Below are 144,179 nucleotides of genomic sequence, written 5' to 3' on the forward strand. Positions count from 1 at the left end.
GTATAATCAGAGGGTAGAATTCTCTTGGGGAAGAGTTAGAGATGGAACCACTTCCTTCAGAAGTGTTCAGACCTCTATAGGGAGGATAAAATAGCTTCACACCAGAGAGAATAGCGTCACACTTGGGTACCTTTGTCTAATGAAGGGTCCTATGTTTTGCAGCAATACTTTTAGACTTAGCCTGGCATATGTAGAGTACCTGTACGGTGTATTGTTCAAACCAAAAAACTTATGAGATGTGAGTTCTAAAAATAGTTATGAGTTTATTATCTTTTGTATTATTTAGTTATTGAACAGGCCACTCATTTTATCATACTGGTAGGCTTACAGAATAGTTCTACTAAAAAACTACTTTTGAAATAAAACTTTAAAATCTAGAAAATTCAGCAACTTTTAAAAATAAGAGCTATGCCTATGCAGCTTGAACTAAAAATGTATATAACCACTTTACATTGATTATGTGAAGATTAAAAATGGCAGCAGAGTCGGTACTTGGATATACAAGGGGGTAGGGGTAGTTCCCCTCCAAAAAAACTGGAACTTTTTTTTCAAAGCTAGGCATTAAAATTTTTTTTACAAAACAACCTTATCACCTTCAAAGTACTCTCTATTACACTTAATACATTTGCCAAATCTGTAATTCCATTCTTGGAAACATTTTTCAAGCTTATCTGTTTGAATGGCTGACAGCACTTCCCTCATTTTTTCCCTTCACCTCTTCTACATCGTCAAATCACTGTCCTTTCATGTCGCTCTTCATTCACAGAAACAAAAAGAAGTCACCCAGGGCGAGGTCAGGAGAGTATGGTGTGTGGGGCAAGAGAGGCATGCTGTGTTTTGCCAAAAACTGGCTCACTGAGATGGCTGTGTGAGCAGATGCATTGTCATGGTGGCAAAACCAGACCCCTGTCTGCCACAAATTAGGCCTTTTTTGTCACACACAATATTTGTAGAACCTCTAAATAGAAAGTTTGATTAACAGTCCGACCTGGTGGAAACAAGCTCCAAATGCACTATGCGTGGGCAGTTTTATCTGTTTGGGAAGTTAACGGACATCCAAAACAAGGTTTATCATTTCACCTTTTCTGAAATAAGAAAACCACTCATACATTTGAGTTTTTCCCATAGCGCTGTCCTTGTAAGCTGTGTTCAACATCTCAACAGTTTCTGCAGCAATTTTCCCAAGCAGAACACATTTCACAGCCTCACACCAGTCTCTCAAATCGGCCATCACAAAAAACAAGGTTCAAGTGAAACTGCTTTGACAAAAAACATTCACTGTGACCAGAGAGAACCTCCCCAGATGCCGCCACTGGGTGCACAAACCCAGAGTGAGTTGCTCTATGCTCACCTGGCAGGAAAAATGCGTACTATGAAAGATCTACTCCGCCCAGCACAATTCCAGCTTTGGTGGGGAGGGGAGGTATCCCCTAGTATTGGCATGCACTTGTTTTGAGGCACAGTTTTGCAGTTGTGGTCAGTTCCTTGTGATTCATGGTGACACCACATGGCAGAATAGAGCTGTGTTCCATTGGGCATCTCAGAAGATGCCTCTGGGTGAGTTCTGCATTCAAGGGTGTTAAGTGTTTGCATCTCCCAGAGACTCTTGTTTCCGTTTAATGTGTACGTGAAGGAAGACGGCCTTGGAATACTTTGAAGAACTAACCTGTGGAGATCCTACAAAATGACTGGTATATTTTGATAGCAAGCACATTTATTAATTACATTACTAATTCATTACACAAATGTGAGTCTTCTTTGTTTTACATGAGAAGCTATGATAGACAAAGATTTGTTAAGATGATTTTAAATCAAATTTTAAGAAAGACAAGATTCTCAAAAGCAAGACTAGCCCCCAATACAGAGAGCAAACAGAACCTTTGAGCATCGCAGGGCAATGAGCATTTTGGTTGAGAACTTTGGGGAAAAGGGTTGAATGTGAAGCAGCTTGGTTTTCTTTGAAAAAACATTTCATTCTCATATTTCTCTTCCTAAGATTCTGTAGATAAAGACCTTAGTGTGCAGGGCAGTTTAAAGTATATGACCTGTTAACAGTTGGCAAATTTATTTTTGTAAACTTTAAAAATTGATGGGCAGCCTCAGGAGTAATTAGTAGCTTTGAGTATCATTTTTCTTTTTAGCTCTTAGAGTACTTTTTATTCTCCTTAGAGCATTGGTTATGCAACAGCATTATTAGGGACTTGAGAGCTACTGGGACGAGATTGATTTTTGTAGTTTTCACTTACACCCCAAATTTAGGAAAGTTCATACGCCCCATTAGGAAGAGCCCTGATATAGTAGTGGCTTATGCTTTAGGCTGTTAACCGTAAGGTCAGCACTTCAAATGTGGGGGGAGGTCAGATGCTCACAGGCATCCTCCCAGAGGGCGATCAGTTGCCAGACTATATGGCAGGACCCACTCCCTGCTGTTAAAGACAATGGATGCCTGCAGTCATCTATTTTGTTCCAGCAGGTGGGGTTTACACCCTACTGATAATGGTTCCTATGGAGATCTAGGGAATAGGTCAAAGTTAAGCCACCATCCTAAACCTAAGATTCTCCCATTTTATCACATGTATAACCCCAATCCCTCCTCTTCCTATTGTGTGTATGTCCCTAGACCACTCCCTTCTCATTACTGTATTACCTATAGGACAGCCCCTTCCAGTGATGTATGGCCTCACCTGTAATTAGGGGCTTGCATGTCCCCAGAGAATATAAAAGGCCTGGGCTAACATTAAATACCCCCCCCCTCTCCCTCTTTCTCTCCCTCCACGTGGACCATCAGCAGGGCTGAGGTGAGCATGCTATCATGAATCATGCCTGACTCCATTTATTTCAATACTTCACTTCTATCTGTCATGCTCTCTGTAACTTTACTATGATCTTTACTTATTATCGCTGTACAATTGCGCCTACCAGACCCGTAATGATGTGTTAGGGGCTGGCTTCCCCTGACACTTCAAAACCACCAGCCACCTCTCAGGCAAAAAACGAGGCTTTGTACTTTCATCAAGAGCTACAGTCTCGGAAATCCACAAGGGCAATTGTACATTTCCCTGTAGGGTTGCTATGAGTCTTAATTGACTGGAGGGCAGTGCGTATACAGCCCAGTTAGTATACAGGAGAGAACACAAGCTGGGGCTGCTTCTGGCAGGCAGTGCTCACGTGGCGCCACTGCCTGGTGAAGCAGCTGCCAGACAGCCTCTCATCTCTAAAATCAAGCTAGCCCACTGCCCTCCGTCTTCAACGGCACCACCTGATGGCTTCCCCATGGAGAGTATGGGCTGTTGGCACAAAGTCAGCATCAGTGTGCTGTCCACACGTAGCCAGGGGGCTAAAAATATACCAAGACGGCACTATCAACAAACCAGACACCCTCAGTGTAAAGTAACCAGAACTACATGCACTACTAAGCATCTATTTCTCTGGCACGCTTGTATAGTTGGGCAAAGAAATCAACCTGTGGTATCTGTGATTGTGTAATCACAAACTATGCCAATAAAAATGTTACCTATTTTGTTTCTTTCGTTTTTTTAAATTTATACTGTCTGTATACATCAAGAGGGTGGGCATTTTCTTTTAGAATTTAAAGTTGTGAATACTTTTAGGGCTCCTTCCTTCCCTCTAAACCAGCGTTTCTCAACTTGTGGGTAGCGACCCCTTTGGGGGCCGAATGACCCTTTCACAGGGGTTGCCAGATTCATAACAGTAGCAAAATTACAGTTATGAAGTAGCAACAAAAATAATTTTATGGTTTTGAGGGGGTGGTCACCACAACATGAGGAACTGTATTAAAGGGTCACAGCATTAGGAAGGTTGAGAACCACTGCTCTAAGTCACACACAAAAAAGTACACAAAGGCTACATGCTTTTGCTTGCTCTCCCACCCACAACAAAATTTCTTTCAGCACACCCCTAGGGAGTTATTCCCCGGGAAGTAGCACAACAAGATCCTCACACTTCTTGTGATTAAACAATGTCAGGAGTTGGCTGTACCACCTCATAAATTCACCACATGAGTCAGGTTGATGAAAGGTCCCCAGGCAGATATGAGGGGACTTCAAAGTGTGACAAAATGAAATGGGAAAATCAAGGAGTTCCTTTGTAGTGTCTTTCAAGCCTAACATATTCCAATAGACTTGAATTTGGTTGGTGTTTGCTCTAGAAGAAGTAGACTTTTTATGTTGTGATGTAGTGGTTACCAGTCAGGCTGCTGACGGAAAGATCAGCAGTTTGAAACCACCAGCCGCTCCTCGGGACAAAGAGAAGCTTTTCTGCTCTAGTATGAAGAGCGACAGTCTCAGAAACCCACCAGGACGGATCTACCCGATTCTCCAGGGTCTCTGTGAATCAGAATTGACTCAATGGCAGTATGTTTGTTTGTTATTGTTTTTAAAATTTTAAACAAGAAGTTTATTTAAATAACAAGACGCTTGAATTGAAGGTAAAACTGTCTAGGCTTCATTTCTTTGAGAATAACTTACCCCTACTTAAAGACAGATTGCCCTACAGGTAACAGCTATGTATGAAAAAGTTATAAAATTGTCCTTGGTTTTGCAATGATAAATGAAAAACATAAAAATTCTCCAATCGAACAAGGTATACAAGGATTTTTTGTCATTGTTTTTTTGTTTTTGTTAGGCAGTGAGAGCAAAATGACTTACTGGAATCTAGAGAGAGGAGCTGAGTGAGCATGCTGCTGATGGAGAAGGGGTGTTGCCTCAGAGCCAGTATTTTCCCGATCACATCTCCACTTGATGTCGATAACAACATACCGTTGGCCATTTAGTAAAAATAAATAAAGGGGGAAATGCAGCATGCTTGTGCACATGCACCAGTTACTTGATGTGCAGTAAAGGAATGGGGGAGGGGAAAAGGAGGAATAGAGGAGACTGTGCTGTAGTCGTCAGGAGGTGGTGGAACCAAACCGTGGTTTTCTATTTGAGACTGGATTCTCGCTCAGTAGGAAGAGGGTTCTGGAGGAAAGGAGCAGGCTCCCCCTGAGAAGACACCTCTTGTTCTGCCTCTGGAACACACCCATTGTATCTCCATCCTCCACGTCCAACGGTGCGGGTGTGTCTGTTTCATTGATTAGCTGCCCATCACAGCGAAATCTGCTCTGCCTCTTTGACAGCCCTGTCGTTCACGATAGGCTTTCATTAGTTTACTAAGTGGCGGATGCCTCTTCCTCTTAACCTGCACCTCAGAACCACCCTGCCCCGCCACCTTCAGATTCACACGATCGTTGTCCTCAGGCTTGGCTCCTTCCTTGGGTTTTCCGTCGGCCATGGTGAGCGCCGAAGTCTCCTCAGTGGCCGCTTCACCAGCATGTTTGTTTTTGAGTCACCCAAAGACGGGTACAGAGATAACTCAGAGAAGTTGCAGATTTTTTTCTGCACCACTGCAATGAAGGGGACATCGCCACGTTGTGCCACAGTCTGTGAAGGGTACAACGGTGCTATGAGAAGCTTTAACTATGGTGAAACTACCGGAACGTGGCACGTGCTCTTGGAAAACTGGTGTTGATAGACTTGCCGATGCTCGATCGCCCCAAACTATCTATAGAAAGTTCATCACCTACCATGCTCAAGAAACCAAGTTGGCCTCCATGTTGCTTACTTTGGCATTCTTCCTACAAGATCTTCTTCCTCACTTCTCCTAAGAGATTAGAGACCAAAAGTGGTAAATCCTCTACGTTCAATGCACACAAAGACTAACAGCTGAATAGGCCACTGCTCTCTTACTGCAAGTTTTCCCACTGGGGACAGATGGACAACTCTATTTCTGAAGGGGAAACTCCAGATCACTATTCATTTTTCTATTTGTACATGTTGGTATGTGACTCTGCTACTCACCCTTCTAGCATCTAATTCTTCCATGTGCATCCTGGTCATCAGAATTCCATAGCAAAAGCCTTCTCCAGAGAATGCCTCCAGGCCCTTCCAGGTCCAACCAGGGTCTAGAACATGTACAGGCCATCTATGAGTGTCTGCCGATGGGACCTGCACCCGAGTCCCTGGAAAGGGACATGTTACCTGACCACTACCATTCCCGGGCCATTGTAGAGGTTGGGGGTGTATGAGAGAAGAGGACTCAACAGATGGACTTGTGCTGGTGGACAGAGGAGGGTCTGAGGGGAGGAGGGGCAGGAAGAAGGCACAATCCCAGAAGTCTACAGGAATAAAAGGCCCAGGTGTCTGAGGTATTTGGTTATGACTCCTAAGCTTCTTGTTGTCTGTGCAGGCACCAAAAGCCCTTTCTGTTTTGCATGAAGTGCCCACTTGATTTTCCCTGGCAAGTAGAGCCAAGTAAATGGGCTCCCAAGGACCTGAAGGTTGGGCCAAAAAATTCCAGAACTACTGAATGAGGGCTTTTCCTGAGAGACTAAGGTAGGAAAACAAACAAACAATATGCATCGGAGAGGTCTTGATTTTACTTTGGGCTCTAAATGGGTGAGTTACAACTTTATTCTCATAACAGAAATAAGCAGAGGAAGGAAGCTAGCTTTCTAAGTTTTTTAATGTAAATATGTTCAAATATTGGTGGAAAGTTCTCTGTGCTGGTACTTGATTTGAAATAGAATAACTATAGCTATATAAAGGCACCCTGGTGCAGCTGTGGATTAGACATTGGGCTGCTAACTCAAGGTCTATGGTTCAAACCCACTAGCTACCCTGTGGGAGAGAGATGAGGCTGCCTGCTTCCATAAACATTTACAGTCTTGAAACCCTGTATAGAGAGTAGTTACGTGCTGTAATCAACTGACAGCAGTGAGTACACAGCTGTGTGGAAAAGAGCTTTAAATGCAGCCATCTTTATAGTCTATTTGCTGTCTTTTGCTAGAAATTTTTTAAAGTTAATAATTTTGTAGAGAGGTCCAGAGTACATAACACACACACACACACACACACACACACACACACCTCTTTATGTAATTTATGAAGATGTATTGTGCTCCCTATGCTCTTGTAAAGTGTAACATCCTTATGTGCAGCAGTCACTGAGGAGGCACAACTCTTATTTTGAGGTGGTACACACCTTTTTTTTTTAGGGAATAGTTAATATTTCACTAGAAAAGTTAATGACAGTTTATTTTTAGTTCTATTATTTGTTTGGGGTAGAAAAAATGCTTGAAATTCTTTTTTTAAAAGTTCTATCTTTATGAGGGATGAATCAGGGGCAATAACAACAGACCCCAATGAGATTAAAAGGATAATCACAAAGTAGGAAGAGGGTTCTGGAGGAAAGGTCTGTATTCTAATGAATTCAGGGTTCTATGAAGGTCTGTATTCTAATGAATTCAGGGTTCTTTGAAGATCTGTATTCTAATGAATTCAGAAACCTGGAAGACATGAATAAATATATGGAAAAACAGTCTCTCCCTAGATTATCTCAGACAGCGATCAAGAACCTCAACAAACCCGAAAGAAGAAATAGAGAGGGTCATCAAAGACCTATCAGCAAAAAGGCTCCAGGGCCAGATGGTTTCACAGCAGAATTCTACCAAGCATTCAGGGAAGAGTTGACATCGAACCTCTACAAAGTATTCCATAATATAGAACAGGATGGCACACTCCCAAACTCATTTTACGAAGCCAGCATTACTTTGATACCCAAACAGGGTAAAGACCACACAGGTATACAGAATTACAGACCAATATCTCTAATGAACATAGATGCAAAAATCCTTAACAAAATATTGGCCAATAGAATACAAAAGTATATAAAACATATCATCCACTACGACCAGGTAGGCTTCATCCCATGGATGCAGGGATGGTTTAACATCCGAAAATCCATCAGTATTATACATCACATCAAGAAGGAAAAGGATAAAAACCATATGATAATATCCATAGAAGCAGAAAAAGCATTTGACAACATCCAGAACCCATTCCTAATCAAGACACTCATGAAGATAGGATTGGAAGGTAAGTTTCTCAAGCTTATACAAGCTATCTATGAAAGACAAATGGCCAACATCATAGTCAATGGAGAAAAGACAAGAACAACTCCACTGAAAAAGGATACAAGACAAGGATGCCCCGTTCCCAATCCTATTCAATATCATCTTGGAGGTTCTGGCTAACAACATAAGACAGCGGAAGGACATCAAAGGGATCCAAATGGGAGAGGAGGAGGTGAAACTATCGCTATTTGCACACGACATGATCCTGTCCATTGAAAACCCCAAAAGCTCCAAAACTGGAATACTTACAGCAATAGAGGAATATGGAAGAGTAGCAAGATACAAGATCAATAAACAGAAGTCGGTAGGTTTTCTATACACATCAGACAGGGCCATGGAAGAGTGGATTAAGGAGGAAGTACCCTTCACAGTAGCTAAGAATAAACTGAAATATCTAGGAATATACTTAACAACAAATACTAAAGACCTATATAAGGAAAACTATAAGACCCTACCACTGGAAACGAAAAGCAAGCTCCACAAACAAAAGAACATCCCCTGCTCGTGGATTGGAAAGCTCAACATAGTAAAGATGACAGTTCTACCTAAAGCACTTTACAAGTTCAATGCTATACCATTTTAAATACCATCAACCTTCTTCAAAGAATTGGAAAAACTGACCACCAATTTCATATGGAGAGGGAAGAAACCCAGAATTAGCAGAGAACGCCTCAAGAAGAAGGACACAGTTGGAGGACTTGCCTTACCCGGTTTTAATGCCTATTACACAGCTACAGTGGTCAAAACAGCATGGTACTGGCACAATGACACTCAGACCAGTGGAAAGGAATAGAAAGCCCAGGAATAAAACCATCTGCATATAGACAACTGATCTTTGACAAAGGTCCCAAAACCATCAAGTGGGAAGCGGGTGCCCTTTTTAACAAGTGGTCTGGAAACAATGGGTATCCACATGTAGAAAGATGAAACAAGACGCTTACCTCACCCCATGCACAAGAATAAACTCAAGGTGGATCACAGACCTAGAAGTTAAACAACAAACTATCAGGAACCATCACGGAGGGAATTGGGACTAACCTCAGAGCACTGGCCCAGGGAGCTCATAGGCTCACTGCAATAGGGAAGGGTACACACACAGGTGAACTGGAAATTGACAAATGGGATCTAATAAGAATAAATAACCTGTGCACCCTGAAAGACTTCACCAAGAGGGTGACAAGACAACCCACAGACTGGGAGAGGATTTTTAGTAATGACACATCAGAGAAAGGGTTCATTACTAAAATCTACAACACCATCATGACCTGCAAAAAGAGGAAAACAGTTAACTCCCTAAGGAAGTGGGCGAAAAAGAACTTTCACGAGGGAGGAGACCCATATGGCCAATAAGCATATGAGAAAGGGTTCCAGGTCATTAGCCATAAGAGAAATGCAAATCAAAATAACCATGAGATACCACCTAACACCCCTGTGGCTAGCCCAAATCAGCAAATCAGAGAGCAACAAGTGTTGGAGGGGCTGTGGTAGGGTAGGAACCCTCCTCCACTGCTGGTGGTCGTGTAGACTTGTACGGTCACTATGGAAAGCAATCTGGCGATACTTAAAGAAAATGGAAATTGATCTACATTATGACACAGCCATCCCTCTACTGGGCATATACCTGGTGGAAGCAGCAAATAAAACGACTAGTCATATGCGCTCCAATATTTATTGTGGCACAATTCACAATTGCGAAGACTTGGAAATAGCCTAAGTTTCCATCGATAGATGAGTAGATTAGTAAACTTTGGCACATACACACAATGGAGTACTATGTAGCACTGAAAAGCACGGATGAGCACATGAAACATGTTGTTTCGTGGGAAGAGATGGATAGACTCATTTTAAGCGAGGTAAGCCAAACTCAAAAGGACAGGTATAACATGAGTCCCCTGAGGTAAGTACAATCAGCATGCCAGGAATAGAAGAATAAACATCTATCTCGCAATAAATGGGTAGAAGCATAGATAGTTGGAGGGAGGGCAGGCCACACCTAGGGAGGTACATGAGAGCCCAACATAAAGAAGGGGAAGTGGGGCAGGTGGAGGGACAAGCAGGGCGGGGAGAAACCGAGTGGATGGCATGGGGGAAACAGAGCACTAACCCACCTGTGGGAGAGTACTGGTTGTGTCCCCACAGAACTGGAACATTCATATGGACTCCATCATGACACGCCAAACCAGGAGGGCAACGTAAAGCACGGAGGAATACACAAAGAGACTGGAACATATGCTGGCCCCAACCAGAATTAGCCTGACCCCCACCATCGAAGGGAGTACCACAGAAATTGAAAATAGATCGTCTGGTATGGGAAAGGAACTGACCTACCACACCACACCCAGAAGGAAGCTGAAGCAAAGGAAGGAGGAAGAACAGAGCGGAGCACACCTGGGCCCACCAAGCTCAGAGATAGCCCAGCTTGAAGGGCCCAATATACAGAGAGGACCATATAGCAGGCCCCACGGCAAGATGCGACATCCTGCACTGACCCTACACGGGACAGCACCTGAGACACAGTGGGGGATGTGCGACGGAGCTGACCCCACCACACTGAGGCGAAACACTGGGGATGTGCAATGGAGTGGCGGGGGAAGCAGAGCAAGGAGGTCCAGAGGGAGTATAAAGGATGGACTTTGGGGCCAGGACATGGCACCCCATCAGACTCAACCAGAAGACACTCCTAAAGGTCAACAAACAGACCTCGAACTACTAACAGGTTTTGCTGTCTTTTTGTTTTTTTCTTTTTTTCTCTTCTTTTAAACTTTGTATGTCAGTAGCTTTTTTGTTTGTTAGCTTGTTGATGTTGCTGCTGTCGACGCCAAGTTCTTATGTGCCACTTTGGTGCTATCAAAGCCATCCGCATTTTTGTGCACATATTACTATCTGCAGGTCCACCTAGACAAGATAGGCTGGACAAACAATGTGAGAAGAAAATAATGGGACCAATGGTCCCAGAGGGACATGAGAGTGTGGGAGGTAGGGGAAGGGAGGAGGTGTTGGCCAACCCATGGGCAAGGGAACAATGAGTGGTTCAAAATCAGTGGAGGGAGGGGATGGGAGGACTGGTAGGGAGTGACCAAGGGCAAGGTAACTGAGAGGAATTACTGAAACCAGAATGAAGGCTGAACATGGTAGTGGGACAGAAGGAAAGCATAAGGAAATAGAGGAAAGGAGTAGGAGGCAAAGGGCATACACAGAAGCATAAATACACACATGTACATATTTAAATATATTTATGATTATGGGGGAAATAGACTTATGTGCATATATTTATAGGTTCAGTAGTAGAGTAGCAGGTGGACATTGGGTCTCCTTGCATGCATTCCCTCAATACAATAGCACCTTGCTCAACTAAACGGTCATTGCATGATACCCACCTTCCCGACATGATCGCTGAAGACAGACATGTGCATAAGCAAATGTGGTGAAGAAAGCTGATGGTGCCCGGCTACCAAAAAGATATAGCGTCTGGGGTCTTAAAGGCTTGAAGGCAAACAAGCGGCTATCTAGCTCGGAAGCAACAAAGCCCACAGAGAAGAAGCACACAGCCTAAGTGAACACAAGGTGTTGAAGGGATCAGGTAGCAGACACCAAGGAACAAAAACCATCATTGTGTGATCACCTTTCCTACAGAAATGCTGAAGACGAAGGCGTGCATAAGTAAGTGTGGTGAAGAAGGCTGATGGTGCCCGGCTATTGAGAGACATAATGTCTGGGGACTTAAAGGCTTGAAAGTAAACAAGTGGCCATCTAGCCCAGAAGCAACAAAGCCCACATGGAAACAGCACACCAACATGTGTGATCATGAAGGGCCGAGGGGACCAGGTTTCAAGCAACAGAGGCGGTGGAAAAATCATATCATTGTGAATGAGCGGAGTGCATGATGGGGACCCAATGCCCATCTGTAGACAACTGAACATCCCTTACACAGGGGTGGTGGGGAGGAGATGAGTCATTCAGGGTTCAGTGTAGCAATGAAACTCAAAACCTTCCTCTAGTTCTTGAATGCTTCCTCTCCCCCAACTATCATGATCCCAACTCTACCTTGCAAACCTGGTTAGACCAAAGGATACACAGCGGCACAATTGGGATCTGGAAACACAGGGAATCTAGGACAGATGAACCCCTCAGGACCAACGGTAAGAGTGGCGACACCGGGAGGGAAGGGGTGGTAGAAGGGGGAACCGTTTTCGGGAGCTACATATAACCTCCTTTCTGGGGGATGGGGAACAGGAAAGTGGGTGAAGGGTTTATGAGGGAGGGGGAATGGGGAAGGAGGGGGAGGGAAAAAAGGAAAATTAGCTGATTCGAGGAACCCAGGTGGAAGGCAAATTTTGAGAATGATGAAGGCAACGAATGTATAAGGGTGTTTTACTCAATTGATGTATGTATGGATTGTGATAAGAGTTGTATGAGCCTCAATAAAATGACTTAAAAATTCTATCCTTAATATAACATCTAATTTCATGATCTCAAGGTGACCATAATGCAAACTAATAGTATATAACCATTGCTTTACACCTTCAACTTTAATCAGAGAAAGATCACAGTGGATTCTTTTTTTCTTTCTTTTAATTTAAATTTTACAAAGAAGACCTGCCGCAGATATGGGAAAGGCCTGGCATGAGATTTACACCCTCTCCTTTCTGCTCTCTGGCTTAATGAATCAAAGCCTGTGGGAAACTAGCACTGAAGGAATTATGACGAGGACTCTCCTCCCTAACTTAGAACAGGGAATCTGGAAAGCTGGTATTCCACACTAGGAAAGCTTCCCCTTCGGTTAAGTTAGAGGTAAAGTCAATTATCATTATTATCTCATTAAAGAGTATTACGTTCAATTGCTCACCCTGTTAACTGAAGAGCGTGAGAAAAATTAGGCGGAACCCAGATAGGATTATACCTTGTTTTCAGAAAACTTACTATGCCTCTACCATTGCCCCAACTGATCATTTAGAAAAGAAAGACATTAGGGGGGAGACGCAGAAATCAGGACATTCTTTTGTTTCTTCTCCTGTCTACATGGGGACACCGAGGGAACAGTGTGTAGTTATGGAGGGCTTTCTGCTACAGGAAAACAGTGTCCCGTGGGAGGCTTCCGCACCACCCAAATGCAGGGCTCCGGTACTGGTGTCAGCCGACAGCTGGGAGTAACCTGCGTCCTTGACAAATGCTTAAGCACAGTGGTTGTAGCCACAGCCAGGCACTGCTGTGCTGCCACAGTCAACAGCCCACTGCGTTCATCGCGTCCATTCGGAAGGCTTAAAGCAACTCCTCACAGCAGCTTATAAAGATCTTTCTTTACATGTCTATTTGGAAGTATTAAGGCTAAACCTGTCTTTAACCAAGCTGCCATTTTCTCCAAAGGCAACGGCTGCCAAGAGGGCCTTCACAATTCCGTAACAGACGCATGGTTTGAGAGTTCTGCGTTGCAGTTGCAGTCAGGGGCAGTTGAACAAAATGGTTTGTTCAGTGTCGGGTTTAAACGTGTGGATTTTACAAAGATATTCAAGGAAACAACTTCGAGGATCCAAGCCAGGTTTCGATGAGCAGGGTTTCTAAAGGACAGAGCAGCTTTGGTGCTTTGTTTAAAAGACGACGCTTTCTTTTTCCCCCCTTCTCCCTCCAACCCAAAGAACATTTCTAGAGCACAAAATAGATTCATAATTGTTTAATTAGATACATTTTATATATCCTGAACATAATGGCTCCCATAGAAATAGACTAATATTTTGTTCACAAACTTTATTTACTGTGCACAGTCATAAGATGCCGACTCAAGCCAAGTGCAAACATTGAGTTACACCCCTGTGGTGCGAGGCGCTCCGCTCCCACAAACACATCATCATGATCTAGGGGGACAGAGAATACTATTAGACAAGATGGATAATTAAAATCCACGCAATAACCAAGAGGGACTGTAGATGACAGGGACAGACGCTTCCAGCCACAGCATAAACAGGACTGAGCAGAACAGCTTGACCAGGAGTTTGTGGTTTTCTTTTTAAGCTTTCTCCCACCCTCTTCCTGGGGGGCAGGATCTAATGATCGATTAGTGATGAGCACACAGGCACGAAGCCAGAATAATCAAGAGAAGCGAAAGGCTTATTACATGTACAATCTGGCATCCCTTGTCTTGAGAAATCTCTTGGCTTCTCTTACCCAGAAGATGATGTGCAATTCCACGACGTATAATTGGTAAGCGCTTCTACAATGTAACTCACACGAGGTTTATTTTTATAACTTCCTGCAAATGAAGGGGGTGTTTGAAAGGAATCCCTGAAAAATAATCTCTTAATTACATGAATAAACAAACCAAGACATGAAAACACGGCAAAATCTGAGCGTATGTTTGTACCGTGGGTAGCAGCCTACAGACTCAGTGAGCTGGGTTACCGATCCGTTCAGGATAGCCTGGCCCACCTGATCGTTAGCACTTATCACAGCTTTCCTTAATGACCAACGCAAATGAGATGAAAGTGCTTATGAATAAACCACGAGGGAGGTGTAAAGACTTATTAAATCCTACTCTACCTTACACCACTTTAGGGGAAAACAAGAAGAATAAAAAAAAAAAACAGTCCCTGAAAGAAGAGAGAAGGAAAAAAAACAAAAGGGCTTATATAAAAATCCTAAGAAAGAAATCAGGTTTTATTAAGAAGAATGCTCTAAGATTTATTGGACACTACTTGCTATTTAAACGAGCCTCAACTGCCCCAAATAGTGAGTAGCTGAGAATTCCAGACAGCTGTCTCACCAGTCTGCAACAGCCCTGAAAAGGGACGGTGAACCGGGACAGAGGTGTGGCTGTCACTGCCGCCTGCGGTGACAGGGAGAGATTAGTGGATCCAGTGTCATGGGATCACCATCTAAAACTTCATTTAGGTCTGAGATGGAATTCTCCGATGGATATCTGCATCTGTAAAAGAGATTCTAAACCGGGCTCTTCTAGAAGCAGAAGCACGCTGTGGTTTTCAAATGCTAGCGAGAATAGTTGCTTCCGGCTGGGCCCCTCGTCCTGCTGCACCTGCCTGCCTGCCTGCCATCACACCCTCCTGCTCTCCTACAGGCCGTCTAGTACCTGCCTTTTGCAGACTTCTTCCCTTGCATTTATGCGAAATGTCTTGAGAATGTTCAGGAAGAGACCAGGAAGTATAGATCAGGACCCCTTTAAATAGTACTGGACGCATGACCAGTCAGGGGAGAAGAGACTATTATGTGGAAAGGTGATAGGATTCTAAGCAGATGCTAGTTAAAACTAAAGGGCTGCATCGTAGGATGCAGACACAGTTTGTCCAGATGAATGGGTAGGAAAAGAATGGATAATCAGGGAGCGATTGGACTACCACAGGCAGAAGCCACCTACAGGCTTCAAAGGAGACTGAAAGGCAATGGGAGTCATAGGATGGTGTTGCTCAAGGGGATGGGTCTGTGCTGGTGATGGATTAGACTTTCCTCGAGGATGAAACTCCATCCCGAACCAGTGCCAGCTGTATACATAATCCACAGACTCGGAATACAGGAGAGATGCATTGCAGGCTAACTAAAATATGGCTTCCATCAGTGGAGCTGCCAGTGTCCCCTCGTGTCTTCCACAGTTGATGGTATATTAGCCGGTACTCAGAATGCTTTGCTGAGGAGAAATGACACTAAAATCAACACCTCATAACAAAATGTGCAATGTCAGGAACCTTGTTATTACGGCTTAAAATAATACTTAACGTCGGATGGTAAGAATCTAAGAATAAAAATCTAAGGACAAACTATATTTAATTTTATAATTCTCTAGGAAAATCTCTTAGAGATTTTTAAAACTAAGCATACAGGCATTTATATAGTCATCTACGTGCAGAAACTTAGGAATATGGGTTCAAGTTACCTACAAAAACATCTGTATAATAGTGGAGGGAAAAAAACACCCCTGAAGTAATGCCACACACATTGCTGCCCCTCTTTTGGGGGGAGGATGGATAAATTCCTTAGCTTAAGTTTGTAGCTCTGCCAATAGCAAGTTAAGCGTGTAAGAGGTGGTCATGTCTCATACCGAATCACTTGGTGAAAAATATGAAACAGGATTTTGCATAGAACTCATTTAAACAATGCCAGTAAGCTACTAGCATTCTCGCTCCTGTTCCCAGTGGAACTGACTAGGCCCAGTGCGTCGGGCCTGGGATGAAGAGCTGGGTTACACTGGGCTTGGGTCATCAACAATTGTTTACACTGCTCAAGCACGCTCAAAAATTCCATAAGCGTTTTGCAATTCCCCCCCCAAGGTTATAACACTGACGCTGATGGCTTGTATTAAATACAGATTTTTGCCAAATAATAGGGCACACTGTGAAGTTAGGTCAGAGAGGGGTGGTTTATTATCTGGACGCAGGACAAGAACTTAACGAGCAACGAGAATACAGCGATCTACTTTGTCACACCTCTTCTTTGTCACCTTTCTGGCCGCGGACACAGTGACCGACTGATCAAAGCACAGCCCGCGCTGCTTACTTCTTTAATCCACTCAAGTTCTCCTCATGATTTCTGATCGCATAAAGTGAATCACACCAGGATTCGAAAGAGCTGTCCTTCACACAAACCTAGGAGCACACATTTAAAAAATGGTACATTGTTCAGCTTTGCGTTTCTTAAGGCATGAACGATGGCATACAGATGGAACTGGTTCTGAGAAGCATCACATCTTTTTCGACAAGGCGAGCACAGCACACCACGTCAGTCACTGGCCGGCGGAGCCCACCGACCGCAGCGGCCCAGGAGCTCCTCCGGGGGTGATGGCGCTTCCGGACAGAGGACCCCACGCTGGCTTATTTGTCATGTTGCTTTGAACGCTCTTGGTCAGCTTGAAGCACCAGTTGCAGTTTGTTTTCCTTTACAAACTCTTCAGACTTTGGATTTGATACTCGAGTCCTTGAATTCTGCTTTCCGAGGTGGGTGTGGGTGTGTTTAAGGAATATGGTTGCAGCAAACAGAAAGGATCCACAAGTGGCTAGGGGCCTTGTCTAATGCACCTCTGAAAGTCTGTTATAAAGATGACGAGAAAAGCAAATGGGAGGTTCTCAGTCGACCCACAAACCACGCTTAGCTAGAAGAAACATCCTTGTGCATAGTTACCGAATCATCCAGAGTGTGATATGTTGGCGAGCGCTACGTTCCCCAGTTCACCAAAGAACTGGGCTGTCTACCTTACTGAACCCCGGGTCTTTCCGCAGATCCCAGTAGGTGTCGTTAGAAACCCACGCTTCTCTTTGATTGGCATTGACAACTTTTCTGTGGAATTAAAAGCACAAAAAGAAAAGAAAAAAAGGAACATTAAACACAGATCTTATCACGGTGGACCAAGAATTGGAGCATCTCTGGTCATTCCGACATGCTTATGTAGGCAGGGTTTTTCAGGCCCCTGAGTGTCTTAGCTGCTTAATGTTGAACCTTGCTGGCCAGAAATGGACTCATTTTAGAGTTAAGTGTTTGCCACGCAGTGGTCACGCGGAGCGCCTGCGGGCAAGAATAAATCGTCGCCAGGCCGGACAAGAAAGGAAAAAGCCAGCCAAAGAGCATTCAACGATTATAACTTAGAACTTCCAGCCCCTGTGCCAGAACCACAGTGGGGCGAGGATGTGACACGGGGGGCAGTCCTAATAGTCTTAGCACGGGCAGTCTCCAAAGCACGCCCTGCACACACCCGAAGGGCAAGGCTGCATTCCCACGGGGCACAGCTGGGAAACGGCAACTGTGTTTCTGAGCGCGGTCCGTGTCCTGGCTCCGGAGGGCCAGGAATACTTTGGGAAAGTAGATCGCTCTGTGCAATGTATATACAATCCCGTAAATGATCGAGTAATAATCACCCACGATCGTACCACAGGGGGATTCCATCTGAACAGATGGAAGCGCTATGTATTAGAAATGAAATGAAATCCTAATCCAGCCAGGATAACCTTGTGGGTGTGGGGTCCCATGCCACCTTTGGGTGAGGAAATGGGAGCAAGTTTTCATCATCCTAGACGGTGTAGCTGCGGAACCAAAGGTCTTTCAGGCCAGACCCCCAGTCTCCTATGCTGTCTGTGAACAGAGAAGTATTATTGAGGAGAAGTTATTTTTAATTGAAATCTGATCCACTATTTCCAAAAGCAAGGCTACCTCCATCCGTTTCACTTTTTCACCTTTAAACTCTCTGGACACTCAACTCTTCCTAGCTGTCTGTTCACGTGGAATTTCCCATTGTTTACGCGGTTGGGCATTTCCTTGCTAGCTGACAGAACTGACTTACTTAAAAAATTGTGGTATGTGCTCCAGGTGGTTTTCTTCCATGTACCGTCTTCGGGATCGCTGAAGCTCTTCTACTCTTTGTTTCTCAGCGGCCGCAGCGTCCAAATTTCCTTCTTCCAGAAATCTAAAGAGAGAACAGCTGCTTTTTAAATACCTTATCCCCTCTTCTGAGAAAAGAAGTATAATCTGATTTACACAACATTAGTTGCTGCTTGCTCTGAGCATGACCCTCTGAGAATGTCCTCCCAGCCCTGTGCCCACACACTGCCTCGGCCTGCCCTTCAACCAACGTGCTTTGTGTGTGTGGACGGGATCACTGTGTGCAGCAACGTAACAGTTTGGAATGAGAAGATCAGTGGTTTGGTCCTTGAGAACTTTTCTGGGCCCTCTGGGGCTCTGCAACGTGCGATCACCGGGAGGGCTGTAGAGCCCGGGATGAGAAGAGCATCAAGTGGAAAATTGTGCTCCTTTGCCATCATCTCCAAAAGCACTCGTTAGCCCAAGTTAACAACTAAATTAAACGGAGGGACACAATCAGCTACCTTTGCCCTCCCGCATGCACGCCAGCATTATTCACAATAGCTGAAGGTGGCAACAACCCGAAGGCTCATCAACAGATGAGTAGATAAATGAAATGTGATAAACACACAGATGAGAGAATAAACCCAAACATGAAAAGAAACTCCTGGTATATGCTCTAACATGAATGAACCTTGAAAGCATGATGCTAACTGAACCCAAACCAAACCAATTAGACTCACAGCGGCCCTGAGGGCAGAGTAGAACTGCTCCTTGGGGTTTGTGAGATGTCCAATCCGTACAGAGCAGACAGCCTCCTCGTCCTCCCAGGGACTGGGGGGCCTGACCATCTTGTGGTTAGCGCTTTAATGCGTGGCTCACTACACAAGCAGGGATCCTGAATTAGACACAACAGGGCAAATACTGTACATTCCCACCTTGAAAACTATCCAGGAGAGGCAAATAAATATGAGACTAAAGCTACTTAGCAATGATCAAGAGCTGAGAGAAATAGGAGTTACTGAAACAAAGGAACTTTTGCAAGTAGATAGCGGTGATGGTTGCATAACGTGATACTGTTAAAAAAGCATGCGAAACAAAACAACAAAAAAGCCACTGTTGAAGACTGGAGGTAGCATTTAAAATAGGCAGCAAATAGAGCAAATCACAAAGACCAAAGAATAGGAAATGAATAGCATACGAAATTCAGGAATAGAAGGTTATGATAGAATTTTTTTAAGGAAGCAGATTTAAAAGATCCAATGGTGAGTGGCAAATATTTCCATTTCAAAATGAGAGCCAAGCACAGGCATATGGTATGATATGCACGGCATAGGAAATTTACCATCTGGCAAAATAGAATGTACTTAATCCACTTAAAGAACACATGATTCTAGTATTTATGACTTTTGATGAAGTTAAGAAAGAATAAAATGCATTTATTATTAATAGATTGGAATGCCATATAGTGAGATTATTCTGGAGAGAGGGGAAGGGAATACAGTAATTAGAAGTGATAGATTCATATATGATATGAGTAATAGTAAAACAAAAAATCCAGGTTTGAAAATTTAAAAAAATATGTAATTTAAATTTAAGAGCGCTGAATAGTAGAGCAGGTAATACTGAAAACATTTTGGCAGAAGACAGATAAAGTAAAAAACAAATACTGTAATCAGAAAAAAATGGGTGCAGGCTCAGGTTTCATTCTGTTGTGCCCTATTGTACATACGGACGCTGTGGGCTGGAGCAAATTTAGTTGAATGTAACAAGAACAACATGGAAACTTTGGGAGAAGTGATATAATTTCAGTAGGATGAAAATACAGGACACAATGCATACAGAGCTATGTTTGATGGGGGGCAACGAATCAGAGGGCAAATCTCATTCACAACTTATGGGATGTGAATGGCCTTGCGATCAGAGCGCACAGGTGGATTACTATAGCTGTAGTTAGGTTAAAATGTGGCACCTTGTCAGGTGACTTCCCTTTTGACCCACTGCCTATTTGCTCCAAGAGCTCTGGTGACATATTGATTACTTTTGGGACAACCTCAGGATCAGCTGTTTGAAATGGCCAGCCGCTCTGCGGAAGAAAGAGGAGGCTTTCTACTCCCATAAAGAGTCAATATCAAAAATCCACAGGGGCAGTTTGACATAATAGGGTCACTGCGAGTTGGGGTTGACTAGATGGCCGTGAGTTTGGTTGGGAAGGGCACGGCAGAGGAGGTTGGGGGGAGAGGGAGGGAGCTAAAATCAAGTGGTGATTGTGCACCCCTTTTAATGTGGCTGAACTATTGGATTGTATGACATGAGGACTTTATGTCAATAAATCTGTTAGCACGTCATCCTTCTAGTTCCTGAATACCCCCACCCCTTCACTGCCATGACCCAGTTCTACCTTACACATCTGGCTAGAAGGGAGTACATTGGTGCAGATAAGAGCTCTCAACACATGGTATTCAGGACAGATAAAACCTCCAGGAACAGTAGTGGGAGTTACAATATCATGAGAGTAGGGGGTGGTGGGGGAAGGGAGAGAAAGGGGAACCCATCACAAGGTTGGATATGTAGCCCACCCCCCTGGGGCATGAAGAACAGAAACGTGGGTGAAGGGAGACAACGGACAGTGTAAGACACAATATAACAACTATATTAAGTATATAATGGACCAAGGATTCACGAAAGCGGGGAGGGTGGGGGAGGGAGGGGAAATAAGAGAAGCTGCTACCAAGGGCTCAAATAGAAAGAAAATATTTTGGAAATGTTGATGGCAACATATGTACAAGTGTGCTTGATACAAGTGAATGATGGATTGTCATAAGATTTGTAAGAGCCCCCACCCCCAATAAAATGATTAATAAAAAAATCCCCAAAAAAATAAACAAAAGAAAAACAACACAAAAAATAAATCTGTTAAAAAACAAACCAAAAACCTACAATGGGAAATTTCTGGGCTTTCTTTCAAAGTATTTCTCTGCTACCATGCCATACAATTCTCTAGCTTGAAAGAGAACTCCATTTTATAGAATAATAAGGGAAAATAATTTAAAATAAAACACTTGGAGAAGAGTAAATTTGTAGTTAGTGGAGTTTGTCCACTGCATATATAAACCTTTAGTCATTCTTTTTAGGGGGTCGATAAATTTTTTGGTTGACACACATCCACGCTGTGGGAAACCTTTCAGTTCAGACGACCAACCTTCTCATGGGAGAGCCTATGGGCATTACTTTATCTAGAGCCTGTGTTGTTGAGTTGGTGTTGAATTGGTTCTGATTGCTAGTAACCCTTTGTATCCCGTTTGCAACTAGTCCATAGGGTTTTCAAAGCAGGTATCTTCCAGCACGCATCACCAGACTTGTCTAGCGAGCCACTTCTGGGTAGGTTAGATGCTTTAGGCTAGGAGTCAAGCGCGGAACTGATTGAACCAGAATGTCTGGTGGAACGAATAAAGGATGTCGGCGAAGTGAATCTCAATGGCGTCCATAGTCCTATCTGTGTGCATCCTTACCTCTGATCTGGCCGGAATCGCGCATCTGTTGGCGGAAGGAGGTCTTTTAACACAGGATCTAACTCATTGAGCTCAATAGCAAATCTTGTGAAGCCATAGTAGAGCTCATAGTTGGTTGGCATGGAACCTGGAGGGTGACAGATGGGCCATTGCTAAGATGAAAAAGGTTTAGGGAACTCAAATCGCTGGCTGACTCGTTACATATACATTCACACTCGGACGAGTATCAATTCTACACATGTTTTCCAGTGAATTGTATCAGTTCTATTTTGCTAGGTGGTGAACTTTATGTTTGTAATTAGAACTGATAGATTCACATATGATATGAATAATAGTAAAACAAACATCCAGGTTTAAAAATTAAGAAAATTAGGTAATTTAAAAATTCAGTAATCTCACTGGCTAAACCAGTGGTTCTCAACCTTCCTAATGCGGCGACCCTTTAATATAGCTCTTCATGTGTGGTGACCCCCCAACCATAAAATTATTTTCTTTGCTACTTCATAACTATAATTTTGCTACTGTTATGAATCGGGTGACCTCTGTGAAAGGGTTGCTTGACACCCACAGGTTGAAATCTGCTGGGCTAAATGATTCTCTAATTTTTATTTAAAAAGTTCAATGCCCACTGCCATCATCAAGTTAATTCTGACTGAGAGCAATGCTATAGAACAGAATTTATAGCAACACCATAAACTGCTTTTAGAGTTTCTGAGACTGTAATTCTTCATGGGATCAGAATGCTTCACTTTACTCTCATCTTTCTCTCAAGGAGCAACTAGTGGGTTTGAACTGCCAACCTTGTGGTTAGCAGCCCAACACATAACTTATTACACCACAAAGGCTCCTTAAAGAATCCAACAACCTTACTAAATGCAAGCCTCATTAATTATAAAGACTATGGTTTTCCCAGAAACATGCTATTTACTTCTTCTTAGAAAATAATGTATCAAAATTAATATTTATTGACACTTTGGAACTAAATCCTCAAACTCAAATCTTTGTCTGTTTTGTCCATTAGTGCATCTCAAGCTCTTAGAATAAAGTCTGAAGTACAGTTCCACTCTCTGTCCATAGAGGACAGAGAACTGGCCCTTTGGGTCCCGAGACTGTGAATCTTTCAAGGAATAGAGAGCCTCCTCTATCTCCCAAGGAGCAGCTGACCGTCCATGGGCAGTCCGACTCAGAACTGTGCCAGCAGGAGGCAAGAAACGGTTGCTGAAATGGATGAATGAACCACTGCACTAGCAAGATATTTAAATGCTCATTGATATCTCTCGAGCAACTAATGACACATTTAAAATCCAGGATTAAGGGCATTACCAGTGAAAATCAATGTCGTGTACAGATGTGTTCTGCTTATCTTTAATAATTATACACTCTTGATGTATTCAATTATATTGCCAATCTATTGCAGCTTTTTGCTGCTCCAGTGAAAAGATCACTTACCCTGGTGACTTCTGGTGTCTGAGGATTGTACATGCTCGCGGGCTTTCCTCTGCACAACTGACATGGAAACTACATACTAAGTGGAGGGACTTAGGTGGGATTTCAACAATCTAAATAGTTTAATAAACATAACTACCTTTGGAGATGCAGATCGTCTAACGTGATTTTACATGGAGATAAAAGCTCGGACATGTGGCCAGAAAGAACTATGGCCAACATTTTACAGCTTGCTCCTATCAAACATCAAATATTAGGACTTCCATAACTTATACACCAAGTGTGAGTGTAGCTTCAACTGCCCGTAGAGGCCTCTGTTTTTAATCTCACTGTTAGAGAAAATGTAACGTAAACTCCATGGAATGACCTGGCATTCATTCCTGGTGCTTCTTAAGGCAGGGCGCTCCTGCCAGTCTCACCTGGTCTCCAGATGCACTTTGCTGATGGAGCCACACCGCAGTAGAGCCCCTCATGCCACTTCCCAAACAGCCGATGGACCACCTTCCCCTCCTGGTCCATCACAACACCTTGGACTTCATTCACATTAGAGTTCCAGTAATTCACCTGGAAAAATGAACCTCCAGTGAAGATAGGCCATCGTCAACAATGCCAATCTCTATAACTCCCGTATGGGAAATATCCTACTTATTTTTCGGACATGTTCTTATGCTTGATATTATTTATCCAACTATATAAAAATATCTCAGATGTGTTTTTTTTTACACTTGATCTTAGCCAAAAGGCCGAGAAGCGATAAATGTGTTTTTTAAAAAATTAAATAGGATGGTGTTTTTAGAAATATTAGATATCAGAATTTTCAAGAAAGAGACAATCTACCTTCTGTGCTGTATCATGATTGCAAAAAAGCGAGAAGGCTTAGTTGATTCTTCTCTCTCACCTAAAATGTCCTTAAAAACCAAAGATACAGGACAGATCCACTTGTTGTGGTTTAAAGGCCGTGATTATAATTCTTCCAATCTCCCCCAGGTTAGTGTTTGACTCTATTTTGCCTGCATAATGTTGAATGACATTCTTTACCTTGACGAATGTGAGTTTGCAAATGCAAACACTGCTTTTGGTATTCCTAATGGTGATTTCTCCATAATGCTCTATCCATCTCCTCCCACTGAGGATATTGTGTATGCACGTAGTGACTTTATTCCACACGTAGCAATCTCCATATCTAGTGATGAAGAAAGAATGGTAACATTAGTTAAAAACAGTGAAGGCCACAAATATGTATTACTGATTATATTACCGAGAATATTCTTTGGTCAAAGGGAGCTTCTGGAATTTCCCCCCTGGAAATTACTAAACCCCAATTTCACTGTCATGGAGTCTATTTCGATTCACAGGGACCCTAAAGGACAGAGTGGAAGTGTCTCTGTCAAGTGTTTCAGAAACTGTAAACCTTTACAGGAGCAGAAAGCCTCATCCTTTCCCCCAAAAGCAGCTGATGGTTTCAACCTGCTGACCCTGCAGTTAGCAGCCCAACGCACAGGCCACTTTGACACTTGTACTCCTTAGTACAAGTATGTAGTCACAAATACGTATGACAGAATTCATCCATTCAGGGACGCGTCTCTAGAGGAGGTATGTATGGCAGAATTCGTCCATTCAGGGACGAGTCTCTAGAGGAGGTAAGGTTTGGCTAAGATTTGGAGGATGGATAGGAGGGTATTAGGGGATCAGGGAAAGCATCAACAAAAGATACAGAGGCTCGAAGAACAGGATGCGTCTGGGACCTGTGAGTGCTGGGTTCTAGGGAAGTAGGTGTGACGGGGTGGCAAGGTTGATGAGGGATATGGAGGCAGAGCAGGGACGGTCTGAAATGACACACCAATGAGTCTGCATTCACCTGGCCAGCAACAGGACCTTGTGGAAGGAGTTAAGACAGAAGGGTGACATAATGAGGTGTGTACTCAAGAAAGATCACTCTGAGAACACGGTTTCCTACTTCACTAGTAAGACCCAAAGAGGTGAATACTTTTTTGGGAAAAGACAGAGGCATATAAGGGAGATGTCTCAGATCCAATGCAAATTCTGGGGAGGAAGGGTAAACGGATTTCTGCCAAGGAATGAGCTATGACAGCTTCAAATCACAGTGAAGTTTGCACATGATGCTCGAATAAAACGAAATGCTTGACGCCCTTACAAAATCAATGAATCGGGATGATGCAAGCACTACACACACCTGGGAAACACTTCTTCTTTCCAAATCTGCCAATATTTCGAGTTTACTTTGTGTCCTGGAGATACTTGCCTCCCCTTCCCCGCCTCCACCAACCCAGCAGCCAGCCCGATCATTTAAGTGGACAAAACCAAACTTTGAATCATAAGTGACTGGGGCCTTCAAATGTTGTGAGTGGCCATTTGAGACACAGCTATTGATCTCTCCCTGCTGAGAGGAAAGAAGAGTTATGAAAATTGAACATGCATGAAAACAATCAGTCTAATAGACTATGAACCTCATGGACATCAGTTTCCATGATCCTGAGACCAGAAGAACTACATGGGGTCCAGCTACCACTGCCTACTGCTCCGAAAGAGTGCACATTTGAAGGAAATCACATTAGCGGGTGGAAAATGTGGAACAAAACTCGAAATCATTTTTAAAAAAAAGGCTCTTCTTATTTGTTGGATGTAGACAGGTGAAAACCCCACGAGTACGGCCCTCAGTCGTCCTCTAGGTCTGGAAGTGAACTCACTCCTACAGCTCGATGCTCAGCCTAACACCGTAAGGGGACATGGCACTAGTGAGGCAGCTGCCTTTGCACTAACCGCCCATCTGAGATCAAAGGCTGCATTTAGATAAGAACAAAATTCAGAAGGGTTCGGAAAGAAGGAGGAATGGAAACAAGAAACACAGAAGAAGTGGGATGCGTGATGGCACATTGGAGGGACTGTAATCAATGAAATAGATTAAAATGTGTGTGAATCGTTGAGTGGAAAACCGACTTGCATCATAAAACTTTCACCCAATTCACAAGAAAAAGTTAAACTAAAGTCCAAAACTTCTCAGCCAATCAACCAAACAAAAAACCAATCAAAGATAAGCTCTTGGTCTAAAAAAAACAAACAAAAAAGACCTAATTTAAAAAATTATTTTAAGACTCTCATAGGCTACATTCCCTACAAACACAAAGGAAGTCAAGAAAGAAGCCCACTATTCTCCCTGAGCATAGACAAATTAATAAAACAAATCCCTGGATTTAAGACGCACTCAAGATGGGAATTATAAATTGCATAGAAAAGAAACTTCCGGAAGGGAGACTTTCACACAGAGCCGGGACCAGGAGGGCGCCCCCTGCTGACTAATGAGTGAAGATGTGACTACACAAAGGCAGCTTTGAGACAGGCTCCTGTTCTCACTGACTCTTCTTATCTACTCTCAAAATGTTGGTCGAGTGAACAGAAGGCTTGGGCATATAGAGAAATGAAGCCTTGGCGCATTTTAGGATTTGAAGCGCTCCTTTCTGATTTAGAAAGCGCTAAGGAATCAAAAGGAGGATGAGCGCAACCTACTTTGGAAGCGTGACATTCAGTGTTCCCACAGGCAGGATTTCCATGGACTTCCCCCAGAACTTGTTTTTCCATCGGATATCTAAACAACAAAGCGGAGGTCAGAAACCAGTACTCCACAGTTAACAACTTGTTCCATAGACCAACTTTTGTATTACCTTTCACAAAGCAGTTCATTGTTATCAGAATGGACTCTATATTGTTTTAATTATATTCAAATGATGAAAAGATTAACTGTGAAGTAGAACACATGAATATCGACTTTTCTCCATAATCCATGCTCTGAATTCATAAAATGGAGAAAAGCCTGGGATATTGTGTGTGTGCATGTGAGCATACTCATATATACATATATGCATAGACTGTGTTGTGTTCTCATATCCAGAAAGAAATGTATATTCTTAGAAATTTTTACCAACAGACAGAAATAGTTGCTACCCCTATCAAATGCCAGGTGTATAGTAAAAATAGCTGCACTATGACAATATTATTGATTTTATATAACCCCCCACAAATTTAGAAGAGCTGTATAATTTGAGAGAACAAGAAATAAATAACTAAATAAGTATATACAAGATTTATAAGAAAGTGTGATTAATAAACACGGTCCTATACTGGTTGTTGAGATACAATCAGGATCGAACACTTTATCTCGCATGATGACTTTATGTTTTACTCTTAGAAACTCAGATTAACCTGGGAATTCATCGCTGCTGCTCGATTCCATTTTGGTGAACTGAAGAAACTTAACGCTGTCTCCACAAAATTTCCAAATCTTTGTCAGAACCAAGAAATGACTTATACCTGCTTTTCACTTAATGACTATCTTGTTACCGACATTCTGAAATTATGGCAATAGTAAAAAAATCTACTATCTATTCTGTGTATTAATAACGTATGTCTACTAGTAATAAATTTTGAAGTTAGTTGCTGAAGTACAAGGAAGAGTAATGCCGGTTGTGATGGTTAAGATCATGTGTCCGCTTCGCTGGGCCACAAAACCCAGTGGTTTGGTAGTTATACAAGGATGTACTTCGATGATGTAGTCCCTCTCCATGCTGAGACCTGATGTGGTCAGTCTCCATTGTCGAATAACAACTGGCCTTTGAAACCGAGCCAGGTCAGTATACGCAAGGAGTCGGTACACATTCTTACTTTTTCAATAAGATACAGTTATGATGCTCGATCGTTGAGTGTGTGTTTTCAGTGTGAGGAAATGCAGAGTTGAACAGTCACTCTGTGAGCAATGATGAGTCATGCAAATGGTGGAGGCATCATTCATACTTAGTGATAGAGGCTTTCATCCCAATTTCTGAGCACCAACTAGTAAAAGACAGAATCTGCGGCGTGTTTATAAATCCGAATAGACTGTGACAAATTAAAAAAAGAAAAACCAAACTCATTGTCATCGAGTCCAAGCTGACTCTCTAGGGCAAGGTAGGCCTGCTCTGTGACTCCCCGAGGCTGTGACTGTTTGCAGGAGTAGAAAATCCCTGTCTTTCTACCCAGGAACAGCTGGTAGTTTCAGCCGTGAACCTTGAGGCTCACAGCCCAATGTGATCTCTGCACAAGCAAGGAAGCCAGAAGGCAACCTGTAGACCCTCCAAGGTGTAGATACAGGTAATGAAGCACAATGAGGTAAAGTGATCGCCTTGAGCTGGCAACGTCAGCATGGACCCCTGCTGCCCCCAGGCTGTGCCTCTTAGAAGAATGGTAAAAACACAACAACGTACACTACTGAGATAGTCCCAGCTCACCACAACCCGTAGGACACAGCAGAATTGCTCCACAGGGCTCCCAAGGCATTAAATCCGTCTTTCCCAAAATGAGCTAGTCTGCCCCCAAAGGGGTGCTGCAATGATCCAAAGGAGCTGCAAAAGCAGCCCCCGCACTACACTCTGGATTATGATGGGGTTATGGTACAAGCGCTAAAAGGGGTGGGAGGCCCCATCAGTTTGGGAACCCACGCTACCCATTTTTATGGGAGCAGAAAACCTCATCTTTTTCCTGAAAAGTGGCTGGTAGATTTGAAGCCCCCACCTTGAGAATAGCACTCTAACACCTAAACCACTACATGACCAGGTCTCCTCATTACATATTTAGGTCAAGAAATGTGTAAACCAGCAGCAACTGCCTTCAACAAGTAGACTCGAGAGAGAATATAATGTACTCTTAGAAATTAGAAACGTCTTCATTGGCACATGAAGTGGATTTTTAAATTATAACGGAAATACAAACCTTGCCAAAACACAAAATTCTTTGATTCACAGTGACAGGCAGAAATGGGTGGGTGATGGCTAACCTGGCAACAGCAGACAAAAAGTAAGGTTACAAAAATCAGTACTCAAACTAACACCCCTAACAATTTTTATACCACATATTGGCTAACCCAGAAATAAAATCAGTCACTTCATTAATCTATATTAATAAATTATTCTCAAAAACTGTAAGTGAATTAGTAAGCTGTTACTTTAAGATATCATGCTTCAGCAGAAAGAATTTATAAACATCTAGGCAGATTAGCTCAACAAGTCTTCTGTTAAATGATATAAACCACCCTAAACCGATGGCTCTGTCTATTGGTTCGAACGGGACTTACCTGTTCTGAGAAAAATCGAAATCCCTTGTCTTCCCTGATGCACTCGTAAGTCTCTCCAAGGACCGGATTGAATGGCTTACTTCCTGCTCTGAAATAGGTGGAGCAATAGCCGGAAACTGCAAATGCAGCAATAAGAACCTGTTAAAACAGTTAAGAAAGGAAATAATATGTTGTTGTTGTCAGGTGCCATCGAGTCAGTTCTGACCCACAGCGACGCTCTGTGGAGCAGAATGAAACACTGCCCAGGGCGGCACTGCACGAGCCTCACAGTTGATGCTAAGCTTGAGCCCATTGGTGCAGCCCCGGTGTCAATTCCACGCGTCGAGGCTCTTCTTGGGGGTGGACCTACGACTGTAGTGAGCATGATGTCCTGCAGGGTTAGGCCCCCTCCTGACAACATGTCCATCTTTGTTTCCAGAGAACACCCTCGCAGCCCTTCAAGGGCAGGGTTGCTCCTTCTGCTGACAATCCAGGGCACTGAAGGCTGCTGTCTGGGATTCCCAACAGCCAGTGTGTCAAGTCCTCCTTGATTTCAGCAAGCAAGGTGTATCATCTCTATACCACAGGATTTTAGTAAGCCTCCCCCCAATCCTGTTGCCATGTTCTCTTCGAAGTGTCTAGCTCCTGGGAGTGGTGATCAGCATGCGGACTGAGTAAGTGTGCTGAAAGCAATACAACCATGATGCACGTCTTTCCTACTTTTAAACCAGGCAGCGTTTCCTTGTTCTGTTCAACTGACTGCCTCTTGGTCTGTGTACAGGTCTTGATCATAATTCTTTGCAATGCTGTCCCTAATCTGTTCTGATCCATATACCTGATAACTTTGCGTAGTCAATAAAACACAGGTAAAGGTGTGCATTCTCTGCTTTCAGTCAAGATTCACCTGACATCAACAGTGATAAATACCATTCTACATCTTTTTCTGAACCTAGCCTGAATTCCTGGCAATTCCCTGCTGCCACCACGTTTTCATTATTTTGGGCAAAATTTTATCTGTGTGTCAAGTTATGAGTCAGCATTGACTCGCTAGCAGTGAGTTTTGTTTTGGGGGTTGGCCATGTTAATGATATTGATCAATCATTTTCACATTCTGTTGAATCATCTTTCTCTGGAATAGGCACAGATATGGATCTCTTGGTTGGTTAGGTAGCTGTATTTCAAATTTCCTGGCACAGATGAGTGAGCATTTGAAGTGCTGCATCCATTTGTTGAACTAGCTTAATTGGTATTCAATTAATTCCTGGAGACACATTTTTCAGTGTAGCCTGATCTCCTTCCTTCTTATGTTACCTCTTGAAGTCAGTGGATATCACTCAATTCTTTTTGGTATAGTGACTGGATATTTCTTCCATTTTCCCTTGATGCTTCCTGCATCACTCAATATCTTGCCTGTGTAATCGGTATATTTGTAATACTGCAACTCGATGACTGAACATTTTCTTCCATTCTTTCAGCTTGAAAAATGCCACGTATGTTCTTCCCACTTTCCACAGTTCATGATACCACTTTACCTTCCAAGCCACCTTGAATTCAGCTTTTGCACTCCATCATGTCTGCCTTTCACGTTTGCCTTTCTGCATCCCAGGGCGTTTCAAAGTCTATTCTGGAATCTATCTTAGTCTTTTTTTTTCTTTCCTGTCTCTTTCCTGATCTTCTGTTTTCTTTATGTATGCTGTCCTTGATGTTATCCCACAGCTTGTCTGATCATTAGTGTTCAGGGTGTCCACTCTGTTCTCTCCAGGATGTATTTTGGCTCTTAGGGACTTGCTTTGATGTTCTTTAACATGAATTTGCAATATGAGAAATTCATAGTCTGTTCTACCCTACTTTTTCTGACTGAAAATCCTGAGCCTCTTTGTCCTTTCTTTTCACAAATACAGTAAATTTAATTCCTGTGTATTCCATCCGTGAAGCTTGTGTGCACAGTTGCCATTTATATTGTTGAAAAATGATATTGCTGTGAATATGTCATTGTCTTGCAAAATGCTGTCACATGCAAAATGGGACCTCTGGTGTCATTTCTACCATCAAGACCATCTTTTCCAGCTACTGATCCTTCTTCTTGGTTTACGGCTGTTACACCCGCCATCAGTAATTATCAACACACCTCGATTGCACATTCCATCACATTCATGGTAGAATCTTTAATTTCTTTGTCTTTGGCATTTTTGGTTGGTGCATATACTGAACAATAGCTGTATGAACTGGTTGGTCTTCCCTATAAGTGCACATGGAGCATCCTTTCACTCACAGGCTTGAACTTCAGAATAGATCTCGAACGGTTCTTTTTGACTATATATGTGATCATATGATTATGAATGAGACCATTTGAATGTGACTATATGATTGCCTGATTCAAAATGGCCAATAACAGTCCATTCAGCTCACTAATGCCTAGGATATTGACCCTTAGGCATTCCATTTCAGTGTAATTTTCCTAGATTTATACTTCATACACTCTATGTTCTGATTAATAAAATGTTTGTATCTCTTCCTTATTTTGAGTTACTTCCAGATTTGTTTGTTCCTTGTTACTGATTTTACATGCTCCATGCCAATGAATGCTGAGTTGATGGCATCTGTGTTTTCCATTTTTTACAGACTCTTCTTGAACTTGGGGTGGGGGTGGTGGGAATAACTTAAAGTGAGTTTCCATATTGGAACTAGAAGGCAGTTGATACATCCACTCAAATTTCGTAACCATGAGTTGTGGGTTGGATCTTGTCCAGCTAAAAGACAATATCAAGTTCAAATCCCTGGTGTACATGAATGTGACCTTATTTGGAAACAGGGCTGGCCCTAATCCAATGGCTGGCATTCTTAAAGAAGAGGGACACTTGGGCACAGAGACACAGACATGGAAACAGAGGACAGAAGATAAGGTAGTGGTGCAGGCAGATATTGCAGCAATATGTCCACAAACCAAAGAATGCCTAGGACTGCCAGAGAGCACGTTTGGCTAGTAGAGAGGCCCAGAAAATTTCTAGGTCAGAACCTACAGATGAATCAATATATATTTTTAATCATTAATCATTTTATTAGGGACTCATAGACTCTTATCACAATCCATACATACATCAATTGTGTAAAGTACATTTGTACATTCATTTTCATCATTCTCAAAACATTTGCTCTCTATTTAAGCCCCTGGCATCAGGTCCTCATATTTTCCCCTCCCTCCCCGCTTCCCCCTCCCTCATGAACCCTTGATAATTTATAAATTATTGTTTTGTCATATCTTGCCCTGTCCGACGTCTCCCTTCACCCCCTTTTCTGTTATCCATCTGCAGGGAGGAGGTCACATGTAGATCCTTGCAATCGGTTCCCCCTTTCCAAACCACTCTCCCTCTACCCTCCCAGTATTACCACTCATACCCCTGGTCCTTAAGGTATCATCCGCCCTGGATTCCCTGTGCCTCCAGCTCCTATCTGGACCAGTGTACATCCTCTGGTCTAGCCATATTTGTAAGACAGAATTGGGATCCTGATCGTGGGGGCGGGGAGGAGGAAGCATTTAGGAACTAGAGGAAAGTTGATTTTTTCATCATTGCTACATGGCACCCTGACTAGCTCGTCTCCTCCTCGAAACCCTTCTGTAAGGGGATTTTCAGTGGCCTACAAATGGACTTTAGGTCTCCACTCCACACTCCCCACCTCCATTCACTCTGATAAGATTTTTTGTTCTGATGATGCCTGATACCTGATTCCTTTGACACCTTGTGATCACACAGGCTGGTGTGCTTCTTCCATGTGGGCTTTGTTGCTTCTGAGCTTGTTTACCTTCAAGCTTTAAGACCTCAGATGCTGTATTTTTTGATAGCCGGGCACCATCAGCCTTCTTCACCGCATTTGCTTATGTGCCCATTTGTCTTCAGCGATTGTTATCATGGATGTGAGCACACAATGAAATGATTTTTTTGTCCTTTGATGCCTGATACCTGATCCCTTTGGCACCTCGTGATCACACAGGCTTGTATATTCTTCCATGTGGGCTTTGTTGCTTCTGAGCTAGATGGCTGCTTGTTTACCTTCAAGCCTTTAAGATCCCAGATGCTATATCTTTTGATAGTCTGGCACCATCAGCTTTCTTCACCACATTTGCTTATTTACCCGCTTTGTCTTCAGCAGTTGTGTCACAAAGGTGAGCATCATAGAATGCCAATTTAATAGCAGAAAGTATTCTTGCATTGAGGGAGTACTTGAGTGGAGGCCCAATGTCCTTCTGCTACCTTAATACTAAACCTGCAAATATAGGCACATAGATCTATTTCCCCATCCTCACATATAAATTTATTTGCAAATGTACATGTCTTTATCTAGACCTCTATAAATGCCCTTTGCCTCCAAGCTCTTTCCTCTATTTCCTTTGACTTTCCTCCTGTCCCTCTATCATGCTCAGTCCCCACCAGGGTTTCAGCAATTGCTCTTTGTTACAATACCCTTGATCATGCCCTACCAGGTCTCCCACACCTTCCTCACCACTGATTTGGATCACTTGTTGTTCCCTTGTGCCTGGGTTTGTTAACAGTACTACTTTTCCCCCCACCCTCCCCTCTCCCATGTCCTCCTGGAACTATCGGCCCCGTTGTTTTCTCCTCCCGATTGTTCATCCAGCCTATCTTATTTAGACAGACCTGTGGATATAATAACATGCACAAAAACAAGACAGAGCAAAACCAAGCAACAATATACAACAAAACAACAACAACAACAAACCAATGACATAAAACAAAACAAAACACAAGAAAGAAAAGCTTGTAGTTAGTTTAAGGATTGTTTGTTGGCCTTTAGGAGTGTTTTTCAGTCCAGTCTGTTGGGGCACCACGCCCTGGCCCCAAAGTCCACCTTCAGCATTCCCTGGGGACCTTGCCGCTCCATTCCCTTGATGTTCTGTTGCACCCCCTTAGTGTTTTGCCTTGGTGTGGCTGGATCAGATCGGATGCAATTCCCACTATGTCTCCGGTGTTGTCCCCTGTAGGGCTGTGGGTCAGTGAGGGGCGTCATTTGTCATAGTGGGGCCGGCCATGTGGTCCTCTCTGTGGACTGGCTTCTCTAACTGGGGTCATTGTCCTCATGACCTGGTGGGCCAGGATGTGCTCCACTCTCTCTTCCTCCCCCTTCTTCTGCTCTGTGTGCTCTGATCAGATATGTGCCTCTCCTGGAGCTGCAGAGATGAATCAATCTTAACAGCACTTTGGTTTCAGGCTTCTGGTCTACTGAACAGTGGGAGAATCAATTTTTGTTTGTGTTACTTTGTTATGGCAGTCTTAGAAAACTAGTACAAGGAATATCCGAGAATTCCAATATCTGAAACTTGGTGAACAGACTATATCATTTCTACCATCACAGGACATATGGAGGCGAGATGTGGTGCTGGTGAATTTTAGGAGTCAGGTAGTTTCCCAGAGTCATAGGGAATAGAGCCTGGCCAAAGTATAAATAGGAAATTCCTTCTCAAGCGAACGTTGCTGAACAAAGAAGTACCCTGACATTTAGGAAAAGCTGATATGGTGAAGCTAACCAAGTCCCTGCGATTCAACTTTGGCTCACGCGACCTCATGGTATCAGAGTGGAACTGTGTCCCTTAGGGCTTTCAACGGCTGAATTTAAAATGTAGATTGCCAGAACTTTCTCCCAGGGTTCCTTTGGGTACACTCAAACTCTGAACTTTTCTTTCTTTTTTAGTTTTACACATCATTTTATTGGGGGTGTTTTTAGATCTTATAACAATCCCTACAACAATTTAAACGCTGAACTTTTCATTGGCAGCTGGTCACACTAACCACAGGGAGGCTAGGCATGAAGCATTAACAGTCTCGAAACCAGAGATAAGACACAGAGTACAAGGTCCTTTTCACTCCTGAGTAATCTGTACAAACAAACCCTCATACCTGGGTCAGAAGACTGTTACGTAAACACCATGTCTCCTAATGTAGTCGTGGTGGAAGCGCCTCAAAAAGTTCAAGGAAACATGGAATTAAAAGATAAGGGAACGTCCCCACTAACTTCCGGAAGCCCCCTCGGCTATCACCTAATGCATTCTGGCTTAGCTGTGGCCCGGGACTGGCCGGTGCAAGCTCATTACCATGCGCTCGTGGGGATCGCCGGTTTCCGAGGCCTTGTCCAGGAGCTCGCTGTACTCCATTTCCTCACAGAGATGCTGCAGTGTATTGAGGGGCTCATTGAGCTCCACCGGCATGGACACTTTAGACAGGTCTTTGCCGATGTTGTTCCTCAGGATATTCCACAGGTTGATGTTACTGGTGTCCGGGCAGGGCGCCGGGAGGCACGTTCGGCGCCCGTTTCGGAATGCCCCTCCTGTAAGCTCCCCATTGAGGACTAGAAGAGGGAGAGAGGAGACCCACAGTGAACCAGACCCTGCGTTTCTCATTTCATGAAATCAGAGGGAAACAACTCTTCCGATGGGGTACCTTTCTGAGAATAAACGGAATCTTTGACCTGACTGTCTCTCCTAAGATCTTCCCTTCACCCAAGTTGACAGCTGTCGGTCTACTTCTTAGTCTACGCTTCTCCTGCACCCCCCCTCCCACTTCTGGTAACCATCAACACCTATTTCTTTTGGTAAGAAAACTGTTATTCTTATTTGTTTCTTTTCTAATAGTGGAGAGGGGAGGACATGAAAAGGGAGTACAAAAAAAGACAAGCTTTTGGGAGGTTAGATACATTGTTTAAGTTGTTGAATACAAAAAATGCTGGTCTCAAATGTCAACCCCTACCTAACACACAGTTTTTTTTAAAAAGAAAAAGAATGAAGCATTTCAATACAAATGTACAACTACCAGTGTAAAGTTTGAAAACAAGATTTTAAAGTGTTCTTAAAGAAAAGATAATAAGCAAATTTATTTTAAAAGCACCCAAACGTCTGATATGAACATGAGGTAAAAGGCTTTGCTCTAAACCACCTCCCTGAATATTTTGAAATCAACCATTTCCCCAGGCTTTAAGGATATAAAATCTACTGAACAATCAACTGCAAGCAGAAAACTCAGGAGGGGATGACAAGGACTTCATGATGTCACCAGAGCTGTCATTTGGTGTGCAGGTAGAACAACGCGGAAGTTCAAATCATGCATACTTTGCCGAGAGAGGTTGTCTGCAACGCTCGTGTTGTCTTCTGATATATTGTCACTCACGTCGCTGATGTAAGACTCGTCATCAGAAGCCTAGGGAGGGAAGGCAATAAAAGGGCTCAGGACTCTCATTTAGTCTTGTCAGAAAAACGACACCACACCTACGCTGCATGTCCACTCTCATTGTCTGACATTTCCCGCGGACAACCACAGGAAGGTATGTACGCTCTCTGCAGTGCTGCATACCTGGTGGGAGCTGAGCATGGTGCAGCCTGTTGCTGGCTGGACCCTAACCCTCCCTGATTCGGCAGGTATGTAAGGAGGTAGGCAGCCTCCATTTTATGGTCATTCTCCCCCTTTCATGCCACACAGATGTTCCCCAACGCCTGTCTTCGAAGCCTGGCCACATGGAGAAGTGGGCGGGGGTCCTGTTCAACTGAGAACTAGAGGCCAAGGGAAGAAAGGGATTCGGTGTGCCGGCAGCGGCTCCCTGAGGTTCTGCCGGGAGCCGAGATACAGCAATTGCTAAAACGTTTCCTTAGACTTCAAGCAGCTTCCTCCCTGGCTTGTTTGAGGGGGACAGTCCTTCAACAGGTACACCGAAATACAACACAGCAAACCAACACCAACAAAAACCAAACTCACTGCCAAAGAGCCACTTCTGACCCTGCAGGTCATTGTGACCCTATCGGACAGGGTAGAACTGCCCCCATGAGTTTCTGAGACTGTAACTTTTCGTCTTTCTCCTGAGGAGCTGGCTGGGGCTTTCGAACGGCACATGGCTGGCAGTTCAAAACCACCAGTAATTCTGAAGGAGAAAGACCAGGCTTCCTAGCCACGCGAGAGTTACAGTCTTGGAGAGCCATAGGAGCACGTCTACCCTGTCCTACTGGGTCGCTGAGAGTCGGGATTGCCTCGATGGCAGCTGCTGTGGTCTGGAGCCATAGGCACTAAGCTCCTGAGTCTAAACCCGTACTTCAAGGACAAATGGAACTATGTGAATGTAAGTACATCTATGAGGACAATCGGATTCTTGCTACCTGTAGCAGATAGTCTTTTTCTAGAAAGAACTCTGTTATCCACGATTCCATTACCCTGAAACATAGGTCACATAAGAAAGCCCCAATAAGCGCTCGAGTCTTTCCTTTTATTAGAGAGTCTTCAGGCAGTACACAGACTGTTTAACGTCCCGTAAATGGGAACCAATATCGTTTTCAAGCTTGTGGCTTCGCTAAAATTTGGGTATGAGACAAGGAACCAACCAACCAAACAAACCAACCCAGCCATACTTTCCTCCAAGCAAGCTTTCGCTGGGTGTCACACCACAGCACCTTACTTCATTCTCAGAGGAGCTGGCAGACAGGAGCACTTCCTGGGCGTCGAAGAACTCCGACACGGACTCTGACATGGAGAGGCGGCTCTCATTGGCGACTTGTTGTGACAGGGGGAGGCTAACGTGAATTTGCTCACCAGCCTACCGAGGGGAAAAAAGCACATGGTTTAATTTCCCCCGTTAGACTCGCTATGCATCTGTAGCATGACGTGCACACTGCGTCACAAGATTGGTGAGTGCAAGGCATTTTCACTTGCGACTCAGTACTGACCCCTGCAGTCTCCTTCCAGTATTGCCTAAATGTTGAAAGGTCCGGTGGCTTGATTTTCTATGTTCTAGTGATACGAAGTGGAATTTAATAGGTTGAGCCCCCAGCAATCCGCATAATTGATTGTGGAGTTAAGTTTGTTATTTTATTCTTAGGCCTGTCCTTACTAGTAATATTCTAGGCAATATACTATATGCCTCAAGAAGTATTTGTAGAAACTTCTAGAGATAGGCTAAAAAAATATTAAAGGCTGTTTTGAAATAGAATATATAAAAGTCTTTATCTAATTTGATCAGGAATTTTAAACAATGATACATATGACCCGAGTATTGATCTTCATTTCAAATTGTATTTTTATTCAATAAGGGGAGAAAATCATTTTCAAGGTATTTATTTCAATTTCAAGAGGCAACAACCCAAGTAACTGACCTACAATATATAAAAGGGGCTTCAAAATGATCATGGATAACCTCCTCCCTGGAGGATGGACAACATAAAAGTGGGTGAAGGGAGACATCGGACAGTGTAAGATATGACACAATAATAATAATTTATAAATTAGCAGTGGTTCGGGGGAGAGGGTGGGTGTGGAGGGAGGGAGAACAATGAGGAGCTGATCCCAAGGGCTCAAGTAGATGGAAAATGTTTTGAGAATGACGATGGCATCAAATGCACAAATGTGCTTGACACGATGGATGTGATAAGAGCTGTATGAGCCCCCAGTAAAAATGATAAAAAAAAGATCACGGAAAAATGAAGTAAATAACATATGTACAACTATTGTGGAAAGTGATATGGTGCTACTTCAAACAGCTGGCAATGCCTCTGCTTGGTCGATACCCTACAGAAGTGAGAGACCTAGCACAGAGAGACATATGTGTCTCTATGTTCACTGCGGCACTGCTCACAACTTCGAGAAGCTGGAAACAGCCCAAATGCCCGTTAGTAGAAGAGTAGATGAAGAAACTTTAGTACATGAACACTGTGGAATACTATGCATCGCTAAAACACAGTGACGAAACCACAAAGCACCCCGTGACACAGGTGGACCTGGCTAACACTGTGCTGAGTGAAGTTAATCACCCAAGGACAAATATTGCAGGCGACCACGATGACACAGATGGAAAGCATACCAAAGACTTTCATGCCAAAGGGAACAGACTTTGGAGGACCAGGACGGGAAGATGAAGCCATGGGCTAGAGGATGGATAGATGTTCACTTTGGTGAAAGGTAGGGTAGGGGCCCCTAAGAGGGAGACTAGCCATCAGCGGGGAGGAGTAAATGAGAGGTTTAAACGGTTGAATTCAGAGTTGATGGTCTGAAACATAAACATCACCTCTCCTCAACTCAATTTACAACCCAAACACAGTATTAGACTCTTTCCATGAGCGATTTGAAACCCCTTCATATATTCTTCTGAGTGTTACAGGTTGAAGAAAGAATTCCAACTAAAAAATTTTTTTTAAAAAAATAAATAATTTAAATGACAGCACTTTAGAAATACTTATAATGAATATGGGCATAAGTGTCCTGGCAGATCACAGCATCCACGGAGGTGAAAAGTGGACAACTTCAGTTAAAGAGAAGCTGTCTTGGGATGGTTATTTCTTAGGGGTAGAACCCTTGTACCTGTAGATATTTTATTGTTGCAAATCGGGTCTTACTAGTAGTTAAAACTCTCTCCTACATGTTTTACTCTCTATCAAGTTCTAATATTACTGTTGAAAAGTGTAGATTCACAGATAAAAAATAAGAGTTCTATAAAGGGCCATAAAAAAGCCCACTTGAGTCTAGTCCAAACAGTGAGCACACTCCTGTCTCATTACCATTTTCTCAACCTGAGAACACTGGAATAATCATAGCACCTACCTCGGATGGTCACTGCGGGTACGGAGTGAGAAAATACATGCAAACTCGTAAGACCAGGACCCAGCGCACTCACCCATCAGCACTCACTCAACCAGTGTCAGCTATTAGTGATCATTAGCAGAAGTAGTTGGAGCAGCATTGTTAGCGTTATCTTACCGAGGCCAAGGGCCGTCACTTTTTAAATACAGCTTTCAAAGGAAGCTTTAAGGAGATTTTTATTCAGGTATAAAGGATAGTTTCAACATCTCATTGGTCATTTGGGGATCATGACTATTTGAAATGAACGCAGAGAGACAGACACAGAACATTCACAAGCTGGCATAGAAATATAAACTGAAAACTCAATGGCATCATGTGAGCACAGGAATAATTAAAAAAACAAACCAAAACCAAAACAGAACATTGATCACCAAGAGTCAATGATGTCAAGTTCATGAATGTTCTTCCCTCCAAAGGAGACTGAGCTGTCAGCAACACAAATGTTTATGGGAGGAATTTTATCAGCAGAGCAAGAACTGTATAAAAATAAATAAAAAATGTGCGGTAAATGTAAAGGCTATAAAACAAGTGGCTGACATCTACTGAAAAGGAATCTTACCTCATCGGGGCTAGGAATAATATTTACACTGACAACCTGCTCACAAATAATCGATTCTGAATGTATTCTGCTCAACCGACTCCTTAGTTCAGCGTTCTGGTTGAGTGCCTTGAAATAATAAAAATTGCGCATGTAATTTCAAATTAATAAGCAAGCATAAAACAGAACAAGTACACAAGGACATTTCAGACAACAAATTCTCCCAGGTCCTTAGCTGGAGCTTTGGGAGTCACCGGGGGCCAGATCTTACAGGTAAGTAGGAAGTAAATGGCTGAGAAACAGGGTATTTGATTGTTTAATGAATATTATTTAGCAGTCGAATGGGCAAAACGAATACATGTATTTCATAAAATTGTTTCCTTCCATTCTTTCTTCCCTTAGCTTCAGGCCCATGACATCCAAGCCCAGTCTATCAGCACGTATATATTACTTTTGCAGCCTGGGAGAAGATCTAGTGTAGACGAAAACTTGCGAACTCTTGATTCTTTTGCTTTCTTATTCTAGTTTCTAAAGTTTGGGAGTTGTTTAAAGATGGACTAGTCATCTTAAAAATTATTTGGAATTGTAACAAACGACAAACAAGCTTTTGTTGATGGAAGAATATTTGAGGCCGATGAAGAAAAATAGCAGCTACATTTTCATATTCCGGGTACCTGACATTCTGAGAATACATGTGACTGTGCCACAAGCTAACTCAGCTGCAGAACAGAAGATGCCATCCCTGGACAGTAGACACTGACGGCCATCCCAAAGAACATCAAACTGGAAGTAAGCTGAGCCCCAGTTCCCTACATCCCAAGACACCCAGCATGCCGTCGTTAGTGAAGCACTGCATGCCACGGCACCGATGAGGAGGCGCAGAACTAACTGTACGCAAGACAGGAAGAGAACAGGCCTACACAACCATGGTCTCCCAGCAGGGACCCGGTGGACAAGGTGCGTGAATCCTCAGGGCATCCACATCTCATCGATGCATGCTCCACGGCAGCACTCAGAGGCACTGAACTAGAGTCACAGCCAGCCGAAAATTTTAAAAAGCGAAAAAAGCACTTCTGGACCAGGTCTGACTTGTTTCTTTTCTTCCCACCTAAACTAGCAGTTAGATGAGGGAGGTGGGCATATCTGAGAGTGGACGGTCAACACAATGCTTATTAAAGAGCCATCTGCACCCCCACCCCCCCAAGGGCCCTCTCCCTTTGCTTCAGAGTCTGGATACAGGAATTGGTCCAAACGAGGGGGCTTCAAAAAGTCCATGGGAAAATGCCATTACCTTTAATTCCATTCCCCCAGGAAGGCTTTGGAGCCCCCTCACACACAAATACAAGATCCTGTTTTATGGCTGGACCTCTGAAAAAATGCCGGGGAACACACAGTGCTGACAACTTGCATTTGCTCTGAGAAGCACACGGACCTTGAGCTCAGAGCACAAACCAGTCCATTCCCAACTCCCCCCTCCCTCTGTGCCTCTGCCCAGTGTTTGCTTTCAAAGGACGAGAATTATTCACTGGTCACTTTGCTTAGAGTCGGTAGAACTTGTTGGAGGAGGTGACATTGGGGGGCGGGAAGGACACTACTCTGTGTATGTAAAAAGACTTCTATTGCCTTTGCTCCACAGGTGGGGATGTTTGGGTTGGTGGGTTTTGGCCACAGCCGTCACCAACACAGAAATTGGCACTTGCCTCAGCGCCATGTTGGGGTGAGGGAACACACAGCCAGGCCAGCAAACACACCGTGGAGCAATTTCCTCGAAATGAGGGCATCTGTGTCAGAAGACAAGGAGCCCAGGGGCACTGCTCAGTAAACACTGGCCTGCAGTCCAGCGGTTCAAACCCACCAGCCACTTCTCCGGAGAAAGATGAGGCGACCTGCTCCCGTCGCGGTCTACAGCCTCTCAAACCCTCGCTTGGGTCACCGTGTGTCAGAGCCAACTTGAGAACAGCGATTATTATTACTAACAGTGGACAAAGAATCCTCAAAGTGACCCTACGGACAGAGTAGAACTGCCCCTCTTGGTAGCTCTTTACGGGAGCAGAAAGCCTCATGTTTCTCCTGGAAAACGGTTGGTAGGTTTGAACTGAGGCACTTGTGGTTTGCAGCCCAACGTGTAACCACAATGCCACCAGGGTTCCTATGTGTTGGACTGACTCGATGGCAGTGAGGTTTTTGGTTTTGTTTGTTGGAAGGAATCCTGGTCGCACCGAGGTTGCGTTGTCAGCGGCGGATGGCGAGGTCACTGGTTTGAACACACCAGCAGCTCCAGAGCAGAGAGGTGTCAAGTCTGGTTCTGTACAATTACAGCCCTGGGGCACCTACTGGCAGGCTGTACTTTGTCTCATAGGATGGCGAGGAGCGAGAATCGACTCTGCGACACTGGGTATGTGTTCACATAGGGCCCAGGGCCTCCAGAGAGGAAGCATCGTGGCCCTAGGCCTGAACCATGTCTTTCACTCTGCAGAGTCTGGCTTTCTCTCACTACTCGCTCTCATCAGTGACTTCAGACTCTGCCCCGAACAATCCACAACACTGCTCAGTTCCCATGCCTGTCGTCCCTTAGGAGCCCCGAAGGTGAAGCGCCTGGCTGCAACCCACAGTGTCGGTGCTTCGGGCCCACCAGCCACTCCTCGGGAGAAAGTCAGAGCAGTCTGCTTCTGTAAAGATGGCAGCGTGGGAAGCTGTCCTGGCAGTTCTAGCCTGTCTGGGAGAGTCCCTCTGAATCAGAATGGACTCGAGGACAATGGGTCTTGGTTGGTGTGCCTTCCCGGTGGATGGAAGGAGTTACCCTCTTGAAGACCTGAGTAGAGTCAACTGCCGAAATCCTCCCTCCATTAGCTGTTCTCTTTCATTTAATGAAACGCAGACTGGCTGAGATGTGGACTGACATGTATTTTACCAAATGGGACTGTCGGTTCTGGGAAGGAATCATGCAAGCCTGCTGCTTGAAACACAAGGCAAGATGGAAAACTTCAGAGACACCAACCCATTGAGTACAAGAAAGGGCCAAGTCCAGAGTATCTCTATAAAATCACAACGCCCCCCGCAAATGTAAAAATAGGCATGTAATTATATATATTTTCTGATGCTAGTATATTAGGAAAATATGAAAAGGAGTGAAATAGTTTAAAAACGGATGCCTTACTCCCTAGTCAGCCAACTCGAGGCATTTCTTTGTAGTTCCCACCCCTATTTTCGCACATTGGTTAGTGAGAGACATGACTGATGCTCTGTCAACACTACTTACTCTTTTCACCAAAGCATTTGTTAAAATGTTGAAAACTCTTCATAAACAGGATTTTAACAGTTGAGGAATAGGCAAGTACTTCCCATTATTGGGTTTTGATGCTGTTAGGGGGTTTTGACCATATAAATCATGCTGCTATGAACGATTCTGCTATAATGAGATTCTGCCGTCAGTGTTACTTTCTACCCCAAAACCTCACAGTCATCGAATCGATTCCAACTCACAGTGACCCGACAGCACACAGCGGAATTGCCCCTGGGGGATTTGAAGTCTTTATGGGGCGGAAAGCCTCCTTTCTCTCTCGAAGTAGCTGATACGTGCGCACTGTTGACTTCATGGAGAGCACTCCATCAGCCGGGACCGTGACGCCAGCAGGCTCAGAACTCCAAACTCACGGGCAAGGAGTCAATGTTGACCCATAGCAACCCTTCAAACAGGGTGGAACCCCTGTGGTTGCTGAGCCTGTCGGGCTTTATGGGAGTAGAGAAAGCCTGATCTTTCTTGAACTCCTGACCTTGCAGTTAGCAGCCCAGCCTGTAACCTGGTCCATTACGGACCTACAGGTTCAAAGGATTAAAAAATATGAAAGCTTTTAGTAAATATAACCAAATCATGCCTGGCATATTAAGTTAACCTTGCTAGATAACTTATAAATAGATATATTATGTGTGTGTGTATAAAATGCATATTGGTTGTATATCTATTTGGTGCTATATTGCTATAGGACCATTTTCCCCTTCCTGTGCACCAGATTTCACTGAGGCCAAGACAGATTTCTCACCATAGACATAAAAGAAACTGTGGTGGCTTGATTGACAGCAATTTTCCATTTTCTTAGTCTAGCACAAAATAATGGTATCCATGGACGTAATGAGATGCAGTCTTTCCAGCTGGAGCGCAGACCACATCCTGTCTCTCCCATTTGTTTGCCCAGCTCCCACTAGTTAGCATAAGCTGTGCACAAGCGAGGACAGAAAGCAAACCAGGAAACAGCGATTACGTTCAGCGTACTGAATGAAGACAGGCCCATGTAAGACTGATTCCTTTATTATATGCGAATGGCCATGTTACGCTGAAGCACTGTTCTCACATGCTACAGTCATGTGACATACACTGCCCACTGTGGCTGTGAGGGGCATGTGAGTTGGGTTTGACTCATAAGGGCCACACATACAATAGAAGGAAACACCCTGCGCCATCCGCACATTGCTTTTGTTTTTTAAAATCATTGTATTGGGGGCTCGTACAACTCTTATCATAATCCATCCATCCATCCATTGTGTCAAGCACATTTGTTGCCCTCATCATTCAAAACATTTTCTTTCTACTTGAGCCCTTGGTATCAATTGCTCATTTTTCCCCTCCCTCACTCAAGAACCCTTGATAATACATAAATTGTTGTTTTTCATGTCTTACACTATCTGATGTCTCCCTTCACCCCACAATTGTTCTTATATTTGAAATCATAGATGTAGCCACTGTCAGTCCATCTTAATATACCATACATAATATCCACTGGACAGCTGTATATATGTCTGTGGTCCTAATACCAGTAAAGCTTATTACAAATTTGGGGTACATACAGGGGTTTGTCACAACAAATGGGCCTACTTTATAAGCTGAAGATATTTTAGTGTGTATGGAAATGTTTTATAAAAAACAATTTAATATATAAAGAGGTCCCTGTAAAAAACTGATTTGGAACCCAGGGATCGCCAGTACATACCATGGCATTCACCTAATGTCCAAATCACACCATATCTGTTTCACAGAACATATGTGGATGTCAAGCAAAGCGTGACTGTATTAAATTTTCATGTTTAGGGGATGCTAAAATCCTTTATAAAAATTTTAAATTAAAATCCTTTATAAAGACCAAGCCATTTATAAAGGGCTAGATGCCCATATAAAAACCCTGCTCTATAGGCTTAAGTCGAACACCTATGCTGCTTCTGAGGTTTAAAAGTGAATTTTAGTTTCCTGGAGCTAAAATGAACAGAACTGTGTATGTGTCTGTTTACACAGAATGGAGAATGGGTGGCACTGTCAGGTAAACATTGGACTGCTAATTGCAAGGTTGGTGGTTCAAACCCACCAGCCACTACCACGGGGGAAGGATGAGGCAATCTGCTTCTGTAAATAATCCCAAGCTCAGAAACCTTAAATAGGGATGCTATGAGCCATAATCAACTCCATGACAGTGGGTCTTACATTTTTGGGTACACCTATAGATTAGGGAGGAAATATTGCTTTAGAAGAATTCATTGTAAATTTTACTTGGCCCAGGCAGGTAATAATTTCTGCTAAGTATGTATTGAAGATTGCTAATTTGATATATTATATGTCCTCTGATGGGGTTGCCCAGAGTCAATGAATGATGAATTGCCAGTTGTTTTGTGTGAGAAAAATGAAGCTTTGAACCCCTGTAAAGAGTTACTGTACTGTCTCTGAAACCCACAGGGGTGTTGTGTCCTGTCCTGTAAGGGTGGTAAGAAATGGGATTAATGACAGTGAGTTTGCTTCGATTTTGTTTTTTTGTATCTGCTATTTGCTTTCTAAAAGGATGATGGGACTTGATGAATTGATATCCTTTAATCCTTTGTTGAAAATGGCGCTTTAATTATTAGGCATACATCAAGTAGGACTAATTTCAAATGAAAATAAGTAAGTTTAAAAATATTATATATTAAACTATAATAATTTTTAATGCATAAAAAGTACCCATAAAAATCATTGCTGTCTACGTGATTCCGGATCAAAGTGATCCTATACAACAGAGTAGAATTGCCCTGGAGGATTTCCAAGGCTGTAAATTTTTATGGAAGCAGCGTCTCATCTTTCTCCCACAAAGTGGCGGATGGATTCAAACTGGCAACCAGAGCTCTTTATAGAAAGGCATACTATAGACTCTACACAAAGCCACACATCTGACTAGCTGGTATTAGATACATACCTAACTGCTCTGACTTATGAGTAAATTTGCCTGAAAGTACAGCTAAGCTTCCAGAGGAAAAAAGAGCCAACCCCAGAAAATGCTACTTCTTCACCATTCACGGACTCTGAGCACCTCATCATAGCCTTTCCCCCCGTTTTCTGAAATAACGCTCTCCGGTCTGCCAAGTTCAAGGGCTTAAAAAAAGTTTTTAAAAATACTTATAAGTGTACCTGAACTATAAACCACTAAAGCCAATTCTGTTAACCTCCTTCTTGAGACTATCAGAACCTCTCTGATTTCGATGGTGTTACCTGAATTCTTCGACTGCCATGCCTGGGTCTTGGTCAAAGGATTCTCCCTCTTAATAGGCCTTGAATATTCGGCTTGCCTACAGCAGCACTTTTATTCTGACTCAATCTACAACTCATGAGTGTTTATAACTTCAACTACACAAGGGGGTCTTCAGAAAGTTCATAAATAGAATTTAGAGAATGGAATTTTCCATGCACTCTTTGAATTAGAGTATCCACAGCCTTCTCTTAGTCCAGGCCTCTCCAGAGCACAAGGGCTCCGTGTCAAATTACCTACACACTCTGCTCAAGTCAATACCCTGGAAATTAGTCTTGACAGTTTTCTTGTTTATCTCAAATATGCTGTTGCTCACACCCCACCCCCATCCCCACCTCTGCCTGATGATTCTCTTTCCCTGGTGCTTTTGAAACCTACATGTCCTTCAAACTCTGTGACATATATCTCTGAATATTCATAGCAGCCTCCACTTCCACCCATATTCCATACTATGTCAGATGAATCTTTCGGATGTGCAGAAACTGTTATTGTGTGTTGCTGAGTTGATTCCAGCTCCTGGCGACCCTGCGGAGCGGTCAAGAACTTCCAGGGTTTCCTAAGCTCCAATCTGTAAGGAGCAGTGCACCAAGTCTTTCCCCCGTGGAGGGGCTGGTGGGTTTGAAAGCCAACCTTTCGTGTAGCTGCCCAGAGCTTCGACCACTGTTACCAGTGCTCCTCAGAGGCAGCGATGCGCAGTACATTTCCTGGCATCGTTGCTCACCAGTTAAAATCCTTTATTGCATGTGATAGGTAGGTTTATTGTGCCAACCTGGTCAATAGGAACATGTAGGACAATCAGGTTGCAGATTGGAGGGGAAAGAGAGAAATGGCTCAGCAAGGCCTGCCTCTCTCACTCTTGCTCTCTGGTGACCGGAGCAGTGTGCTGCTGTTTTAGCTAGTTCTCTGCCTCAACCTGTGGGTTAGGCTACCTGTGGGCCAAGCCAACCCATGGATCCTGTCCAGAGCTTGAGACTCCTTCGAGACCTGCTCACCACGCTGTTGGTGCGTATATTGCTTGAGCTTGAAGCTGGTGGATCCTATCGCCTTGCCTTGTTTGAGTTCCATATCCCTTTCGGGCCTGCTTTGCTAAGCCCCCAAGCTACTGACTGTTGCTGACCCACCCTGCTGTTTGCTGCTTGTGGGCAGACTCTGCTTACCTTGCCCAAGGGAGGACTCTGTGGCCTGCTTCCTTGACCTTGGATCCGGCAGCCCATATGAATTGAAGGACTTCCAGTACACTGTTTCACAAAAGTGAGTTGAACTGAGCCCTCTGTACTACTGCGTGGGCGAATTAGCTGTTGTATTCCTTCTCCTTGTACATATATGAAATCCTAAGTGTCCTGTTTTGTCTTTCTAGAGAATCCTGCCTGTCAGTGTCTCCCAATCACTGATAAAATAAATCCAAACTCTTTTGTGTGGTTTATAGTAAGCTGACTGAGGAGCCATGGTGGCATGGTGGGTTTCTCGTTGGACTGCTAACCACAGGTCAGCAGTTCAAATCCATCAGCCAATCTGTGGGAGAAAGATGGCTTTCTACTCTTATAAGCAGTTCATCTTGGACACCCATAGGGGTACTTCTATCCTGTCCTATAGGGTCACTATGAGTCAGAATTGACATGATGGCTGTGGATTTGGTGTTGTGGTTGTTGTCTCAATTATAGTATGCTGGTTACAGGATGGTTAACTAACGGCTCCTAGAATAACTTCCTTGTCCACGCCTTGCTCCATCTCTCCAGTGGTCTTGTCATGAGGTGTGATTTGCTTGGAGGGAGTGAGCTGCAAAACATATATACCACAGGGACTCCTGCCTCATAGGTGACAGGAGTAGATGGGCAGTGAGGGTGAGATGGAACCCAGGGGAGCCTATGAACAGAAACCTGTATGTGAACTTAGGATAAGGTGCTGCTGTGACTGGAAGCATGGAATACTCTGGTGGATAGAATATAGCTTTCTTTACAGTTATTTGAGGATTAAAAATTAGCTTTTTGGTTAAAGCCAAAAACAAAAACCAGCAACATCTAAAAACTAAACCCAACCAAAACCCCAACACAATCTTGTTCAGACACTACCTCTAAATGCAAATAGGTACGTTTTGATAAAAGAGGGGAGTGTTTAATCCAAAAGACACACACGGGACCTGAAGCTGCTTTTGCTTCCCTTTGCTTTTGTTTGGCAGCGCCTCGGGTCTTGTCCCAGCAGGGCTGTTGCTGCCTGGTCAGGGCCAAGTCCAGGCCTGACTCCTCCCCGAGGTCTGATCTGGGGCTCTGCCATCAGCAGAGGGGCCTCCCATCCCTGCGCACACACAGAGCCCTGGAAACCCGCGCGCCTCATCTCTGCCCTGAATGAGTTCTTGTGTGGTCCCTTCAACTGTCTCCTGAGTACATGCGGCTCAGCTCACTAATCAGAGCCTGACTCCCCCTTCTCCCCTCCCCCACCCCCGCCCCTCCACCACGGCCAGGGCCGCCCCGATCACCTCGCACAGTCTCTAGGACAGTCAGCTGAGTGAACGGAAACGAATACACTAAGGAATAGCTGCTTTCTATCTTCTGGTCTTCATCGTCTCGAATCTCACCGGACGCTCAGATTTGAATCTCAACAGATCATTTCCAGTCTTACAAACAGCACATGACAGTGAGAAACCCAGTCTCTCCTTTATCTCACTGCCAGCTTGCCCAGCACCGCTCAGCTGCCAGCGTCCGAGTGTCCGTCTGCAGGCAGCCCCAAAGGAAGGAGAGAGAACCCGTCTCGGCTTAAAAAGAGGTGCTTGCGTGCTTGGGTGACACTTATTTTGATCTCGGGGTTGCACGGTGCATTAACCTTCCACAGGCAGTGTCCTGAGAATGTACCGGGGAGAGCATGGACGCATTCTCAACGAACGAAGCCAGCTGCAAACCAGCGAAAGAGCCACCCCTTCAAATGCTCATGCTGCCAAGCCCCAGCTGTGCATGGGAAGCAGCTGATGCACCTCAACTGACGGCCTCCCAGGGGGACCCGGACAGCGTGACCTAGGTCACAGGACTCAGGACCAATCGGCTGACCGTTCAGGTACAGCCGACGGGACGATCCGCTAAGGCCTTATTTGCTGGGCTGAGGCACAGTACAAGTGGGATGCGATCACAGGGAGAACCACTTACTTACCCAGGAGCTGTTCGCGCCTTCGCTCTGGTCCAGGCACCAGGAAGCGAAAGATATTGTTCTAAGCACCGAGTTCTCACACGAAAGTCACAGAGCAGTATTGAAACCCCAGAGAAGTGGGACTAAGTGCATTGATTGACGAAGTGCTGAAAAGATTTACTTCAGGGGAATGGACAACCTTAAGGCGTGGCTCTGACAAATTCTCTTCAGACATTCCACTTTTGATATATTTGTATATATAGAGAGAGGGAGGGAGGGCTCTGATTGCTAAATTAAAACCAATTGTATGATAGGAGCTGACATATGAAAGTGGAGCTCCAGGGAGTGTAACTGAGAAAGGAAGCAAATCCTAAAAGTGCAAACCAAAAGAAGGAGTAAGGGGTGATAATAATCTAGTTTCCAACAGGCCAATTTCCTCTTATTACACATCCTTCTGTGTGCTCCGTGGGCAATGTCTAAGACACGCTTTCCAATTCAACATTGGACAGAACCTACAGCTATATTCTGAAGCAAATTTTACAAATCATGTATGATTTCTTTTAAAGACAGGATGAACTTCTAAATGACCTTAAGATAGGCATAAAGTATTCAATCAGTCAAAAATAGCAATTTTTGCTCTTGGATTTTTAAAAAGGCAACAAATAACAGTGGATCAAGTGGACATGCCCTCCCGTGACTGAGCACCCCTGGCCCCACTCCACCTTGGGCCCCGCAGGGTTAAGGGGTGTCCCGCCCGTGAAAACAAGCCTCCTGGTTTACCTGAGACAGTGACTGCCGGAGGCGCGCCACCTGCGCGCTATGTCCTGTATTGTGCTCCTGCTCAGAAACCACCTGCTTGAGCTTCTCCTTCTCGATCGCTATGCTGTTGAACGCAGATTTCAGAAGCGAATGCACTGGGCGGGCATGCAGAGAGGGTTGAGAGACAAGAGAGAAACACTGACCAAATGCATCCAGAGAGAATATACACAACTATACACTTCTCAGGACTTTAGCTCCTACACAGACATTTCTGGAAAGGCTGCGTTACTGTCTAATATAACATTTCGCCTGAAAACAGAAACCATCACTGAAAAGGAGCATGTTGTGTAAACGGGTTCTGAGGCACTGCAACCAAGGCAGCACCGTCGAGCCCAACAGCGTCCTGGTTCTTTGTGGGAGAGCATGGGGTCTTGACTCCCACAGAGCAGCTGGTTGGTTCGAACTGCCCATCAGTCTGTTAGCAACCAAACCCTGGAGCACGGGGCCACCAGGGCTCCTTGAGAAACCACGCAGTGGGAAGTTGTCACGGTGAGTAAGGTTAGCATTTCACATCAGATGGGGCAGCAAAGATTTTAAGGTAGCACAGGAAATACCAATACCAGTTGTAATGCTTAGGAACTGGCTCACACAGCCTTGAAGTGGAGGGAGAACATGTTTTACTTTGTCATATTTCATAATGATATTTGTGAGACAATTCATATAAATTATCTCCTTCCCTTTGTCCCTCCCTATCTACCTATCTATTTGTGTGTATGTGTGCATGTAAAAACAAAACTATAGGCAACAGGCAGTAAGGAAAAGGGGAGAAACAAGCCATCACAATATGCCTGACCGAGTCTGAGGCTCAGTATAGGACTTAGTTTACATAGAGAGTAAATGGTGGATTCAACCTTCTAGATTAGCTAATCATAAACAGTAACTTCTGAAAAAAAATCTTTGGTAAAAGCTCTTATAATAAAAGGCTACCAAGAGGGGTTCTTTTCATGAAAACAATTTAGAATGACCCCAAAATTATTTCCGGAAAGCAAGTGCTCCCCATCCCCCCCATACCCCAAAAAAGAAAGCATTGTTCTGAGTTCTGTCAACATGAAATAAGCGGCTGAGTTAGACGTGTTGTCTCATTTTTCTTTTTTGAGGGGGGAAATGACTTGGCCATGAGAACCCGTGAACGACTCATGCTAAGAATCTGTGGACATCTGAAGTGTTTTGATTCCAAAGCAACAATAAAAACCACTGCCACACCCCTCCCTCCCTCTACACCCATACCCAACAACCCGCCCGGCTCACACCTGAGCCAGTTTGGAGTTGTGAAATAAAAGACGCTTGACTCTCCCACCACGTTCTTCACAATAGCACAGTCTCTGTAGAAAATGCAGTTTCCAAAGTAGGCATTTCCTTCACTGAGACGGGTTGCTTTGAACACACGTAGAAATCTTTCCCACAGAACACTGTGGTTTGAATTAGAGGGCTTGGGGGTGGGGGCGAGTTCACAGTCTCTTGGGGGCTGCATTCAATTCTAGTTCTAATCAACTTAAAGGCAATAGCTCAATCACTGAAATGCATTCAGCCCAACATCTGCGAAAGGAGAGTCTTTTGCCCAGTTAAAATGTCAGTAATCTCTCTGAACATTTCACTTCTAACGACACTGAAAAGGCCTGCTTTTACCCCAGCCTAAAGAACCAGTGCATCTGTTGAAAAGAAAATCCGCAGTTTCAACAAAGGCGTTAAATCTGCTGAAGTGTGGATTTCCTGGCAGTGGGGATTGCAGCCACACTACACAGAGCTTTCCTGACAGCTTCCGCTGACCTCCCCGCCCCTTAGCCCAGTGCTTCCCAACCTCCTGAGGCCACGGCCCTTCCATGCAGCTTCTCGTGTTGCGGTGACCCCAACCATACAATTACCGTCACTGCTACTTCATCACTGGAATTTTGCTACTGTTAAGAATTGTAACGTTAAAGGCTTAAAGTAAACAAGCGGCCATCTAGCCCAGAAGCAACAAAGCCCACACCGAAGCAGCACACCAACATGTGTGTTCGTGAAGGGCTGAGGGGACCAGGTTTCAAGCAACAAAGACGGGGGGAAAATCATATCATCGTGAATGAGGGGAGTGCATGATGGGGACCCAATGCCCATCTGTAGACAACTGGACATCCCTTGCAGAGGGGTATTAGGGAGGAGATGAGTCACTCAGGGTTCAGTGTAGTAATAATGAAACTCAAAACCTTCCTCTAGTTCTTGAACGCTTTCTTCCCTCCCAAATATCATGATCCCAATTCTACCTTGCAAACCTGGTTAGACCAGAGGATGCACAGCGGTACAGTGGGGATCTGGAAACACAGGGAATCTAGGACAGATGAACCCCTTAGGACCAATGGTGAGAGTGGCGATACTGGGAGGGAAGGGGGTGTAGAAAGGGGGAATTTATCTACATATAACCTCCTCTCTGGGGATGGGCAACAGAAAAGTGGGTGAAGGGAGACACCAGGCAGTGTAAGATAAGATAAAATAATAATTTATAAATTATTAAGGGTTCATAAGGGAGGGGGGCGGGGAGGGAGGCGGAGGGAAAAATGGAAAATGAGCTGATTCCAGGAACCCAAGTGGAAGGCGAATTTTGAGAATGATGAGGGCAATGAATGTATTGGGGTGGTTTACTCAATCGATGTATGTATGGATTGTGATAAGAGTTGTATGAGCTCCAATAAAATGATTTATAAAAAAATAATTGTAATGTAAATATCTGATGTATTTTCATTGTTACAAATTGAACATAATTAAACAGGAAGCATAGAGACCCACAGGTTGAGAACCACTGCCTTAGCATCTGGTCTCATTCTCCCTGGTGCCCTCTGCTGGAAGTAAGCGTAACCGCACTAGCTGGCTGTACATGACGATGCTGTTTAGGCACCAGCTAAGAAAGGCAATGAAAATGCACTAGGGAAGTGGCAGGCGAGTGTGAGAGGTGGCCTTACACACCCCAACCAGGAAATCTGGGGGGGGGGGGGGAAGCGAGTAAAGATTTTTTTTCTTGAGTAAAAATTACAGTTTAATTTTTTAGGACTATTGAATTAAAAAAAAGAATCCTGAGAGCATATTTTTGCTGATGGTTTGAGAATAGACATTTCTGTTGGCTCAACATTCCCAGAGACCTTTTCAGCCTTTCCCTTTCTTTTTCTGAGCCACTAGACACTAGGTTGTCAGGGGACACTTGAGATGTTCTATTAATACGCAGTGGCACGAATACTTGATCGCCCATTACCAGCAAACCCCAGGTGGGGGGTGAGGGGGAGAGGGATAGGATTCATTCATAATCAGACATTAGTGACTGAAAACAACACAATGCACCTCTCTTTCCAGAACATGATACATTTTAAAAGGTTATACTCATACCCAGGGTGTTTACCACCTTACTTTTAATATGAAACAACAAAAACCTCCAGTCACTAAAGTCAACTGCTGTGGCATAGAGGGGGGAAGGTGGCGTGGGAGCCACACGCCTCTTAAAACAGAAAAGACTGCTCGGTCCACCTAGCTGCTATGATCCACCCTCTAAATATCATTCCCTACTCTCTGAGGAGGAGCCCTGTTACTCACTGTTCTGCTAACTACAAGGTCAGCAGTTCAAAACCACCAGCCGCTCTCTCAGAGGGGGGGGGGTTTCTATTCTGTAAAGGGATACCCGCATGGGCAGTTCTACTGTCTTTCCTCTAAGGTCACTATGCATCAGAGCCGACCCAATGACAGCACACTGTGTTGGGTACCCTCCAAGGGAATGGGAAGCCTCTTTGAAAACTTAACAAGAAGTTCAAAGTCAGGTTCCTTGCCCATCCCCGCTCTAAATCTGGGCTGGCCTGTGCACTTTGACCTGTAGACAGGGAGGCTCTGGCAGTCCTAGAGCTAGCTTCCACACCCAGTTGCTGCTGCTGCTTCTGCTCTCCTGGAGTCCTGAGACGGTGAGGGGGCCCTTCAGACAGCACGGAGAAGGTGAAGGGCATATCGGAGTGCCATCTTCCAGGATTCCTGTCAAGCGGCCGGAACATGAGTGAAGCCGCCTGGGCCCTTGTAGACCAGACCAACTTCACACCACTCAGTGAGCCCAGTCAATGCCACATGGGCAGAACTGTCTAGCTGAGACCTGCCTGAATTCCAGACCCACAACTGTAAAATATAGCAAAGTGAGTGCTGTTGAAAAAGAGAATCAGCCAGAATTTAGTTCTTTTTAAAATTTCTTGCTTAGGATAATCCATGTTAAGTAGTCCAAAACTTGAAACTCACCGCCATCAAGTCGACTTTGTCTCAGAGCAACCCGTACAGGGCAGTCAGAAACGCTGTGGATTTCCAAGACTAAGCATTTAAGTGAGTAGAAAGCCTCATCTTTCTCCTGCGGTGCAGCTGGTGTTTTTGAACTGCTGACCTTGTGGTTCACAGCCCAACACATAACCCACTGTGACACCAGGGCTCCCCAACTAAAATGTGCTGGAACTGAAAAATAACTATGGTAAATCTATGGAGACAGTAACTTAACTAATGTTTTCTCAGAGGTATGGCAGGGGAGATTCGGGCAAATGGGAAGACAATCATATTGAGTAAAAGAAAGAAGAATTTATTCTAAAATTTATTGTGGTCATGATTTTACTATTCTTCTTAATATGATTGAACTATTGGTCTGCATGATGTGTGAATTAAATGCCAATAAAACATAAAGGAAAAAAAATACCACACAAACCAAAGTGCTGAATAGTAATATCGGCTAGACGTCTTAGGACTGGGGTGAGGAATATCCCGCTCACAGGCCATATAAAATTGGAGAAATCATCAATAACAGATAACACCTTACCAAAAAGAAGCAGGTCCAGCCCTCACATTAGGGGTGAATTAATGAACGGTTTGACCAAGATGGCCCGGGAATGATGTGAATATCCAAATGGCCACTGGCTGACAAAGATTCCCCACACCTGCCCAAGGACCACACGTTCTTTAATCAGTCAAAACTGCACATTCCTGATGTATGCTCACTGGCTGGCAGAGTATCCTGATGCAGAAACAATTCCAACCACATAGGAAAAATTTCCTCTTTCTAGCAGCAGGGACACCTGGTGGTGCTGCGGTGCAAGCGTTCAAAAGCAAACGACAAGTCTGGGGATTTGTATCCATCAGCCACTGCCCGGCAGAATGCAGCAGTTGGCTTCCATAAAGACCAGCCACTAGGAAAACCTAGAACAATTCTGTTCTGTCTGACAGGGTCACTGTGAGTCAGACTAGACCGACAGCAGGGGGTCACATTATTTTTTCTTCATTTTATTGGGGGCTTGTACAGCTCTATCACAATCCATACCTCCATCCATTGTGTCAAGCACATTTGTACATTCGTTGCCCTCATCATTCTCAAAACATTTTCTTTCTACTTGAGCCCTTGGTATCAGTTCCTCATTTTTGTCCCCCTTCCCCCAACCCCTCCCTTATGAACCCTTGATAGTTTCTAAATTTTTTTTTCATGTCTTACACTGACCGCTGTCTCCCTTCACCCACCTTTCTGTTGTGCGTCCCCCTGGGAAGGGGTTATATGTAGATAATTGTGATGAGTTCCCCTTTACTGTTCTCCCCTTCCACTTCCCCTCCTGGTATTGTTACTCTCTTTATTGGTCCGGAGAGGTCTATAGGTCCTGGATTCCCTGTTTTTCCAGCTCTTGTCTGTGCCCGTGTACATGCTCTGGTCTAGCCAGATTTGTAAGGTAGAATTCGGGTCATGATAGTGGGGGGTGGGGAGCATTAAAGAACTAGAGGAAAGCTGTGTGTTTCATCGGAGCTGTACTGCACCACGACTGGCTCATCTCTTCCTTGTGACCCTTCTATCAGGGGATGTCCAATTGTCTACAGATGGGCTTTGGGTCTCCACTCTGCCCTCCCCTTCTTCACACTGATATGATATTTTGTTCTGGGTTTTTGATGCCTGATACCAAACAAATGACCACTTCGCTGCCAAGAAGAGCGCTTCTCTCTGGGGTATGTTGCCTTTGCCATTACCTTTCTGTGCAATGAGACAAAACTCTTCTTGGAGCTTTGTATAATCCGATGAACTTTCCAGAGGGTCCGTGAGATGGCTGGGGGGAGTCTGAAATTCAATGTCTGCACAAAGGTTGGGGTTGGAGGAATGCAAGCGGACCGGTGACATTGTAGCACTGAAAGGAACCTGAAAGGGGAAGACATGAATTATTAAGGAGCAGCGGCATACTGCTCCACCTTCTCTGACATAGGAAAGCTCTCCCCCATTCTTCACGATCATAGATTCCTCTTGAGAGGACACGTCCAGAGACACTCTGGGCACATTTATTTTGCAGGTGGATGGGGTGGGAAGAAGGAATCCCATCCACTACAGTTGATTTAGCCCTATGCACTGCTTCCCCCGTGCCTCTCTGTTACAGAAAGGCCACAGAATGCAGGATGCCAGAGGAGCTTCCGTTTCGAACTCATAGCTGCACGGAGACGCTCTCAGAAGACAGCAGTCTGAGTTGTGATGGAAGCCGACCTTTCCTGACGGGGTCAGCTACTTGTGTCAGAGAACTATGCGGGCTCCTGTCTTTCTGAGCCCCACACCGATCTTAAGTCAGACTAGCCATTAACACATGCAGGAGAATTGTACAGAGAAAGATTCACTCCCCCGCCCCCCAACCCCGAAGCTGCCACCTAACACACAAATCAAGTTCAAAAGTTGATAAAATCAAGGCTTAGAGACCCAATCCCATTCGAACAGCATTTCAGAATACATACTAGTAAATGCAATAGACTGCACAAAGTATCGATTACCCTTATCTATTACACAATTCATTTACACACAGTACTGATGAGGTGGCCAACACCAAAATGTCTGAAATTAAAAAATAAACCCAGATTCCTACAGATTTCCCAGAATGGTTATAGGTGCTTTCCCGCCCAGGCTGACCCTGGAGCAGGCTGTGATGAGCAAGCAATGGGTTCTGGCCTCTCTTCTAGTAGGTTCTTTCTGACCGTTACCAATGCCGTCAGCCAAATGTTCTTGAAGACAGAACTACCAATTCCTTATGGCAATCAGGTGACCTGTCTAACAAAACCAAACTCACGGCCTCAGTTCATTCCAATTACATGGCCCTATCGGGCAGGGGAGAAGTGCCCGGTGCGCTTTGGAGACTATAAGCCTATACAGGAGTAGAAAGCTTCATCTTTCTTCTTCAGAGTGGCTAGTAGTTTCGAACTGCTGACCTTGTGGTTAGCAGCCCAGTGAATAGCCAGAGTTCCTCGGGTCACCAGTAGCCTTTCTCTAATTTCTGTGCCACATCTGTTCATAAAATTATCTTCACAAACCAGACTCTTATGCTCCTCCACGCACAGAATCTTCAATCATTGAAAGGAAAAGTCACATCCTCCACCTAACAGGAACTGTGGTGCAGGAAGAAGAAGCCAGTCCCTTGTCTGGCGTCTAGGATACGGGCATGTCAGAACCATTTGTATGTGTTGGCTTCTGCTTTGAACTTCCCGGCAGATTTGGAGAATGTGGGCAAGGGCAAGAGGGAGCAAGGACAGGAGTCAGAGAGCAAGCACTCAGGACACGGAAGATGTGGTTTATGAACTGGCCAATTCATCTGAGGACGATGAGGAGAGATGAAGGAACTGGAGAGAAGAACCACACAGCCGTCTGAGCTGGTTTGGGAATATGGGTCCCAGTGGTTGAAACTGTACCAGTGTAGCTCCGTCCTGGCAGGGCGTGATTTCTTGGGAAAGGGAACATGCAGAAGGCTTTCTCCCCCTGGACACTAACATGTAAGGTCAGCAAGTTAGTGTAAAAGAGAATGGATTTCTTCCCGCACGCGCTTTTGAAGCCCCATCATAATATCCAAAGTGTTTGGCATCTCGAGTTATCAGAGCAAGTCTGTCTGGTCCTCGTGGGGACCCTGCTGCTCTGGGCTGGGAGAGGGCACAGCTCATTTAGCTCAGAGGAGCGACAGTAGTGGCAGGGGAGTCACTTGAGAAGCAGAGTTCTTTAGTTCAATACGTTGCTGGCAATCTGTCCAGGCAACAAGGATCACAAGGACCGAGGTTCTTTGGGATACAATGCAAGAATGGTGGGATTTAGATGCAAACATACTTGAAGGTTAAAACACAAAAACAAACCCACTGCATCGAGTCCATTCCGACTCACTGCCACCCTACCGGGCAGGGCGGAATGCCCCTGTGAGTTTCCCAGGCTGATCCCAGGAGTAGGAAGCCTGTCTTCCTCCCATTTGACGGATAAAGGAAATTGCTGACGTCAACGTTGGTGATGCTAAATCTAGAAAGAAGAGTCTGCTCAGAGCTCCCCAGAGGAGGATCCATGGGGGCGTCTGTTGAAGATAAGGAAGTTGGGGGGGAGGGGAGACCAGGACCCGAGGAAATGGGTAAAATAGGGGACCTTTGACAATGGGGGGATGTCACGTGCTCCATCTGACTCTGAGGATTTTATCCGCACGCAGGTACCTGCAGCCCCCCAGGACTGGCACAGGGAGCCCTGGTAGCCTAATGGGGTTCGTGTTGGGCTGTTCATGGCAGGGTCAGTAGTTTGAAACCATCAGCCGCTCCAAGAGGGAGAGGTGAGGCAATGGGCTGGAATGGGCTCGAAGGCAGGGAGTTTGCGCAGTGGTGGACTGGAGGGCTGTGGGCTGTCCCAGGGGGTGCCGGGGTGGGGGGTGGAAAGGACACTGGAATGAATGCCGTACAAGTTTTGCACAGTGTGTCAGCAGGCATCTAAAACAAAAATATCCCCGTAGTGAGTTACCTGAACAGAAACACTTTCTTGTGTGTGTAATCTCAGCCTACACACTACCAACACACCTCCGGGGCTAAGACTGTAAGTGCGCTCAACCGAGCCGGGTCCCAAGTACCCGATTACAACCGCGCTTCGTTTCCAACCATATGGTTTTCCCTGCACCCACGGCAGGCAGGCAGGCAGGCACTGCGCTGCAATTTTGTCGCACTGGCTGGTGAAGCGATATTGTGGTAATTTGTCCCGGTGAAGCTGCATAATAACTTTTTTTTGGAGAAGGAAGTAGTATTTAAGGAGAAAGGAGGAGAAAAATCTGCTCAGTTGTTGTAACAAATCATGTGGTAATTCAGCGTAGAAAGGTTTCGCAAGGCAACTTTGTTAACAACGTCAACACACGGTGACCCTGGAAGTCACAGGAGAGCTGTGCTGTGGGTTTCCTCAGCGGGAAGTCTTTACAGGAGCAGGCAGTCTCATCTCGCTCCTGTAGGGCAGCTGGTGGGTTTGAACCACCGACCTTGGGGTGAACGGCCCAACTCTATTGTGTTAGTATTCACACATCTAAGAAATGTTACATTGAGCAACTTAAACATTACTAAAGATCTCTGAGGGCTGGTGTGGGAGGAGGTGCATGGTGTGCGTATGTGAGAGACAGACAGTAAGCACGAGCTACTGCCCAGGGTAAAACCAACCCTAGTGGGGCCGGGACTGAGGAGAAGTGCGTCCTTCCTTGAGGAGGTGGGAAAGGGGGCTCAAGTCCTGGGACAGGGGTTGGGACAGGCGGCCTTTATGCAGGGAGGACCCAGAGAGGCCAGGAAGGACCCTGTGTAGTTCCGGGGTTGGGACGGGTGGCCTTTCTGCAGGGAAGACCCAGAGAGGCCAGGGAGGACCCTGCGTAGTTCCGGGGTTGGGATGGGTGGCCTTTCTGCAGGGAAGACCCAGAGAGGCCAGGAAGGACCCTGCGTAGTTCCGGGGTTGGGATGGGTGGCCTTTCTGCAGGGAAGACCCAGAGAGGCCAGGGAGGACCCCGAGTAGTTTCTCGGGTGATGATTCCCTATTAACTGCTGGAATTAGATGCCGAGAAGAAAATCATGTGATACATTTATATTTTGAACACAATGGAGGCTTAAATTGGCAATTAAAACTGTAAAAATGTTTTTCCAGTTTTCCCGCAGGGAAGGGGCCTGGGATGGCTCCATGCAAACTGCCCCAAGTTAGTTCCCTAGGCAACTGAAATTCAATTTTTATAGACTTCTGGATGGAAATGTTGCTACTGATACATTTGTGGCTCAAAAACGTGTGTGGACTGGGTCAACTTAATTGAAGAATTCATGCAATGAAACGGAGAAGATACATTGGGATGTATTCATCTCACTGTGATTGAAGCCCTCTCCAGCCCGGGACTTGATTCACTCCCCTTTCACATGCCTCACTTGGGGTGTGCTGGGATGGCACTTTTACGTGGTGTCTCGGTGCTGTCGGGGGTGGAACGGGCCTTAGTTCCTCAATGCCAGTTCCTGGGAGGAGCATCTGGGCTCGGTTTGGGACTTGATAACCTGCTCAGGAGAGAAATCTTAGGCGTCCTGAAAGTTCTGCGACAGGGAGGAAGTGTGACCCAGGAGCATTCTGGTACCAATAAGGGCAGTTCCGAATGGGGATATTAGCAGCTGCTCTTAACAGCTGGTTATGAAAAAGTCAGAAGGAAAACAGAGCTAGTCAGGAAACTACTGTGCCGCAAGGACGCAGTGGGGGGGGGGGGGTGAAAGTGAAGGGAAAAAAGGTGCACGCAGTGTGTCTCAGACAAAAACCAAGCTGAGACAACTCATCCCTCCTGTTAGCATGCATTCTGCAACCACAGGGTTTTGGGAGCAGCAGGGGCTGAGAAGGGACCCTCAGGGGCCCTCCACATGGAGGGGCCACTGTTTCTCCGTTTCAGCGTTCTTTTCTGTTGGGTCTGGCTGATGGGACACGGGGGCCAACCGTCTCCCTGGTATATGCATCTTTGGGAGCAACCTTAGCTGCTGCAGATACCTGGGTGGCCAAGGAAAAATAGCGAGTAGGAGCCATTTGGCTGGATGTTAAGCAAAAGGTCTCTAGCAGGATAAAAGCGGGTCAAAACTGTGTAGGCTTTAAGTTTGGGCAGAGAAAGGACGGGAACGAAGGGGAACGATTGCCCTCAAAGTAAGACTCGATGGAACGTAGGCTCTGGTGACCAGACCAAACTCATTGCTAATGAGTTGATACCGACGCACAGGGACCCTGTAGCACAGGGGAGAACTGGCCCTGTAGGTTTTGAAGACTGTGATTTGTTTGGGGGAGAAGGAAGACCTGCTTTTTTTCCCAAGAAGCACACTGGTGGTTTCAATCTGCACACCTCGTGGGTCGAAGCCCAGTGCCTAACCACTGTCCCATCAGGGCTCTGGGGAAGGGTGATGGTAAAATGTGGGGCTGGATCACGGTGATGGCTATACAACATGAACATAAATAATGCCGTGGGATTGTACATGGAAAAAAAGTTGCGATGGCAAATGTTTTGTTGTATACCACAGACAGACACAAGTACACCCGAGGGTGGGAGAGGAAGAGGAACCAGGATGGCTGAGTCCCCAGCATCAGGCTCTTGAGATGCAGGTGAGGGGGCTATGGGAGCCAGCTCAGAGGATCCTGCTAGAGTGTGTTTTCTTCTGGAAGGCAGTTGAAGTTATAAACCCTAGCCTAGAGGGAATTACTAAATGTTATTCTTTACTATTGCGGTCACAATTATCCTGGGCGATAGACATTCATGCTTTCTTCGTATACGAGGTTTCCCCTCTTCTACTTCCTAGTTTTAAAACACAAGCCCCTTCTATCTGCCCGGGCTCCAACTTCAGTGTTGTTTTAGTCATTACACGGGTCTACAGTGAAAAAGAGAAACCGGGTTGGATCCTAGTCCCGGTTTTGTCATTTTTTAAATACTCCAAGGAAACAAGTATTTTCATAAAATAACTGACATTTTGTTTCTACTGAGATGTTGCTCTCTTGATCTCTCTCTATAACAGTCATTTGGACTTCTTGGTTTTGAAAATGAAAATGGATGCTTCAGGAATTATTTAATTTATCGGGCACGCATCTGTTGTCAGAATCTGCTATCGCTTACCTGCATCCTAGACATAATCAGAGCTTCTACGTTTGAGCCCATACGCAAGATATCCATGAGCCAGGACAGAAACCTCAATAACTTTGTATTCATATGCTCACAAAATTGTGAGTTTCATAGTCAGTGCCTTAATGAATCCCAAGATAATTCTTCATTCCATAATCAAAAGATATTTTATCACTGAAACGACCCTGCCAGACATGCAAATACAAAGCAAGATTAAATTACTGAACACAAAGTAGAGTCATTTTGGCACCAGTATCCATTCTCACCGGGAGCCCTGGTCATGTAATGTTTAAGCAGGGGCTGCTAACTGCAGGGCTAGCAGTTCAAAACCACCAGCTGCGCTGTGGGAGAAAGATGAAGCTTTGTGATTCTGTTAACAGTGACAGTCTCTGAAGCCCACAGGGCAGTTCTAGCCTGCTCTCTAGGGTTCCTACCGTCAGAATTGACTCGACGTCAGTGAGTTTCATGTCTATTTTCCAGCAAGGCAAACTAAAATCCTTTATGTTCCTCTTCTTTTTTCTCTCTCCTCCAATTATTTTAGTCCTAAACATATTCTAGCATTAGCAAAACAAAAGCTACTGCCAATTCAGAAAATATTATCAGCCCCAAGCTAAGACCTATAATTGCTACCAACTCAGTCTGTATTAAAAAAGAAATCAAAGCATCTCATGATTAATAATACAGTTTACATTGATCTAGAAAAAACCCTGTGCTTATTATATCTCATAAGCATTCTGCACAACTCACTCCTCTAAACGTCTTCTAGTCAATTTTAAACTCCGGCTCACTAACCTTGTGTCTCATAGTATGTTCTCTAGTCTCTTTATAGCCATTTAATGTCCTCTGATAAAACTCTAGGTATACACTAACCAACACAAGCCCACTTCCATAGAGTTGATTCCACCTGACAGCAAGCTATGGGACAGTAGAAAGACCCTTGGGTGTCCAAGACTACACGTCTTCATGGGAGCAGAGAGCCTCCCCTTTCTTCTGCGAGAAAGAGAAGAGGTGGGTTGAACCACTGACCTTGTGGTGACCAGTTTGTCACCATGTTCCAACACCCTTTGATTTGGGCTTTCCTGTTCTAGTCTATGTTTTCATCTCAGTATTCTTTCTAGAAAACAACCTCCCCTTGCTCCGTGAAAATTTGGTAGCCATTTCAGAACAGCATCAAGATTCACCTTCTTCCCGTGACATGTCTTTAGTCTCACATTCTTTACAAATTGTTACATTGCTGCCAAAACAAAGCACAGTGTATGTCTGTAGTAACACGACTTTCCACAGACAACCAGAAATCAGTCATCAAACTTCCAAAATCACTGGAGCATAGAGACGTAGCAATTCAGTTTCCGGAAACGCCACAGCACAGGGGCCATACTCAGCTCCGGAGAGCTCTAACAGACGTATGTGCTACATACACACAGCACAGGTGAACAGGGCTGAGGCTCCCCACTGCCAGGACGAACCGTGTGAGTGCCTCCTGCCATGCAAAGACTGCCAGAGAACATGCAAGGGCTCTGCCAACACAGAAGAGTGGGCTCCATTCGATGCCACTGCACACGAGTGGCACCCACAGAAGAGGGGTGGTGACATTGGAACAGCTTTTCTCATCCTTATCAGCACCCCCTTGCGATGGAAATCCACTCACTGTTGTAGCCACCGCTGCCGCTAGCCTCTGCCGCCGCCGAGTTGTGCTGAACTGGCCCTTCGCAGGTGGCCCTTCCTGACAGGGAACGGGAGAGGCGAAGGGAGGAGAAAACACAGGGCAGGAAGAGGAGGACGGGAGGCGGGAGGGTGAAAGAGAATCAGACAAGGGAGAGGGCGAGCTTTTCACCGAAGTTCACTTTTCCTAGACGTTAATCTTGAAAAGAGCTTAAAGGCATTTGTGCCAAGAAAACAGCTCACCAATCTCATCACAGAACTGTGACCCACCTAAGTCTATTTCCTGAATATTCCGGTCACCCCAAAAGGTGCTGGACTAGCCTGAATTTAAACTAAAGGTGCATGCTGTTTTTGTGGGGGCAATCTCAAGTTAGGCGAAGTCAAAAGGCATTCAGTTAGTGGGAGTAAAGAAAAAAGTAGGTTTCCATAAAGCTCCTAAGATAAGGTGGTGGGATGGCTAAAACAGACGCCCTCTGTTGGCGAGGCTGACTTTTGCAGCTGGTTGCTAGGGAAAACTTCTAAGAGCAAAATTCCAGTCATGGCCCACTCCTCAGTAATTTAGAGGAAAGTCTGCTATCATACGCAATTCGGAGTGGAGTTGGAGTTGAGATTTTCAGGTGAATGATTTTCTAAGGAGGAAGCAAAGGGGGGGAAAATGTCCAGTCACCTAAAGTGTTTGGGCAATGAATGCGTACAAAATTCAAGTAGGAAAAGCAGACGCATGCGTTCCATTCCGTGATGTGTCCTGATGCACAAACATACAAGAGAATCCAAGTGCGTCATTCATTTTCCCCTCTTTGTTCTTTTCATGGATTGGATTAAGAGATAGTGACATTTCCTTCTAACCACTGAACTATGCTTCCACATAATAGACCTGACTCTTCAAGGTTGTGAACAATAAATTAACTTGTATTTAATTGCAATGTATCAGTTCAGAAGAAGAAAAAAACGTATGTCCGTTTAGAAGGGCAGAAAAGTATTTTGGGGTTCCTACATCTCCAACTCCTTTATACTTTACAAATTATAATCACATTTTCTTTTCCATATTCACAAGCCTTCTGCATACCTCCGGGCTTAAATACACTCACACAGCGTTTTCCATAAAAGTTCCCTTTAGGCTTCATCAAGTAAAAGAAGGATATGCTTATTTTTATTCTTCAGTGGAATCTGAGTAACTGTGAAACCTGGGCAGCTACACACAACGGCGCCAGATGTGCTCCTGTGTCCTGCCTGCTTTTCCAGCATCCAGGGGTTGAGTCTTCAATTCGTGCTCGTAATAACGCAGGAAACCTGGCGGCTCTCTCGCTCATAGGAACCTTCCTGAAACATCCTTCCCTGGGAGCCGCCGCCCGTTGCTGTAGCACAGTGCTGAGACTGAGACTGCTGCGAGAGCGAGGGATGTTTACGTTGGAAAGCTAGGGCGACTGGTCCCTTAAAGTAATCCTCACTGGAACTTCTCGGACAAAGGTTGCCTTCCTAAAGTTACACAGTGGGTTTCGTGGGCCAATCTCTCAGTGGGTTCCAGGAGTATGGCCATGAAGGTGCAGAACTTAACCCTTAGTGACGGAAAAATCAGCCACCAAATATCTAACGCAACAAGCTTCCACTCTCACTGTTCTGACATGGGTTTTTAAAATGTCCTAGTGATTTCAAAGTGACTGCTACTCCAGGATGTTCCCAGGGAAGTTCAGGGAGACAACCAACATCGGGAATGGTCACGGCAGCCACAAGCGCATCGCCGCCACCAAGACCGAAGAGTTTGGGTTCCTTCCCACGTGACTGGCGTGCTAAGAGCTACCAATGACTTTGCGGGCAGTGGCTGTGAAGCTGATTCCTCCTGGTGAACTGTTCTGTGGGGGTTTTCAAGCCTGTCTTCCAGGGTCCCGCTGGTGGGCTCAAGCTGCCAACCTTCCCAAACCCTTAACCAGGTGTGCCACCCAGGGACCCTGGAAATTCAAATCGGATGAAAAATGAGCTCATCGCCACGAAGCCTCTCAAGCGAACTATGGTACAGGGTACCAGAGGAGCCAGTGCGAGCATTGAGATGGTAATGGTCCCCAAACAAGTTCTTGGCACCATGAAAAGAGATTCCACAGTAAAGGAACACATTAGATTGGGGAGCAGGGGTGCAAGGTCGATGGGTTAGGGTGGAAAGAGACCATGGGTGTTTTAGCTCACTACAATAAAGATAAATGTTAGGTCTTTCTGTAGGCAACATATTCTGAGTATGATTTTCAGGTGGGGCCACAGTTCACACCTGGATGCGCTAAGGTTCCCCAGTTCAATGTACACGTTGAAGAATCTTCCGGGTAATTTCTGAGGAACCGAGAATGAGCACGCTAAGAACCCTTGAGGGGCCTGTTGGTTTCGGAGGACGGAGACGATCCAGGGATGGGGACACCTGTACAGCCCTCCCTCCTAGGACATCTTTTGTTTTCCTAGCTCAAGTGAAGGTGCGGTTTCTCTGGGAGTGATGGATAGCGGACCGTCCCTCTTAAAACCAACCACTGCATCTCTGCTTGGGAGTTGGAACTGGATCTCTCACTTTGAAAGGGGGAAAGTTTTCTTTGGGTATGTAGTTGAAATTGTTTCAATTTCCTTTAAAAATAACTCTACTTGAATCAAAAAGGCCATCTTTTTGCGAGTTTGCAAAAACATCAAGGGAGCAAAGCAACACACACAAAAAAAAACCACCACCAAAGCATACAAAAACACGTCACCCATACTGGTGGCAGGAGGATGAAGGAAGACTATTTTCCTGTTTTTCCAAGTGATTTCTTGTGATGACCCAAAAGAAGCCTGCGATTAGGAGGGAGATAAGATTTACAGTCTAGTTCCTTCAGGTGGAAACCACGGGAAACTCTGGGTGCCAAGGGTATCACGGTGAGCCTAGGAGCTGCACCGGGTGGGGGTGGGGGCATGCCAAGCAAACACACCCAGACTCGCTGAGGACCGACCTGTCAGAAGGCAACGGCTGCGAGTGACACAGCTGTTTCACAGCAAACTGCACAGACATGAGATCGAAATACTGTCTCTCCACAAGTATATGAGTATATATTTCCATGTTCATGGAAAGATAGGTTTAAAGGAAAGCAGAATTTTTCCATGAACTATTTGAAGCCCCCCTCATATATAGTCATACGATGTTGGACTGCTCAATTATTTTATTTATAATATGGTTCTTTATTCTTGGTTATGATCATCACAGACACCAGGCTTCAAAAACAAAACTACTAGACCATCACAAGCGCAAAACAAATAAAATTGCCAAGAGCAATTTTAGGTAATTTTCTTGTGAAATAATTCAGCACATTTGTCTCTCCAATGCTAATTTCATGAACAGGTTGGAAAACATATAAAAATAATATTGAAGGAACAAACAAACAAAAGATGTGTTCACAGAATGTTGACACGCTTCATGAAAAAAAAAACCATGGATCTTTAATGTTCATGAAAGCTTATTTTCAAATAAATCAGATAGACAAGCAAGGCAACAAAAGAGTTTGTTACTGATACATTCAGAGTCACAGTATAAAGAACACAGTATCAATGCAGTCAGAATCCGAGGATTATTCAGAAGACAGGGAAAAGCTGAACAGCATTTCTTTTTGCATTAGAATAAAAATTGATTTATAGCATAGTATTAAAAAATAAATCATAAGCCTAATATTTATGGTCTAGGACAAGTTTCCATTATAATATGCCAGGATGGGAGTAGTAGGGATTCTAGTTTAAAAATCTGAAAGTAATATGACTTAAGACATAAGAGGTTAAAAAAAAAGAAGAGGTTTTAGGCATTTACCCTATTTCATATAATTGCTATACAATAACACAAAAGGACCTTTAACAATTTCAAACTATACATTTCAAATAAATAATTTACATCTAATAACTTGAAAGTAACTATCAGGAGGCATGAAGACTTTAGTTCGGATTTTGAATGTGATTGCTGATGGTCAAATAGCGTCTCTGATTGGGAGGATCGTGGAATTTGAGGATTGAAAGGAAATTCAGAGATCACATTAACTCCATCACCCAACCCACAAGCAAGTGGAAGCTCAGGAAATGGAACTGAAATGCCTGACATCCAACTGTCTGGAACTCACAGTGGGGGGTCTAGCTCCTGCCTTTTTGGATTGCTAATCTAAAGTAAGCCCTCCCCAATGGATTCTCCAAAGACAGAGGGTGGCAAGAAGCTGACTCTTTGACTCAGTTTACATGTCCACACTGGCTTTAAAGCAGGTAAGCTGCTCACTGGACAGAAGTCCCCTGAGGTAATCTAGGTGAAAACGGACTAATATTTTAATAGTCGATAAAAAACATAAAGGGAGGAAAAGAAAAGTCTGTACCTGCAGTTGCATTTTTGTATCTTTGCTGACGCTTTTTGTTCTCCATCTTCTCGTGACCCTCTTGTCTTTCTTTGAAATATCTACACAGTTAGCCTACGTTACACAAATGGTTAAAAGCAACAAAGTAGGGTTAAATTCACACAGATGATACAAGTATTGACAGCAAGCACGCAAGTTAGTCAAGATAACTGTTAAAACACCAGCCAGGGAGGAATGTCTGATGCACGGCAGGCATTCAAAGCAGCGGCAAGACCTTAATAACAATCTATCTATCTATCTATCTATCTATCTATCTATCTATCTATCTATCTATCTATATATTTTTGACATACATAAAATGGAACTGGCATTCGAGAACTTAAGCAGTTTTTTTTTCCTATGTGACAGGATGGTAATAATTCTGAGCGCATCTACACGGCATTGTTTAAATTGTCGTTCCACAAATGGAAGAATGATTCAGAGATTTTTTTTCCCCTAGCTAGTTGGCATTTTGAAGTAAAACAATTAAAAACAGTCAAAGCAATGAACTCAATGACACTGAAATTGAAAAAGATTAAGAACAATCCAGAATAGGACCTAGTCTATTCTGTTATTTCCCTTCACACACCATCTTGTTTATTCACAGGAAAATTCAGTAAAGCTTGGTTCACAGTGTAAATCCTTCAACCAGCAGCAGCCATTAGGTTTACCTGCATGTCAGTAAAGTTAGGTGCCGACTGGGTTCTCTGCAGAATTTCCAAATTTTGAAGGAGTTTGCTCAATTCCACAAGGTTGGACTGGCAATGGGCAAGGTCTAATGGAATCAGAAACAGAAACGTGTTAACATTCCTCTGGGCGGCAGTGGAGGTGGTCGTAAAAAAGGAATCAATCCAGATATGGCCAATACAATTCGGTGACTCCACAGTGATACAGTGGTATTGGCCAATGAAGCAAAACAGAACCTTTTCTGGCTTAAATCATTAGGATAGAGAGCTATTAAAAATCTAAATCAAATGATGTGTACTCCCTTCCTGCGAGCATGGCCCTAAGTCATGCAAGCAGACTGTCTCATCTTTCTCCTGCAGAGCGATGGATGGGCTGGAATCAATGCTTATCACACTGCACCACCTGTAATTGTAAAGCTAAACACTGACAAGAATATGGAGTATCCGTGTTATGTAGACTGTTATGAACATGCCTCCTGGGGACGTGATTTCTTTGGCATGTGTGCTCTCACGAGCAGAGTGCAACAGGGCAGGGCTACACATCTCTGCTAAATGATAAATTTTACAATCATGATCATTCTTCTCTTTTGTGGCCTGTTGGTAAGAATTTCATGCTTATTATCCTCGCTCATCATTGCATTTCAGAAATCTGAATGGTTCCTTACATATCCAGCAAACATGACCAAAGACTAATTAGATGAGGCCAATCAATATACCGTACATACTTGTGTATAAAGCCGAGTTTCTCAGCACATTTTTAATGCAGTTTTTGTGGTGAAAGTAGGTGCCTTGGCTGATATCCGGGTTGGCTTATACTCGAGTATTTGTGGTAGATAGTTACATTTGGGGATTTTTAGGTGTAGGTTTGTGTGTGGTGATGTTGAAGCATTTTATAATTGTATTAACTGTTTCATCTTAGAGGATAGAAATATAAATTTATAAATTAGTTGCCAAAATGCCTATGTCAACTTCATTTTCTATCAAATTAAAGGGAATATTTGGTCCTATGTCTAGAGAAACAGAAAAAGAAATTCCTCCAGGAACATTTTAATCGACACAATTGAAGAAATTAATTGAATAGCAAATGAAATGGGGAGGCAGTTATGGGGTCTTAAAGGTGGAGCTCAGAATCACCAGGCTGCTCCTCTTAGCAGCCCCTGATGGAGCCCCTAAGGCTCAGCTCCAACTCACGACGACGTCTGCACACCAGAGCAAGAGCTGCGCCGCACTGCAGCCTCTGTGTCCTCATTAGTGCGTGTGAGTCCATCACTGCAGGTGGTGCCAAGATAGAGATCGTGCAAGTCATCCCCCTGATCTCGCTGGCCCTCGACCTCAGCAAGCGTGAGGTCCACCTCTGGTGACCGAGTCCTCCTGACGAGGCGCCCAGGCCCGGGAGCCGGACACTGTTCTGTTGCCACCCTATGCTTTTCGTGGCCTGATTTACGGAAGTCAATTTCTAGGCCTTTTTTTCCTTCTTAGTCTACAAATTTTGGAAATGGTGGCCCTATTTAAATACGGACCTTACTGAAATTCAGATTTGAAATACAGAGGGCATAACTTTAACATTTCAAGCACCCTCACGTCCCCCCTGCCTTTTTATTCTACCGGAGTGAAAAGAGAACTTTTCGAGTGAACTTTATCCAAGGCAAAGGACCCAAAACTGAGAGTCAGGAGACATCCATTTGCTCTGTCTGTCAGGCGGTGACAGGAATACTGACCTTCCTACCTTCCTAATTAGGAGCCCTGGTGGCATCATGGGCACAAGGCTGCCAATAACAATGTCAGCAGTTCTAAGTCACTGTGGGAGAAAGACAAGGCTTTCTATTTAAGTGAAGAGTTAGTCTCTGGAACCAAAGGGGCAGTTCTACCTTGTCCTATATAGTCACTATGTCCTATAGGGGATCTACTTCCTGGCAGTGAACTCAGAGACTCTCCTAATTTAAGACTAGTCACTGAGAGGGTGGAAGAGCCATTGGCTGGTTCTATGGAAACCAACGGCCTGTAACATACGGACCTTGCTCGATCTAACAACACTGCTGGACTCGTGCCTCGGAACAGGGCATACCATTGCCCACTTTTATCACATAAAACATGGAAGTAATACAATTCCTGGCAGGATTTTACTGGTTATCCTAAGTGTTCAGCTGTATGCAAGAATTACAAAGATTTACCTACGGCAATAAAAATATCTTTAAAAATCTCCATTAAGATCAAAATCTAATTTTAAGTTCTGAATGAAAACAAAAATTATGCAGAGAAAGAATGGCCTAGATCTCTCCCATAATAGTTAAAAATGAGAAACTTAAATACCAAACAGTGCACTCATCTTCTCAACCTGCCTTGTCCCCAAAGAAACATGCGACCCAACTGAAGTATGATTAAATCAGTGGTAATATATCCAGAGTCATCCAAGTGTTCAGCTAAGTACAACTGACTGGGAGGAGACTCTGTTCCCAACACAATTTTGAGCACGAGGAGCAGAGAAATCAGATGAGATTCGTGGAGTTAACATTCTGGTGAAAGAAAAACTGTCCTACTGAAATTAAAAATAAATCTCTTTATCGAGCTACTATGAAGCCACTTTAAAATACAAAGTTTTAAAGCTGTGTATATAAAAAGGACATAAACATCCTCTGAGTTCCAGGCAATCACTGAGATGACTTGAGAGGACTTCGGCTAATGAATGTTTACAGCTCTGATTAGCGAGGCATTTTAAGTGTCGGGATTATAACGTGACCAACCTCAATAGAGTGAACAAAGGACCAGCAGATTAAAAAAAAAGTGTCCTAATCATTTAGGAAAGGATAGTTGAAGGTCATCAGATCATACTCCCAGGCGAGTGGAATCACTCCAGGTCTGGAATCGATTCAGCAGAGCAGCAAGGTGGATGGAGAAGGGCAGAGAGGGCATGTCAGGTGGGAAGAAACACCCGCGAAGGCAGGGGGGGCGGGGAACGCGCATGTTCAAGAGAGAGGGCAGCCAAGCTTAGTTTGGACTCATGGGAGGGACCCAAGCTTAGTTTGGACTCATTGCAGGGACCCAAGTTCAGAAGAAGACTAAATCGAGCCCAGAGCTAAAAGCCTGGGTGCCAAGTGCTGGGCTAAGCAGTTTCAACTAAAGCCCCGGAGCAATGGAGAACGACTGAAGGGCTGTTTTTATGGGCATAAGATCTATTTTAAGAAATATCAATCCTGAAAAAAAAGAAAATAAATATCAATCCTGAGGGAGCATGATACAGTGGGAAAGAATTGGCTTTGGGGTTAAATTGGCCTTGGCTGCAGCCCCAGTGGCTCCTTTGGCAACTTGTGACCTGGGCCCAATTCCTTAACCTCCATGCACTTGACTTTCCTCCCTGGCCCAGTGTGGACTAACGGCGAAACTGCACTAAGTCCTGGAGGAGAACTGAAAGGCAGGACACAGGGCCTAGGTAGAGAAGACCGCATAGGGCGTGCAGGAGCACCACCCAGACTGAGACAGCGGCCCGGGGGGCCTTTGCAGCAGAGAGGGAGAAGATGAGTCAACGTCCATGGCTACTCATTGGACCAGATGACTGGTGATGGTCCCAGTGGGTGGTCTCAATCTGTTCAGCAACAGAAATGGAGTGGAAGGCTACTGGATTTATAGGTTCTCAGAGAGACAGACTTGCAGAGTTCTAGTGAGATGAGGTTTGGCTTCGCCCCTCAACCGCTGACCCTTGAGTAACACGGGTTTGACCTTCAAAATGAGAAAGTGAAGGGCAGCATAGGCGATATTTTACAAGGCTACCCTGAGTGAATTTTTAAAAAATATTTTGATAATATGTTGAGCCTAACGCGATTGTGGCACATTTGAAATATGACGTTTCACCATTCTCCGGACATCCCAGTTCAGTGACGTCCATCATATCCATCATGCTGTCCCTCCACCCCGATCAAGTCTCACAGGATGCCATCACCCTGCCCCTAAAGCTTTCCTCTTTTATAAGATTCTTGTGAAAGTACACTTATCTGATAATTTTGAGTCCCTATGTAAATTTAAATAAACAATTTATTTCAGATTGTTATGGACTCTAGACTTTTTGGAGATATTCTGAGATCACCTTTAACCCATAAACCAAAGTCTTTGTAGAACTGAATAACTGGTTAGCCTGACTTGCAAGACATGTCTTCCCTGAGCACTATGCTCTTTCCAGATCTTTCCGCATGAGCAGCAACTTGGAAGATGCCATGGGGAACTTAGGGAAGCGGGAGTTTGTGTCAATGAGGGAGGTCTAGGGAAAGGAAGGTGGGAACAGTTACACCCCTCCAAGAATGCACTCTGTCACTGAAGGGCATGTGCAGACACTGTTGAATTGATGTGGGTTTTGCTGTGGCGAAAAGTCAACTCACTGCTATCCAGTTCATGCCGACTCATCATGGCCGTGTAAGGCAGAACTGCTCCTGTGAGGTTCCCAGACTGTAACTCTGTACAGAGTAGAAAGCCCTGTCTTCCTCCCAAGGTGCAGCTGGTGGTTTTGAATCGCTGAACTTGGGGTCAGCAGCTCAATGGGTAACCACCAGGTTTCCACATTGCAGTGTACAGCCTCAACAATACTAACAACAAACAAGAGAGCAACCTAGGAGTCAGTAGTGGAAGGAACCCAGGGAGGCGGGCAGAGGCAGCGGAGAAGCCAGGCATGGTGGGCTGAAGGCATCACTCGCTCATCATGTGATTACCCCAGGGTGCTGGTGCGAGGACGGGGGGATTGGGCATGAGATGAGGTGTGTGGGTGGAAGTCAGGGTGAAGGTAAAACCCAGGGTTTTCCCTTTCTGGCTCACAGCCAGAACTCTGAGTCAGAAGATGGAGATGGATCTAGTCTTCAATCACGTAGCTCTCTTCTTTTTAGTTTGCACTTGTCACCGGCTACTCTAGGGCAGGACTAACCTTCTGCACACCTGTCCATTTCTTCTGAGTCCTGAAGCCAGGCTGCCACCTTACTCTGGCCTGTCGTGCACGTGGCAGGGAGGCTACTGCTGCATGGCAAAGGCGGCTGCCAGGACAAACTGCTGGGCTGCACCTGCAACACACCCAGGATGCAGCAGGTGGTTAGGCAAGCAGAAGCAGGACATAGGTCAACAACTTTCAAAACACGTGGCGGCTCTCACTAAAACATTAACAAAGATAGGGCCTGCTCAGAATATGGAAGACTCCTCTTGGCTAAGTGTGGCATGGTGTGCGTGGTAGAGCCAAAATTCAAAAGCCCTGGCAGCATTCAGGAATAATAGCTTTAAAGTAACAACACTGTCATGAGCTGCTATGTCCCTTAGTCAATGAAGGGGCACTCGAGTATCCTGTAGCTCTGACTCCCCAAGTCAGATCCTAAAGTTATCCTGTAAATTTCATTCTTTTCTCAATGTTATACTTTTATTGATATCAAATTCACACACCATACGCTTCCACAGTCAAGTCGCGTTTAAAAAGAATGGCGTCTGCATCAGCACAATCCGTTCTCTAGCATTCCCTCCCCCGTCCCACATTCATTGTTTGCTCCCCAATTGCCCTTACCCTCTCCCCTATCCACTAGAAACCATTACATCAGTCGCTGTCTCTATGCACCCACTCCTTCTGTGTTTCCTAAACTGAAAAATTATCCAGTAAGTTTCTTAATTCATGATGGAAGGTCTTTTTATCCTCTCAGAACCCTTACACCATCAGCTCAACGTCTCACCAAGCCTGGGAGATGCCTATGTAGATCATTCACCAGCAAGCGATCTTGCAATTCTTGCAATGCATATCGGAACTGATGAGATCTTAAAAGTGACATGACTATTAACTGCAGCTGATAGCCTTTCCGTTGAAGAGGTTTAGATGAGAGAACTGAAGCTAACGTTATATGAAGCAGTAAATACCCACTGCAAAAAGACACCCTTCCCAAGAAGCTAGGGAAACTTTAAAACTTTGTAGTTGGCTTTAATATTCAATCACAACTGAGTGTGACTCTTCTAAACTATTATGGCGTGAAGGATGCGCATGCTTAGCAAACCCAGACTTATTTATTACCCTCATGGGGCCCCAAACCAATTAATGTTCAGGCGTCTCATAATTTGATATTTTGAATGCAGGCAAAGTGATAAAAAGCTCTTCTCAGTCTGTATTGCATTTTGATCAATGTAATAGAAACCTTGCACTGGGCTAAATCTTAGAGGCACGCCAGTAGGTCCATAGCGCAATAGATCTTTCATGAAAACCAGAGTTGAACAGCTCTGTTATTCCCAGGCAAACAGAGAATTGGGTTTCAGTTCTACATTCTCCAATGGAACCCCGGTGTTTAATTCATAACACCAGCAACGAAAAGAATCTATCTTTTATCAACACCCCAGTGTCAAAGATGCAGGGTGGGGCTGGAGTCATCCCACAATTAAGCATAAAAGATCCATCTGAGATCCAGCTCTCATTTCATTTGGACTAACTCTGGACATTTAATCGTGTTCTCTGCTGCAGAGAAAAATGGGGGTAATCTTGGGCCTGGTGAGATGGGCTGAATGTCCTCTCTTCTGCCTCCTGCCATTGCTGGTTCATTCCTTTCATGTCAAAGTGCCCTGCATTAAGGGTACCACAGCCCGATCTCTAGGAGGAAGGCCATTAAGCAGGCACAGGTTAGCCAGGCTGGCCACCAGAATGAAATGATACTCGCATAAGGTTTGGGAACCCTGTGGAATAATAATTAAGGACATTTAACAAAACGCACTTGAATGATCTCCATTAAAGATGCCCTGGTGGCGTAGTGAGGTAAGTGTTAGTTTGTTAATGGAAAGATTAGCGGTTCAAATCCACAAGCCCCACCTCCGGAGGAAGATGAGGCTGTCTGCTTCTTTGAAAATTTCCCCTGGAACCCTGTGGAACAGAGCAGCTCGACTCTGCCCTGTGGGGCTGTGAGGGGTTGGAATCAACTTGAGAGCCTGGTGGGTAATTTCCAGAGATTCCAGTAATCTCATTTATGAGCACCTGCTCCATGAGCTCGTCCAATGTTCTGTAAAGGAAGCCTGGACGGGTGCACCACATCCAGTGCTGGACAAACCAACAGAGCGGAGCAGACTGCATGGACATGATCTTGAACTCAGATCCTAGAGCCTTTCGTCTTAATTTCAAGGGCCAAGTAGGAAGCTGGAGCACCCTTGGTTGCAACACGGCACTCTTCGAACAGCCTTACGTACTGAAGGAGAAGACAGCTGTCCCCTAGCCTGCTGCCACAACCTTGACTTTTGAGCAGGTGCCATCTCAAACGCGACAGCTCCACGAACAAACGAACTCTCACCACAGGTGAAAGGACAATGCCAGCCTCCTTAAGCTCGTCGGGCACTGAGGCTGCAAACAGAGGTGAGGTTCCAATTCTGACTCTGCTCTTTGATGGCTGTGCCACTTCTGAACCAACAAGCATTCACCGTCTCCAAGTTCAGAGACGAGTGAGTGCCAAGCGCCCAACAACAAACATGGGCACCACGTAGCAGTCTCATGGGCTTCTATGCATATGACGGTCCTATTTTTAGGCGTTCTCACATTAACTTCACAGGCAAATTCACTGTCATGCTCTGGGTCATGGGTACATCATAACCCAAGCCAGAAAAACAAGTGTCATTAAAAACAAAACAAACTTTAGGGGCTTCTGCTCTTTATTCTCACCCAGGAAGGAACCTGATTTCTGGAGGCTGAGTACAACCTAATATTCTTACCTTTCACTCATGGTCACTGAAGGGATTCTGACTCAGAGTGACCTTTGGACAGAGCAGAATGGCCCCGGTGAGTTTCTGAGACTGTAAATATTTTCAAGAGGAGAAAGCCTCATCTTTCTCTTGAGGAGTGGCTGGTGGTTTTGAACTGCTGGCCTTGAGGTTAGCAGGCCACTGTGGAACCCACGCCACCACCAGGGCTACTATAGAGCCACATAAAATTACACATAGAAAGGGAAATAACCACTGATTCTCTTGGTGACTCACATTTCTGCCTCATCCATTCTTGTGGTTCATTTTTTAAATCATTTTACTGAGGGCTCGTACAATTCTCATCACAATCCATACATACATCCATTGTGTCAAGAACATATGTACCTTTGTTGCCATAATCATTCTCAAAACATTTGCCTTCTGCTTGAGCCCTTAATATCTGCTGCTCATTTCCCCCTCCCTCCCCACTGCCCCCTACCTCATGAACCTTTCATAATTCATAAATTATTCTTATTTTGTCATATACTACACTGTCCAACGTCTCCCCCCACCTTCTTGCCTGCTGTCCCTCCCCCAGGGAGGAGGCTATATGTAGATTCTGGTAATCAGTTTCCCCTTTCCACCCACATTCTCTCCACCCTCCAGGCATAGCCACTCTCACCACGGGTCCTGGAGGAGTCCTCTGTCCTGGGTTCCCTGTGTTTTCAGTTGCTCTCTGTGCCTATGTACGTCCTCTGGTCTAGCCAGCTTTGTAAGGTAGAATTTCATGGCCAATGTCACCACTGGTTTCTGAGTGTTTAGTTTACAAATAAGTCCTCTCTTCCTTTCTGGTTTTCCAAAGGAGACTCCATTGGGTTTTTGTAAAGTTTTCCCAACAACTTCCATAGAGCAAAGCCATACCTTTCCATCCACAACGGAGACATTAGCAGCTGGTGAGGATTCAGCCGTGGAGGTGGAAGGGAATATGTGAAAACTAGCATCTCGCGGTGACCTCACAATTTCATTCTGACGATATAATCGGTGGTGGCGCAGTTTCGAGACCCAGGCATCAAACCAGTCCTGGGATTTTACCTAAAGCAAAGAGAAAGCAATTAGGAAACCCATTTCCTGGTTATACCATGGACATCACCTTGCAATTTCCCTTGATAACAGCAGAGAGATTTGGAACACGCTTGCACCTTCAAATGATAGATGTGCTCTTCCGTGTCGAGGTCTATTCGCCGAGCTTTCTTTTTAATCGACATGACTGAGAGGCCGACATCAATGCTCCCATGGACCTTCCCTTTTTGAATCTGCAATCAAGAGACTAGTCAATAGACTGGTGGGGCATATAATGACAGGTGCTTCTGTGGTTAATTTAAGTGACCTCCATGCAATCGCTCATATCTCCGTGGGAATTAGAATGCGACGTCTCCTCTAAGGCGCTCTTCCTCTGAGGACGGCTGCCGTTGCTGCGACCTCACAGCAATTGCGATAAGGCAGCGGCTCGTCTCTTCTCCCTACCCTTCGCACAGCCTCCATCATTATAGATCGCACGTGTAGATGCCCCCAAAAGACATCTTCAGTGGTTCCTAAATTAACAGTGGAAAATCTGACCCCACCCCAATCCAGAACATCTTTGAGTAACCATCTGGCAACAGCTGCTGGGGCAGACGGAACAGCTGGGAGGCAAGAGCCCAGAGGAGCAGGCTCCAGCTTGCTACTGTCCCCGTGTGGGTCAAGGACACACAGCGGATTCAAAGAACGCGGTGGGGACAAAGCCTACATCTAAATCCTCCATTGGCTCCCTTGTACCACAGTGCTAACAAAGACGGGGGTTTCTGGTTGTGCATGCAAGTAATTACTTACTATATCCCAGAGAGAGAGTTTGGATTAATTTTAGTGTGTTGGGATCCCCAAGAAATGGGGATGTAGGAAATAGACATAAAGTTCAAGAGGCAGGTTTTAGAAGGACACGCCCAAGAGCAAAGATCGCTCTAAATCTCACAAGCAAACACACAGGACATCATGCAAAGCACGTGCAGAGAGCGGCCGCTTGGGGTTTCTCTTCCACAGAGAAAGGGCCAGATGACCAGGGCCTCACTTTTAGGGTTTGCACTTATGCTTTGGATGTCACAGGTCGCAATCATTCAAATAACACTTCATTTAATTTTCTGGAACTCATTCAGTATGAACTCTCGCTAGTTTGAGACTAGGTTCGACTACACGCATAAGACATGCACGACACGGAGCATGCGGTTTGGTAGCTTGTTACATGTTACAGGCAGAGGAGTGCACAAAGCTCGTAACTACAGCAGGAGGCTTGCATAACAATGGCATTTACTCACTTCAAGCAGAATTCTAAATCGGTCTCTGAGAAATGTCCTGAGTGCTACTTACGTCAAGTGGCGCCTTTGAATACTTAAGCATTCCATTATCCAGGACAAAAAAGCGCTGCAAGAACCAAACAGCCCATGGTTACTGCCTGTCTTCTGAAGTATAGACAGCACTCACAACTGTGGGTGCGACGCCCCTCGGCATCCAGGAATCAATCTGTCTGATCGTTTTAATGCACTTGACTCCAGTGCACCTGGGCACGGTCAGTCACACTAAGCCGCAAGAGGCCAGCGTTTTGCTCCCACATGTTAACCCACTAGGGCTCTTTGTTCAATGGGAGAAGGAGCCTTTAAGTAGTGGGATTTCTCAACAGGGAGGATGTCTTCAGGCCTGCAACTGAGACCTTCTCAATTAACCGAGTTGGGATATTTTTGAAACTGAGAAACACGAGAAGAGAGAAAATTAAAAATTAAATGTCTTGTTTCCTGGACACCTTTAGGAAGAATGAGGTGATTGGGTCTCCAAATCAACCTGTGAGAATGCCGGTCTGTGTGGAGGGAGGTCTTCGCCTTGGAAGTGGACTCCTGACCTTCCCCTGGACACGCTGGGCCATGCCTGAAAATGCTCATGTCTGTTATGGAAATAGAATGGTCTGGACAGTTTAAGGAGTGGCATTAGGCATAAGCTCACAGCTCCATGTAGCAAAATGCTTTCATTTCACTATTAGCAAGCCATCAAAAATTACTTCTGAAATACAGTAAGGATTTAAAAAATATATGCACATATATATTTAGCAACTTTTGTCTCCACCAAGGTGCTCCTGGTCCAACACAAACAGATGTCACCATGTTTGTTCAACATACACCCAGGAACTCTGCTGTGCTGTCCCTCCCCTGCACAACTCAAAGGAGAACCACAGCTCCCAGGACCTAACCCACCACGAGGCCTGACGCTCTCTTCTCCCCTGCACCGATAAAGGGAGACTCCCTAGGGTCGGGACATCCCAGTGCTGGAACACTTTTATCTGGTGCAGACGCAGAGCTGACCCAAGTGTGAGCACACGCTGCTGGAGCACAGAGCCGGCCGCTCTATGTCCTATGTGACAGGTTCTGGGTGTTAACAAGGACGCACAAGAAGAAAGGTTCGCCACAGTTAACCAAAATACTTGATCATGCAACTGCCCGTGGCTTGAGCAATCACACAGGCTGAGGATTAAAGAAATGCATGGCAGTATTACAGCCAAACACAAAACCCCCAAAGCAAACCCGACTCAACGTTGACTCATAGCAACCCTTTAGAGCAGGGTAGAACTGTTCCTGTGGATTTCCGAGACTCTAATTCTTGACGGGAGTAGAGAGCGCTGTCTTTCTCCTGTGGACTGGTTGGTGGTTCCCAACTGCTGACCTTACGGTGAGTAGCCCGGCCTGTAACCACTAGGCAGCCGGGGCTCCTGACTGGCAGCGTGACAGGCCTGGGGAAAAAGGCAAGGCCAGGTTGTTCCTGTTGGTTGCCACCCCGCAGTTCGGCCTCACGTTGAGCCAGAGGTGCAGAGCAAAGCTACTTTGCAGGGTTTCAAAGCAGTGACCTTTTCAAAGCAGATCAGCAGGCCTGTCTTCGGAGGCACCTCTGGGTGGGTGAGAACTACCAACCTTCTGGCTAGTAGTTGAATGCTTAGCTGGTTGCACCACACAGGCAATCCCAATGCATGGGATAAGAAACTTCTCTAGCTCTGAGTGACCCTATAGGGCAGAGTAGAACAGTTTCCATGGGTTTCTCAGGCTATACATTGCTATGGGAGCAGAAAGCCTCATCTTTCTCCCAGGGAGCTGCTGGTGGGCTCAAACTGCTGACCTTGGAGCTAGCAGTCCAGCCTATCACCCATGACACCACCAGGACTCTCCATGTGCAAGGGACGGCTCCTACGACGGATGTAGCAAAATCGTCCCGAAAGAGTGGCTGTGAACGTCTGCCAGTTTTGCTGGCCAGGGATGGAGAGCGCTATATTAAACCTACGGATTCACATGAAACGTGTTCCTTGGACCTTCCCCCTGTTGTTTCATTTCCACCAAAGTGCCTTCGCAGAGAGTCCACAGGAAGGACGTGGGGAAAAAAAGATGAGCATGGCCTTGGATTTGAGAAACTGCAAATTGGGAAGGTCAGAGTTAAAGGAAAAAGTGATCCCAGGAAAGAGAATGGTCAATTGGGCCAAAATGGAGGGAGGAACCAAATGAAAGAGCTTCCTGGCGCTGGCATAACGTGGTGGGCTCAGGGGAGGCAGCTTCAGACGAGGGAGAAGCAGCTTAGTGGGAAGCTGCTGGATGGTTTTCATTCCAGCCTTAGCCGCGGAGAAATGAGGCAACATTTCCCATCTGGCTACTTTGAGGGCTTTCCCCTTAAAGAACGACAAAGCATGTCCTCAAGGAAGTTGCCACAGTACTGTGGCACAGTACTGTGACTGTGCCACAGTCACAGTAAAGGGCCGATGTGGGAAACAGAGGAGATTGCTCTCCTAGCGGTTTCATAGGAGAGGCCGGCGGTCTCTTGAAGGGTTTACACTGGGGGGGGGTAGTTTTCTTTGGTTTGCTACTATCAAGTGAACCCCCAACTCCTGGTCACCCCATGCATGGAGAAAGGAACTGCCACTCTCACAACTGGCTGTGGATTGGACCATTGTTAATCTCAGGCTTTTAACTGGCTGATTTTCAGAAGCAGATGCCCCAGGGTTTGTGCCCAGTCTTAGTCTGGAACTCCACTGAACTCTGTTCCGTTTCATGGCAACGTGCAGCTTCCAGTGGCAGACGGAGGGTGACAGGGCACGGGGTGCTGTGGCCAGTACTCCAGCGAGGTTCTGCTCACAGAAGGTGAACGCTCAAGGTCTGCCACCACTGCCTTCTTCTCTGCTTTAGGATGACAAGAATCTTTTTGCATTTGCAACGAGGGAGTAAAAACATTTCTCCATAATTAAAGCTGGGACATAGAAAAGGGATGTGGAGGGGATGAAAGCTATACACAGTACACACATACTTTACAGGGTCACGAAGCGGCTTGCAGGATCAGGGAGTTTCCCCGTTTTGCTTGCATTGGCAGCAATGATTCTAGGCGTTCCCAGTAAGGAACTAAACAGACATCCATGTACAAGGGCGCCCGCGACACCATCATAGTTATGAAAGCTAGAGATCAAGAAAGGGTCGAGCCAGTCAACGGTGGGAAATACAATCCAACAAAATACATGCCTGCATTGAAAACCAGCTTCTATTTAGAAGAATAATAAATTGCAGGAAGGTATTCGGCAGCAGTTTAGGGTTGGGGTGCTTTAAAAATAGAAGGAAAGATCGTGGGGGTTCCCCCCCCATACGCTTTTTGAAGCCCCCTTGTATTCTTAATAATATAAATGAAAAAAAGGATGATAAAACATCGTTCTGTTTGAAAGTTGGATTGTAAATACCATGTAAAACATTTTTCTCTGCACACTATTATATCGCAGATGATGTAAGTAGGTGTGGTATGTCCCAGCCCACGTGGTTAACTTAGGGCCTGAGATATCAGTTTTCCACACACAACCCTATTTGGGTTCCTTACCTACTGATATCAAACCAGATCCTGCCTGTGACTGAAGACGATCGAGGGACAGTGACTGGAATGTTACCTTGTGCCAGCCTTTTAAAGGCCATTTCCTTTTCTTCAGCATAAAGCCATCATGTTTGTCTGGCTTCTGGACGTTGGTTTGGCCTATTTTCAGCCCTTCTATGATCTCCCAGCTGTCCGCCTCCTAAGAGGAAAGAAGCAAAACAAGTTGCACATTCCCAGGTGCTGCAGAACAGACGGACAAACGCACGGGAGATGGAGGCAGCAGTCGCCTTTGAACCGGCACTCCGCCCACCAAACATCGGCCCAGCATCCCAGGGCAAGCTCTCAAGGCCACACACACTTGGTGACTTTCACGGATTGAAAATGAGCCTCCCAGGGACACCTGCAGGGAAGCAGGGTCCACTCGGACCCGGAGGAGCTATCTCTTCTACGTGGAGCAGTTTGGGCTGTCGATGGCCTGAACGCTGCATGTTTCAAATGCATGCTTCCAGGCAGGTACTCGCTGCACACCGCAGCACTCCAAGTTTCACAATCCGACTGTTTTGAAGACAAATGTATAATGACTTGGGAGGCCCTGGTTTTCTGCTTAGGAATGGAAAGGCTATCACAGCTCCAAGGAGGCTTGTGACCTGCTATCAACACTGCAAGGCCACGCCGCTTCTTCTCAGGGAGGCTGCCTGCCCAAATGCCCCAGGCTTCCTAGGCGTCCTGAGACACACACCCTGGGGAGCTTCTGGATAGAGAATCTGATGGCCTGCCAGGCCAAAAACCTGGGGCTCCGGACGCCACACCATTGCCCATCATCGTTCGAAACCATGACTACATTATGGGAATCTAGGTGTGATTTGCTGAATGAGTTACCAACATCGAAAAAAATCCAAAGATTTCTGACTTTGGATCCCCAAAGCAGTTGTGTTTTCTGAAAGACTATCAGACCTGGCCTGCCATAGGTGAAGGTGGTTGGTCTTCCGTTTCCCAAAGCCCCCAACAGGACCCTATGCTCTTCCTGACCCTAGGTGGCTTCCTGAGTTGTAGGAGGTGATTTCCTGCAGGGCCCTAATACCTGCTGGTCCATCTGCCAAGTCCTAGTCCTTGGACACGTCTCTGGATATTCAGGAGCATGAAGAAGCCCTGGCAACAGTCTAGCAGAAAGACCCCCAGGCAATAGAGTGGTACCTCTCCACATCCTACAGCTTGCAGCTGCAGCCCCGCCCTCAGCACAAGGGGACAAAACCTATCAGGACAAACTAATCGGTTGCCTCAGCCTCCAAATGCTAGACACAATTCCACGGGTGAGAGCAGGCCTTCTACAGAATGCCCCCTTCCAAACTGATATACCACAGGGCCTTCTGAAAACATATCTTCTCTCTGAAATTAGCTCCTAATGCCACCCCCCTTTCATACAGTTCCTCATGTGGTGGTGACCCCCAGCCATAAAATTATTTTCGTTGCTACTTCATCACTGTCCTATTGCTACTGTTATGAACCAGGCGACCCCTGTGAAAGGGCCGTTCGACCCCCAAAGGGGTTGCGACCCACAGGTTGAGAACTGCTGCCAACGAATTTCATCTTAAGGCAGGTGGACCTGTGGCCCAAAGACTAGGTGGGGGATGGCTGAATTGTGGCTGTCGAGTGACTGTAAGCCTCTAAGAAGACTCAGTGACACAACCCATTACTGATGTCGGCTATGGGGACACGGGGGCTCTGAGAGGGTTGTGTAGTCGCCATCTCTGCCTCTTTCTGCTGTTTCCTTCTCTGATCTCATAGCCAGTACAAGCCAAATCTATATATTTATTTTCAAATATGTGTAAGTGGGGTGGGGCTTTTACATGAAATTTTAGGTTTCCAGGAGCTGTGGCTAGACATTGCCTCATCTGGGTGTTATTAATAGTAGGTTGCAGCCTGGCCTCCAGAAAGCTCTCGAAACTGCCTTGGTCATCCCAGAGGGGATGCTAATGACTCAGTCATATACAGAAACATTCATATTGGTGCTGATTTGGCTACCTTAATTGAAGAGTCTGTAAATTTCCCTTCCATAAGAAAACAGCCCAAGAAGTGACTTTCTACATGGAGACAATTTATCAGAAACTGAGACCCATTTGGTCAAAACAGTTAAAGTAGATACAATGACTTTTGGTTTGTTTCTTTTGAATGTTTGCAATAATGCATTTTAGACTCTACACTAAGTTTTTGGACAATACTTTGTAAGCGCAGGCAGAGTGGATGGCTTTTGATTTTTCATTGCTTAATGTGGAATCATAATTCCGTAAGTAGTCCTGCTTATGAATATTGCAGAAGAAACTGGTAGAATTTTATAGTAAGTTCAATGTTTTTGGCTTTCTATTCACATCAGAAAAATAGACAATTACCCTATACAAAAGATTAATCTTCATAGATTTCTTTCTAAAAGTTCTTCATAATAATGAAATTAAAATTAAACTCCATACATGTGTGTAAGTACATTCATTAGGAATCCTTCAGTTCTTAAAGATAACATGTTTTCTTTTTTTTAACAGCACTTCCATATTTAGTGGCCTGAGACACGTAGAATATCTCTAGAAAAATAGCATTTATTTCTGGCTAGGCCTTATTTGAAGTCTAGGATCCATAAGGTGTGTGTGTGTGTGTGTGTGTGTGTGTGTGCGCGCGTGTGTGTGTGTGTGTGATGAAGACTAATATACTGTTTACCTTGGGTAAATGGAAACACTTGGTAATAAGGACAAATGCGTTCATTTTTTTCCTAATTAAACTCAGAATGTAATAAAAGCTTGTCCCTTTGGTGCTATTGTTGCTGATTTCTATCACAGTGGATTTTTTTTCCCTTTCTTCTATGGAAGCTTAACTGCAGAAGGAAATCAGAGAGATTCAATTCGAATGTTGAAAGTTAAAATGTCTTTCTGAAAAGAAATGCTTTCCTTAAGCATACGTACAGCAGCTCTGAGCAAATAACTCTACCCTCGCAGATAGGATATTTTCAGAGCCCAGCAAGGGAAATGGAAAAGAATTCTAATATAGTCCTTACCCTTAAATAAGCTGTCAGCCAGACAAAGAGGCAGAAGATGCAAACCACCTTCCCCCTATTTCAATTAGAAATGCTGACAATAATGTGACAAAGTAGGAAATGAAGACAGCCCACCCTAGGACAAAAGAAAATCTTCTGCATTCTTTCATGCTCAAATGCGTGTCCTCTGTGCTTAGTAAAAAGGGGCCCTTCTAACAGGAAGGGCAGCTGTTTAAGCCCACCAGCTACTCTGCAGGAAGAGGCAGCAGCCTGTTTTTGTACACGGCACAGCCCTGGAGACACTAGAGCTCTGATCAACTTTGTGTACAGGGGCACATGGGCTGGATTGGACTCGACGGCTTATGCTTGGTCAGAACAAACAGAAGTCCCTCAACAAGACGGTCGACACAGTAGCTTGTAGCTTGTATAGGCTCAAGCATAACCACCGTGGCAGTAGGGCTTCGTTTGGCTGTCATGAGCCAGAACCAACTCCTAACAATCTTATGCATGCCTAACAACATAGCAACCTCTTTGGGGAAATACTTTTATCGGGGGCTCTTACATCTCATCACAATCCAGACATGCATCCAGTGTGTCAAACACATTTGCACATATGCCACCATCATCATTTTCAAAGCATTCCCTTCCCACTTGAGCCCCTGATGTCAGCTCCCCATTTGTTCCCCTTTCCTCTCCCACTCTCCCTCACAAACTCTTGATAAGTTATATATTTTCCCATATCTTACGTCGTCTTCCATTGCCCCTCCCCCATGTTTCCCTTATTCCTCTCCCTGGGAGGGGGTTACAGGTTGATCCTTGTGATCAATTCCCCCCAACCCTCCCCTAATCCTCCTGGTATCTCTGCTCCCGCTGTTGGCCCTGGGGGCTTTATCTCTCCTGGAGTCCCTGTGCATAAAAACCTTAAGAGGGCTGCAATCATTTTCTGAAAACAGGGAACAACATATTTGGAGGATAATGTCAATGTACCATCAAAACCTTCTAAAATTTTTCCACTTCCTCTATTTCCTTACACTGGAAGCAGCATTAGAAACCTTGAGGTCATGTTAGTATCTGGCTTAAGTCAGATACACACTTTTGTTCACATAGAAAAAGTCTGAATACTCTTCTCTATGTATCCTTCACGATCTTGATTACCTTCCCCTGTCATTGCCACCCACTTCCCAACTCTCTGACTCGGAGCAATCTACTTACCCTCCCAGTCTCTGATTCCTTCCAGTCCAATGACCATCATATCCATATCCACTTATTGAGCTGGATATCCACCAAGTGAGCAAAGCTTGTACTAATCCAGTGCCTGCACGTTAGTTGTTAGTCACCTTCTCCCTTGTTTTTTTTTTATCCTCTCCTCCTTTAACTCACTGTAGGACGCAGCGGCAGGTTCAGAGGGATTACTAGTCCCACACCGGAATTCAGTATTTGCCATCACATGGAAAGAATCAGATGATCTTTTGTTTGTTTCTCTCCAAACCATTGTTTTTGTGGAGTTTAATAACCTCCTCTCTTTAGTTTAACAGCTTACTCCAGCTGAGAGAATGATTTTCATGGCTTGTGATACAGAAACGTACAGAAAGAAGCACATGGTAAATTTTCTATAACAGAGGGCGCAATAGCGTTTGCTTCTGTTTTTTCCCTTAAAAGATTACATTACTATAGGGAAAGCAAAGTTGGAAGAACCAACTATCCATATGAAGATGTTAAATGTCTTTGGAACTAAAGTGTGAGTTTTGTATATATTTGAACTGAAGGTCGGCCTGCACTGTTATCTTGGAGTTCTTGACAAGGTAGTCTGGCTGCCCAATCTCTCAGGGAGTAGGGGAGGCGCTGGGAGGAGAAGGATGGACAGCATCCCGCGCTCCCTCAGTTGTGCTTTAGATAGACATGCATTCGGGGGTTTCCTTGGTGCGAGGAAGAGAAGGGCGATGGGGAAGGGCCCCTGCCTTCCACATTTTCCTCCAAAGGAAAATGTTCTTTATTAATGATTTGTTTATCCTACAAAGAGCAAAGGAGTGTAGAACTTAAAAGCACTGGTTGTAGAGGGAAACGCATCTAAGTTCAAATGCCTATTTTGCTACTTAACAGCCTTGGCTGACTTAAAGAACATTACTAATGGTGTCTTCTATGCTCGTCAACAGCAAGGGGCTGTTCAGAGGAGCATATTAAATCAGATAATATAGTTAAGCACTTGGAACAGTTCCTAGTGTACAGTACTTGGCCCGTACATGGTAGCTGCATAGTATTATCATTACCGTAGGATTGAGTTAGCTTCGCATATAAGTATCTGCTAAGCTCTCTAACAGAAAATGGCAATAGGCTCTCTTGTCTCTTTCTTTCCGATGAGAATTTTAAGCTTTGGATGTGTAACCTTGAAAATGCCCATAACATTTCCATTCGTTTATTGCCTCCTAGCCCAAAGCCGAGAAACCCTACCTACTGGGGCCAGACAGAAACGGAAGACCAACCCTGATACAGGCTTCACAGCTATGCAGAGAGAGTCAGGTGTAAAGGTCATGTGCACTCATAGGACCCCGAGCAGGCGGCCGGGCTTCTGAGAAAGCATGATATTCCGCCACTGACCTTGGCGAGAGGGACCGGCTCTGGTTCTAGCAACTGCCGACTCACAGAGGGCTCCGTGCCAGAGGAAGAAGCTCTCTCCAACACGTGGGCACTCTGAAAATAAACCAGAAAACGAAGGCCAAGGTTAGACTTCTCCTCCGGATAGACATGGAGATGCGGCCGTACAGATGGCAACGTCCTACACCGAGGTGGCACGTTGCTGAAGGGCCTCCACTCAGCAGCTGCAGTCGGAAAAACACCACTATTGCTGCCGAGCAGCTGCTGCAATGCTGGTTTCAGAATTTGTCAGAGTAGCACCACTCAAAAGACGTGGGATGGGGACACACACACACACACACACACACACACACACACACGTCCAGCGTATGTTCAACTACCTTTTATACATTTCTGAGAATGGTATGTCTACTACTATGAAAAAGCTATATATAAGAAAACCAAGGTCCTTAACCCCATTTTATTTTAATGTTTTATACAGACACACAGTAAAGGGAGGAAGGTATCAAACACAGGAAACAGCAGGAGTTTCTTATGAAGACTATGAGGAGCGTTTGCAGATCTGTAGGCCAATGTTCCAACAGAAAAACAGGTAAAGATATAAACAGGCAACTCACGCAGAATATGTGAAAAGATGTTCAACCTCAAAAATTATTTAAAGAAATGAAAATAAAGGTGACGAGTATTTATTACTCATGAGATCTAGGTTGGGGTTGACTGAGGGAAAGGGAACGTAAGTAAGTGGCGTATCTTTCTAAAGTAGCCCTGGCAGCTCAGCGGGAGGGAAGCCCTGCGGGGCAGCGCTACCTGAGGAGGCTTAGGAACGCTGTGATTCTGACCTGACTCCATGGTAGGGAGCGGGGTTTTGGTTTATGATGCTTCTAAAGAGCAACTTTACAATTATATCAAAAGTTTTGAAAAAAGAAGTATATGTCTCATTGACTTTTATCTTTAATGAAATAATCATATTAATTTTTTAAACTAATAAGTTTATTGGGAGCTCTTAAAGATATTGTAACAATCTGTATTTCAATTAGATCAAGAATAACTGTACAAATGCTACCACTATCAGTTTCAATATATTCACTTTCTTCCTGAACTCTTTGATTTGGCTCCCCTTTATTCCTTCCCTCCCCCTCTGTCCCCCAGAAACCCTTATTGTTCTGTTATATATATTATTATTATTATCTGTCGTATCTTACACCATTCTATGTATCCATTCACCTGCAATTCTGTTATTCATTCCCCTCAAGTGGGGTTACACAATAAAAATATATATTATTATTATATATATTACTACCATAAAATTATCTATAAAACATATTAAAAATAAAAATTCCACCAAGCTCACTGCCATTGAGTCAATTCTGACTCACACAGACCCTGTACAGATACACTCAAGTACATGTAATATGATTGTTACAATGGAATCGAAAGTATATTTTAGAATGTTAATAATAGTTATACCTGAGAGCTAAGGTTATATGTGATTTTTAATCCCATTGTTCATATTTATCTCATTTATTTTTCAGTGGGTAGATATAACTGGAATAAATTGGAAAATAATTAAACACTTCCTATGGTGGAGAAACATCTGAGAGAAAACTAAGGGATAATCCCATAGAATTAATATATAAATATAGGCTAAAAATGAAATGTAGAATTCCACCTCAATAATAGCATTTGGTTTTGTTCTTTTAGTAAACAACATTGATATTTTATTTAGTTATCAAAGTCTCCATTTTGGATGTTTCTCTGGAAAATTATTAAAATCAATATTTGACTTTTAATGAAGAATTACACGTAGGTATGTGTCAAATTATTCAATTCTCTTAAAACTTCAAGGATTCTGATTACTTCCATTACCTTACATCATGTGCTTTTCAACTACAGCTGAAAAAGGTAAGAGAGATTGAGGAATTTTTAAATATACAAATTAACATTTCTAACAAATGCCTTTGATTGCTTAATAGAGGGTTGTTGTTGTCTTCCTGAGATTGAAAACTGCTTCCTCCCATCATATAAGATAATACAAAAAGCTTGGTAATGTCAGATTATTTCCCTGAGGGGGGAAAAAGTCTCCCAAGTTTTGATATTTTAATATCAAGTGTCAGAATCAATTAGAAATTACACATCTTAGACCAAGTTCCCTCTATTTGATACGAAAATGGCAACAATATAATTATGTAGTAAATCAAAATTTCCCGGGAAAAAGATCTTTTATTCAAGTGAAAACTGTCATTCATTCATTCATTCAATCAATCAATCAACAATTCACTATTGAGTATCTATGCTGCGGCAGATCAGATGACGGGGCTCTGAAGAACAAAATAGACATGTTTATATTCTAGAGACAAGTCACCCAAAAGACCAAATAATGCTAAAACCATGTTTTAACTTCTTATAGGCCTGTTGCTTCAATAACTCTCATTTTTTCCCAATAGGTATCTTAGATCTGAGCTTCTCTTTAAGGGGTTCCCCAGCTCACCCCCCCACCTCAGCTATGTACTTTCAGGTTGCTGGGCAATAAAACACACACACACACACACACTCAATTAAACAAACAAACAAACAAATCCACAATTCAGAACATGATAAGAAAAGCAAATCCTGGAAAGAAACTTGAGCTTAGCAACTGTGTAGGGAGAAACAAAGGCTTAACTCAGGCCAAGTGGCTGGACAAGGAAACAAAATCCTTTAATTTCCAAATCAAGCCATGGATATAGAAATCAACGTGGTCTACTGAATGTATGTGAATAAAAAGGAATTTGGACTCTTATAGACACTGGAAGATACTGAAGTGGTGGTAGAATTTTGTGGATCAGATGACTGACTCTACTTCCCCCTTTTTAAACAAGATCACATCTATAAAATACCTACTTCAGTACTTGCACAAAGAATATGATATTAGATTCTCCACCTGATTTCACAAACAAATCCTGATTACTAAGGAAAAGGGTCATTCACTTGAAACAGTGTGACAGGAGTATAGTGCTTATTCCAACCAAGTGAAAAATCTAAATTACAAATGTTCATTTGCCAAGGCAAAAATATTTTAGCCAAAGCCAAAAAAAATAGTAAGTAGATATATTTTTACTTCAAACTACCTACCACAAATATAGAGTGGATGTTTTACTGCAGAGGGATGAAGCCTAATTTACAACAGTATCAGCTGAAACCCATTGATACAAATGCAACTAGTTTTATAAATAAGCTGTTTCCTTGAACTTCCAGAACAGTAAGAAAGAAGAACCCCCAAATTCTTAAGCAAACCTTCCTGTGTGATATTTGTATTTGTAACTACAATAATAAATTAATCCCCTACCTAATGATTATTTTCAAACCCATGTTATAAAACCCAAAGCATATCTCTGAATAGTTCATCATCATAAACATAGGACCATATGTGGGCTCTAATTTCTGTACTTCTCTTCATAAGACAGTTGTTTTTGTCTTCCTCCACAGTACTTGGAAACACATGCCAAATACACTCAAGGTATCCCACATATTATAGAAGGACATTCGATAAAAGGTTATATAAACCTAGTGTTCTTTTAAAATCAAGTTTCCTCTCAAACACTAACATGACAACTTAATTCCAGTTCCGATTATTAAAGAAAACACAGAGTCAATGGGAAGTACTTACCCTCCCCTTGTGCCCCCTGCTCAGTGGGAAGAGCTGCATATTAAGCTTGTAAACAGGCATCTAAAACATGCATCTCACGGCAACCCTTTGATTTGCTGCACGTTTGTTTCCCAGGCCAGTATCCACTAACCATACTACCTCCCGCGCAGCCAGGGAAATCTGCCAACATTCTAGTCTCGTTTACCTGGTATCGAAGATGCAGGCAAGCAGACAAAGCAGCATTTCACGGTGGCTCAATGGTTTAGTACGACCGACACAGAAGAGCAATGGAACTCTCAGAAAGCAGAATGTCCAGAATACTGGATGGTCCGGTCTTTTGCTTCCTTAATCCTGTAACTGTTTGCTTTCATTTCATTTCAGAAATATAAAGGAACTACTGGAAATATTCTCGGTTGTGATATAAATTTCTGTCGGGACTCACTGTGCATACAAACTGAGGACAGTGATATATATGGTGAATTTGCACCGCTGCTCTCTGCAGGCTAATTCCATGGAAATGCGGATACGTGGTGATGGCATGGTCTAAGTTGTTTTTGTATTCATGAATTAGACAAAATGCCTTCAAAGAAAGATACACAAAATTATTTTACAGCTTCTAAGACCTTTTCTTCTTCAAGATTTTGTTGGTCAGAAATGCCTCTCTTCTCTTAAACTTAATCCCATCAAGTCGATTCTGACTCTCAGGGGCAAAAGAGAATTGTCCCTGTGGGTCTCTGAGATTGTAAATCTTTCTGAGACAGAAAGCCTCATCCCTCCCTCTCCCCCAAACACATGCACACCCCCAAGAAGTGCTGGTGGTTTTGAACTGCAGACTCTAAGGGTAGCAGCCCAATAGATAACCTGCCACCCTACCAGTGAACCTTGTTCGTTTGTTTTCTGTTTTGTTGTTAGGTGCCCATAGAGTTGGTTCAGACTTACAACGACCTTATGCACAACAGATGGAAACACTGTCCAGTCCTGTGCCGTCTTCATAATTGTTCTTGTGCTTGAGCCCATTGTTGAAGCCATTGTGTCAATCGTCCCCTTGAGGATTTTCTCCCCCCCCCCCCCCGCCCCTCTACCAAGCATAATGCCTTTCTCCAGGGACTGGTCACTCCTGACAACATGTCCAAGGAAGCCTCCCCATCCTTGCCTCTAAGGAGCACTCCACCATACTTCCAATACAAAGCAGCTTGACCTCTCAGCAGTCCATGCTGCTTTCAATGTTCTCCTCCAGCACCACCATTCAAATGCATTGCTTCTTTTCCGTCTTCCTTATTCCATGTCCAGTGTCACATGCAGATGAGGTGACTGAAAGTACTGCGGTTTGGGTCAGGTGGACCTTCGTCCTCAGAAGACGTCTTCTGCAGCAGACTGACCTGCTGCATCTGGCTTTTCATCACTTGACTGCTACTGCCATGAGCACTGACTGCGGCTGCAAGCAGGACAAAATCCTTGACAACTTCAGCTTTTTCTCCACTGATCATGATGTCGCCGATTGGTCCAGGTGTGAGGATTTGGGTCTTCTTTACGTCGTCGTCCAGACTGAAGGCTGCACGCCTTGATCTTCATCAGCAAGCGCTTCAGGTCCTGCTCCCTTTCAGCAAGCAAGGTTGTGCCTTCTGCATATCCCAGGTTGTTGATAAGCCTTCCTCCAAACCTTTTCTAGTTTATGACTAATTCTAATGTGCCTATGCAGAAAGTGAGATAAAAGTAGCTTGCATTTGATAGTGTTTGTGGTATAGATGATAATAATGACAGGCGGATTTTTTTGGTTCTTTCTATATTTCTAAGAATCACTGGTGGCTTTAAGGGCTAAGCATTGGGCTATTAACTATAAGCCATTTCTGTGGGTGAAAGAGAACGCTGTTTCTATGAAGATTTACGGCCTCCGAAGCCACATGGAGCAGTCCTGCTCTGCCCTGTAGGTCACTATGAGTTGGAATTGACACAACGGTGGTTTGTTTGAGATCTGCCTTTATTTCTTTCTCTCTCTATTTCTATCTCTGTGCTCCAAAAAGCTGTTGCATTTCATCTTTACAACCTCTTTAAATTTATTTTATAGCTGATTGAATTGACACATCAGAGGTCAAATCACTTGCTTAATGTCATTTGGCCAGTCAGTGTTGGGAGCCCAAGCTCTTAATCACTGCCATCTCCCAACATTAAATGACCCAAAGTAAAGCAATCTCATGTAGTATATGCCATTAGGATTAATTGAACCTATCCAAAGGCATCATCTACCACTAACTTCCATGGAAATGAATAAAAATGAGAAATGAGTAAAAAAGATATTACCACTCATAAATATGGTGCTACTTCAAGGTTAATTTCTAATATTCAAGAATTAAGTATAAGTGTCTCCCTCAGGGGCCTACCCAGGTGTGTCCCTAATGGATATTCATTGTTATGAGACATGTCCTGACTGTCTCAGGGAAACTCACTGCCTTCAAATATTGTAAGCTCCACTGCTTTACATAATGCGCTTGTTCTAATCATGGCCCCTATCCTGTACCAGGAGTCCTATCGATAACTATGTTACATCGATCAGCCACCAACCGTGTTTCTATGACCATCTTCTTTTACCTCCAAGGTCCTTTTTAATGCTATGTATCCCAGAAAGCCCTGGAACCTCATTGTGACCTCCTATCAATGGTCTCCCTTATCCAGACATGTCTTCTCCTTAGCCTGTTTAAGACTTAACAAATGTCCGATTTATTAAAAAAAATTAAGTACAAGTCAGTTAGCATTTTCTTCAGGAATGCAGTCATGATGTCGAAAAAAGGCATGTAAGTTTTGTCATACACACCACACCAGTGTTCTAATCTTCATTCTATTTACTAAGCGATTTAGACAAATCATCAACTTCTCTCAGTGCCAGGGCTCTTTAGCTACAAAAAGAGCAAACTGCCTACTTGATGAGCCCTTGTGAAGTCACCGAGTAAGCACTCAGTCGCATTCAAGTACGGGGGTTGCGTGGTTTAGAGCCAGGCCCTGACTGCCTCGGGGAAACTCACTGCCAACAACTATTATAAGATGGTAGATCACGGGCACCCGATCAAGGGACAGCTAACATCTCAGCTGTAAATGTGTAAGAGTAAATGTCATCCTCAGAGTCACATAACAAGGTCTCCAAACACCTTTCAGGGTTGTGTGACCAGGGCAGGTCAGAGGCGCTCGCTCCGTAGTTTGGGTGTGCCCCTGAAAGGGAGGAATGTACATTGTCCACAGCCAGCCTGTTACCCGGTCCATTGAGGAACCAGAGCTAGCACTGCCTGTCACCAGACCAAGGCGCCCTGGTGGCGTACTGGGTCATGCATTGGTCTGCTAGCTACAAGCTCAATCGTCTAAAACCACCAGCCACTCCATGGGAGAGAAATCAGGCTTTTTAGTCCTGTAAAGAGTTATAGTCTCAGAAACCTACAGGGGGAGTTTACCCTGTCCTACAGGGTCACTCTGGGTCAGAATCCACGTGGTGGCCGTGAGTTTGGTTTTGCGTTTTGAGCGAGCAAAGAATCAGAATTTTCCAAAGAGGCTGATGAAGCGATTGGAAAGCTACGCCCTACGCAGCAGGGAGAAATAAGATGTGGGTGGGAAAGCATATTGAGCCTTTCAAGGCTCGCGACAGAAACGTGGGCAGGATTCCCTGCTATCTACTCAATCTCCTTTAAGAAAAAAACTTCTCTTTTTGTAATAGCATAAACTATTCAAACCACCAAAGCGAGAATGCCACAGCTGGACAGTTGGACAGCTGGACAGTGCCAACTTTACCTTTCCCTCACTACAGCGTTGCCCTAGTAATAAACTTGCATACAACCGTCACTGAAATGAATGAAAGTAGGACATTTGATAACCAGTGACTGGAAACCAGGCAGGTAAGCACACCTGGGAAACACTGCAGGGAGAAGAGCAAACCATCGGAGCTTTGATTCTTCCTGGACAGGAAGAAGAAAGTGCCTCTGAGCCAAGGTCTACGGCCCCACACGAAACTGGTATACTGTGCGAGCACCCTGAATTTTAAGAAAGACCAATTAGACCCATCAAGTGGCTCTTTTATTATGGAAAGCAGTTTAGTAATCTTGACTCCGAAGAAATAGAAAGCACAGGAATAAAGTACTGAATAATCCCACAGCTGCCTTTATGTAGAAACAGAACCAAAACTTACTGGTGAATTTGGATCTTATTCTGTGCTCTCACCACTCACAGTGGTAAAGACATCGCTGGAAACACCAGCAATTTCATGATAGTGAGAAAAAGTAAAAGACTATAAGGATCAAGCTACGTAAAGGCAATTATAAGCAAACAAAATAGAACGGACAAACACTGAGCTACTTTCAACAGCAGAGGGCCTAGACTTAGAGTCAAACTTGCAAAAGCAGAGTCTAGTACTCTAGAAAGGGGGAAGCGATTACAAGGATCTACATATAACCTCCTCCCTGGGGGACAGACAGCAGAAGAGTAGGGGAAGGGAGATGTCGGACAGTGCAAGACATGACAAAATAATAATTATTATTATAAATTATCAAGGGTTCGTGAGGAAGGGGGTGGCGGGGAGGGAGGGGAAAATGAGCTGATGCAAGGGGCTCAAGTGGAGAGCAAATGTCTTGAGAATGAGGATGGCAACAAATGTAAAAATGTGCTCAACACAATGGATGTATGTAAGTATTGTGATTAAGAGTTGTACGAGCCCCAATAAAATGGTTATAAATAAATAAAGAACATCAGGAAAGATAAAAAGAAAAGTCCATGAAGCCTAATTTGCCATTTTCCCAAAGGCTTTTAAACTTGCCGACAACAAAAGGCTCCCAGCATGAAAATCACTAACAGTACAACCAGAGAATCACACCCTGTTCCATTATACGGCTTTTGATGCTTATGCGTGCGCCTTTCAAGGAGGGGCTTGGATTATTTTGATCAACCTTGAAAACTCGGTACATAAGGCAAAGTTTATGGGGAAATAGAATGAAATACTTTTCCCCAAAACTTGTTGGCGTCTTCTCTATATTTGCAGAACTACATCTAGAGGTTACTCAAACCAAATCAAACCAAACCAAACCAACTCCCACTTCCATCAAGTTAATTCTAACTCGCAGGGACCCTCCAGTGTTGCTGAGGTGGCAGCATCTAACGGAAGCAGACAGTCTCATCTTTTCCCCAGAGATGCTGCTGGGTTTGAACCACTCATTTGCAGTTAGCAGTTAAACGCTTGTCTGACGGTACCATCCAGGGCTCCTAACTAGACTCACTAGGCTGTGTTCGAGGAACGAGCAAATCAACACCCGGGTCTACCTGCAAACTCTCCAGCAGACCTCATTGAAATTACTGAGCGAGCTCTGACAAGAAGCCCTAAGGTTTCTGTTTGCCTTGATCTTTGTGGAAGGGCTAATTTTCACATGAGAAGATGAAATAAAATCAGTAAATACACCACACACACCTTTAGCACAGGATTTGGCATGGAAAAAAGTGCTTAATAAAGCCAATTATCACCTTCAAAACAACTTACCATGGTATGAACATGGATCATAAAGAACACAAGGGATGACCCAGTTTCTACCTCAGCATCACAAAGCTGGTTTTAGAGACTTGCTCCAAATTTCTCTTTGGTGTATCCTGTGTATTCATTTAATTTTCTATCTTTTTATTTATGTAGTTAGAACGTAGAAGTTTATTATTCATAAATTAACACATAAAATAGTTGCTATTCTTCAAATACTGTTTTAAAAGCCACATACACACTCAATTCACAAAATAGAAATTTGTAAATAAACAACATATATGTTTGATAATAGAAGCAATACCATCCACTGCAGGGAAGTCAGAGAGAAGAAACAGAGATTAACAAATGCTGCATCTGCAGTAAACTCGCTCCTGGGATATTTTCTTGCAACTTTTCTTCAATGCATATATAAAAGAGCATCGAAAAGTTTCTGGAAATATGGAATTAAGAAATAATGGAATTTTCCCATATGTTTTTGAACTTCCCTCACATATAATTAATTCTTAAAAATAAAATGGCTATGATTTTAGTTTAATAACTTGTTTTTTTTCAATTATTAATATATGTCAATTCCCCAAAACCTTAAATGTGATTTGAAAATATTTACAAGTAGCTGTGCAAATGAGGTAGGTTACTTAAATAATTCCTTGTTAAATACCGGACTATTTCTAATTTCTTACTATGTAGAAATACTTTGATAATCAATTAAATAGGCAATAAAGAAATTGAACAAATCTTGGTATAGAAATATATACTTCTATCTTGATTTGAAAACTTTTTATTGTGAATTAAGTGAAGGTTTATGGGGCAGATTCTAGTTCTACCCTCAGCAATTCATAAACATTCTGGTTCAACTCGTCCATCGCAATCTCCCAATGAACCACCACATAGCCCCCTTGCTCCGTATGCCCCCTGCTTCCCTGTCTCCTTCTTTCCTAGCCCTCGGAACTTTGAAGCCTTGTTGATCCTAGCTGGCTGATTCTTCCAACACCAGACTAGAGTTCACTAACACTAGAGTTCAATTCCAGGCCTGGAGGGTAGGGGCCATATGGTCTTGGGGCGCCCACCAGTCTCCATCCAACAAGTCAGTCTGGTGTCTTTTATGACTTTGAGTTCTGTCCCACCTTTTCCTCCCACTCTGTCTTACCGAATACATTCTAATCTGATCCTTTCCAAAACGGCGGTGTATCTAATCTGTGACTATTCCCCGAGAACACATTTTTTTAGAAACGGAGTTAGTTGGTTATGTGTTATGACCTTTATAAACTTTTAACTGCAGATTACTAAGTTTCCTGAAGAATTAATTAATAGGCGTTCCCAAGCATTTGCATTACCCTGAAGCCCACGAACACTAGCTATGATAATTTTACAAAGCTGACTCAGTCATAATTTGGGGTCCAGAAGTCAACGTGGGGCTCGGGGGCCTTTGGTGCCGGTGCTAGTGTTTTGCTTACAGCCAAATCTACGAGGAGGCTGCCGGAAGTTTGTAGGGAAATGGAATGAAAAGGTCATGGATGTTTTCCAAACACTTTTAAAGTCTCCCCGTAGTTATCATGAATACTGGTACACTTTTTGAATTGTTCAATTTAAAAATCAAATACAGCAAGCAGTTTTATAGATGTAGGGTCCTCAGGGGCGACCTGTGTATAGCCTAAAGAAACACCTGGAGGGCATTCTGTCACAGCGCCTATTTCCACACCTGGCTGTCAGCAGAGTCTCCTGGGAAAGCATAGACACGCAACAGATCCCTGGGCTTTTTCAAGGACCCGCTCAATGAGAGCATGTGGAGTTCATTAACGGATCGTGCTATCGCTACACTCTGGTGGAGTTGCTCCTTAGAACCTAACAGGAAGCATTCACCTTGATCTGGCTCAGAAATATACTACGATTAAACTGCTACTCAAAAGCAGTCATGTCAAGGGAGTAAGAGATAAAACCTTAACGGAGACACCTATAAATCAGGCCCAGAGAAGCGGAAGGTCCTGGCAAGGAAAGAAGCCAACATTCTTCCTGAGCAGTGCTGGTTCTGAATGAGTCACGGGGAAAGGCAGTCTGAGCGCAGGCAGCAGATTACCTTCCCATCGTCTCAGCTGCAGCACACTGGACACAGGCTGAATGCACACTGTAGATCTGCGTACAGCAACGGATTCCAAACGCGGAATCATTAATGGAGAACGCCAATAACAGTTTGCAATAAACATATGGTCAGCATTTATGATTCCACAACTAACGAGAAAGAAGAGCACCAACACACAGCCCACCGCTGATACTCAAAGACGATCACTCTGAGCATGCTCGGTTACGTACTATGCACCTTATGGTTTTTTAGACCAAATCAGAGGTGAAAGCCACCATTGTCACTGCGGTAAAAATTAGGGGACAAAACATACCTGAAAAAATTCTTACACTAGGGATACAACAGCTCATTCCTTACAATCTGGAGGAAAGGAGGGAGGAAAACAAATACACAAGCCTGGAGTCAAGTAAGTCAGTTCACAGACTGACTTGCCTATGTAAACCACACCTCCTCTGACCATGAAAGTAGGAAAACTAGATGGTGCCCAGCTACATTCTGACCAGGGACATGATAGAAGGTCCTGGGGAAAATGTGGGCCCAAACCCAGATTCATAAAAATACAGACACAATGGGTTCATCGAGTCAGGGAAACCTTGAGCTAATCATCCTAAAAGGTTGTTTGAATCTGGAGTAACTACTTCCAGTCAATAAGAGATTTGCCTATAAAATAAATAATAATTAATACCCAGGAGGAATGTGTCTCTTTAAACAATCAACTTATATATGACCCCATGGTCAACATTTACCCAAAAGCAAAGACGAGAAAGCAAGAAGGCTCAGGGACACTGGATCGATGGAGACAGGTCCGGCAGGGGGAATGCTGGGAGTGCTGGCCCGTTAAGGCAATTGCAGCCTGGGTCCCAGGAAAAAAGTTGTGGACACAAATTGTTGAATGGGAACCTAATTAGCTGTGCAAACGCTCACCTAAAATATAATAAAATATTAAAAAGAACTAAGTGACAAGGTGCTGTCTTCCTCATTTACTCGGCAGGGTGGTGCAGAATTTTCTTGAGCACATTCAAGTTGCCCAGTGTTTCCCGACAGCAGGAAGAGCGGCGCGGTTAAGGGGGTCCATCCACAAAGCGAACCTGGTCCCGGATGAACGTTAGCCGTGACAGCCATCGGATCACTTTACACCTTAATTTAGTTAACCCCAAAAGGGAGATAATGATCGCTTCAACCTTTCACAGAATAACTTCAAGAAATATCAACTGTTGCTCGTATTGTCTTATTAGTTTATGGAATACCTTTGTCTCATAGTTCGACTTTTCGGGATACCTACTCAATTTGCAAAATACATGTAAGTCACAAATGTTGGTCATAATGTTAGCTTTCCAAGTGAATATTGCCTTCCCATTGACATTAATACTGAATTAAAAAATACTTCTATTGGGGGCTCTTACATCTCTTATCCCAATCCATACATTCCTCCAGTGTGTCAAGCACATTTGCACATATGCCGCCATGATCATTTTCAGAGCATTCTCTTCCCACTGGAGACCCTGATATCAGCTCCCCATTTCTTCCCCCTCCCTCCCCCTTCTTTCCCCACCCTCCCTCACGAACCCTTGATAAGTTATATCACACCGATGGATAAAGCCTTGGTGGTAGGTTTATTTTAAACCTTTGATGTTCTTGAAATTTCAAATTAGCCTTTTGGGAATTCTTTCAACCCACAGAAACGTTTTAAAATTTAGAAGTGCCTGCATTTATAGAGACCTAAATACAGGCGATTCGAAATTCTAAAAGGTTTCTGTGGGTTGAAGGAATCCTCAAAAGTCTAATTTGAAATTTGAAGAAGATCAAGGATTTAAAATCAACCTACCACCAAAAGGCTTTATCCACCAGTGTGAGTCTTCCGAGCATGACCGTGTCCACAGACTCTCAGATGAAGCTAGTATTTCTTTGGGAACTGATAGCGGGGCTCCAGGGTCATCCTTCCAGTGCTCAGATCCTGTGGCGTGCTGTGAAGAGCTAGCACTTTTCTGACCGATGCTGGCAGATTTCAAGCCATGTTCCTTCTCAGCAGCAAAGTCCAAGATCATATAGAGTAGAGTTTACTTACTGTAATGGGTTGAAGTGTGCCTCCCCATGGGAGACTAAGCCTAGTAGCTGTGTATATTATCTTGTTCAGGAAACCAGCCTTCAAAAAGGGGCTTTGGTTTTTAAGATGCAGATCTGTGGGCTAATCTCATAACTCTTGAAACGGTCTCCGCAGGATGGTTATGCATATTTTGAGAAGTTCCCCAAGGTACTTAAACATTTGGGTAATTTGTGTAAACAGACAGTTAAAATCTCGTGAGTCCATCACAAAGTCAGTAAACTTTTTCCCACACTGCAATTCCAAGAGGTCTCAGGAGTGGAGCTGGTGGACAGAATCTTCTGGATTGCTCTTTGTGATGTCCATGGTGCCTTGATGGCCTAGTGGGCACTGGGCTAACTGCAAGGCCAGCAGTTTGAACCTCCCAGCCTCTCTGTGCAGGGGGCGGGGTGGTGCGGGGATGGAGGTGGGGGTGAGAGGAGCCTGCCTCCTTCCATAAAGATATCCAGCCGTGGAAACCTAGGAATCGGTTCTGCTCCGTTCTCCAGGGCCCCTATGAGTCACACACACATTTATAAGCTGTTCTGACATTTAATATCAGGTTTACATAGAACATAGTAGACGAATTACTGAAGTCTCCACACCTGTTAAATACCTGGCAGAGTTTGACCCTCTTCCATAATAAAAAAACCAAACACTGTCATCTAGTCAATTCTGATTGATCGTGATCCTATGAGACAGAGTGTGAGCATGGCTTCTGTGAGTTTCCAAGGCTGTAAATCTTTACAGGAGAAGGCAATCTCGTCTTTGTCCTGCTGTGTGGTTGTTGGGTTTGTACTGCTGACACGTGGAAAGCGGCTCAATGTGCAAGCCACTAAGCCACATTCCTGACCCTCTTATTGGTGAAGAAATGCTCAGGGGCTTTCCAGGGGCACTGAGTCACTTTATTTCTCAAGTCCCCTCTCTCCCTCACCTGACGTGCTACATCATTTAGTGAAAGGGGACAGCCAATTATTACTGTGCACTTGGTAGATGTTTTTTGTTTTTACTTCCCCGTGAGGAAGGGAGAAGGGAGAAGACAAATACATTTGGAATGGAAAATGTAAAAAAGGTAAGACTAATATTGTAGACGGTCTTAAAAAGTGTCTTCCAGAAAGTTATTAAAACATTGGATGTGCAAGCCTTAATCTATGAAAACTATTAAAAAGAGGTTACAATATTGTTGAAGGCATGAGTAAATAAACTGATATACAATATAAAAATGCCAAAAATGATCAAAAAGCTCAAAAAGAAGAGAGCATACTATAGGTTTGAGTGGCCAGTGAAAAGCAGACAAAACTATCGTTGGGGAGAAAAACGGGGCAGGAGCTGAATCAAAGCATTGGTGCAATTAGACAGTAAGTAAGGAAAGTAGCATGCAGAAGAGAGCTACTGAAGGACTTTCAGCATGAATCTGTCGTGATAAGGAAATGCGATCTACTGACAATGGGAATGGGAGTAAGCATGAATGAGGCTCACATTAGGAGGAGAAAATAATAAGATGTAACGTATTGGGTGTGGGAGAAGCAAAAGAGAAACGAATGACTTGGCCCTGGGTCTTGAGAAAATCAGTAGCACCATAGCACATCGTTTGTACACACAGATTTGAGGTGACAGTAGTGTATCTAAGTGTAACTGCACAGTTAACTAATCAGCGACTTGGAACTAGAACTTAAGAAGGAACAGAAAATAACACACATCAAGGAACCACTGTATTTTCACTCTTCATCCAGTATAAGTGCCTTCATCCAGGAGATCAATTTTTGGAGAGAAATCAGGCTGGAGTTTGCAATGTGGCATCATTCACACAGATATCAGAGTCAGATCAGACATCTTCTCTAGGTCCCTTCACTATTAAAACAGCCAGTTTTCATATAAAAATAAACGCCTATAAAACACCCCCTAGGGCCGTTGGAGAAGTTCTATTCTATCCTGAAGAGTCACTAGGAGTTAGAGCCACTTGATGGACGTATGGATCGTGATAAGAGCTATAAGAGCCCCCAATAAAATGATTTATTAAAAAATCCACTTGATAGCAGTGGGTTTGGCTTTTGGTTTTCGGTTTGAGGGAGAAAAATGTGGAATAAACTCAAAATCATCAAAGACCAGGGTTGCTGGTTGGAGAGACTAGAGGGGGCCCTAAGACCTTAGCCACCCCTCAGATCTGGAATGGAATTCACCCTATGGCTCAATTTTCAGCTAAACAATAGACAGATTTATTAGGGGAACAAGAACACTATTGAGGTATGCCCACCTTACAACAGCCAACCACTTCGGATCAAGGAAGCAGCATTTACCCACGGACACAATTCTGAAGGGAAAAAAGGAGATGTGGTGGCAGGATACACAAGGAAGAAATGGGATCGGTGATGGCACATGGAGGCATTGGAATGAGTGAGCTCAAACAGACTGTGCATGGATCACTGAATGTGAAACTGACCATCAGCTCTGTAACCCTGATTCACACTAACAGTAACTGAGAGAAAGAGACAGAGAGTGGCACACCAATCCATGGTTTCCTTCGAAAGATTTCCATTTGTATAAAAAACAAAACCAAAAGAAAAACACCCCTCCCCCTTCCAATATCACATCACCTTCAAGGTCAACATTTCTATATCCCATGTCCTAATATTGAGTTTGGGGTAGACTTTGAGGTTTTGAAAGAAAAACCAGAGTTATAATTGCCCCTTTTTATTCTTCTCCTCCCCTGGGGAAAATGAACAGACACAAAACAGGAGGTAGGAAGAAACCATGAGAGAAGGTATTTGGAGAGTTTCCATTTGCTGAGATAAACAGGAAAAAAAAAAAAGGAACTATCTTCCTTCAAAACAATAACCATTTGAATGTTGCCTCTTATTTTTTAGAGTTCATTATCACTTTACAGATTTACTAATCTCATTCCCATCACAAAAATTTCCACTCACAATCCGGGAGGCAGGAGTCAACACATTCCACCTTCAGGTTCCTTCTCTGCCTGAGCGGATGTTCTCCCTGTTGTTACAACCTGGCCTCGGAACTCGGGTGCACCGGGCAGATCAATGCCTGACAGATGTTTCCACAGCATCCATCAGTCTTGCCACTTGCTCTCCTGGGTGAGCTGGGTCACTTTAAAGACTCAACACAAGGTAAGAGTGGAGACTGGAGGACAGAGAAGTAGGCAAGGAGGGGTGGACTGAAATCCCAAGACCAGAAAGCACCTGGACATGTGGTAGATATTTCACATGAAATGGTTTCCATTCATGCCCCTTCCACCTTCTCTGACTCTGGCAATGCAAGAAATAGTTCTTTGCAGGAAAGTTCCCCCCACAAGGAAAGTTTTAGAAATGTTACCACCAGCTGAGTAAGAATTTCCAGTTACAGAATGGAAATCTTATCCCCAAATAATTTTATACTGGAAAATAGTTTACTCAGACTTCTGAAGCCAGCCAAGACAATGCATTGCTGTGACAAGGAAGAATATTTGTAAGGTTAATTCTGGCAGCGGAAGAGGCACTAACTATGTAAATTAAAAATTACTTGAAAAATTGACTTGACTTTAACAGAAGACAGTTTTAACCCTTGTTAAGTGACAACTGTTCCATTTTCTCCATTGACCTAAAAGTTTGGGTTCTCAGTGCTTTTAATTTGCCTGTCATAACAAATTTTCTTTTTCTGTATCCTGAATGTGCTTTAACAGGTTCCATGAACTGCCACACAGAGATTAATGTCTGGCAGGCTTAGGAGAGACTTGTAAGAAGAAGCCCTTTGCTGGCTCACAGATCCCTAAGCATGTCAGAAACAGAGACACAATCCTAATGCTGGTTCTCCCCTCCAGATACAGATGGTAGACTGAGCACCCCCGGCTTCCCCCAGCCGACCCTATCTTTGCAGTTGTACACATTCTGAAAAAGATTCCAAAATGAAAGAAAAGCTGGGAAATAAGGTTTATTGTCAAGAAATAATGAATTTTCCTCCAGAATAAACGACTTCACAAGTGTTCAGAATTAATTAGCAGCCACATTCTCTCCCATTGGCATTACATTTACCTAAGGTAACGTACAGTCCATCCTCTGGCCTTACCTGCCTGCTGTCCCTCTGGGTGGACGTGGCAGAGGAGGCACTTCTGTGGGTTGGAGTGGCGAGTTTATGAGCAGGGGAGATGCCCTTCTCGTCTGAACTCATAGCTGCAGTTGGTCTAGTTAGAGTCACAGACGACCATCCCAAAATTGCCTCAGACCCACACACAAAGAACTAGATGATGTCTCGGCTTCGTTCCATTTCGGGAGTCAACTGTGACTAGAAAAGATGAGGTCAATGGAGGGTGTCCGAGTCACCTAAAAGAAAAACAAACAAGAAGACCTCAAGTAAGTAATTGAAAAGACAAACGATCATTAAACCGAGAGAAGAAAAGTAATCGGTGTCAGTGAGAGGAATGTGCGGCAATATTATCTCTGCCTCTAGATTTTTAAAGTGAAGGCTAAAAGTGTTTACAAAATCTGCCCAGGAGGAAAAGGCAAGAAATAGAGGCTAAAGTCATGTTCTTCCCCCACCTTCTCTTGGTTTAAGAGGTGATTACATTGGTATATTCAAGACCCTGTCACCAATGCATATCAGGGTCTTCCCTTGAAAATTAATTTTCCCAGCCCCACGGATTGTATGAGAGCTCAGCATGGGTTTGTCTTCGGTTGAGTTCAGCAATGCCATGTACCTGAGCAGTACATCTAGCGCAGAGCAGTGTGAAACCTGGAAAAAGTGAAGACAGATTCTGGGAATGTTAGTCTCAGCTCAGAAGAAAAGGCGGGACTGGAGGATATCTATTTAATAGTTTATGTTAATGCTATCAATATATTGAATGCCTTATATATAAACCAGAAAACCAAACTGACTGTCGGTGAGTGGATTCATAATGAATAAGTAGGACAGGGTTGAACTGCCTCTGTGGGTTTCTAAGACTGGAACCTTTAGCAAGAGTCAAAGGCCCAGTTTTCCTCTCTTGGAAACAGCGGGTGCACTCAAACTACTGACTTTACGGTTGGCAGCCCAACGCATAACCACCATGCCACAAGGGCTTCAGAGTGAGTCTTCTCAGTAGATCATATAACATCAGCAAGTAAGTGAAATTTACACAGGCCTGTCAACAGCTATAGTCTTGAAATCTGTAAGGTTTACTTAGTGACTATGACATGATCATTGGGATTTCAATGGTCACTTGATTATAGTTTATATTTAAAAAGCAACCCCAATAATGAAGAGAGAAATCATTATAAACTGAGGAAACTGTCCATGCTGATGAATAAGATTCAATTGTGTTTTAAGATATCAAATTCATTGTTACCATGGCAAAAACAAAAGCTGCATTTATTTCTATAAACCTAGAGGACTTTCTCTTGAAGCAAAACTAGTCAATCCCCCAAGCAAGCAAATGCAAAGAGCTTTTTTGTGGGTTATAACAGAAGTCTCGTTTAGTTTTGGCAAAATGCAGCAACAAGCTGATACATGATAGATAAGCACCCAATCCTTTCTTGCTGCATGAAGGAGGCCTAATAAGAGTGAGCAGCGTCTGAAGTCAAGCTCTGCTGCCAGCAAACCGAAAAGCGAGAGCACTGTTCACATCCTTGCTGTGACGTACTCAGTTTTCTGATCCAAGATACTTTACGAGTCGATGCTGACACTTGAGCCAAAAGGATGGTGTTTTATGATGTGCTCAAGTGCCCCCCAGGGATCGGGGTGGGATAAATACACTCACTAAACTGGTATCCACTTGGAAGTAAATTTAATCCAAGCTACAGAAAGGCCAACATTTCCTTTGTTGAACTTTTTTTTTTTAACCACATCCAACTGTCCTTTCTTCATCAACATCAATGCTATTTCTTTGGATTTTATGTTAATTTAAAAAGCAATCTATGAGGATATCTATGGAGCAAGGACAATTCACTTGAATTACAATAATGAATTCACGGAATATTTTTTAAATGAGTAAAATAATTCATTCCAAGAACTGTTTGGTACATTTGTTGTTTCTATTAATCTTTGGTCTTTGCATTTGTTAACAAAAAGGCATCCAAGCACTATTCTAGGGTTGAATTACGATCTCAAACCTGTGGGACCAAGTGCTTGATTACCTACTCTATTTTAGAATGCATTACAAAATAAAAGTGTCTAAACTCCCAAAGGAGATTCATCTACTTAGTGTCTATTTCTAGATTTTAAGAGGTGCTATGACATAAAGGATACTTCATCTTTCCTGAAACTCATTTTCAGAAATTGTCTAAGTAAAAATTTAAACTGAAGAAAGACCATAGATGGCAAAGTTAACACTAACAAAATTACTATATTCAATAAGAACAGGATTGTGGCTGAAAATAGCAGCCTCATGAGAGCTGAACTTGGAGTCTCCTTCCTCCTTCCCATCACATGCTACTCTTGCTGCTGAATGCCATAATGCCTTCATTTACAGTGAGCAACATGAAATCCAGATTTAAAATCCAGGACCCTAAAAAAGGAGCCAGTGGTAAGGAAGGCTCGTAGAAAAAATTTGCTGTTCTCAGGCAGCATAAACTGCAAATGTCCAGAAAAGGCATTTGAAATGAGCTGATCTTGACCATTCTGAATTTACATAAAACAAGAAGAGAGATTTGTTTTATTCACTGTAGAACCATCAGAGCCTAGACAAGTGCCGCATCATAGCAGTCAATAGTGAGTCAGTGAGGAATTTTATAGAGCTATTCACCTGTAGCAGCTTATATGACCTACAACACCACCACTGTGTGCTGAGCACACTAGATATGAGTGTGCACATTTCACAGGGAAGGAGTCCACTGATCAGAGGCTTCCTGGTGCTTGGTGCTGAGATTACAGAGAAGGAAAGGCAGATGCTCATGTTAAAACAATACCACAAGGCACATTTAGGAAAATCCCGAATGTGGGCACATCTACCAGACAGATGATGAAGATTTGGGACATAACATGAAAAGGCAGAAGGGAGAAGGAATGTACAGATTGAAAGATTCACAAGCAAATGTGGGTGGACTTTGTTTAGATCCCATTTCACACGACTATAAAATGGTTTTACTGAGATTACTGGGAGGGTATTGAGGCGTGCTTGGTAGGGTAGAGGGTCAGCAAAAAAGAGAAGATGCTCAATCAGAGATGGACACAGTGGCTACACAAGGGGTTCAAACAACAATTAAGCAGATGATGTGGGACTGGACAAATTTTCACTCTATTCTATAGAGGGTCACTATAAGTCAGAAGTAACCACAACAGAATTGGGGAAAACCTGAATATGAATGAAGTGGATATTAGATGGTAATAAAGAAGTGTTTGTTATGATACACACAGCAGAAAGTCTCTGCCTAGTCAATAACACACATGTAAACATCTTTCTGGTATTCTCTGCTTTCAACCAAGATCCATCTGACATCAGCAATGATACTCCTTGTTCCATGTCCTCTTCTGAATCTGCCCTGAACCTCTGGCAGCTCCCTGTGAATGCACTGCTGTTAACCGTTGTTGGATGATCTTCAGCAACATTTTACTTGCATGTGATATCAATGTTGTTCTATGTTTTTTGCCTTCTCTTGGGTCACCTTTCTTTGGGAATATGGATCTCATCCAGTCATTTGGTCAAGTAGCGATCTTCCAAATTTCCTGGCATAGATAAGTGAGTGATTCTAGTGCTTCATCAGCTTGTTGAAACTTTTCAGTTGGTGTTCCATCAATTCCTGGAACCTTGTCTTTGAGTAATACTTTCAGTGCAGTTTCAATTTCTTCCATCAGTACCATTGGTTCTTGCTCATCTGCTCTCTTGTAATGATTGAATATTGCCTAGTTCTATTTGGCACGGTGACTGTGGATTCTTTTCCATCTTCTTTTGATGTCTCATGCATCATTCACTATTTTGCCGATTGTGTCTTTCAACATTAAAACTCTGCGCTTGAATCTTTTCTTGGAGTCTTTCTGCTTAAAATAGGCCAAGTGCATTCATCCTTTTTGGTTTTCTAACTCTAGGTCTTTGCACATTTCGTTATAATATTTTACTTCGTCTTCTTGAGCTGCCCCTTGAAATCTTCTGTTCAGGGTTTCCATTTAGCTTAGCTTTCTACGATGAAAGGAAAGTCGTAGAGGCTCTCCTGACTTCCACTTTGTTCTTTCCTGTCTTTTAAAACTTCTATCATGCGATCTCCAGCTCCGTTTGTATCGCCAAGAGCTATTTCCTGACTACTGTGTATTCCTCTGTGCTATGTTTGCATTCCTGCACTAGATGAAGTTGACGGATGGACAAAATGACAAAAGCCAGAACACATTTTGCATGGGGAATCTTCAGCTGCTGACAGCCTAGGTGTTTCCCGTGTCTAAGTTATTTTATGGTTAAAAACCCAATCGTGGTTTTCCTTCAAAGGTACTTTAAATCGTTGCATATTATAGAGTATTTTCCTCTGTTAAGAACGACTCTCTCATCAGCTGACATTTAATAAATGATTTCTCTATTTTTTCCACTAATATTCATAAAATATAAGTTCAATATACAGGGTAGCTTGGGCTAAATTATGATGGGGCAACAAGTAAGTTCGACATCTCCCTGGCTTACAAGGAAGGTTTATTTCTTGTCCGTGTTAAGCATCCTTCAGAGCCCAGCTGCAGCTCCCTCTGTGTGCTCTTCATTCCGGCCTGAAGGCATGGCGTCCACGAGAGGCAGGGAACAGGAGTGGTCACCAGTGCTTCAGCTGGGAGCTGGCAAAGGTCACTCTCACTCATATTTTACTGGCCCAAACAAGTCACAAGGCCAGCCTAGGCTAATGAAGCATGACAGTATAACCTTCCCAGAGGGAAAGTCATGGATGTAGACATGGTATCATAATTTGCTGTTTCCACCAAAGGAAAACAATTGAAAATGCATATCAGTGAAGAAATTTCAAGTGCCTTAATTTCATCACCTAGATATAACCATTCTCCACAGTTTTGGTTCTAACTTAGTCAACTTAAGAAAAAAAACGGTCGCATTGATTTGTAAAATGCTGCTTCAATTAAACAGCAACAATATGTGGCTGACAATATTTCTCTGCAGAAACAAGCCCAACAACATCAGTCTTACCACTCATGGGATGGTACCACACAGATATTGTACATCATACTTAACCCAGCTCCTACAGAAACATGTAGCTGTTTTTAGTCTATTTTGAAATGAAATGTATCACAGAAAAGCTCATAACAATTGGAAATTCGCCTTTGATTATTATGATTCTTTTTGGGTTTTTTTGTTACTTTGTCTAATCTGATGTCATGTGCTCCCATTTTGTTTCATTAGTAATATTTTTCTGTCCTGCTGCTTTCAAACTTTTAATGCAAACTTAATAACTTTAAATTATTTTGTATTATGTATTTCTTTAAAGAAGATGTTTTGGTGTTAAAAAAATCTAATTTCAGTAAAGCTTTTCCTATTTCTATTTAATGTCATAGCTAACAGTTGGTTTTACCCCTGTCATATAATTTCATATTTTAAACATTTGGGGGGCAGGTTCTTTAATGTTTTATGAGTTTCCCTTTATATACTACTTTTTCTTTCTGGAGATTTTTGCTTGCAGTGTGTATTTGACTGACATTTATGGAGCCCCACATTGCCATGGTTGACTATCTATGTGCCATCTGGAAAGCTGGCAGTCCAAAACTGCGGAAGAAAGCTGTGGCAGCCAGTTTCCATGCAGACTACGGCCTAGACAGCCCTGTGGGCAGGTCTGCCCTGTCGTACGGAGTCACCATGAGTTGGAACAGACTCAATAACACTGATGACTGGTCAGTGTCATCTACTGGTAATCTAAAAGATGTGAATTTCCACTTAAAAATTCATGGCTTCCAGTATTTATATTATTAAACACGAAATAATAAAACAAATGCATTGTCATTAATAACTTAAGAAATCAGAAACACACTAAGACATCTATAGGGAAAATATAAGTTGCTAAATTCAAGAGTGATTGCCTTGAACTTACAAAACCATTATGCATATACAGTGCTAATTTGAGAAATGGTTGAGAAGAGGAAACACATAAATATAAAAATGTAAAAAACATAAACTAAAGAATAGAAGAAAATAATGAGACCATAATCTATAATTAATGAATAATCTATAATTAATGAATAAAATTAACTATAAGAATCAATTTCCTACAATTAACCTCATAAGACTTCACGAAGGATATCATCATTCATTAGCCATCTCAAATTTTGTTTAAGGAAATACAAGCATTTGAGTATTCTTGATATGTTTAATCTGTTTCTATATGTACAAATCTAAGAACATAGACACATATATAAGTCAATCCAGCACTAGGCTTAATGAGAAAACAATAGTACCATTTCCAAAGAAGTCAGCAATATGATATTCATGCTGGTTATTGCCCTATTAACACTGTTCAGATAGTGTTAACTGATATAATTAGATCAGATAATAATAAAACTATCTGGAATACCAAGGGAATCAAATAAAAATCAATAAGGGGGTTGGGGAGGGGAAAAGAAAAATTTTTTAGCAAGGGAGCTGATTTTAATATATGAAAAATATAAATAATATATAAACCACATACAATAAAAATATAACATATAAATACTTATGAGTATATAAAATATAAACACATTATCTAATATATAAAATAATGTGTTAAAATTAATATATAAAACATTTTTTATACCCCAACATTAAATAATGTTCTGTAGACACAAGACTACTTTAAAGTAGATCAAAGTAGAAACCCAAAACGCTCAATCCAGGAAAGGAGCATTCTCCTGGTACAACACCTAACACAGAAAGCCATGCCCAGGAGTGACCTTATTTACTCATCCAGGTTAATTTGAAGGCTCTCCTGGAGTACTACGAAACTAACAGCAACAGTAACTGCTGTCACAATGCTTTCCCTGAGCCTGCCACTCTATAGCGTTTTGCATGTGTTGACTCATTTTGTTTTTCCAGTATCAGTGAAGTGACACTTCCATTTCTCCATTTTACAAATGAGGAAACTGAGGTCTAGGAAAATAGAATAGGCCACACAGCTGGTGGCAGTGGCATTAGAACAGAAACCAAGCTGCCAGTGTGTGTGCACAGGGGCTCGCTGCAGCACTGTGTGCTACCAAAGTACAACTGAAACAGTGCCGTGCTAATCACACCAGTACATAAACTGTGGTACATCAAGAGCCCTGCTGGCACTGTCGGGTAAGCATCAGACTGCCAACTGCAAGGTCAGCTGTTGCAACCCAACAGCCGATCCACAGGAGCAAGATGAGGCTATCTATTCCCATAAGGATGACAGATAACCTGAAGATCTCCACAGACGGTCACTATCAACTGGAATTGACTCGATCGCATGCACCCTTCAATAGGAATAGGATGAAGCTAAGCAATAGAAGGAATATTTTTTTCTACCTAAAATGTAATCTTTTTCAAATATTTAAATTTTATATAGAATTAACGATTATGTTGAATTAAATATTATAAAATGTTAATTCGGCATATATTGGTCCAATTTAATATAACTTTTCTTAAAATTTTAACTCTTCTAAAGTTCATCTAGAAGAACTACCACATAACTAGAGCAAGAAAATAAGAGGTTTCTATTTTCTAACTCTTAAACAGTTCTATATTCCCAAAGCCAATCCAAACTCACTTCCATTGGGTCGATGCTGACCCTATACGGCAGGTAGAATGGTCCGTGTGAGTTTCTGAGAATGTAACTGTTGCTGAGTAGAGAGCCCTTTCTCCCTTGAAGCAACTGGTGGTGTCGAACTGCTGGCCTTGAAGACTGCAGTCCAATGAGACTAAGACTAAGCCGCGAGGGCTCCTCTCTATGTTAGGCATATAATTAACTCTAGTTCCATTTTGAAATATTTTTAGATAAAGCATACACCTCAACTTTGAAAAGTTGGTTTGGGATGATGGTTACACAAATTCACACATTTGTTGAAACTCACAAGACTACACACCAAAAAAGTGAATTTTTGTGTATGATAATTTATAGCAAATTGCTTTAAAATTTTTAAATGATATACAAACTCTGTGAATGAATATAAATAAAACATAGTGAAATAATTTATCTACTATTTAAAGCAGAGGATACACACAAGTGTTGTAAGGACAAGAAAAGCAGACATTCATGTGTGTTTGTTCACTGGCTTGTGTGTACACACACATGCACTGAAACAAACACAGAGGCACTAGACCAATGAAAGACATTTTTGAAATGCTATATGCAATCCCACACATGTACTCAAAGACAGAGCACAAGAAGAAAGACATAACTAAACACTAACTCTGTGCCACTGAGTCAATTCCGACTTGCAGAGATCCTGTGGGACAGAGCAGGACTGTCCCTTGGGGTTTCTGAGCCTTTGAATCTGTGTGGGAGTAGACAACAGCCTCTTGTTCCCCTGAAGTGGCTGGCGGGTTCTAACCATTCATCCTGTGGCCAGCAGTTCAGTGTGTAATGCACCATGCCACCGCCATCAAGTAACATCCCAGTCTTGTGACATTTAAAATCCCAACATGATCATGTAGATTTTTACAGGTCAAATCATGTTGGGCAATCACGCCTTGGTCTACAAAACAAAAAACCAGAACATGACACCAGTGAGTCGATTCTGACTCACAGTGACCACATAGGGCAGAGTAGATCTTCCCCTGAAGTTTCTGAGACTAACTTTTCCCACGACTAGAAAGCCTTGGCTTTCTCCCAGGGAGCAGCTGGTGGCTCTGAACTGCTCACTTTGCTGTCAGCAGCCCAAAGCATGAGCATGAAGTTACCAGGGCTCCGACAAGCTGTATGGAACGATGTCTGATTTGACCTATAGGAAGAGAAACAATTTCCTAAGGGATTTACATTTAAGTATACTTATTATACTTAAGTAATGTAATATACTTAAGACATTTATAACTCAGACATAAATAGAAGTCTTTATACCAAAAATTTTCACTTGTCTTGGCTCAATTTACCTCTACTTTCTTGCAGCAACCTAAATTTTCTTGAATGATTTAAGAACTGCCTTTTCCTACCTATTTACATGTAACTTTGTGTGTGGAAGTTTTCATGAAATTCTATTTGACTCAGTCATTTTCTAGTAACTCACTACTCTCTGTTAACTTGTAACACGATAATATTTTCATTTGAAAATTATACTTTGAACTGTCATACTATCTGATTGGAACATTATACCGCCTAGATTTATTAATGATATAGTCTTTCTAATCTACTTATATTTAGAATGTAATTTAGATTCCCAGAAAGTGGTTCCGTTTACCCCACCTGTTCGGGGTTTTGTTAGTTTGGGGGCACTTTGCATTGAACTGATCTCAGAATGGGGTCTTCAAGAGCAGTAACCTTCTTCCAGCTTTGTCCATGGGCCAGCTGTGCATGCCACGCCCACTCCATCATTCCCATTCTCGTGATGCTCTGTGCACAGGTGAGGGAAGTTGGGCCTCGTTTGGCGTCTGAAACTACCTGACATCAAAGGCATACAGCATGTCCTCTCATCATCCTGTACCCTTGACGTATTAATAAATCAGTAAATAAACCATGCAATACAATCAAGTTTTCAAGAACATGAAACCATTCTGATGGCATGCAATACCAATTTGGTGAGGTTCTTAACGTGGGGCCCATGAATGCATTGAGCACATTTATCAAGGCCCATAGGTGATATGAAAAGTGGTGGGTGTCTATGATTTTATTTTTCTGAGAGAATGTTCAATAACTTTCATCAGAACATCAGAAGGCTGAGACGTACAGACTGAGAAATGTATGCTCCTAAAAGGACTACACTATCAGTCCAGGTTAAAACAAAGAGAAACCAATACACATCATATTTAATGTCAGAACATTGGACATTTGATTTCAATGTGACTGCACCACGGGCATTCTTGATGAGGCCATTTGATACCATCACCTATAATTTTACCAGTGCTAATTTCCAAGATTTGAAGATATTTATTCATCACATTTTCATTCATCATTTTGGCTTCTGACCTCTGCCAATGTGTTCTGAAAAGAAGATTTGGTAATGCCATAATTCAAATTTCAACAAGAAAATAAGATTCCAAAATATAGTTTTTGGTATCTTCTTAGTAGATATTGTTTGTCGGCTATATGTATTATTTAACACCCCCTGTATGACTAAACATATATTGTATTTATGTGAACTGAGTCTGTGATTCTGAAGGCAGAGATTATGCATCTTTTGTCATTGCAGTCAATTGTCATGGGCTTAGTGCCTTCATACAGGTCAGTTCTCTGAGTGATTTCCTAAAAAACAAACAAACAAAAAAATAAACCCCACAATAACCCTAATATTTTGAAGACTGGAGTCTCTTATCCATTCAAGTAGCTAGGGTAAGAGATAGTGCACCAAGTTCAGCATTCTCAAGAGAAAACTGCTTGGCTGTTCTGAAAAAAAAAAAAGAGACCTGCCATCTTAATGGTTCTCTTGAGGACTGGGGCAATTATTGGGTTTCTGTCCCCTCTGACACTGCATTGCACATCGCAAATGGAAGCAGCAGCGTGAATTCTCCCTAAACACTGCTGACAGGTTAGCCTGGTTTCACAGAGCTACTGCACCTGCCACCTACCTAATTGACTGGTCATTATCTACCTTATTACAGATACTTCATGGTCAGGAAGCTTCAGCAGAGGTAGGTTTTTGTTTAAGTCCCAAACAGCATTGTTTGGGTAGACTTCCACCCATGTATAAAGGTGCCACGCACTGTGTGATACTCACCTTTTGACACAATTGCTGAGGACAGGATGGGTGCATAAGCAAATGTGGTAGGGAGGGCTGATGGTGCCCGGTTATTAAGAGATATAGCATCTGGGGGTCTTAAAGTTAAACAAGTGCTCATCTAGTAGGAAGGCAACAAAGTCCACCAGGAAGAAGCACACCAGAGTGTATTATCATGAGATGTCGACAGGATTAAGTATCAGAAGATCAAAACCAAATAATCATATTGCTGTGAATGAGAAGGGTCAGAGTAGAGACCCAAAGCCCATCTACTGATAACCGAAGCCTCCCTCACAGAAGCGACACGCGGAAGGGATGACTCATCCAGGGTGCAGTGTAGCACCAATGAAGTACACAACATTCCTCTGGTTCTTTAATGCTTCCTCCCCCACTATCATGGCCCCAGTTTGACCTCACAAATCCTGCTAGGTTGGTATATGTACATTGTTACAGATAAGAGCTTTTGACACACAGAATCCAGGATGGATAACCCAGCCCTCCGCCCCCCCTCCGGAAACAGAAATGGGAGTAACAATTCTATTTTGGTACAGGAAGGGGGAGGGAAGGAGGGAGGGGGAACTGATAGCAATGATGGATGCATAAGCCCCCTCGAGGGGGACCAATATCAGAACTGTGGGTGAAGGAATACATAGATCGGTGTAAGATATGAAAACATATATACATATACACAGTTTATTAAGTGTTCACGAGGGTGGCAGGGTTGGGGAGGGAGGGCAAAAAAGAGGAAGTGAAATCACGGGGCTCAAATAGAAAGAAAATGTTTTCAAAAGGATGATGGCAGCATCTGTACGTTTACTTGATGTAATTGGTTTTTGGAGTGTTATAATATATGTAAGAGCCCCCAAAAATGATCAATAAATTTAAACAGATAAATAAATACAAATTGTGAAAGGTGCCACGATTTCACTAGTGTTGGACACCAAGCCTGAGTGTTGGCGTCAATGATTGCCGCGAGGAAGAAATGGCTGACACTTACGGATGAACCACTACTGGCCGCAGCTTCTTTCGTCTCCGGAACTCAGTTTTCCTTGAGGAGGGTATGATACCTTTCTTAGGCAAGGACCTTTGACGGCACAGTGCCAACTGAAAGGTTGGAGGGTTGTACCCCCGGCCGCTTTGCAGGGCGAAGTGTGTGGTAGTCTACTGCTGCAAAGGTTGTGCTGCCCTGTCTGAAAGGGCAGGTGTGTATGGGTGTGGTTTGGGGGTTGGAACTTTTCAACAGTAAGCTGGGATCCGTTTGCAGCAACTCAGCATCCACCTGGGCAGATCTCTACCCAAATCAGCCTTGGGTGGAGCCATCATTTTGGAAACTTCAAATCAGCCACACTAGAATGTATGCTGTGCAAATGCACCAGATATGGGCTACACTCTTTTGACAGTTGATGGTTAAACTTTACCAGTACACTCTATTCCATGGTGCTTTTTTGAATTTATTTTTAAAATAAAAAATTCTATGGACTTCCTGGGTTTAAAACCAGCCCCCAATTCTGCAATTTCCTATAAACTTAGGCAATTAATCTCTCTGTATTTCATTTTGCTCTTTCATAAAACAAGGATAGTAATATCAACTTCCTGAGTTTGTAAGAAGCAAATGAAAGAATCTATGCAAAAGGCTTACTAGGATTATGTACATATATATCTAAGCCCCACTTCCAAATGACATCATGCAGAGAAATAGACTTGAGGATACTTCATGTATCCCCAGCGTACCAATTTCTCCCATAAACAGGTTCCAGACACCTATGGTCCCCAGAGTTCCAATTTTGGGGCTGATTTCATCCATGTCAAATTTTTATTACAGCTCCCTATAAAAGGAGGAGGTTTGTCAATTTTATACCAGGTCATTGTCCTAGACAAGATCAGGGTTTCCAAATTGTTTAGATATAGGGTCAGATACAAAACGTTTCAGTTTTGCAGGTCGTACAGTCTCTGTTCTAGGTACTTAACATCGCCATCATAATAGAAAAGCAGGCATAGACAATACACACATGAACAAGCGTGACTGCATTCCAATAAAACCTTATTTATAGAAACAGATTGCACGTCAGATTTGGTCTGCAGGTTAGTTGCTGACTCCTGGACTGGGCTGTGAACCTTTAGCACACATTCTTGAGACCAGAGGTTGGAGAGTTCTTTCAAACACAATGGGGCAGTTTCCCAAGGGCATCTATTGAGCCACACCAAGGTTGGCAAAGGAGCCCTGGTGGCATCGTGGTGACGAGTTGGGATGCTAACCTCTAGCTGCTCCATGGGGGAAAGAGAAGCACTTCTATTCCTGTCAAGAGTTACGAGTCTCAGAAATCCAGAGGGGCAGCTCTACCCTGTCCTGTGGGGCTGGTATCGACACGATGGCAATGAGTGAGTGAAGGCTGGCAAATAATGATGTGGGAGCTTGTGGTTCTCACTGCTCTTTGCCAGCTTCAGAGTCCAATAGCTCCGTAACATGCGTGTGGTAGTTAGATGGCTTTATGTCAACTTGAAGATGTATGAATCTGTAGAGGTGGGATCCTGTCAATCAGGCCACAGCCTGCTGGTTGCATCCATGGGGGGTGTGCCCTTCTCACAAGGAGGAGCCCAGGAACCTCCTTCTCTCTCTACCACTGCGCCTTCCTGCTTTCTGGGACTCTGGTGGTCATCCTGACAGTTGCCAATGGCCTGCCTTGCTTCCTTGAATCACACTGACCCTGCACCCACTGGCCTGTGATCTTCCTGCATCGTTGCATGTGGCTGTGTGAGTCTGAAGAGGTACTTACGGACTAACATTGGACTTGGGGACTCGAGTTGGACTGGCCTGGGCTGGTTTCTTGATGGATCATTACTTCTTGCTATAAAGCTCTTTCTTATACATACCTGAGTATTACTGGATTTGCTTCTCTAGCCTAACACAATGTGTAAAAAGATACCTTACACACAAAAATAAACATTACTAGTGAGGGAGGGTAGGTAACTTGTTTTGATTAGGGTTAACTTTTACCTGTGGCTTTGGTTGTATTAAAAGCCCACTGTGAAAAAAAAACCCGATGTTAATTTCCACGTGAAGATGAAGACCCAAAAAGCCTTACAGGAGGATGCATCCATTTAAAAGAATAAAGGGGAGCACGTAAACGAACTCCATTTTAAAGTTGTTTTCTGAGATTAGGAATTTGTCAAGGCAGTGGGTCAAAAGTGGAGGCCTGGGGGCACAGTGGGTTACCGGCTGGATTGCTAAGCAGCAGACACTGTGGGAGAAAGAAGAGACGCTCTGCTCCCAGAAGGATTTACAGCTTCGTCTTAGAAACCCACAACGGCAGTTATTCCCTGGCCTGTAGGGTCACTGTGAGTTTGGATTGGCTTGGTGGCAGTGATTTTTTTGAGTGTCTAAAGCGCAAACCTTGCTGTCCAGCAATGCAAGAGTGTAGCAAAGCCCAGAGAGCAGCGTCTCAGACCACCGTCGGCTCCCGAGTCCTTCTGCACAAGGATTTACGCTAATGCCACTGTTTCTTTCAGCAGTTTGCATTCTGGAATAACCTTAGATTTATCAAAAGCCATAAAGAAGGAGAGTTCCAGATATCGTCCAACAGCTTCCATTTTCTTCTATCTTTAAGTTTTCCTGAAATGGAAAACCCGAACAAGGAGATGCTCATCTGCAAGTCTCACTATTTACAACGTCAGTTAGGAAACACACACACACATACTTAATTCAAATGCCAAATTTGTAGAGTTTTAATGAATTATATTCCTCTCCCTAAGCTCACTGCCAGTGGGCCAATGCTGACTCAGAGCAACCCTATAAGACAAAGTAGAACTGCCCTGTGGGTTTCCAAGACTGTACATCGTTAGAGAAGTAGAAAGCCTCATCTTTCCCTCCCAGAGTGGCTGTCACTTTAACTGCTGACCTTGTGACATAGCACATGACCCACTATGCCACCAGGGCGCCACAAATGAGCTCTGTGGTCCTTGGAAATTTCATAGTCAGCAAATCACCCTTCACTTTTAAGCTCAAATGCTTCCTCAGACTCCAATCCTGCTACCTCCTAGCACATGATTCACTGTTTTCCAGAGTACTTTCCGCCATCTATATTTATATCGTTTGGCTATCTGTACCCAGAGGCCTTGCCTATTTTGTTTCCTACTCTCCTTGGTATGATCACAAGGCGTGGTATGGCGCCTGGTGCACGAGATATACTTCCATAAACTTTAATGGGTGAACAAATGAATGAATGAATGCTGGCATTTCAGTGTTTCCCAAAGTGGGCAATGCTGCTTCCAGAGGGATGCGGGAATGATCCAGGAGTCAATAAAAGCAGATACCTATACTTTATCCTGGGTTGTGGGTTATGGTATAAAAGTTTTTAATTGCTAGGGTGGGAAGTACCGGTTATTTTTTTCTGAAACGGAACATCTGGCTCAAGAAATCAATACCAGCTAACGTCACATACCTCACCAAAGAGAAGTAGTTCCACTCATCATATTAGGGGTGAATTAACTAAATGTTTGCCCAAATATAGCAGGTTATTTTTTAAGTTTATAACTTTGTATGGTCTACGAATGATGTTATAACACTCAAAAAAGCCCTTATAGAATGCCCACCCTGCCTTCTACAGGAATGGGAGAACATTGTAACTCTGGATATGGCAGAAGTGACTTTACAAAGGTCATCTGTTTACCTCATCATGGGTCCTGAAGTTTCAAATCTTTAAAATTCTACCAACAACTATGCACGGCTGGCATTCGAGAGAACTTGGTTAAAACGGAAAAACAAACTCATTGCCCTTGAGTCGATGCTGACTCACAGTGATCCCGGGTAGGTTTTCCCGACCTGTGACTGTTGATGGGAACAGAAAGCCCTGTTTTCTGCCCCAAGGCTGCTGTGGTTTCAAACTGCCAAAGGGAGCGTGGCTGGATAAGTGTCTTCAGAAGATAGGAACCGAATGCTGAAACGCAAGGAGATCTCTCTTCTCCTTGGCAAACCACCTAAAATAGAACATGTGCTTTGTCAAATGGAAAAGACACCTAAGTGGTATGTCAACCCCTCATTTGGCCTCACTGCTACTGAGTAGTTGACAGAGTTTATCACTGCTACTCCCTTACTCCCTTCTTGCCAGAAAGTCAAACCTTCCAAATCACATCTGTGTTAAGTTGGTTCACAGTACACGGCGCTTCCGGGCATTATTCATTTGATGCGCAGTCATTACAGTTTTAAAGCATCCTCCAAATTGAACTAGTAATCATCTCTCATCATGTGAAACATGTGAAAAAACAGACAAGTCATCAATAGTGAATTCCATCCTCCTGGTGGTTTGTTTATTAGGAAGGCGTTTTGTAAAGAGAGCCAACTCACTCAGAAGAGAGAGATCCTCCTTTCCTTGCCTTCCTCCATTGCCTAACCCCCTGATGCAGGTTGTCTGGAGCATCCCACTTCCTGATTTGTGGGTGACGAAGGAAGGAAGGAAGAGAACAAGGGACAGGGAAAGGGAGGGAGCGGAGGGACCACCTCTTCTCATATTCTCTACAAACACATTTCTCCGAAGGTCACATATTATAAAATGTATCCAAAATGTGTATCCCTTGATCACGGCCCACCCAAAAAGGGACGTCATTCCAAAATAAACACCCATAAAAATCCCACCCATTGTCAAATAAAAACAAGCTACAAGAAGAAAAGCTGGTCCCTGCAGGCTCCTGCTGCATTTGGAGCCCTCGTCTTCTGCCCCTGGGCCTGAGCTATCAGGAAGGGCAGGTGCATGGGTAGCGGTGCAAGCTGATCCGAGACCAGCAACCCCGGTCTCCGCTGGAGCATGGCTGGCTGCGGACGCAGGGAGTTGCAAATCAAGAACTCAAATTGTCTGGGAAGCAAAGACTGAACAGACCGAATCTCACCGCCAAGAAAGATGGGCGCATTAACACTAAAAAGAGAGGTTAGGGGGAAACTCTCCTTCTGATCTCCTGCCTAACGTTTGGAAATCCAGTCATAATAACAAAATGTGAATCTGGGAGTTAACCTTGTACCAGGTAAGGGCCCCTGCACACGAACAGAACAGAAATGACTAACAGTCACGATGAAGTGATTGTGTACTTATTGGAGGATAAAGCCAACAAGGTTGTCATTATAGTTTGAACTGGGATCTTTTGTGTACTATTAAAAGATATAAATGCAAAATAAAAGATTATTAACTTAAAATTTTATCATGTTAACTTGGAAAGTCATAATTGTTTTTCTTTTAAAAAATATGTCTCCTGAAAAAGCCTGAACACACTGACAAGCAATTGAAATGAGTACCCGTGATGTCCGGGTTATGTTTTTAATTTTTCATTTACCACTATTAAGGAACACAAGATCTTGCAATGGCTCATTCTTCAGGTGAAAAATGTCCAAGATGAACTTAGGAAATCCTGTTGTACAAGAAGCAGGTTCGACAACTAATGGGCAGCGGTGCTTCCGGGATGTTATCTTGATTGGTTTGGATGTTGACTATACAAGGGTGCTCGGTTTAGGAAAATTCGTGGAGACATTTCACTTATGACAGGTTCACCTTTTAGTATGTGGATGAGGGGGCTTCAAAAAGGTTGCTGAAAATTATTATAAAGGAAAAAAGCAAAAGAATTTTTAAACCAAAGGATAAGAGTGAGGAGGCAGGGAGAGAGAGAGAGAAAGAGCAGGATATTAAGGAGGGAAGGAGGCCGGGAAAAGCAAAACAAAAACCAGGAACCACAAACACGGGGGTGCTGAATGGGATCCTGTCACCGATTTGCTGACATAAGCTGTGCCTACACAGAACACCGTTTCTTTGCAGGCATTATATTCCACAAACAAAAGGGGAACATATCTATTATACATTTTTTAAAAGATAATAAAGTTAAAATTTCAACAACAAAAAACGTAGGAGAAAGGTCCCAGTCTTACAAGCCCTCCAGACGTGTTATGCCCATCAGATCTAAGCATCGGTCTGAGCAGCTGCGAAAGGAGGGGAGGTCACACCAGAACTGACTTGGATTCTTTAGTGGAGCCAAGATAGTGTGTGTCACCTGGATCCCTTAGTGACATTCAAGCAAAGCAAAGCAAAAAGCGTGTATGTGGGGGGACAGTCCGCCCACAAACTTTTGAAACCTCCTCCTATTTGTCTTCAATATAACATTTAAAAATCAAAATGAGCTGCTGCCAAAAGGACACAAAGTCAACTTGAAGGGGTTTCCAATGCGGCCAAAAGGGTCTAGCTGGACATAAAGAACAAAAGACTGCAATTTAAAGATATCAAATACAAAGGAAAGGTCATAAATTTACAACAACACTCAAGAAAAAGGGGAATCTTCCCCCCTGAATGCGCACAATCCACATCATTAAATCATTCTGGGAAGAAAGAAAAATGCTTCTTTATTATTCTAAAATTACCTACTCATTCATTGCCATCTAGTTGAAATTACGTACTAAACGGGCAGTATTAAGCGTTCACCTATTTTTCCTGTATGAGGTATATTTTAGGGTCACCAAATACTTAATGGTGAAGGATAATTTTTAACAAAGGAATTCCAGCTAACAAATGTATTGGAAATCACAGAATTAGATAAAAACCACTACGCTGTCATCCTCAATGAAATGGATTTTGTTCAAGCTGGTCCTAAACTTCCAGCCAGTTGGATGAGACGACTCGTCCTTTCTGAAAGCTCACTTGCCAGGTTGAGAAAGAGAATGTACAGAGCAGAGACCTTCGAAAGCAGAGCCTCTATCTCGAGACAAGGGTTCCTGTCTAGCCCTTGCTCTTCAGTGAGGGAGAAGGAACGAGACGCTTTGACAAGAGGCGATAAAGGGAGGTTTCTGAGCCTTCATACAGGCCAACTTCTAATTGCTGCTGTGAGAACAAGACTGCCAAAGCCGAAGTTCCTTCTACAAAGCTAGATGTCAACCACCTACAGACCCCTTTCCCCAAGTAGAATCAATTTTTGTTTTTTAATTTCTTCTTATTAATATACATATCACATCATTCCATAGTTCAATTACATCAAGCAGAATTGTACAATTGTTACCAGTTTCCAAACATTCTTTTTCTACATGGACTCTTTGACATCATCTCCTCTCCTCCCCTCAAAACCTTATTCTAGTTGCTGTCTCTACAGGTTCATCAATCCTGGATTTTACACACACACACACACACACACACACACACACACACACACACACACCATATATACTCGATTATAAGCCGACCTGAGTATAAGCCAAGGTACCTAATTATTACCTGGGAAAACAGAAAATCTGATTGACTCGAGTTTAAGCCTAGGGTGGAAAATGCAGAAGCTATTGGTGTGTTTCAATAATCAAAACAAATGAAAATAAAATTACTAAAAATTGAGACATCAGTGGGGTAATGTATTTAAATATTTATTTTAAATAAAAACATACATAAAAGGACAACAGACCATTTAACATTAGTAAACCAGCACAGTAAGTGGAAAATAGGTTCAACAAAAACAATAAGGTATCAACAATGATACCTTAAGAGTTCTATTTCCTGAGCTCAATCAGCAGCCAAGCTAAAATGTAAAGAGTTAAAATCCTTTAAAACTGGATTCCTCATCATCTTCCGTATCCCAATGCAGAGCTTCAGCTGGTGTGAGGTCATCATAGACGCTGTCCTCACTAGATCGCCATCATCACCATCACTGCTGTCATTTTCATACAAAGCGCAGTCTTCACCGCCATCCATAGCATTACTAATACTACATTTCTGGAAGGCACGTCACACCGTGTCTTCTGGAATGTCTTCCCATGCTTCTCGAACCCACTTTGCTATTAACTCTATGTCAGGCTTCATGAGATTTCTTCCTTTTGTTAGTCGAACTTGACCAGATGACATCCATTCATGCCACATCCTTCGCACATGGTCTTTAAAAGGCTTATTCAAAGATACACGTCATAGGACGGCTCTGATTCGTTAGATGTGAGAAAACAAACATTCAAAGCCCTGCAGTGTCAGCGGGGCTTTGAATGAACAGCGGAGAAACGGCAATCACCCGCGAGATAACTGGGTGCTCGTCCCGTTACCTGGGGGAGGGGGGGCATCGAGATGTTACACTTCGCTGGGGTACCACTGAACCATGTATAAGCCGAACCCCAGCTTTTCAGCACATTTTTTTGTGCTGAAAAACTCGGCTTATACACGAGTATATACGGTAATATATATATTCTAAAGAAAAGTTTAAGTTTTTTCCTCATATGGTCTAGTCACAACTTAGCAAATGTTTGGAAATAAATTCTGGGCTCCTTTAGATCCCTAACTTTAAATCTCATAATCAGAAGATTCAGCAACATTTGATCTGTGCTCATTGTAAAGTATCAGGAGATGTGGGCAATACTGGCCTAAGCCTAACAGATACCATGCAATTGGGCAATGTAGTACAGGCAGAGGGAAATAAAAACCCAATTCAACTGGCCTCCTTCCTAGAGTACTTCACCATTTAAAAATGTATACTCTAATGCTTCTTTGAATTAATCACGACCGGTTTGAAGGTATATCACTAATGCCAAAGATGAGGAAATTGAAGATTTCTACCAACTACCGCAGTCTGAAACTGATTCACTATGCAATGAAGACGCATTGACAATCACCAGTGATTGGAATATAAAAGCTGAAAACAAAGAAGAAGGTTCAGTTTCAGTAGCTGAGCTGGAAAATTTGGCCTGGATGACAGAAAACTGTCAGAGACCACAATGCAGAATTCTGCAAGACCAATAACCTATTTATTGCAAATACTTTTTTCTTTTCCTTGTTCTTTAACAACATTATTAGTACTTCATCCACAAGATTCCAGCATATCTAGAAGAGATGTACAATGATCACCACACTCAATTCCAGAATATTTTCTTTTTCTTTATACTAAAATATCTCTTTTTTCAATAACATAAATAGCAACTACACATGCGTACCTCGTGAAATGTAATACCCAGGATTAAATTGAGTACACCTATGGCAAGGGACAATGGAGAAGCTCAATATCAAAAGAAGGCCAAATCACCGATTACTTATTTGCAGGTTCAAGTTGAAGCTAAAGAAAATTCAATCCTGTCCATGAAGCCAAATGATGGTCTCCAATATACCCCACCTGAATTTAGAGACCATCTCAAGCTTGAAAGTCTACATGAACAAAAACCAACCGAGTGGTGGGATGGCATCAAGAACATCAAACTCACAGAGAACAAAAGGTAATTAAGATCACACAAGAAAGAAAAGAGCATGATGGGATCAGGTATCAGGCATCAAAGACCCAGAACAAAATATCATAATGAGAATGAGGTGGGGGGAGTGTGGAGTGGAGGCCCAAAGCCAATCTGTAAGCAATTGGACATCCCCTAATAGAAGGCTTGTGGGGAGAAGACGGACCAGTTAGGGTGCAGTGTAGCACCAATGAAACATACAGCTTTCCTCTGGTTCTTTAATGCTTCCTCCCCCCACTATCATGACCCGAATTCTACCTTACAAATCTGGCTAGACCAGAGCAGGTACATGGGTACAGATAAGAGCTGGAAGCACAGGAAATACAGGACAGATAAACGCCTCAGGACCAATATTGAGAGTAGCCATACCAGAGGGGGGAATAGATCACAATGACCTACTAATAACCCCCTCCCAGGGGGGGATGGACAACAGACAAGGGTGTCAGGGAGACAAGTGACAGTGCAAGACATGAAAAAATAATAATTTGTAAATTATCAAGGGTTCATGAGAGACGGGAGGGCGGGGCGGGATTGAGGAGCTGATAGCAAGGGCTCAAGTAGAAAGAAAATGCTCGAAAACGATGATGGCAACGTATGTACAAATGTGCTTGAGACGATGGATGGATGGATTGTGATTAAGAGTTGTACGAGCCCCCAATAAAACGATTTAAAAAATAATAATGAAAGAAGAAAAAAGGATCAGAAAGGATGTCAAAGGAGACTCTGAAACTTGCTCTAGAATGTAGACAAGCCTAAAAGGAAAGGAAAAAATGATGAAGCTAAAGAGTTGACCAGAAGATTTCCAAGGATGGCATGAGAAGACAAACCAAAGGTATTCGAGTGAAACGCATCAGACCTGGACTTACACATGATGGGGTGGGCAAAGGAGACTGAAAGTCCATGGGCTGACAAAAGAGCAAACAAATCTGTCTTGAACAAAGTACAACCGGAGCGCCCCTTACAAGGAGGATGGTGAGCCTTTATCTCCATCCAGCACTGTGGACCTGCTATCAGAAGAGACCAGTCCCGGAAGAGGAACTCATGCTTGGTAAAGGGGAATACCTGGGGAAAAGAGAAAGCCTCTTCACGAGAAGGACTGACACACGGCTGCAATAATGGCTCCAACACCATAACACTCGTGCAGATGGCTCGGGACCAGGTAGTATTTCATTCTGTTGGACGGAGGGCTATGATGAGCTGGAACTCATTGGACTACATCAAACAGCGTAGCGATAGGCGTGTGTTACTTGCATTGAAATATATCCCAGGTTGTTAGAGAAAAGTTGCTGAAAACCTATTTCCTAATGTGCATTATAAAAGAACTATCATAAGTAAATGGGCACCTGAGGCTTTCATGTAGATCATGAGTGAGAAATGATGGAACTGTTTTTCTCCCCTCCCCCATCACTATTAGTTTATCATGCGAGGTTATTAGTGTACACAACCGGGTCTCCTTTAAATAAGCAGAGTAAATGTGTAACTCATAATGAGGTTGGAAGAAGTAATTTTTTTATTTTAAAAAATATTTTTATTTAAAAATATTCAAATAATTTCAGAATTCTTGTAAAAGCAAAAGGATCTTGGTGGAACCATGGTTCTGCATTGGGCTATGAACGGCAAGGTCAGCAGTTTGAAACTAGCAGCCACTCTGTGTGAGAAAGATGAGGATTTCTACTCCTGTAGAGGGTTACACTCCGGGAAACAACAGGCGGAGCTCTACCCTGTTTTATAGGGTTGTTATGAGTCAGCATAGACTCGATGGCTGTGAGTTTGGTTTTTGTTTTTTAAAATGAACCACCTGAGCATGTAACTTAACTTGTTGGCTTTTTTTTTTTTTAACAATTTATTGGGGCTGATACAATTCTTTTCACAGTTCATACATATACATACATCAATTGTATAAAGCACATCTGTACAGTCTTTGCCCTAATCATTTTTTCTCTTTTCTTCTTTTACATTTTATTAGGGACTCAAACAACTCTTACCACAATCCATACATATACATACATCAATTGTATAAAGCACATCCATACATTCCCTGCCCCAATCATTCTCAAGGCATTTGCTCTCCACTTAAGCCCCTTGCATCAGGTCCTCTCGCTCAGAAGCAAATAAGCCCACATGGAAGAAGCACACCAGCCAGTGCGATCACAAGGTGCCCAAGGGACCAGATATAAGGCATCATGCAAAAAAAAAGATATAAGTGTGTGTATGTATGTGTATATATGTGTATATGTATATATGTATGTGTATATATATATTATATTAAATGAAGGGGGAAGTGCAGAGTGGAGACCCAAGGCCCAAGTGTCAGCCAATGGAGATCCCCTCATAGAGGGGCTTAGGAGAGGAGATGGGTTAATTAGGGTGTGAGGTAGTATCGATGAAGAACACAGCTTTCCCCCAGATCCTGGATGCTTCCTCCCCCCAACTACCATGATCCGAATTCTACCTTGCAGGGCTGGATAGGACAGAGGCTACCATGATCCGAATTCTACCTTGCAGGGCTGGATAGGACAGAGGCTGTACACTGGTACATATGAGGGTTGGAGGTACAGGGAATCCAGGGTGGATGATACCTTCAGGACCAAGGGCGTGAGGGACGATGCTGGGAGAGTGGAGGGTGAGTGGGTTGGAAAGGGGGAACTGATTACAAGGATCCACATGTGACCTCTTCCCTGGGAGAGGGACAGCAGAGAAGGGGGGAAGGGAGACCCCGGATAGGACAAGATATGACAAAATAACGAGGTATAAATTACCAAGGGCATATGAGGGAGGGGGGAAAGGGGAGGGAGGGGGAGAAAAAAAAAACTTGTTGGCTTTATATCACAAGCTGTTTGCAATGGTCCCTGGGGACACGATCTGGGGCTACCTGGGTAAATCACAGCAGGGTGCAAAGGAAAAGACACAGTCACGTGGTGCGTGTCACCAGCACCAGCATGACCCGCTCTGAAAGACTACATGTGGCCAATCAGAAAGCTCCTTCCAATTTGCCTTCTGCGGGCAAAGGTCATAGGGGAAGGTGTGTCCATCTTTCGCCTCCTTCCTGGAATCTTAAGCACAAGCATACCCTGGAGATATTGAGGGTATGGTTACTGACCACCAGTAAAAAGAAATCTAAAATGAAGTTTAAATTCAATCTTTATAATTATTTTTTATTATTCATAATAAAGCAATTTGAAGCAAGTATCATGAGTCATATGGATTTCTTGGCTTTCCAGTGGATTTAAGTTCTGTTTATGCTTTATTGTAGTACCTACAGAAGACCTGCTGCTGAACTGGTGAAGTGTTGGGTTGCTAACTGCAATGTCAGCAGTTTGAAACCACTGGGAGAAAGTCTTGGCTTTCTACTCCCATAAAGAGTTACAGTCTCAGAAACCCACAGGGGCAGCGACATGGCCCCACAGGGCCGCTATGAGTTGGCATCAACTCAACAACAGTGAGAGGTTTGGGGTTTTGTTTTTTGCAGTGTATTCTAAGGAGCCCTAGTAACACTGTAGCAATGGGCTGCTAACGGAAAGGTTGGTGGTTCAAACCTACTAGCTACTCTGAGGGAGAACGAAGAGGCTATCTTCTCTGGGAAAGACTGACAGCCTCAGAAATGCTACATTGGGTTGCCGTCAGAATCGACTAGAGAGCAATGGGTAGTCTAGTACGCATGAAAAAGTTTAAAGTCATGTCAAATTCACCAAAACATACACCGGGACACAAAGTGGGCATCCTGTTGGGAAAATGCCACGATCAACTCGCTAGGCACGAACCTGACACAGACCTTCGGTTTGCGAAGAACGTGATCTATATGTGGTGCTATCCAGCAAGTGCGCATGTGCAGTGAAACGAGGTACTCCTGTTATCTCCAAGGTATAAGCATTCCACTCTCGAGCCACCAGGAGCATCCATGGTTTACATCTCATGCAGAGAACGCAGCCAGAAATCTCTCAACGCACTTAACAAATGTTTTCTGAAAGAACATTTTCCAAAGTGATATTTAACCCTCTAATTCAAGGCGAACCTGAAACTGGGTTTTTGAAAACGGGACGTAGGAAGTGGTTGCGTCGGGTCGGTACATGAATGCGCAATCCCTAGGGGTCTGACATACCTACAAAATTCCTCCTTTAAAAAAAAATCATTTTATTGGGGGATCGCACAATTCTTATCACTATCCATACATCCATCCATTGTGTCAAGCGCATGTGTACATTTGTTGCCATCATCATTCTCAAAACATTTGCCTTCTACTTGAGCCCTTAATATCGACTGCTCTTTTCCCCCTCCCACCCCACTCCCCCTACCTCATGAACCCTTCATCATTCATAAATTATTATTATTTTGTCACGTGTTACCCCCTGCCCTCTTCTCTGATGTCTATCCCCGAGGGAGGAAGCTATACGTAGATTCCTGTAATCAGTTCCCCCTTTCTACCCCACATTGCCTCCACCCTCCAGGCATCGTCACTCTCACCACTGGTCCTGAAGGAATCATCTATCCTGGATTCCCTGTGTTTCCAGTTGCTATCTGTACCAATGTACATTCTCTGGTCTAGCCAGGTTTGTAAGGTAGAATTGGGATCATGATAGTGGTGGCGGGGGTGGGGGGGAGGAAGCATTTAAGAACTAGAGGAAAGTTATGTTTCATCGTTGCTACCCTGCACCCTGACTGGCTAATCTCCTCCCCACAACCCTTCAGTAAGGGGGTGTCCAGTTGGCTACCAATGGGCTTTGAGTCTCCACTCTGGTCTAGCCAGATTTGTAAGGTAGAATTTGGATCATGATAGTGGGAGGGGGGCGGGGAGGAAGCATTTAAGAACTAGAGGAAAGTTATGTTTCATCGTTGCTACCCTGCACCCTGACTGGCTAATCTCCCCACAACCCTTCAGTAAGGGGTGTCCAGTGGCTATCAATGGGCTATGAGTCTCCACTCTGCACTCACCCACGTTTACAATGATATGATTTTTTTGTTCCTTGATGCTTGATACCTGATCCCTTCGACAGCTCGTGGTCACACAGGCTGGTGTGTTTCTTCCATGTGGGCTTTGTTGCTTCTAAACTAGATGGTCACTTGTTTATCTTCGAGCCTCCAAGACCCCAGACACTATATCTTTTGATAGCTGGGCACCATCAGCTTTCTTCACCACATTTGCTTATGCATATGTTTGTCTTCATTGATCGTATCAGCAAGGTGGGCACCCATTGATATGAATTTTAGTTCTTTGATGTCTGCTAAGACTGACACCTTTTGTCTCTCCTACCAGAACACAAAAGCTATAGACATGGGGTCAGATCTTAGTTTGTGCATACAGTCAGTGTGAGAATTAAAAGTGAAATTCACAAGATTTCTGCTTGTATGTTATTTGTATGAGAAAAATCTATTACTTTCCCTTCTGCCATAAAGGGCATAAAAGTGTGCATTTTCACAGTATGAAGACAATATAAAAGGGCAGACCTTTGGGCTTGTTCAGAACCTCTCAGTAGTGTTCATATATGAATCAGCATTGACTCAGCAGCAGTGGGATTGGTTTGGATTTTATGAATGAATACTCTATATAACCTTCAAAAAGACAATAACCAAGATAAAGTACAGTGCTGACCACTCTGGGTTAAAAATTACCACACTATCAATACAAGATGCAGATAAAACCAATCCTCTCTGATAATTACCCAAGCTCTGAATATTAAAAATATATTTGTTTTAACTCATCTTCAAATAATTAATTAGGATCATTTACATCTTAACATTCAAATTCTAACTTTTCAGGTTTCTAATATATTTAGACTTATTCAAAAACCAGGAGGTTCACAGGTAGGCAAGTGAACGTTGTTTTAGGAACGTGTGCAGGGCCTTGTTTTACCTTGCACATAAACTGCATGTCACTGCATGTAAGACAGAAGTCCAAAGGTGGTAAGTTTATAGAGGTCGGGCTTGATGACTCCTTGTGTCAATATACACTGAAGATTAATTCTTAAAGCTCTAGTTAAGAAACACACTCAGAGTGGAGCTTCCTTTTAAATTTTAATAAGCATCGATGGTGTTTCATACAACCACACACAAAAATAACCACCCAGATTTTCATCCACACATATTTACCAAAGGGATCATATAGTAATTTATAGATACCTTCTTGCAGACCAACAAGATTGCACCCTTCCTGATGAAAAGCTGTCAAGTTTTTCAAGGTTGATCAGAACGGAGTCCCCCACATCAACCCGTTCTGGGGAAGGAGTCTCTGGAAATGTTCATTCAGGCGTGTTCTTGTGATTTGGCAGCGATTTCCTCTGAATGGCTCATTCAGGAAGCAAATGATCCATTATCTACGCAACAATTCTTCCTGTCAGCTCTGTGACTAATCCTCCCACCGCCTGAACTGTGCCCATTATACAACATGTTCCAGTCCAGTGTGGCCCCCACACGATCCCACTCATTTCTTATTCAAGACCATCAGAAACCATGGTGTCCTTTACTAAAGACTTGCCTGTACCGTCAGGCCACCAAGTACAAGCATACCGCAAAGTCAAGCCCAGAGAGAGCCAGTTCTGTCACTCTGCAAATCAATCAGGGAGATTCTTAAGAGTAGAGACACTAATAACCAGAAGAGGGTTGGCACCAAGTGTGCAGTAACGGCCATTTCACGGCAAAGAATGAGACAGAAACGTGTGTGTTGTTCACAATGTTCTCTCAGAGTCTGCACCATTCTCACCAGCAAGTAGTCTTAATTAAATATCATAACTTGTTTTTCTAACCCCCCCCCCAAAAAAAAACCCCATAAAGTCCAAGTCCTGGCACAAGGCCTTCAGACACTTGCTGCTTTATTGTCTACTGCTGCCACTCAATTGCCTCCGTCGGTGAAAGGAAAGTGTCTTGCTTTTTCAAACTGATAGCAATGTTTAGACAAGAAATTGATTTTACTCTTCCTCCCTGTGATAATCCCCAATATACTGAGGCTTTCTACACTGCGTCTAAATCCCTGGAGAATACAGTTTGGATGCAAAGCCCAACAGAGTTCATGGAAGCAAGGTCGTGCTGAAGTCACTTCCTCAAGTTGGAAACTCTGACTCCAGTCACAGGTGGTGACGTTCCTGTCCATAACAGATCACAAGACTTCACCTGGGAATTGTCGCTAGTCTCCATATACTACTTCTTTTCAAGCAAATTAAGACGCACCGATTAAAATAACGTACCAAGCGTCGTCCCATCTGCCATTCCTGAGCGATTCATTCATGCAACAGTAGGGCACAGCTGTGTGCTTTTTACGTACAAACCTTCACACCAGGCAAAAGGGGGTGTAGACATGAAACAAACAGCAAAAATAAGAAACCACCAACAACCATGCAAGGTTCTCTCCCTTAAACATTTTAGAATTTAGACTTAGAGGCAAAGAGAGGGGTACAGTAATAACCTGGTGAGGGATGAAGCTGAAAATGTGCCCTGGCTACCTCTACTCGGACCACACGAGCACAATGATGGCAGTTTGGAGCTTGGGCACTGGGCATCAAGTGCATCGGAGGAGGCTGACTCAAAAAGGAGCCATTTTGAAAGTGAGAAAGTCCCACGGAGAAAGGCAGGAGAAGGGGGCACAAAAAGCAGGAGGTGGGAAAGTGCAGGCTGTGAGGCCAGTGGCCGGCTTGAGGTGCAGAAAGGAAAGTAGAGACGTGTGGACAGAGGATGCCCTATGGACAGAGCATGGATGGTCTTGAATGCAGATAGAGATCAGATTTCACTGGGTGAAAGATGGAGGAAATCATATTTTGTATACAGTAAATTCTTCTCATTTGTTTGCTTATTAACAGTGGAGGTTGTACAGAGCCAAGAGATGAGCTCAGACCAGGGGAGGGAGCCGCGGACAAGCTGCAGATGGACAGATCCAACTGGAGGCAAGAGAGCAGGGAGGCAAGAGGGCACATTAGAAAGCTGATACATCTGCAGCCCAGCAGGGAAGATGGAGGAGCCTGAGCGACAGAGAGCACCTAGAAGGGACAGATGAGAAACAGCCAGATCTGGTTTTGGCAGGACAGAAAGTGCACCTACACAATCAAAAGCATACATATTTCTTGTCTCATCAAAATACTCAATGAGAAGTCATATACATTATTTTTTCCAGAAACAGGATTAAGAAAAGATACACTCAGCATGTTGATAAAAGAAAAAATTAAAATAATTTACTGAATACAAAATATGGCTTTTTTCAATATTTCCTATTTCTCCCATCTAGGCAAAGTTTAACATTTAAAAAACAAAGCCAAAAAACTAACTTGGTTCAAATTGACATGTATTTCTCTGAAGACAGGGAAAATGATTTATTTTTCAAAATCCCAAAGGCTAAGGCCAAGAAAGACTGGGGGGGGGGGGAACCTATGAAGCTTTGAAAAAAAGAATTTCCCCCATATGAAGCTGTTTTGCTAATGCTGACAAAAACTCAGATGGCTGAGTATGCAAGAGGAATTTGGATGACAGAAAACTGAGAGGAGTGCATGATTCTATTCATTGGGAATTTGTTTTCTCTTCCAAGGTGCATGCACTAGAGAAACCACTCGATGGTCCCATTACCTGGTTGAAGAAATTTAGGAGCAATAAGAATCTCATCCACTTTAAACCACTGTAACCATGCTGAGGTCATTTAGATTCTCCTCTTCTCAAAGCAGGGTGCTCTGGAAGGGGGGCTGGCAGGCAATTTCTGTGAAGGCCAGATCAGTTAATACATCAGGTCTGTGGACCAGGCAATCTCCGTCACAATTTCTCAACTCTAGATCTCACCAGAGCAAATTCACGGTTTTCAATGATTTGCAAACAACTCCAAAAACCCATGGCACCTAATCATTGTTAATTTTTCTGGGGAATGAAATTTGCATTGGCCAGCCCTTCCATCTGTGTGACCAAGCTGGCACGGGACCCTAGCAAGACAGCCCAGCAATGACAACTCTGTGTGGCTTCCTTTTCCTTGGCTTGGTAATGTGCACAACTTTAAAAGAAAAACAAGCCATGGCTTATAGAAGATAGGCTCCAAATAAAATTTCCACTAATAAGGTATGATGATTAATGAGGGGGAAAAAAGGATGAGGGTCAAAGAAGTTAATGAGTTCCAAGAAAAATGATGGGAAAATTAAAAAAAGAATGCGGGGTTTGGTGATGTCTCAGATCATGGCTAAGGCACCCTCTATAGAGTCTACATGGACATATAAATATCCTCTCTATATAGACATATAACTATCTTCTATAATATCTACAAGGACATATAAATATCCTCTATATATAGACACATAGATATCCTCTATAGAGAACATACAGATATCCTCTATAGAGTCTACATGGACATATAAATATCCTCTATATAGAGACATACAGATATCCTCTATAGAGTCTACATAGGCATATAAATATCCTCTATATATAGACACATAGATATCCTCTATAGAGGACATAGAGATATCCTCTATAGAGTCTACATGGACATATAAAAATGTGACCCATGAAACCATCTCAGGGAGCAATCTAACCAATGGTAAATATTAAGAGGAAAATTCAGGGGAAGCTTATCTCGTTAGAACATGCTGGTGTCTCAACAGAAAATTCATATGAGAAAGCCAGGGAACTATGGAATTTTATGAACATCTCATCACATTTTTCTCATGAATGTGATGATTGGTTTTATTTTATGTGGGAGAATGGGAAATTATGGTGTACTCTCATCTTAATTACGTGAGGTTAATGAGATGACTCCTGGCTTAACACTGAGGGTGACTTACTAGTTTTGTGACCTCACACAGCTTACTCCCTCCTCTCTTTGCGCATCAGGTCCCGCATCTGCAAAATGTAGCTCTATCGCAGGATTCATTGAGTATTAAACAAAATGAATGTACGCCAAATGTTTTAAACCATCTCTGCCCCCACAGAAGCCACTCAATGCAATAATGCAGCAGCTGCTGCTGACTGAAAATTAAACTTTACATACACTTGACATCTTATCAGAGAAAGTCCAGAAACAGCCTGCTTAAATTCCTATTAATATGATTCAGGTTTTGAAAGAGGGAGGAAGGGAGGGAAAGGTAGGAAGGATGGTCGGAAGAGGCAGAGAGAGGAAAGAAAGAAATAGAGTCAGAGAGAGAGAGAGAGAGAGAGAGAGAGAGAGAGAGAGAGAGAGAGAGAGAGAGAGAGAGAGAGAGAGAGAGAGAAGTAATTTATAATTGATGTGCAAAAAAAAGAGTAATATGGAGAAATGTCCATATGCTCATTTATTCCAGTTCAGATCTCTCGTACTCAGGATACCAACTTCACTGATTCATGCAAGGATTGGAAGACACCTATACCAATTTGGGGCAGTCTGCCAAAAGTGGAATGTGTCCTGTGCCCAGATATAGTTAACATGTATTAACTCAGTGCGGCATCACTTCCAAGGCTCATTCTTTTTTATTTTTATTAAAAGATCATTTTATTGGAAGCTCTTACAGCTCTTATAACAACCCATACATCAACTGAATCAAGTATATTTGTACATATGCTGTCATCATTATTTTCTAAACATTTATTTTCGATTTGAGCCCTTGGTATCAGCTCCTCTTTTTTTCCCTCCCTCCCTCTCCTCCCATTCTCATGACCCCTTGCTGAACTATGAATTAGTATTATTTTCATATCTTACACTGACAGCTGTCTCTTTCCCCCTACAGTTTCTGTTGTTCTTCCCCCTGGGGGTAGGCGGTGTTATGTCTCCATTATTGCGATTGGTTCCCCCTTCCCCCCAACCCTCCGCACCTTCCCCTTACCGTCCTGGTGTTAGTACTCTCAGTCCTGTTCCTGGATTCAGTGTGTTGTGAGCTCTTATCTCTTTTCTCAGTGGTTCTCAACTTTCCTCATACCGTGACCCTTTCATACAGTTCCTTATGTTGTGGTGACCCCACAACCATAAGATTATTTTCGTTGCTACTTCATAACTGTAATTTTGCTACTGTTATGAATTAGGCAGCCCTTATGAAAGGGTTGCTCGGCCCCCCCAAAGGCATCGCGACCCACAGGTTGAGAACCGCTGTCTTATCTGTACCTGTGTACATGCTCCAGTCTAGCCCATAGTGAAAGGCAGGACTGGGGTCATGATAGTGGGGGGCGAGGAAGCTTAAATGAACCAGAGGAATATTGTGCGTTTCATTGGTGCTATACTGTGCTCTGATTGACTCATCCCTTCCTTATGACCCTTCTATGAGGGGATGTCTCATTGTCTATGGATGGGTTTTGGATCTCTGTTGCGACCCTCCTAGTTCTCAATAAATGGTAATTTTGTTTGCTTGTTTTGGATCTTCTGATGCCTGCTCCCCAATCTCGTCAACCCCTCATGATCGCCAAGGCGCAGTCTTAAGTCTGTTCCGTTACCTGAGAGTTTCAGCAAATACTTTTATGACTCTAATGATTGAACAGGCTTTTCTACCAAACAAAAACCTCACTGTCACCAAGTTGATTTTGACTCATAGTGGACCACACATACCAAACCAAACTCACTGCCACCAAGTCCATGCTAACTCATAGCGACCGTTTCTGAAATTATAACTGTTTATGGGAGTAGAAAGCCCAGTCTTTTTCTGTGGAGCTGCTGGTGTTTTCAAAGTGTGGATCATGGGGATCTCAGACCAACACACAAGCACTACACTCTGCTAGGGCTCCTTTTCCACAACACAGTTACCACATTAACAGGAAAACAAACAAAGCTTTCTTTCCTTGATTTACTCTCCCTACTTGACTTGGACATCATGGTCAACAATTGCCATAACTTTTATCAATGCTCTAAATTCCTTGTCCCCTCATTCTGTCACATTGATCCTGCCCATCGGAAACCCTGAACAACTGTCCAGGCTTCTGTGACTGGATTCCTAAGCATACCTGAACACACAGACACACACACAGACACATACACAAACGATAGGGGGCACATAGAGCGAGGGAGGGAGACACACACAGGAATTAAAAGTTTATAGCTTCTAACAGCACTGTTCCCTATTTCCTTTGCTTATCCCAAGTAAGGTATATTTCCTGTTCACCCTTGTGGGTGAGCTGAACCTTAACGCCCCACTCAGCCTCTCAAATGCTATTTCTGCCATGCACACACTCAGCAAATGACTTCAACTTCCACTTGAGTGGGAAAATGAACAGATTTAAATTCCCTTGTCTCTCTTCCTCTTCACTCCTGATTTATCTATAGACTAACCCATAACTCTCTTCCTCCTCTTGGTGAGAGAAAGGATTGGTCCTATTTTTCTGAAGTCAATATCCCCATCCATGATGCAGATTGCACCCACAGCTCTGGCCCTGAAGGTGCTGCACATATCATCTTCCACTTATACCATTCTAGATTTTTCCACTCACACTGTGATAGAGTCAATTTTGACTCATAGCAACCCGATAGGACAGAGATAGAACTGCCACTGTAGGTTCCCAAGACCATCACTCTTTACAGGAGTAGAAAGTTCCATCTTTCTCCTGAGAAATTACCTGGGCGATGCAAGTGGCTGATGCATTCAGCTACTAATGGATAGGTAGATGGTTTAAATCCACCCGGAGACTCTTAGTCAGAAGGACTTGTCAATCTACTTCCATAAAATCACAGCCACTAAAAACACGATGGAGTATAGTTCTACTCTAAAATACAGAGTATTACCAAGAGTGCGAATCGTCTTGATGGAAAGTGAGTTGGGATGGTTGGTTTCTACTGTCTTCAGTGGTTTTATGGCATAAACTCCTTCCATGGGACTTATCAATGTACCCAAGTATCCATTAAGCTGAAGAATGGAAAGATAAAATGTCCTAAGATCGTATTACCTCTTAGCCTATCATCATTTACTCTCTCATTGATTCAAGAAATAGTTTCTTGGTTTTACTTAGGTTCTTAATGTGGTCTAGGAACTAAACATCAAAGACTTGCTTCACCATTTTAGATAAACTGACCATCTAAAAACTGCAGCCAGTGCAATGCAGCTTCTGCCAAATTTTTCATCTTCATTCAACTTAATTCCTTTGTGGCACATTACAAAATTGCCCTCTCCTGGAGCCTTGAAGCTCCTCCTCCCTAGGCTTCTAGTAAAGAGCTCGTGGCGTCGTGAGGTAAACACTGGGCTCTTAACCACAAGCTGCCAGCTCATACTCCCTGTTCGCTCCGTGGGAGAGCAGTGAGCTCTCATAAAGAGTTACAATCTCAGGACCCCTGGAGGCAGTTTGACTCTGTCGTATAGGGTCTCGATGAGTCAGAGTGGACTTGATGGCAGTGGGTTTTGTTTCTTCAGCCCTGGCAGCTTTATTGGCTCCTCCTTTGCCGGCTTCTTCTACATTCCTTATGGGTGGCCCTGTCCCACTCCAAGGGTTTGAACCAACCATGTGTCGAAGACTGCTGAATCCTTTCAAAGCTTTCTTCTGCTCTAGACTGTATTCCCAATTGCCCACTTGGCTTCTCCTCTGGAATACACGGTGTTGCTGTCAGGTGTTCTTGTGCTGAGTCGGACTCATAGCAACCGTGGTAGGTACATCATCTGTTGTCAATTTGAGATTATGAGTGAAGGGGTGGAGTTTAGCCTGTCAGTCAACTTACAGCTTGATGGCCTCATTTGGAGGCAGTAAGGAGATAAACACCTTGTTGGAAGCGGGATGCATGCTCACTCCCTGGGAGATACTGCAGTTGACAAGATACATGGAGCTATGCCAGAGCCCTGGAGCTGAAGGAGCCATGTGGAGACCCCTGCCAGCATTGAGATGCTTACAATGCCACTGGATCCAAAAGACTTCCCACCCGTGGCCTGTGATCTGCCTGCAATTGGCATTTGCAGGTAGAGGCATCATGAGTCTGAAGAGGAATTTATATATTGGTATTGGACATATGGGCTAATATTGGACTATGGATTTTATCTGGACTGGGCTGGGATGTATTTTCAATATTCAACTGCTCTTGTATATAAAGCTCTTTCTTATACACATATGAGTCTCCCTGGATTTATTACTCTTGTCTGCCAAGACTAACACAGCAACCCCATGGGCAGAACTGTTCCATAGGGTTTTCTAGGCTGTAATCTTTTTGTGTGTGTAAATTAGGTTGGGGTTTACTATCTTCTATATGGTAACAGATCAGATTACTAGATCTTTTGGTCACAGAGTTTGAACTGCCAACCTTTTGGTTAGCAACTAAGACAGATACTCAACCAGGTATCCTGAGTACCTGAAATCCAATGTGTCTATAAATTAAAACAGATGCTTTTTAGACATAAGCCAAATACCTCATGTGATTGGTTTCCTAGGTTTATTATGGGACATCCTGGCCAATTGGCTTAATACGGTTCATATTCTCTCTCTGGAGTTCATGTATGTTCTCTCTGCCACATGGTGCCCAGCTCTCACTACCAGCCATTCTGAACAAGTCTCAGGAAATGGACCTGGTAGACTGGGAGAAGAATGTGGAACAGAAGCTCAAATACCTAAAACAAACAAAAGCAAACAAACAAAGGAGACTTACTGGGCCTGTTGAAACAGAAAGCATTCCTGACACTATTACCCTGGATAATCTTTAAACCGCAAAGTGAAAATAACCCTTAAAGCCACCTAATTGTAGCTATTTGACAGACTGACTCACAAAGTAAATATTTACAGTCACCCAGGAGTACAACTATATCTCTTTAAAACAAACCAAAAAAAAAATCACCTATATCAGACCGATGGCCAACAATTACTTGTCAGGGAAAAATGTAGAACATAAGTAAGGCCAAGGAAAGTAGATTAATAAAAGCAAAACATCATGTGACCATGTGGTGTCGAAGGGATCAGGTATCAGGCATCAAAGAATAAAAAATCATATCATTATAAATGACGGGGAGTGCACATTGGGGACCCAAAACCCATCTGTAGGTAACAGGACATCCCCTTACAGAAGGGTAGTGGAGAGGAGACGAGCCAGTCAGGGTGCAGTGTAGCAACGATGAAACATACAACTGTCCTCTAATTCTTAAATGATTCCTCCCCACTCACTATCATGATCCCAGTTCTACCTTACAAATCCAGCTAGACCAGAGGATGTACACTGGTACAGATAGGAACTGGAAACACAGAGATTTCAGGACAGATGATCCCTTCAGGACCAGTGGTGAGAGTGGCGATACCAGAGGGTAGAGGGAAGGTGGGTAGAAAAGGGGAACCGAATGACCCGTGACACCAAGGCGAAACACTAAAGGGGCACAGCAGAGCAACAGTGAGAGCAGAGCAGGGAGCTCCCGAGGGAATGCAAAGGAGAGACGTAGGGGCCAGAGCGTGGCAACCTATCGGACTTGACTGGAGGACATGCCTAGAGGTCAGGAATCAGTCCTTCATCTATTTACAGGTTTTCCTTTCTTTTAAAATATTTTTTTAGTTTTCTTTCTTTTAAAAAACGTTTTATTCTTCTCTTGGTCCTTGGTTTTCTTTGTTCTTATCATCTTTGTGTTCTCTTTTGTTGCGTTGTCTTGGTATGCCTTGTTTTTTGGTGCATATTATTATCCACGCAGATCTATCCAGATAGGCTGGATGAAAAGTCTGGAGGAGAAAACAACTGGACCAATGGTTCCGGGAGGACATGGGAGAGCGGGAGGTGGCGGAAAGGAGGTGGTGTTGACCAACCCAGGGACAAGGGAGCAACAAGTGATCCAAAATCAGTGGCAAGGAGGGTGTGAGAGGCCTGGTAGGGATTCACCAAGGGCAATGCAACTGAGAGAAATTACTGAAACCCAAATGAAGGCTGAGTATGACAGTAAGGACAAGAGGAAAGTAAAAGGAAATAGAGGAAAGAACTAGGAGGCAAAGGGTATTTATAGAGGTCTAAATACAGGCATGTAAATATATTTATATAGGATGGTGGGGAAATTGATCTATGTGCATGTATTTATAGTTTTAGTATTAAGGCAGCAGATGGACAAAGGGGCTCCACTCAAGCACTTACTCAATGCAAGAACACTTTGTTCTATTAAATTGGCATTCCATGATGCGCACCTTCCTGACACGATCACTGAAGGCAAATGGGTGCATACGCAAATATGGTGAAGAAAGCTGATGGTGCCCAGCTATCAAAAGATATAGCATCTGGGGTCTTAAAGGCTTGCAGGTAAACAGGCAGCCATCTAGCTCAGAAGCAACAAAGCCCACATGGAAGAAACATACCAGCCTGTGCGACCACAAAGTATAGAAGGGACGGGGTATGAGGCATCAATGAACAAAAAAATCTTATCAGTGGCTGTCCACCTGTCCGATATGATCACTGAAGACAAATGTGTACATATGCAGATGTGATGAAGAAAGCTGATGGTGCCCGGCTATCAAAAGTTATAGCGTCTGGGGTCTTAAAGGCTTGAAGATAAATAAGTGACCATCTAGCTCAGAAGCAACAAAGCCCACATGGAAGAAATACACCAGCTTGTGTGACCACGAGCTGTTGAAGGGATTAGGTATCAGGCATCAAAGAACGAAAAATCTTATCATTGAAAATGAGGGTGAGTGTAGAGTGGAGACCCAAAGCCCATGTGTAGGTAACTGTACACCCCCTTACAGAAGGGTCGTGGGAAGGAGACGAGCCAGTCAGGGTGCAGGGTATCAACAATGAAACATACAACTTTCCTCTAGTTCTTAAATGCTTCCTGCCCCCCTCCATTATCATGATCCCAATTCTATCTTACAAATCCAGCTAGACCAGAGGATGTACACTGGTACAGATAGGAACTGGAAACACAGGGAATCTAGGACGGATGATCCCTTAAGGATCAGTGGTGAGAGTGGTGATACCTGGAGGGTGGAGGGAAGGTGGGGTAGAAAAGGGAACCAATTACAAGGACCTACATTTAACCACCTCCCTGGGGGATGGACAACAGTAGAGTGGGTGAAGGGAGATGTTGGACCGTGTAAGATATGACAAAACAATAATAATTTATAAATTATCAAGGGCTCATGAGGGAGGAGGGAGCGGGGGAGGGAGGGGGAAAATGAGGAGGTGATATCAAGGGCTCAAGTAGAATTAAAACGTTTTGAGAACGATGATGGCAACAAATGTACAAATGTGCTTGACACAACGGATGGATGTATGGATTGTGATAAGAATTGTACGAACCCCCAATAAAATGATTTAAAAAAAGAAAGGGGGAACCGATTATAAGGATCTGTATATAACCTCCTCCCTGAGGGATAGACAAACAGACAAGTGGGTGAAGGGAGGGAAATGTCATACAGTCTTAGACATGACAAAATAATAATTTATAAAGTATCAA

General features: G+C 43.5%; 1 protein-coding gene across 2 annotated transcripts; it reads right to left on the reverse strand.

Annotated features, from left to right (window-relative positions):
* Positions 1-13,669: 13,669 nt before the first annotated feature.
* Positions 13,670-106,298, reverse strand: OSBPL6 (oxysterol binding protein like 6). Of its 2 annotated transcripts, XM_075529527.1 has the most exons (23): positions 106,056-106,298; positions 88,721-88,813; positions 83,183-83,305; positions 79,600-79,653; positions 78,399-78,512; positions 78,121-78,291; positions 74,444-74,576; positions 69,526-69,629; positions 68,837-68,929; positions 56,938-57,103; positions 50,914-51,047; positions 40,499-40,606; positions 37,766-37,903; positions 36,435-36,522; positions 35,424-35,677; positions 29,339-29,476; positions 28,978-29,041; positions 26,743-26,821; positions 24,256-24,400; positions 23,637-23,781; positions 21,772-21,898; positions 18,243-18,365; positions 13,670-17,245 (listed from the first exon to the last, which is right to left on the reverse strand). In XM_075529527.1, exons 1-23 carry the CDS (start codon positions 106,155-106,157, stop codon positions 17,137-17,139), a joined length of 2,805 nt encoding a protein of 934 aa, XP_075385642.1. In that variant the 5' UTR covers positions 106,158-106,298; the 3' UTR covers positions 13,670-17,136. The 2 variants fall into 2 exon arrangements, with proteins under 2 accessions (XP_075385642.1, XP_075385644.1); XM_075529529.1 differs by lacking the exon at positions 68,837-68,929.
* Positions 106,299-144,179: the final 37,881 nt, after the last annotated feature.

This window comes from Tenrec ecaudatus, chromosome 13, assembly GCF_050624435.1.
Source record: "Tenrec ecaudatus isolate mTenEca1 chromosome 13, mTenEca1.hap1, whole genome shotgun sequence".
Lineage (NCBI taxonomy): Eukaryota > Metazoa > Chordata > Mammalia > Afrosoricida > Tenrecidae > Tenrec > Tenrec ecaudatus.

Coding starts and splice junctions, on each gene's coding strand:
- OSBPL6 (XM_075529527.1), bottom strand. CDS start 106,157: ATGAGTTCAGACGAGAAGGGCATCTCCCCTGCTCATAAACTCGCCACT. Junction 29,477..35,423: donor GCGATCCCCACGAGCGCATG/GTAATGAGCTTG, acceptor CTGTTTTAACAG/GTTCTTATTGCTGCATTTGC. Junction 26,822..28,977: donor GAATTTTGTGTTTTGGCAAG/GTTTGTATTTCC, acceptor TTTGTTGTTTAG/ATATCCGATGGAAAAACAAG.